The sequence below is a fragment of the Musa acuminata genome, chromosome BXJ1-2 (genome assembly GCF_036884655.1).
Source record: "Musa acuminata AAA Group cultivar baxijiao chromosome BXJ1-2, Cavendish_Baxijiao_AAA, whole genome shotgun sequence".
Taxonomy (NCBI): Eukaryota; Viridiplantae; Streptophyta; class Magnoliopsida; order Zingiberales; family Musaceae; genus Musa; species Musa acuminata.
Window position 1 is genome coordinate 18,562,258 of NC_088328.1, and position 110,054 is coordinate 18,672,311.

Below are 110,054 nucleotides of genomic sequence, written 5' to 3' on the forward strand. Positions count from 1 at the left end.
AGCACCTCTTTGTCGAGACACTAGCGTCATCCTCGGGGAGGGCGTCTCTTGGTCGGGGCGGTCACACTTCCGGGGTTGGTCGTGCTTATGCACAGAAGGCCCTCGTCGAGGGTTCCTGACTTTGGCCCCTTGACGATTACGTTAGTAATTGGTTTCCTCTTTTTCGCCTCCTCTGGCCAAATGCCAGTTAGAGGCTTTTATACTACTATGCGAGGATTAACTGTATGCGGGTTTGGCGCCGTGGTCGTTCCCCGAGTGGCGAGGTGGTACCTTCGTGTGGCCGCTGTCCTGGAATGCACGGAACGACGTCATGCGGCGCAGTCCCGAGCTTTCCAGGACGGGATGTACCGAGAGGTGCCTTGGTACAGATCCTATCTTGGCGCGTAGAAATACTTCTCGTGTTAACTTGGCGGGGGCGTGATGCGACATTGGTTGTGACATGGCTGGGGCTCAAAATATGCCTTATCACTTCTCCCCTCCCCCTCGCGCCCCCCCCGCCCATCGAGGCGTGCCATGGGTCCTTGCAAGAGGGCGAGGGGTGCGTCTAGCTCGTAGGAGTGCCGTGTGTGGATTGGTTGCTCGTGAGGGGTAGTCGGGCTGGTTTATCACGGGGCTACTTGGCGGGCCGTGCTTCGTGTCTTGGGGAGGGATTGAACCTGTTGGCTAGGCGATTGAGCTCGGGCTTAGGTTCGGGACCGACGAGTCATTGGTCGGGGGACCAAGCTACGCGACTCGGGCAAAGATTGAACCCATTGGCCAAGCGACTGATCTCGGGCTCAGGTTTTGGATTGACGAGTCACTGGTCGAGGGACTGAGCTGTGCGACTCGAGCAAAGATTGGACATGTTGGCCAAGCAACTGATCTCGGGCTCATGTTTGGGACTAACAAGTCGCTGGTCGGGGGATCGAACTGCGCGATTCGGGTGAAGATTGAACTTGTTGGTCGAGCGGCTAAACTCGGGCTCGAGTTTGAGATTGACGAGTCGTTGGTCGGGGGACCGAGCTGTGCGACTCAGGCAAAGATTGAACCTGTTGGTCGAGCGACTAAACTCAGGCTCAGATTTGGGGCTGATGACTCGGGCACGTGTGGTAGTGTACACGTGTGTCCGAGTGCTCGTGTCGAGCGGGGCAATGCAGGTCCTGGCGGGAAACTTCCCGTCATGAGCTGCTTCTAGCGAGAGATTTTCTGTCACGAGCGGCTTCTGGCGAGAGAGTTCCTGTCATGAGCGGCTTCTGGCGGGAGCTTCGAGACTAGGGAATCTAGGAGTTATGGTGGGTTTTAAGTGCTGCGATCATCTCTTTCCTCGGGGAGCCCAAATGTCAGCTTGGGGGTGGCGAGTTTCTTCTTTATAAACCCCTAACTATGGAAGGGGGTGGCATTGCTCCGTTGCTGCTTTCCCTGCTTACGACTCGGCTTGCTACTCGTTGTTTTGAGGTCGGGATGTCTTCATCTTCTTCTCCCCCCTCTTCTAGTCGATCAGTTTCCGAGATCAGCAGCTCGGGCTCCGGTAGTTGTAGGGTAGAAATGATTAGTTCTTCGTCGAGTGGCTCGTCCCCGGTGGATTCGAAGGCTTTTGCGGCCCTGCAGGTGATTAGGTCATGGCATGATGTGGACTCGACGGTGCCCGAGAACTTGTTAGGTCTGATCTAGGATAGTTACAGTATCCTAAAGGATTATGAGCTTCATGCTCCGCGTCCGAGTCAGCACCCTTATGTCCTGTTTCCCAATGGATTCGGGCTAACCACGGATGCTTTGGAGGTGGGACTACGTTTCCCATTGCACCTGGTCATCCGAGAATGCCTCCCTGGTGGGGGATTTCCTCATCCCAGATGGTGTCAAACTCTTGGTGCTATATGGTGGTTTTCCTCGGGGAATGTCGGGGGGCAGGGATCGAACTGACCTGAACTCTCTTCTTGGCCTGCTTTCGCCTATGCAAGGGGCGGGGTGGGTATTATCTAACCGCCCAAAGTGGGTTTAGGATTAGTGGGGCTCCCTCCAACAACAAGGGGTGGAAGGCCCGATACTTCTTTGTAAGTTGCAGTCGGGGGTGGGAGTTTTGCGTTGGGTGGACCCCCCGAGCGATCAACAACATTCCTCCTTTTCTTTCACATGAAGAGGCCGAGCGCGTGGAGCGACTGAGGGAGATCCTGTCCTCTTCTCGGGCCATCAAGGGGATGACCGAGGAGTGGTTGGTTGATGAGGGGCTAAGTCCAACTACGAGGGGTACGATCAAATTCGTGCCCGGGGTGCTTTCTTTCTTTTTTCTTTTCCTGACGCCTCACTAATCATGCCTTTATTTTGCAGAGATGGTGAACCTCCAAAGGGGATGCCCCGTTCTACGGCCGCGATGCAACCGACGCGAGAACGCGAAGGATCCGGTTCCAGGGTTCCTTTAAGAAAGGGGATGCTGGCACGTGGGTCGAAGTCACCCGGTGATCCGGAGGTGGGTCGGTCGAAGAAGAAAGCCAAGGTCGGCACCCAGAAGGTTCTGAAAAGTGTGGCGAACCGTGAAAAGGTGACGTTGGGGATGGGTAAGTCGGGTGGAGGCCTCCAGGGCGAGGGCTTGGCGCAGGCGCGGGAGAGGGGGCGTGCCGGCTCTCCTGGTGAAGGCCCTTCGGAGAGGTCTACAACTTGCCCGAAGTCGATGCGGGACTTGTGCCGCATCCGTGCTCGTTCCAAAGGGGAGCCTTTCTAGGCCCTTAGCATGGTTGACCTCGTGGAGGAGAAGCCCGAGGCTCCTTACAGCACCATGACCCACTCTCAAAGCTGAGAGTAGGATATAGTTTGATGGGTCGGCAGCTCAAGAGTTCTCGCGGGGGATGCTACATCCGACACTAGCGAAGCAGCTATACTGTTCACCCTCCGTGGTGCTGATGGATCGGGCGACCAAGTCCCTCTTTTGGGTGAGTTTTTTTTTTTGTTTTTTAGGTGAACAAGCACTGACGTCGATCATCTCGCAGGGACAACATTACACTATGGCGTTGATTGACCGCGATTACACATCAGTCGGGTGATCGAGCGCATGGGCAAGGTGAACTCGAGCCTTCGTCGAGAGATCGAGGAGCTGAAAGGTGGGCCTGGCCCAGCGGCAGTGGTGGCGGCCAAGCAGCGTGCCGCGGAATCAAAGGCCGAGGTCGAGTGACTGAAGGCCGAGCTGGTCGACTCCTAGCATCAACCGAAGGAGTGTCGAGGGCGGGTTCGGGCTCTGGACAACGAGCTACTCTCTCTTTCGTGAAACATCAAAGTTGCGTGTTCCGCATCCCAGGCGACGGAAGAGGCCCTGGCTGAGGAGCACCGACTGGCACTCGAAAGAGTGAAGAAGGCTATCTCCGAGTACAAGAAGTCCACGGAGTTCCAACTTGGTCTGGTAAGGTCGGGCCAAGTGACCTATGAGTTCGAGTACCAGGTCGCCCTTGCGCATGTTCGGGTAAAGTGTCTTGACCTGGAGGTGGAGCCGGATCCCTTCACTGATCTTCCTGAGGACCGGAGCTTCAGGATGCCAGACGAAGTCCCTTTCGACGATAGCCTGGAGGGTCCCCCGAACTGAGGGATGTAATTTTTTCCTTTGTCCTAGTCAGGGAAAATTTTGGGTTGTATTGTCTCGACCGCAATGTGTACACCCCTTTGGGGATGTATTGTCTCGAGCAAAACATCTCAATGAAAGCACTAGAGAGTAGCTCATCTTCGCATTGGGATAACACAAGCAAGGTGGCCATGGAAGGCCTAGGTCACACGTTGGCTAGGAAGTTTTGCTCAAACTCTCTCACGAGCTGGTCAAAGGAAGAGACCGAGGATAGGCATAATCGGCTGAACCATGCCCGTGCTAGTCCTTTGAAGGTAGTCGGGAACACCCGACACATCAAGGCATCGGAGGTGCCGTAAAGGACCTTTTGAGCCCAGAACACGACATGTTCCGTGGGGTTGGAGCCACCGTCTTATGTTTCCAATGCCGGGAGCCTAAAGTTGAGCCGCACAGGCTTATCCTGGATTTCTTGAGCAAATGGGGATCCACCAGAGCTGCCTTCGCCCGACTTGCCACGTGACTTTTGGAATTCGCGCTTGAACTCGTCTAGGCGTCGGTTGACCATGGATAGCTGGACCCTGAATGAGTCATCCACTAAGTCCGATGATAAGGTATCGAGCTCGAGGAGGGGTGGAACGACTTGGAAAGGTGCGGGCACGCTTTGCTCGGGGAGGCTTCTTGGGTTAACTGTCTGCTCTCGGGCTTCTCCTATCCCGACTTGTTCCCTATTCGGCCTCTGTTGTGTTGGGTCGGTCGAGGGAGCTGCTAGCTACACGGTCTGCGGGATGAGCGACATAATTGTTTGCATCATTCCCGCCAAGGTTTGTACCTACTTGGCCAGGCTGAGGAACTCCTCGGGCGAAATGACCGAGGGTCCTGTAGCATATTCGGGGGGAGAAAGCCCTGGATGTTCGAACAGATGCCAGTAGCAATCCAATGTCGGAGCCGGAATCCCTCCATCCCTAAGGACAGGGAGGGGCTTATCACCGAGTCTGAAATGGGGGGCGGTCAACTGGTAGCTCTCCCTCGGGGGGAACTCCTGCGAGGTGCTTCTGTGACATCGACCCCTCCTTCTAGCACCAAAATATTGATGAACGAGTGTACCGTGGCCGATGCATCAGTATGGCTTGGTCAATGGGTCAATGTCAGGAGTTCACGATCGGTTGGGGTAGGTGTCGAGGTTGATCATGCTTGCGAGTCGGGATGCCGATGCTGTCTGAGGGAAAGTGCCTCTCTCTCGGGACACTGGCGTCGTCCTTGAGAAGGGCATCTCTCGGTTGAGACAGTCGCACTTTCGGGGGTGGCTGCACTCCTGCATAGAAGACCCTCGTCGAGGGTTCCCGACTTTGGCCCCTCGACGATTTAGTGATTGGTTTCCTCTTTTTCGCCTCCCCTGGTTAGATACTAGTCAAGGGCTTTTATATTACTGTGCAAGGATCAACTATACATGGGTTTAGCGCGGCGGTCGTTCCCTGAGTGGCGAGGTGATACCTTTGTGTGGCCGCCGTCTTGGAATGCACAGAACGGCGCCATGCTGTCACGGACTTAGCTGGTTTTGCCTAAGTCGTGCGATACCCTTGCTTGTCCGTCCGCAAAGGTCAGCCTCCCCGAAGCCTCCCATTGTCCTTTAGGACCAACAAAAGAGAGAACGAGTTAGAGAGAACGCCTCAATCGGGATCCACAAGCAAACATCTCCGAAAAACACTTCATAGATAATGCAAATTACAAACAGACTATACAAGCTCTGAACAGTGGCACAACAAAGGGTAAAATGGTCCATTACAGATCGAAAATCTCTCGCACGTGTCCACATGACATAACCTTTATTTACAAGCCTAAAGAGGCCACCAACCCAACTAAAATGAGACTATTAAGCCTTCGGTCGCCCCTCTACATGCTGTACAAGGCATGAACATGTCAAAAGACACGAACATATATAAGCATTACATCAAACACCTTGTTTAAAAGTTTGTCCGTGACATTCTCCCCCACTTATTCCTTCGACGTCCTCGTTGAAGCCTTGGTCGACACTACAACTCCTCGCCTTTGCTGAGTCTTCAATCTTCTGCTCCAACTACAATGCGCCTCTTGGCTCCTAGCTGCTCTCCGTTGCTGTTTTTGAGTAGTCGAACCTTTGATCCGCCATGCTGCTTCAACTCACCAATGACTCTAACTCTGGTGTGGGGTTGGCTGAGTTGTGTTGATCATTGTTGATTCCTGCGGATCCCCCCAGATGAAGGAAAAGACCATCCTTACTGCGCCAGTCTCTCAAATTCCTCATGTTGCTTGAACTGGGTGGATGCTTGTTGGAGCTTTAACGAGCATCGTCTCGCAAACTTCTGAAGTTTTGGGTCCTTCCTCCACAAAATTTGCTCATTGACTCTTCTTTCACTTAGTTGTCGCATCCAAGTAGGTTCGCATCACTTCCACTTTCGATTGGCATTTCATTGGGAAATGAAGCGGACAATCTACTCTCAGTAGCACTGATCACCGTTGGTGAGGATTTGACAACTATTATCTTCCATTATCTTCGAAGGGTCTTTGAACTTATGCAGAGCTCCTCTGCTGGATAAGAGAATTGGGGTACTCGGTTTCACCCATTCTCTTAAGAGTTGAGAAGGCAAAGGTTACTTGACTTCGCCCGCCTCCTCGGGGTTATACTTCATGCATCGAGCTGGTTACTGGCCTTCGCCTGCTCTTTGCTCACACTTCTGAAGCACTTGAAGTGTTTGCACTCCTTGCGTTGAGTTAGTTACTGTGATTCACCTTCTCAATGCCATCGAACTTCTGGAATGCGGGAAGTTTTCACCCCAACTTGGAGTAATTCTCTCATAGGTTTGGTCACCTCTGGGATTGTACCGTCTTCTCCATCAACCCTGCCGCCTACTCCGCTGAGTAGCAAAGGTACAACATCGCGTACTGCCTGCTTCGTTCCTTGGTTATGCACTCTTGCATGACCCGAAGTCCTTCACTTTCGGCTATCTTGATGAGAAGCTCATTGACACCGGTCTTACGAAGTTCCTCGGCCTCTGCCCTTCAGCCTTGTCTCGGTACTTGGAGATTGCCTCTGCATGCTCCACCTCCTCGGCCCCTTTCACGACCAAGCCCTCTCCCTCAATGAGAGCAAGGGATCAACGACTTTCACGAAAGTCCCGCCTCTACGGTACCATGGCGCTGCCATGCCCATGGCCCTACTATCCGTCGCCTCGCATCTGCATCCCTCTTCTTCACGATCAGTAGATATATCTCCGTGGCACTCCTCTGAGTCCACCTCCATTCTAACTGATGCTTGATTTTGGGTAGCTAAGTCTCTCTGGACTTGTCGTCGCTTCCTCGCCCCTTTTGACCCCCTGCTTCAACACCTCTGTGTTCTCCAAGCAGTCTGTTTGGTTGATGGAAAGACAGACTGCAACTCCCATGCATGGCCTCTGCCATCGCGTTGTAGGGTTTGCACCAATTCTGTTCTCCTTAGCTTCCTTGGTAGCAACGTTCACTTACTCGGCCTTGTCCTTTGACTTGCCGGGCTCCCTTAAGCGAATATAAGCTCTGGAGTAGTACAACTCTCCAACTGCTTCAATTATACCTCTGCATGATCAAGTCCCTCCCATGGAACTCACTGGTACTTGCATCCGAACTTTTCCCTTGGTGGAACCCAGCCCCCATATGCTGATGACCAAGGTTTTCATCCGATGCAAAATTCGATGCACGCACGGAAGACCCGCCTCTGCGGTACCATGGCCTTCACTCCTTGAATCCATAGCCCTTCTTGCCGTCGTGTTGTTCACCGAAGTGGAGCTTCCAGTAGCTCCCGATCATACCTCCATATGATCTAGTCCCTCCCGGGACTATGTCGTGTGTATCGCATTGCCACGAACTGTTCCACCATGATCCGCTGCACCATGTCGCCTCCTGGTGACATCTCCATTGCCATTCTGATCCTTATGGAATAAACTCGAATTGTGAACCCTCCATGTGTGGCCTCTACTAATACATCGCAGGGTCTCTTCGACATTCAATTTTGTTCGCTCCTTTAGCAATCGACCTTCATCCACCCACTCTTGGGTCACACCTAGATGAAGCACTGCTCTAGGACAGTCCGTCGCCTAGTAGCTCCCGAAGTTCACCGACTTCACTATAATTTGTGCACCATTGTCTGGATCCTGGGCCTCTGCCCCTACCAACACAATCTTCGCTGCGCACCGCTTCCTTCATGGCAACTTGAATGGCAACACTGTGGCATATTCTTCAAGAGTACCCGCCTTTGCGTCCTCTTGCCCCGTGCTAAGGCCTTCTGAACCCAATTTCGCCTCCGCAAATTGAGTCGCCTTAGTTCCTCCATCAAATGCTCCTCCGAGATAAGGTGCATGTGCCCAGAAGCTCCCTTCGTCTTTGGCACCATGCAAGATGAGTCCGCTCCGTTAGAATGAAGGACCCATGGAACAACATGATCCTACTCTTGCCTCTGCAAGAGTTCATATCCTTGACCTCTGTCTACGGAAAGCATTGTGCCTCTGCTCCATGTTCCAACTTCTATGCTAGCTCCCTTCATGCGGCTTGGATACTTCGCCAAGTTACACCCAAGTTGCTCCGCTCCTCGTTTTTGCATTGAGTCGATGGTGGCCCTCGCGCCCACCATTCCACGGGTCAGCCCTCCCTTGAGTCCGATCTCCATATCGACTCTAAGTGTGCCTTTATTTGTGTTGCTTTGGGTCGCTCCCCCACTTGATCTCGCAATGCATCCACCAATGCATTCTCTCAAGCGAGATCATGCGACGACTCCTCGCCGCTTGCTCAGTCCATCGAGCTTCGTGGAGTTGTTGTTTGTTGAGGTACTCCTCCTCAACATGTGAGGTCCGTCTCACATGATTCTCCCTCTGGAGAGCTGGGACTTATCCCTCCTGGATAACTGTCCCATTGGAGCAACATCTCTCTTCGTTTCGGAGACCACCATCCCCTTGGACTACTCCGATCTGCTGAACAAATTGTGCATTGATCTGCCTCCTGCAAACGCACTTATTAGATTGCGACTCCACGTCAATACAGCCCCCGCTGCACCACTCAAGGCTTAGTAACATGCTGAACTCATTGCACACTTAAGCCTCCTACGGACGTATCCTTCACATGCCGAAGAGAAAGTTTCAATGCTCCATGGCACCGAGTTTCGGTCGCCTTGGGATGGCCGTGAACATTCCATCGTCCGCATACAAGCCCATGCATGAGTACCAAATTCTTCGAGTTAGCAATTCCCCTCACCTTTGTGAGCTTTGCATAACTCTTTTGGTCGTTGAGCAACTCATTCCACCTTGCATGGTCTCATCCTTTACCAAGCGCCTCGCTTGGTTTGAGCACCATCAAGTATAGTTGTCAACGTTGAGCCGTAGCTCAAACTCAGCCATCCCAACCTTTGTGCGCTCCACATTCTTCCAAGCTTGCCTGTTCTCGTGGTGCCTCTTGCGCGAAGGGTTGGCCATTCCTCTGAATGCCAATCTCAGATGCCCGCTCCTCCGAGCAACTCCTTTTCCCTACATCTCCATGCCCGTTTTCCCCCAAATGGTCGCGCGTGTGCTGACTGCCCTCAACGCAGCCCCGCTAGGTCCCCCACGTTTGCATGCTAAGTGTTTCTACGAGTGCTTGTCCCGCTCTGATACCATCTGTCACGGACTTAGCTGGTTTTGCCTAAGTCGTGCGGCACCCTTGCGTGTCCGTCCGCAAAGGTCAGCCTCCCCGAAGCCTCCCATTGTCCCTTAGGACCAACAAAAGAGAGAACGGTTAGAGAGAACGCCTCAATCGGGATCCACAAGTAAACATCTCCGAAAAACACTTCATAGACAATGTAAATTACAAATAGACTTTACAAGCTCTGAACAGTGGCACAACAAAGGGTAAAATGGTCCATTACAGATCGAAAATCTCTTGCACGTGTCCACACGACACAACCTTTATTTACAAGCCTAAAGAGGCCACCAACTCAACTAAAATGAGACTATTAAGCCTTCGGCTGCCCCTCTACATATTGTACAATGTATGAACATGCCAAAAGACACGGACATACATAAGCATTACATCAAACACCTTGTTTAAAAGTTTGTCCGTGACAATGCGGCGCCGTCCCGAGCTTTCCGGGACGGGATGTACCGAGAGGTGCCTTAGTACGGATTGTGTCTTAGCGCATAAAAATACTCCTTGTGCTGACTTGGCAGGGGCATGATGCGGCGTTGATTGTGACATGGTTGGAGCTCAAAATATGACTTATGATAGACTAATCGTCTTCTTTTGCTTCACTCTAAACAGCCTCTCCTTTTGGAATTTAGAAAATTGCTCGGCCTCATCTTTAACAATCTGATTTTATGACATATCACAAGAAACACTAAATCTGATCCTCTCCCAACTTTAATTGTTTCTGCCATTTTTATCCAAGTTTTGTCTTCCAGGTTGTGTTTTTATCTCCATCTGTTTCATCAATTTCATCGGGTTTAACTGAACAATTTGTTCGATGTCCGAGACGGTAAGAAGAGGTCGGAATTTGTCGACGCTAGATGTGTACTTTTGTTAGATTTATCCTCTTATATCGTGGTGTATGTTCAAGCATTTGTAGATCTCCTTTTTCTTCGGTAGATCAGTTTGTCTATAAATCAACAAGAATTGTGTGTACAAAATTCTTCCCTCTTCATGACTCCGTACGAATTTTTTTTAAAATATTCACTATGAATAAATCCTATTACTTTGAAAATTAAGTTATATGAATTGTTATTACTATTGAATCACCTCAGAAAAATGTTTACCCTCAGAAAATTATGAGCCTCCCAAAAGTATATCACACCTTAAAAACAATTGCTGGTATTTGATTGCCCACTGGTAGATACAGGTGCAGCATGTATGCTTGCAACTCACACCGCATACACCATAAGATTACTTGCCATATTTCCCAAGTATTGCGCCATGAGATTATACACAGTGGATGGAAAGAGACAAATAGGAGTTCTAGACGAGGAAGTTTTCAGAAGGAAAACTCATCGTACGACAACATCAACCATAACATCACAAACAACAGCTTGTCAATATCATACCATCTGAGGAGTAATCAACAATACCAAAGATTATATACAGCAGCCTACGGCCAAAATGAACAGATTTATATCATCATCTCTTTGCGAGAGGTTGTGCCTATGAATAGATTCGCCTGTAGTTTCCTCGGATTAGTATCCTCGTCGGGGAAGAAGCAGGACTATGCTTGAGAAAGCCTCCAATGAAATGAAGGCATGCACATCGTTAAACCTCCGCCACCGGTACCTGCTCATGTTCCTGAAGACGTGCCCTTGAATGTAGGATCCCATAGCAGAGCCTACCGTTACCACCAACGAGTCTATTGGTAAGGGAGAAGACGATGCAGTCGATGGAACAGAGACGACAAGGGTTGACGTGAGGCATTTTTTGGAGTTGTATCAGTCGTCATGGTTGGTGCATGACAGGGATAGAGCTTAGAAGACCAGCATCGTTGAGGTGGCGAGGGGAGTCTCACGAGGTTCGTGAAGCTCGACAAGGTATTGCCGATCATCCAGGCCCGTGGTTTCAACACATGGCTTAGAAAAGGCCAGCCCCGACTATCAATCTCTCGACAATAACCAGTTGAGCATCGCCAACCTTGTGTGACTCCTCTCGACCTCCACAGTGTGGCTTTACAAGCTATCTCCCCGTCATTCACCAACCATGACAAGTGCTATGATTCCAACAAGTACCTTTACCTTCACCAATAGATTCATGGGTGGCAACATATGGCACTACTATGGGATCCCAACTTTCAAGTGCTTCTCGGTCTTCAAGCCTCAACCATATGATAGGAGTGAGGTGTTTGGGGTCATAAGCAGTGGCTGCGAAAGTTGGACGGCGTGCATGGCTTCATTTCGTTGGCGGCGTTTCTGAGCATGGCCTTCCGTGAAGTCAGAATCTAAAACTGTTTCTTCCCTGATGCAAATTCCGAATATGAGGAAATTAATGGTGAATCTGCCATTGGGAACTGCTTTTTCATTTATGGTTTACTTGATTCAGAATAGAAGTTACAGTAATCAGAAAGCAAATAAGTTTACTCTTTTTCTTAGTATTATTGTATGTTTCTGGACCAAACCATAAATCATAAAATAATTTAAATCAAACTGTAAAATTCCTTCTTACAAGGCATGAAATCAGATGTATAACAAACATTAAGTTTGGATAGTAAGATTTACAATAGGAAATAACAAAGGCATTATTTTTTTAACAAAAATCAACAATTGATTTGAAAAACTGTTACATAAATTTGTAATAGTTTATAGACAATGATAGTGTTTATAACACTGTTTTAAGAAATATATCTGCAACATAAAATAGATTAAAAAATAAAACATAGAATAATGTTTTTAAATAATAATTATTTTTCAATTCTAAATTTTGGAAATTTTGAAAATCTTTTCTGAATTCAGAAAATATGAACTTAAACTGAAAAAATTTTCCAGTAAAACAAAATATATTTCTAATATTTTAATAATTAATATTTAATTGATATAATTATTTTTTTTTATTTTCATCACATAAATTAATATTATTTAATTAATTATTTTTATTTACTTTGGACCTTATGCTTATGTTAAATCAGTCAAATGAATATTAGTTCATTTGGATTGAATTTGAAAGGGAGGGGAAAAAAAAAGTGCTTGTGGGTAATTTTTTTCAATTGAGAAAATAAGGATGCTCGATGTGAAATAAACAAAACCGAGGTTCTTTGTGGGAAAACATTAACTTTGGATAGTAAGATTTACAATAGGAAACAAAAAATGCAATATTGTTTAACAAAAATAAAAAAAATTGATTTGATAAACTGTTATATAAATTGTGATAGTTACATACAATAATAATGCTTATAACATTATTTTATGAAAAAAAAGTCTGTAATATAAAATATATTAAAAAATAAAACATGGAATAGTGTTCTTTAAGGAATACTAATTTTTCAATTCTAAATTTCAGAAAATATGAACTTAAACCTCAGATAATTTTCAAGTTAAATAAAAGATATCTCTAGCATCGAACTTGCACAATAAATCAAAATATTATATTTTCGAATTTAAATTTCAAAAAATAGAAATCAAAATATTATATAATATCAAAAATTGTTATATAAATAAAAATATTATATTTTCGAATTTAAATTTAAATTTCCAGTTTTAATAGAATTTATAATCTTAGAATTATTATAATATTGATAAAGATCAACGTTTTCTGAATTTAAAAACTAGACATTTTATATTTTCTTAATGTTGTTTTGCCTTTTCAAAATGATATCAATAACCCAATTTTCTAGAAAAGATTTACCAAAGCTTGGGAATAAGTTTCCCTTTATAAAATATATTTTTTAAAAATTCATTCATTAATTTGTTTTAATATACCTTAAAAAAAACTCAAAATGTATTTCTAGACACTTGATTTGGTTCCTCCTAAAATAGAAAAGTCTGATTTTTTTGTTGAAGTAGTTTTATGGCAAATATTTTAAGGAATTAAATTGTAGAATTTTTTTTTAACAATTCTGGAATTTAAAGTTATCGAAAAATGGAATATTTCCAAGCTATTCAGAAATCTTCAAAATTTGAAATTTAAAATCTAAAATTAATTAAATAACCAATTTAGCATAGAAAAATTCGGCCAAAAAACACATTTTATTTTATTTTAGAAAAAATTCTAAACCTAAATTACCAAAAATATAAGAATTTTAATTATTACCAAAAAACATACAAACAAAATTTTAAGGCTTTTTTTATTAGCAGAAGTTCAATGGAAACAATATTAGTTTATTAGTATGAAAATTTTAATTTATTTAAAAAATGCACAAAAGATTACTAAAGTGTGGTGCATGAACATCGTAGCAAATTATAAAAGATTAACGGGTAGGAAAATATTAATAAATAAATAACTATAAAAAGCTGCATGAATTAACATAAAAAATCTATAAATTGATGCACAATTTCATCATAAGCTAATCCAATTATTTATGTTTTGTTTAATGATAATCATCATCAATCAATTAATCAATCAAACATTATGGTGTGATTAATTTTAAAAGAGGGTTGCCTCCTTGTTATATACAATATTTTGTCCAGGATTGTTGTAACGTAAACTAATATTAGATAGGATTTAATTAAGAAATCTAAGAAAATTTAATTTTCAAGAAAGAAATAGAAATGGAACACAGAATCACATTGGATGCTATCCTAAAGCAAGGCAAGAAGCAAATTTTGATTATTAAGTGACTAAATCAAAAGAGGGATCATATTCATTTATATGAAAGACCCACGTAAATAAGTTTTTTTGGGTCCATCATAACCCAAAAGATTATATATCAATAAATAATTTTATGAATGTCAAAACATTAAGAAAAATATAATAATGATTAGAGTAATGAGCATTTTAAATTTTCCCTCTCAATTAAAAAAATATTTTTTGAAACATAAACTTAAAAAAAAACTATATTTACTTCAGAAATCAAACAAAATTATATTTTTAAATCTAAGATAAAGAAATAATTGTGGAACATGGAATCATGTTGGACCCTTAGGGTAAAATCTTACCTTCTTATAAGTAAGATACAACTAGAAAATCCCTTCCTATGCATATTAGCATGGAGGGTTGATAAGATATGACATAGATAAATACTAGTGAAATATTTTTTTTTTTATAAAAGATGAATTATAAGTGAGAAAGAGAAAGATCATAATGAGAAAATATTATAAGAAAAAGAACAGGATAACTATTAGAATTGCTATAGGTTCAAGAAATGAACTCTAAAGGATAAAGGCTCCACACTTTTGGACATAGAATTATATAATCTAAAAAACAAATATAGCCTCACAACATTCACACTATTATATGAAAAGAAATTAATTTACCAACTTATTCTCTGATGATGAGTTATAATGTTTTGATCCCATTTTATAGGCCCATTCATAAGAAGAAAAGGAAATAATCAAAAAGAAAAAAATCTAAGAATATGAAGACTAATTAAATAAATAATGTTTTACATTCTTTGGAGAAGAAAAGTTACCAAATGATCTTCATATCTTCATACTTGATTTTTTTCCCTTTTTTAGGTAGATAATTCTTTCCATTTTTTTAAAATACTTTCTTTTCTTTTCTTCTTTATAGTCAATCTAGGAAACAATATGTGTTGACCTATAGAATTTGCAAAAAATCCTTAAACTAACAGAAATTTTATTCAAATAAAAACTAATAGTATTTGCTTTTGCTACAATAACAACTCATCCCAAGTTCGTAAGATTGAAATATAAATCAATTATGGTAGTAGAACATCTCAGATACACTCCAAGCTATTATATCAAATCTGAAATATGGCAACTAAAAGTTACTTTTTAATAATAATAGAATAGAAAGAGGAGAAGAGAAAGATAGTAACAATGAAATAATAAAACAAAACTATTAAATTAGGATCGTAAAAGTACTAAAAGGGAGGGGGAAGGATTGGAAAGACACTAAGAGGGAGGAGGGGTGAATTAATACTTTTAAAATAAAGTTTTGATTTGAAAATTTTTGATTGAGAAATAAGTATCGAAAATACGTTTAACTTAGAATGTAAGTAAATATAGTGAGCAACTAAATCAGTTAGTAACAGTAAGAAAAAATATAAAGAGAAATGAAAACCAAATTTATAGTAGTTCGATCATCCCGACCTACGTCCACTCCCGATTTCTCTTTCTTCGAGGCCATCGGCTTTCACTACCGATCTTCTTTTCAATGGATAAAGATCAACTACTCTTACTATAACTCTTTTTCCTTTTCACAAACTTAAGAGATAACCTTTATATATCTCTTTTACAAGAAAACTTTACACCTCTTAGAATAACCTCTAAACTTAAGGAGAAAGAGATTTAATACTTTTTAAGAGAGTTTACATGCTTCAAATTTCAAGTTTTCATATATTTTTCTTACTTTATTAAGCAAGTATGAGTGAGGTATTTATATATCATAAATATTTTTAAAAAATAGAGCCAAAAATTTAAATCATTGGGTTTTCGAGGTACTAACGGTACTATTGTCTACTCCGAGTGGTACTATCGCTTGACAGAGCTTAGGAACCTAGGCTCTATCGGTACCATCGCTTGCTTAAGCGGTACTATCATCATGATTTTAGAAAAAGTACAATCAGTACTTTTCAGCTCATAAGTGGTACCACTGCCTACCTAAGTGGTTCCATCGCTTGGCCTAACCCTTAGTCACTAAAGTGGCCTTCCATCAAGCTTAATTCAATACTAGTTCAAGCCCAATAAGCTCCTAATTAAGTTAGCATAGTTATGCCCCAAAACTAACTCAATTAGATTCTAAATGACTTCAATCAAGACTTAACAATTACAATTATAAAGCTTACATTGTCCGATATGTCATTTGTTCATCCAGCACTTCATTCGAACTTTTGGCGTATTATCCTTTCCTTCAGTGTATTGCCCGATCCATTGGTATTTTGACCTCCCACAACATCCGATTTTCTTGGCTTAATACCTGATTATTTCGACCCAATACCCAAACTCATGTTACGAAATCTATCTTTTGGCACATCGACTAATCTTCCGACCCGACATCCAATCTTTAATATAATACTTTCCGGCCTAATATCTGGTTCTCCTACTTCAACGATTTGCCTTTCGATGGTTCAAGTTCATGATCAAAGTTTCTCCTGCATCACTTATCTCAAATGTTTATTAGTCTATAAATTCATCAACTGATTTCACCATCAAAATCTGGGATTCAACAATTTACTTTTCTTTTTTTTGGTAAAAAATGACAAAAACAAGATTTAAGGTTCATGAGATAGTATCAAAATATTTACCAACTAAACTAGTTGACACCTTCTAAATTAAAGAGAAAAATACTAGAATTAAGGTCTTGCATCTTCACATACATGGAATATGAAATTATATCATTTGAAAAATAGATATGACATCATTCATACAACTCAATTTATTAACATATTTTTTAATGATTCTATTACAATCTTTTTGTCCCTTTATATAGGCCTTAGATGGAAAAGAAGAAAAAAATAATAAGAAAGAAACTGTTATCATATATAAAAGGCTATTCAAATAAATTATATTTTGCATTTATGGAAGAGAAGTTTCTATATTTTCCTTCTCAAATATAAGAAATTAACTTGTTTTTATCATATTAAACCTCCTTCAAGCAATAGCTTCAAGGAGCACTTTTGATTAGTTGACCAATAAACACCTTTGTGAACTCTTTTAAAATGTACTCATTTCTATGGGGATTAGTATTTCTATATTGAAATATTGGAATAATAGTATGTTGTATGAGATATGCCTCTATGGACATTCCTAATAGGGTCTTTATAGATAAGTTTATATAAACAATCAAAAAGGGATCAAGGAAATCTTTGAAAAAATTTATTAAAAAAGTCAAGATAATTATGCATGATTATAAATGTGAAACCACATAATAAGATAAATAATATTGTGATTTGTAATAATGAATGTTAGGGTCAAAAGAACATAGTTCAACAGGTTGGCAAGTGTTTCAGAGATTTTATAGGATTCAAATTACTTAGAGGATTAGAATTATGAATTCAAGTAAAAAGAAGAATCTTTATGAATTATTATTGCCTATACATTGATGTATCTATGTTTTAGTGGGGAGAGGGGGTGGGGGGAGGAAGACGTGAGAAAATACTTTATGCTGTCATGGGTTTCTCTGATATGTAAGATATTTTCATAAGTTTATATGAGAGTTTATACAAGTGGTTTTGTGTTTGTGTTAAGATTAACTTAGTAGTACTTGTAATTGATGTCACATAGTGATGAATTTCTCCATCAAAATAGCTAAGTAGTACTAAATCACATAAATCTTATATCATCTGTTTTGTATATTCTCTAATTGTTTATCTTTGAAAATTCTCTTTTGGCTTTAAAAGAGAATCTACTAGTGAATCTACTGCTGAGCACATAATTCATGGAGTTCATGATCATTTTGAACTCCTTAATTAAGAATAATATTTAGTATAATAAGAAAACAATCTAGTACTATTTTTATTCGGACAGAATCGAGAATTCTAAAAGATTTTGTTCAAATTGTAAGACTGTCTTGGAAACATTTAAAATGCATGTAATCAAATATATATATTAAAATAATAACAACAAGTTTGGATAGTAACGTATTAGATGTTCAATTTAGAACAATAGGAAACGACATATGCAAGATTGTTTCTTTAAAGAAAAACACAAAACATTGTTTATAGTGTTGCTTTAAGAAACAACCCTGTAATAGTAAATAGATTAAAAAATAAAACAGCAAATAACATGTTTAAAGAATTCTAATTTTTAATTCTAAAATTAAAAAATCCAAAATTTCTTTTCAAATTCAAAAAATATAAGTTGAAACTCGAAATCATCTCCAAAAAAAATGAAAATTTACTCCAAGAATAGATATTGATAAATATAACAAAATATTTTATTTTTAAATTTAAATTTTAGAAAACTTGAAACTTACATTTCTAATTTTTTAATAAAATTTAAAATTTTATAATCGTCCTCACTTCGAGTGATAGATTCAATGGGAGATCTTTCACGCTAGGCCTTGCATTTGTGAAGAAGCATTTCTAGAATCCTCCGTCATGAAATGTTATGCTCAAGAATGTGAGCATCGTGATGGAGGCATGCACGCGATCGTATGTCCACATGCAATCGGTGCCTACTCATGTTCCTAAAGGCCTCTATCCTGCCTTCGTCTATGACATTGAAGATGTAGAATCCCTTGAGTGTGGCAATCCAATAATTAATCTTCGGGATTTTTCTTTTGGCTTTGAAATCTTCTCAACCCTTAACATTCAAAACTCGACGATGACAAGAGTGACATGTTAGCAAGGTTGGAAGGTCATTTCATTGGTGGCATTCTTGAGCAAAGCTGCACAATGGAACGCAAGGTAACTACTAGTGAATCTACTATTGAGCACATCATCCATATATTTTCAGTCAATAAATACAATCGAGTATTGTATTTATTTGGATTGAGTTTATGATCTTTTTGAACTCTTTAATTAAGAATAATATTTACTATAATCAGAAAACCATATAAACAAAACCCAAAAAATGACAGATTCAGTAGTAACTCAGTTGCATTCGAATTTGTGTCGAGATGGAGCATAGTAAGTAAATTGTCCAACTTTTGTAGTTGATACCTACTCATATCCTTGAAGGTCTCTCCTATCCTCGTCGGAACCAGTGTAGTTGAAGACATAAAACCCCTTGCATGTTGGGATCCTGTAATACAAGTTTCCATCTTCACTGATGATTATGTTTGTGATAGAGAAGGCAACACAGAAGATGCCAAATGCTCAAGGGGTTTTACGTCTTCAACTATGCTAGCTCCAATGAGGACAAGAGTGAAACGTTCAAGGTTATGAGTAGGTATCGATGGTAGAAGTTAGATGATATATATGATTTAGTTTTTCTGGTAGCATTCATGAGCATTGCACTCTGTCATGCTGGAATCTAAAAGTGCTTAAGCAAATCCGAATGCAAAGGAGCTGGTAGAGAATCTAACATTTTTGGCTTTTGTCTATATTGGTTTTTCTAATCTCTTGTAAGGGCATTGGATTAATTCCATACATTTGAAAAGTTTCCAAGACAGTCTTACAATTTGATCAAAATCTTTTAGAATTCTTGATTTGGTCCAAATAAATACAAGACTAGATTGTTTTCTAATTATGCTAAATATTATTCTAAATTAAGCATGAAGGGATATATCTAGTCCTCTTGCAAGAGTTCAAAATGATCATGAACTCAAAAAATATGAATGATCAGCTTACCATGCATTCAAATCTCCATTAAGGAAGTACTTCATGATCAGTGTCATGGAATGCTTAACTCAAGAATTTCGTCAATTGAATGACCTCTAACCTTCCTAACACGTCACTCTTGTCAGGTTTTGAATCTTAGGGGTCGAAAAGATTTGAAAGCCAAAAGATAAATCTCAAAGATCAAGCATTAGAGAAACCCACTTGTATGGTTCAATAATATTTAGCTACATCCATGAAGAAAAACTTTACCATATGACATCAATTACAAGTACCATTGAGTTAATCTTGACTCAAACACAAACCCACTTGTATACACTCTCATATAAACTTAAAAAAAATTCTTACACATTTTCTCTCATCTTTTCTAGATTCACTAGAGAGAAACCCATGATCGCTCAAAGTATTTTCTTGCATCTTGCTCCCGAACTAAAAGATAGATACATCAGTGTGTATAGGCAATAATAATTTACTAAAGATTCTTCTTTCTAGTTGAATTCATAATTCTAATCCTCTTAAGTAATTTGAATCCTATAAAGAGTCTGAAACATTTGCCAAGAAACTATGTTCTTTTGATCCTAACATTCATTATTACAAATCATAATACTGTTTATCTTATTACATGTTTCATGTTTATGATCGTGCACAATTATCTTGACCTTTTTTATGAGAATTTTTAAAGATTTCCTAGATCCCTTTATGATTGTTTATATATATTTATCTACAAGGACATAGACTGAGAATATGTATAGAGTCACATCTCATATAACATAGTACTATTTCAAAATTTTAATATAAGAGTACTAATCCCCATCGAAATGAGTTTAGAGTTATACTTTATATATCATGCACTCTAAAAGATTTCACAAATGTGCTCATTCGCCAACTAATTAAATATGCTCCTTCAACCCATTGCTTTAAGGAGGTTTAATAATGTAAAAACAAGCTAATTCCTTACATTTGAGAATGAAAATTTAGAAACTTCTCTTCTTTAAAGAATTCAAAATATAATTTATTTGAATAGCCTTAATATGATGACAATTTCTTTCTTATTATTATTTTCTTCTCCATCTACCGAAGGCTTATACAAAGGGCCAAAAGAATGTAACAGAATCATTAGAAAATGAGTTAATAAATTGAGTTGTATGAGAAAAAGTCATATCTATTTTTTAAATGATATAATTTCACAATCCATGTATGTGAAGATGCAAGACCTTAATTCTAAGATTTTCTCCTTAATTATGATGGTGTCAGTTAGTTGAGTTGGTAAATACTTTCACAACATACCATAAAGTCTTGATCTCAAAACTTGCTTTTGTCACTTATTTTTTGCAAGAAAAAAGGAGCATATCTGGTTGTTTTATTTTATTATTTTATCATTGCAATCTTTCTCTTCTCCTCTTTCTATTTTATTATTATAAAAAAATTAACTTCTAATTGTCATATTTCAGGTTTGGTATCATAGTTTTTGGTGCATCTAAGATGTTGTATCACCAAAGCTGATTTATATTTCAATCTTACAAACTTTTGGGACAAGTTCTTACGTAGGAAAAGCAAATATTATTATTTTTTTAAAATAAAATTCATGATCTTGTTTCTTAGATTGACTATGAAGAAGAAAAAAAATGAAGTATTTAAGAAAAAAAGGAAAGAATCATGTAGCTATAAAAAAAGAAAACAATAAAGTATCAAGAGAAGGAAGATCATTTGGCCAGACGAACTTGGAAACTTTTCTTCTCCAAAGAATATAAAACATTGTTTATTTGATTAGTCTTGATATGCTTGGATTTTTTTTCTTATTAATTATTTCCTTTTCTTCTTATACATGGGCCTATAAAAGGGGGTCAAAACATTATAATCGGTCATTAGAGAATAAGTTGGTAAATTAATTTCTTTTCTCATAATAGTGTGAGGCTATATTTGTTTTTCAGATTGTGTAATTCTATGTTCACAAGCAAGATGTGTAGAGGTCTAGAACCTTTATCGTGAGAGTTCTTGAGCCTGTAGTTATTTCGTTCTTTTTCTTATAATATTTTTTTATTATATTCTTTCTCTTTCTCTCTTATAACTCATTTTTTATAAAAGGTATTTCATTAGTATTTGTTCTATGTCATATCTTATCAACCATCCATGCTAGTCTTCCTAGGAAGGGATTTCCTTCTTGTATCTTTGGGTATTTTTTTGAAGTTAACTTGTAAAAAAAAGAAAGACTTTGGACCTAAGGTCATCCAACACAATTTCGCATTTCATTTATATTTCTTTATCTTATATTTAAAATATAATTTTATATGATTTCTTAATTAAATATAGTCTAGTATTATTTTATGTTTCAAAAAATATAATTTAGCATTGAGAGGGAAAAATCAAAATTTTAATTACTCTTGCTTGTGATTATTACCTTTTTCTGAATGATTTGACATTTATAACATTATTCATGATATTTAATCTTTTGGGTTTGTAATTGACCAAAATAAGTTTCATATAAACTAACGGATCCCTCTTTTGATTTAGTTACTTAATAATCAAAATTTTCTTCCTCACTTTGCATTAGGACAGCATCCAACGTGATTTCTAATAGTTTCTTTTATATTTGAAAATCAAATTTTATTAGATTTTTTATTAAATGCAATCTAATATTAGTTTATATTCCAACAATCTAGGACAAAATATTGTATACCGAATTTTAGTTAAGAAACTCCAAAGGAGGTAACTCACTTTTAAAATTAATCACACCATAATATTTGATTGATTAATTGATTCATGGTGATTATAAATAATATATATAATTGGATTATCTTATGATGAAATCATGCATAATTTTATAATTTTTTATGTTAATCCATGCTATGTTTTATAGTTCTGTATTTGTTAATATTCTACTAACTCTTAATCTTTTATATTTCGCCATGATGTTCATGCACCACACTAACATAACATTTTATTAAACAAATTAAATTATTCCTAGTGATAAAATAATAATGTATCCATTGAATTTTGCTGATAAAAATAATCCTGAAAATTTGTTTGTATGATTTTTTGTCAAGAATCAAAATTCCACTATGTTTGGTTGAGTTTTGGCTGGATTTTTTCATTGAAATTTTTAGAAAATCAGATCCAATATGAGTTTGTTGGCTGGATTTTTCTTATACTAACTTTGTTAATTAATTAATTTATATTTTAAATTTCAGAATTTGAAGATTTTTAATTACCAATTTGGAAATATTTCATTTTTAGAAAACCTCAAATTCCAAAGATGTTAACAAAAACCATTTTACAGTTTAATTCCTTAACAAATTTTCCATATAACTACTTCAATAAAAAAAATCATACATTTCTATTTTAGGAACAACCAAATTAAGTGTGTGTAAGTCAAAAAGGAAAGTTTGAAATCTTTTTTGACTTTTCTATTAAGGTATAATAAAAAAACCAACTACTAAATTTGGTATAAAAATCTAATATAAAAAAGCAAACTTACTGTCAAACATAAGTAAATCTAGTATTGAAAATTTGATTATTGATTCTATTTTGGAAAAAAAAATCAATACAATGATAAGAAATTATAATATTTCTAATTTTTAAATTTAAAAATTCTAATATTTTAGATCTATTAAAATTTCAAACTTTAATTATAATATTTAGAGATGTAGTTGATTTGACTTACTAGTGAAGGATAGTGGGAGGATTTGGAAGGCTAATACCATGATGTTATGGAGTAGCTTCAAAGAGGTAGTTCTTGACTTCTCCACTTGCTGGCATGCGAACAGAGATAACCGAGATCGACTCCAAGGAGTATCCAATCCCCTTACAAGAGATTAGAAAAACCATACAAATAATTGCCACAAATGCTATGCCCAATGACAGATTCTCTAGTAGCTCCTTTGCATTCGGATTTGTGTAAGCACTTCTAGATTCTAGCATCACATAATGCAATGCTTATGATTGTCACCAACAAACCTAAGTCATGTACGCTATCCAACTTCCGCAATCGATACCTACTCATAACCCTGATTGTCTCACTCCTTTCCTCGGTGGAGCAAGCATAGTTGAAGACGTCAAACACCTTGAGCTTTTGGCATCTTTGGTGTTGTCTTCTCTATCGCTAACAAAGTCATCAGTGAAGATGGAAACTTGTATTATAGGATCCCAACATTCAAAGGGTTTTAGCGTCTTCAACTACACTGGTTCCGATGAGGATAGGGGTGAGAACTTCAAAGATATTAGTAGGCATCGACAACAAAAGTTGGACGACATCCATGGTTTACTTTCTATGCTTCATCATAACACAAATTCAAATGCAAAGGAGCTACTATTGAATCTGTTATTGAGCATAACATTTTTTTTGGCTTTTGTTTACATGGTTTTTCAAATATCATGCAAGGGGATTAGATACTCCCTAGCGTCATCCCAATTCCCGAAAAAACAACAAGTGTAATAGCCAATAACTATATTGCCTTCTAAACCCTCTTCTCATCCTTGACCAACCATTGCAAATGTTTGTAATTCTATGTGCAACATCCTACGTGGTCTTCTCCCTCACTGATAGCCTCACCGATGTTTGTAAGGGATTGACACACTCAAGAGATTTTAAATCTTCAATGTCACAGACGAAGACAAAAGAGAGGCCTTCAAAAACATGACTGGGCATCGGTTGCATGTGGACATTGGATCGCATGCATGCCTCATTCGTGATGCACACATTTTTTAGCATAGCATTTTGTGATACATGTTTCTAGAAATGCTTCTTCCCCGATGCAAGGCCTAGTGTGAAAGATCTCCTGTTGAATCTACCACTCGATGCGAGGATCCTTATAAAAATTTAAATTCTATTAGAAAGTTTTAGGGTAAGTTTTAAATTTTTTAAAATTTATAATTATCCTCACATCGAGTGATAGATTCAACAGGAGATCTGTTATGCTAGGCCTTGGATCGGGGAAGAAGCATTTCTATAACCCTACATCACGAAATGCTATGCTCAAGAATGTGAGTATCGCTATGGAGGCATGCACACGGTCCAATGTCCAAATGCAATCGGTGCCTGCTCATGTTCCTAAAGGCCTCTCTCCTATCTTTGTCTATGATATTGAAGATGTAGAATCCCTTGAGTGTGACAATCCCATAACGAAGACTCCATCACTGTCGATGAGGCTATTAGTGAGGGAGAAGATCACGTAAGAGATTGCACATAAAATTACAAACACCTCCATGGTTGGTTTAAGTACGAGAAGAGGGTTTAGAAGGCCAGTACTATGATGTTGAATTTCACATTTTGATCATAAAATTAATTGATAAATTTATAGATTAATATATTTTTAAGATAAATAATATAAAAAATATTTCGATCATGGACTCGAACCATTAAAGGACAAATTGTCAAAGTAGAAAAATTGAACGTTGATTTGGAAATGTATCATGTTGGAAATTGGATATTAAGTCGGAGGATTGGTGGATGTGTCAAAGATTGGACTTCAAACTATAAGTCCAGGCATCATGCCGGAAGGATCGGGTATTGCTTTAATAGATCAGATGTGGTAGAAAATTTGACATACCAATCGATCGAGCGATATACTAAAAGAAAGAACGATGTGCCGGAGATTTGGATGAAGTGTTGGAAGATTAGATGACATGTTGGAATGGCATACAACGTGCTAAAAGCTTCATAATTGTACCGGATTTGTGGTTGGATTGTTAAAGTTTTGATCAAGGTCTTTTTAGGTCAAATTGAGTTAGTATTGGGCTATAACCATGCCAACTTATCAAAGAACCAATTGGGCTTGAACTACGATCAAATTAGACCTGTTAGAAGGTCAAATCAGTGGCCTAAACTAGGCCCGAGTAGTGGTACCACCAGGCCCAAGTGATAGTACTACCTAGGTCAGCCGAAAAGCATTGTTTATGATTTTTCAACATTTCCGATGGTAGTACTAACCATGCCGACGGTAGTACCACCCAGGGTAGTGGTGGTACTACCAAGGGTGGTGGTAGTACCAATTAGGCTAGTAGTAGTACTACTAAAGTCATGATTCATAGCCCCATTATGGTAGTAGTATTGTCCAGTGTCAGTGGTAGTACTACTAGTACCTTTAAATTTTGGAGATTTAAATTTTTGGTTCTATTTTTGAAGCCTTTTGGGGTCTATAAATACCCCACTCAGACTTGGTTGATGGAACACTTATTCTTAAATATAAAAATATTGTAAACTCTTTCTTTTAGCATTGTTTGAGTCTCTTCCTCTTTAAGTTTAGAGGTGATTCTATGTTGTACGAGGTAAGAGATAGAGGTGATTCTATGTTGTAGGAGGTAAGAGATCTTGTAAAAGGGTAAGTGTGGATATTTTCTCCTAAGCCTATTAAAAGGAGAAAAACTATAACAAGAGTAGTTTATCTTCATTCATTAGAAATAAGATCAATAGTAAAAGTCAGTAACCTCGAGGGAAGATAAATTTGGAGTGGACGTAGGTTGACAAGATTGAACTACTATAAGTTAATTTACATTTTTTCTCTTGCTTTTAATTTATTGTTGCTTACTCATTTGCTTTTCTCGTAACCCTTACTCATATTTTTAGTTAATCACATTTTTGATACAGATTTATCGATCAAACTTTAAAATTGATTAAAGTTTACTATAGTACTAATTCACCCTCCCACCCCCCCCTCTTGCTCATAGTGTCATTACGATCCTAACAGTTAGTATCAGAGTAATTCTCTTAGTTAGATTAATACTTAAGAGAGATATAATGACTTTTTCAAATAATTAAGAGAGTCACTCCTGTTAGGACCGGAGCGGCACTAAGAGGGGGGGGGTGAATTAGTGCAACGGTAAAGTATGATAAACTTTCGACGATTTAAACACTTTCGGAAACTTCGTACGATAAAAGCAATGTTTCGTTTGAAATCGTTTCGATTGCGTTTTAACTTGAAGACAGTAAGCTATTGAAGGGGTTTGCAGTAAAGTAATAGCAGAAAGTAAATGCAAACCAGAGAAGACGATAGTTTATAGTGGTTCGGTCAATCGTGACCTACATCCACTCCTCCGATTCCTCTTCCGTCGAGGCCACCGGCATCCACTAATGATCTTCCTTTACTAGGCGAAGATCAACCTCCTTTTTACACCCCTCTTACAACCTCTTACAAGTGGTTCATCCTTTTACAAAGATTTCAATAAAAAGAAAGGAGGTGAACACTCAAGCTATTGAAAACAAGACTTTTCCTAAAGTTTTTCTCAACTTCTAGCTTCTTAAAAGGTTGTGTTCTCTGCTGAGAATTGGGGGGTATTTATAGACCCCAAGAGGATTCAAATTTGATCTCCAAAATTTGAATTCCCTTGAGTTCCCGAGGCTGGCGGTGCCACCGCCTGTCGACCGTTGCACTGGCGGTGCCACCGCCCGACTTCTCGGGTGCTGGGCGGTGCCACCGCCAGACCCTTACAGCTTACTAGTTTGGGCTCCAAACTTGGCTCAAACCAGTCCAAACTCGGGCCCAATTGGCCCCTACTTGGGTTATAGGATTAACACCTAATCCTAACCCTAAGTAACATGCTAACTACGAATTTAAAGACATTTTCTAAGATATTACAAAGTCCGTAAGTCAAGACTTCTTCCGGCGAGCTTCCGGCGAACTTCCGACAGTTTTCCGATAAACTCTCGGAAACCATTCTGCGGACTCCCGGCAAGCTCCTAGACTTCACGATTTGGTCTTGACGAGTTCCAACGAGCTTCTTCGGCAAGCTCCGATCTTTCTCGGCGAGCTCCGCGAACTTCCAACGAACCTTTCGGCGAGCTTCCGAAAAACCCTTCGGCAAGCTCCCTACTCATTCTCGGCTAGTTCCGGCAGCATTCCCGACGAACCTTCGGACTTCCGTCGGACTCTCGAACTCGCAATGAATCCTTCGTGCTTGACTCCGACACTTTGTTTTGCTTTATGTCTTCGTCGTTATCGTAGTTAATCCTGCACACACAAGCCAAAACTATACTTCGATCTAGACAATTATTACAACGCGAATTGACATTCTGTTGCCCGGCACGTCATTGGTTGGCGCTTCGTCTGATTCTTCAGTGCATCGTCCTCTCTTGCGGCTTGTTGCCCAATCGGTGGTTGACCTCCGCAACCCCGATATCCTTGGCGCAATTCCGCTCTCCTTGGCCCGATGCTCGACGTCCGAAGCATTCTACCGTCCAATATCCTGACGTGATCTCCGGCGCAACGTCAATTCCTCCTGCGTCAATTGTCTAATCCTGATCGAGTAGACCTGCATCACTCAAAATGCAGTTAAACATCTAAACATAATCAATTAGTTTCATCATCAAAATCCGAGATTCAACAACTCCATCATTCGTTCTCCTATGTTCAATGAGATAGATTGCACCTATTGAAAAACTAGAATGAGATTTTTTCTACTTTATATGAATTTTGATTTATGGAATATCATTGAGTTTAGTTTTCAAAAATATTCTAAACTAATGGATGAATAAAATGATTTTGAAAAGAAAATATTTTCTTTAAATACTAAAACTATGAATACTTTATTTTGTGCTTTAGACAAAAATGAGTTCAATCGAGTGACACCACATATGATATTTGACACATAGTTGAAATTACTCATGAAGGCATAAATAGAATAAAAAATCTAAAATTAATCTTTTGGTTCGTAGTTATAAATTATTTAAAATAAATTTAAGCGAATCCATTGGTGACATATACACCTGTTTTATGGATATTATTAATGGTTTAAAAGCTCTTGATAAAAATTATATTAATCTTGAATGGGTGAGTAAGATTTGAAGGTCTCTTCCTAAAAGTTGGGATCCAAAGGTAATGATAATTCAAGAAGCTAAAGATTTAAACAACTTTCCTCTTGAAGAACTCGAAGGATCTTTAATGACTTATGAAATAACCTGTAAATCACATAATGAAGAAGAAAAAATCTTTCGAAGAAAAAGAAGGATATTACCCTTAAATTCATAAAAGACTACTCAAGCAAAAGCTTAACTAATGATGATAATGACATGGTATTCATTACAAGAATATTCAAAATATTCACTAAGGAGAAATAAGATAAATCTTGTAAGACAAGAAGATAAGAATAAATATGAGCCTAAGAAAGATACAATCATATGATATAAGTGCAAAAAGCCAGGATACTTCAAAATGAGTGTATGGAAAAAAGAAGTCCTTAACCCTAAAAAAGAAAGCACTCAAAGTAACATGAGATAAATCAAATGAGTTAGAAGTTGAAGAGCAAATCAATGAAGAAAAAGTGATAAACTATACCTTAATGGCCTTCAACAATGAGGTGTTTAACTCTCCCAAAACATCTTTAACATATGATGAACTACTTGAAGCATTTCATAATTTGTTTGATGAACTTAAAAAAATTGGCAAAAAATATAATTTGCTGAAAAATGATCATGTCTCTTTTACTAATGAATTTGATGTATTGAAAAATAAGTATAATAACTATATGTCAATATCTTGTACAAAATGTGAAGAGTTAGAATCACCTAAAAAGGAAAATATATTACTATGATAAATATTTAAAAAAATTAAAATTAAAAATAATTCACTGAATATGATTCATACTAACCAAGGTTATGTATCAAGAAAAGAAGGAATTAGCTTCATGAGTAGTAACATTTATTAAAAGCTAACAAAATTTGTAAAATGACCCACACTACATATTCCTCCTAAAGCTAAATGTAACTTTTATGAAAAGTTTGGTCAACTTTACTTACACATGCTCTCTTAAGAAATATAGCTATGATAAATTAATTTGGATTCCTAAAGGTATCATAAATGATTTAAAGCTAAAAAATAAGAAAGATAAATCTAATCACGAAGGACCCAAAGTTAAATGTGTACCTAGATCAAAGCTCTTTTTCTTATAGGTAATCTCCAAATAAGAGCTAGGAGCAAAAGATGATATCTTGATAGTGAATGCTCAAGACACAAAACCAAATATCCTACTAACTTCTTAGAGCTCACTAGTCGAGATGGATATGTTATCTTCCAATACAACAATAAAATAAAATTTATTAGTATTGAAAATATTGGTAACAAATCGAATCTTTTAATTAAAGATGTGCTTTTAGTAGATGGCTTGAAACATGACTTAATAAGTATTAGCTAACTTTGTGATAAGTGATATAATATTAATTTAAATTTTAAATAATAATTTAAAATTAGTTTGATAGGTGAATTAATATTTTTCTTAGGATTATAAATTAAGCTACTAAATGATAAAATTTTCATTAGTCAAACCAAGTATGCTTTGGATCTATTAAAACGGTTTCATATAGATAGTACTAAGGCTACTAACACATCAATGAGTATTTCTACTAAATTAAATAGATATAGACAATGAAGGAAAATGCTTTGATTAAAAGATTTATAGAGATATGATAGGTAGTTTATTGTGTACATTACTACAACTAGACTTGATATAATATTTAGTGTTGGGCTTTGTGCAAGATTCTAGTCCAATCCTAAATAATCTCATTCTAAAATAATGAAAAAAAAATTTAGATACATAAAAGGAACTTCTAATTTAAGATTATGGTATTCTGAATCTAAAAATTTTGATTTGATTACTTAAATTGATTCTAATTTTGTAGGATATAGAATAGATAGAAAAAGTACCTTTAGAACTTATCAACTCCTAGGTCATATACTTATTTCTTGGTCTTCCAAAAAGTAAAACTCTATAATTGAAGTTGAATATATTGTAGCAAGTGGGTGCTATCCATAAGTAATTTGGATAAAGAATACTTTAGAAGAATATGGACTTTGTTTGAAAAATATTCTTATAAAATATATTAATACCGGGGCAACTTATTTGACAAAGAATCCTATTCAACACTCTCTGGCTAAGTACATTGACATTAGACATCATTTTATTAGGAATCTTGTTAACAATCATGATATATCTTTATATTTTATTAATATGAAATATCAAATAGCAAATATTATTATTAAACCTCTAAGTGAGGAATAATTAAATTTTATTATAAGAGAATTAGGTATGTTGAATCTTTCAAATGCATGAGTAAAATTTTTTTACTATTTATTCTCATATGATTCTTTCTTTTTACTAAAGCGGATATTTATCTAAACAAATCATGATCTATCACTTGACTTCTTAGTGCTCACGACTTGAGATTTCTTTTGAATTAAGACATTTTACTATTTGATCTCTTATAATAATTTTTTTTACTAATGATTAAGAAGGAGATTTATCCAAATGAATCATGATCTTTTGTTATTCATGACTTAAGATTTTTTTTTTGTGAATTAAGATATTTTACTATTTGATCTCCTATGAATTTTTTCTTTTTGCTAATGACTAAGAAAGAGATTTATCCAATGAATCATGATCTTTTGATATTCATGAGTTAAGATTTCTTTTGTATGAATCAAGTTCTTTTACAATTTGATCATCTATGATTCTTTTTTTTTTTTGTTAATGACTAAAAATAAAATTTATCCAAATGAATCATGATGTTTCGATATTCATGACTTGAAATTTTTTTTACAAGAATCAAGATGTTTTACTATTTGATCTTCTATTATTCTTTTTTTTTTTACTAACGATTAAGGAGATTTATCCAAATGAATCATAATCTTTCGGTATTCATGACTTGAGATTTTTTTTGTATGAATCAAAATCTTTTACTATTTGATCTCCTATAATTCTTTTTTTTTCCTAATAACTAAAAAGGTGATTTATCCAAATGAATCATGATCTTTCAATATTCATGACTTAGAGATTTATTTTGACTCTTTTATATTCATGATTTGTATACTTCATTTTGTTGATGATAAAAGAGAAGAAGCAACTCATATTTTTTGATGACAAAGAGGGGGAAGTAACGATTTATACCTACTTTTGTTGTATAGGGGGACTTATAATGTTTTTATAACTTTTTATTAATAGTGACTTATGCCTAACTTTTATTAAATATTTTTTAAATTTAAAACTTGATTGAATATTTGGGCTTGCAATGATAATATCAACAAGATCGAATTTATCTTAACTTAAATTCAAGACTACCATTAAAAAGGTATTATCTTGAATTCAAGTTTATCATATTTTTAAGATGGCATATAGATAAGGAGAGTCTTGTTAAGATCTCATCATCAATTGAACTCTCGGTGCCTATAATTTAAATTTATCTTTGATGATATAATATTAAGATCCTTCATATGTAATAATATAAAGTAATTTTTATTTTTACATAATTAAAACATTAATACAAAAAGGAAAAGGTAGTACTGTGATACCATGATATCACTTGTTGAATATCAGATTTTGATTATGAAACCAATTGATAGTGTTTATCTGATCTACGTTTTGAGTGACACAGGAAACTTCGATCAAAGAGAGTCAATTAAAGCAGGAAGAATCATATTGGGTCGGAGAAAAATATGTCAGAAGATTGGACGTCACACTGAAGGATTGGTCAACATATCGACAGAAGGCTTTGGGCAATGGGTTCTGGCATCGAGCCAAGAAGAGCGAAAATTACGCCAAGGAAATCGGAGTTGCAAAGGTCAACTGACCGATTGGGCAATAAGCTGCAAGAGAGGATGATGCACTGAAGAATCGGACAAAGTGTCGATGAACCAATGACATACCAGACAATATTTAATTCAAGCTTTGTAATAATTGTCTAGATCGAAATAAGTTTTAAGTGTATAGGATTAACTATGATAGCGATCAAAGCATAAAGCAAAATAAAGTCCCAAAGTCAAGAAAGAGAGTTCATCGGGAGCTCACCGAGAGTTCGTCGGAAGTTCGCCGAGAGTTTGTCAGGAGTTTGCTAAGAGTTCGTCAGGAGTTCACTGGAAGTTCATCGAGAAGTTCGCTAGAAGTTTGCTAAGAGTACACTTGACATACTGGATAGAGATTACTTATTTAAATATCTTAATTATCATAGTTAGATCATAAGTTGAGTTAGGATTGAGAGGTAATCCCACTAACTCAGTTAGGGGTCAACTGGGCCTTTAACAAGGCTGAACTAGGTTGGTTGAACAGCCCATTCAGCACTTGAAGTCATTGCCAACGATGGCACCGCTTGGGACTCGGTCTCCCAAGTGATCTAGGCAATGGTACCACCCTGTCAGGTGGTGGTACCACTCAGACTAAGTGGTGATACCGTCTAGTGTCAGTATACAAACAGTGGTACCGCCCAATAATGGTGATGGTACCGCCACCCGAAATCCGAGGATGTGATACTTTTTGCCTCCAATTCTAAATCCATTAGGGCCTATAAATACCCCACCCTTTTCTGCATGAAAGAGCATGAAAGTGTAAACAAATATTGAAGTCTTGGGGGTGTGAAAATATTGTAAAAGTGCAAAATATCCTTCTCCTCCCTTTCTAGTGTTGTGATCATTCAAGAGAGGTGTGAGGCTTGTAAGGGTTATCTCCTAAATCCATAAAAAGGAGAAGAGAGCTGTAAAAGGGTGATTTGTCTTCACCTATTGAAGGAAGATAATTAGTGGACATTGGTGACCTCGATGGAGGAGGAATAAAAAGTGGATGTAGGTCATAACGATTGAACCACTATAAATTCTGGTGTGCTCATTTCAATTCTGCTTTTTATTATTGCTATTACTTTCTAAGTTAATTACGAGTTCATTTGCTCTAAAGTCAAACTCTTTCCGAAATTGGTTTTCAACGAACGAATATTTTACAAAAATCTATGATTTTTTTCATTGTACTAATTCACCCCCCCATCTTAAGGTCGCTCTTGATCATAACATCACTCTCTTCTTTTTACTAATAATAAAAAGAAATAGTAACTCATTTTTTTATCAATAAAGGGGGAGAAGCATATTTTTTTGTTTACCAAGGGGAGAAGTGGTGACTCATGAATAGGAAAAGTTATAATATCTTATGATTTTTTATTATACAAATGATTAACTTATAGTTATATTTGGATTGCTACTACATATTGATAATTATTGAAATTTGACACTTGATTGAGCATTCATTTTGGGCTTGAATGATGATTGAATCATAATATCGACAAGATCATTTCTTTCAACTTGAATTTAGTATATGCATTTAAAAGTATATATGATCATTGGAGTTTAAGTTTATCATAATATTTTAAAATAATAAATAGATAGGAGAGTCTTGTTAAAACTCCGTCATTAATTAGTTGTCATCATCGAAAAGGGAGAGATTGTTTAATCCCAGATTTTAATGATGAAATCAATTAATGAATATATATACTAATATACTTTTGAGATAAGTGACTCAGGAAATACTTTGATCACAAACTAAGACTATCAAATGGTAAATTATCGAAGTAAGAGAATCGAACGTTGTGTCGAGAAAAGTATCATGTCAAAAATTGGATGTTGAGCTAGAGGATTGATCGATGTGCTAAAGATTGGATAAGTTTGGGCTTCATGTTGGAAGGATCGGGTATTACACCAAAAGATTAGATGTCGTAGAAAAGTCGATATGCCGATAGATCGGGCGATATGGAAGTTTGAATGAAGTGCCGAAAGATAAGATAATATGCTGAAATAGCATACAATATGCTAAAAGCCTCTTAATTATGCTAGATATATGATTGGATTGTTAAAGTCTTGATCGAGATATTTCTTAGCCAAATTAAGTTGGTATTGGGCTATAACTATAGCAACTCATCAAGGAACCCATTAAGCTTGAATTAGGGCTAAATTATGCATATTAGAAGGTCAAATCGGTGGCTTAAACTAGGCCCAAGCAATGGTACCACCTAAGTCAGCCAAAAAGCACTATTACCACCTATGCTAACGGTAGTACCACCTAGGCCAATGATAGTACCACTAGAGCCATGATTCATGACCTCATTATAGTGATAGTACTGCCTTGTGTAATGATAATACCATCAATACCTTAAAATTTTAGGGTTTAAATTTTTGGCTCTATTCTTAAAGCATTTGGGGATCTATAAATACCCCACTCAGGCTTCGTTGATGGAGCACCTATTCTTGAGCACAAACGCGTTATAAACTCTCTTTGAACATTGTTTGAGTTTTTTCCTCCTTATTGTGTTTAGAGTTGATTCTAAATTGTAGAATGTGAGAGATCTTACAAAAGAGTGAATGTGGATGTCTTCTTTAAGTTTGTTAAAAGGAGAAAAGTTATAACAAGGGTAGTTAATCTTCATTTGTTAGAAAAAAGATTGGTAGTAAAAATCGATGACCTCGAGAGAAAAGAAAGATATAAGTAGAAAGACCGAACAACTATAAATTGTTTGCATTCCTTTTCTTATTTTTGATTTATTGTTACTTACTAATTTACTTTATTCACAACCCTTACTCTCATTTTTGTTTAATCATATTTTTAATATAGATTTATCGATCAAAGTTTAAAATCGATTAAAATTTACTATAATACTAATTTATTATTCTGTTAGTGTTATTGTGATTCTAAAAAAATTATCGGCATAACATTTTTAGCTTTTTTTTATATAGTTTTTCTAATCTCTGGATTGGATACTCCTTGCAGTCAACCTCAGTCATCTCTTACTAGCAAGTCTAAGTGCAGTAGTCAAGAACTAACTTGTGAAGCTATTCCCCAACATCACGGGACTAGTCTTCCAAATCCTCTCATCGTTCTTCACTAGCAAACCAAGAACTACATCGCTAATTATTATAATTAAAATTTAAAATTCTAATAGATCTGAAATATTAGAATTATTATAATTATTAATAGAAATAAAGGTGTTTATAAATTTAAAAATTAGAAATATTATAATTTCTTATCATTGTTTTGATTTTTCAAAATAGAATCAATAATCAAAATTTAAAAATAGATTTACTAATGTTTGAGAATAAGTTTACTTTTTAAAAATAGATTTTTATATCAAATTTAGAAGGTAATTTTTAATATACCTTAAAATAAAATTCAAAAAAGATTTCAAACTATCGTTTTGACTTACCAAAATTTGACACACTTAATTTGGTTGTTCCTAAAATAGAAAAGTTTGATTTTTTATTGAAGTAGCAGTATGGAAAATTTGTTAAGGGATTAAATTTAAAATGGATCTTTTTAACAACTTTGGAATTTAAACTTTTCTAAAAATGAAATATTTCCAAATTGGTAATTAAAAAATCTTCAAATTCTGAAATTTAAAATATAAAATTAATTAAGTAACAAAGTTAGCATAGAAAAAATCCAGCAAAAAAACTCATATTGGATTTGATTTTCTAAAACTCATTTCGTAGGGTTAAAAATTAATAGATGGCGGAAGGGTAGCTCCAATGGACGAGGCGGCCGTGCGTTCTTACACGTGATGCATTACCCGTGCGCTTCGTTACCTGGCCGAAGTCGTCCACTACGTGAAGGCCGAAATGTCCTGCCAGGCAGAGCTGTCGGCGTCGCCAAGCTCACGGATTTCGATGCGACGATGAGGATTTCCGAGGGAGATGGGCGTAGCTGGGTGGGGGAACACCGCTGTGGATGACGCCGGTGGTCGCCAGGGGGAGCGGCCAAGGCCGGAGTCAGACGTCTGGTCGCTCGGGTGCACGATCATCGAGATGGCGACCGGAGTGCAGCAGCCATGGCCAGACTGGAGACCAGAAGATGCTGCGGAAGCGATGTTTCGTATTGGTTGTGGCAACGAGCTGTCGGAATTCCCGCCCCTGCTATTGGAGGTCGCCCGTGATTTTCTCGACGAGTGCTTGGGAAGGGACGCAAGCGAGCGATGGACTGCAGAGCAGTTATTGCAGCATCTTTTCCAAGACGAAGCGGAAACCCCCATGGTGGAGACCCCGATGCTCGAATGGGCAAACTTAGAATTCCACGATAGCGCCGATGACGGAGAAAGTTGTAGTGTGAGTCACAGTGACCTTTCTGATTCCACCGAGCTGGTGGCTAGTGGAAGAGAGAGGTTAGGAGAATTAGCTTCATGCATGCAGGGGAGTTTTGGCCTGGGCAAGGAGGCTTAAGGAGGTCAATTTGTAGGGGGACGAAGCAGAAGAGGAGCGAGGGACATTCTCAGAATGTACTGATTGTAATAGTTTGGGTTCGGCAAGCAAGCATGGGGGTGTCAGTGAGGGAAAAGGCGATGATTTTACCCAGTGGAATATGATGCTCTGTTTCTTCTGCTACCTCTTGTCCTTGCTGCTTTTGTAAGGGTGGGTTTGATCTGCCATGTGAATGGACTCATTAGGGTGTTGTTTTGGTTGATGTTGTTCATGTTACATCAATAGCAACAAAAATTCAACTTAGGACCTCCATTTAATTAGTTTGCATCACTTGTGTCTGTCTCCCATTCTTCACGCCACAAAAGCACCAACCAAAGAACAATACCGTAATGAGCCCGTTCACATGATGGTAAGACCAAACCACCCTTGCAAAAGCACCAGGGACAAGAGGCAGCAGGAAAAGAAACAGAGCATCTCATACCACTGGGTAAATCATCCCCTTCTTCCTCACTGACACCCCATGCTTGTCTGCCGAATCCATACTGCTGCAATCAGGACATTCCCATAACGTCCCTCGCTCCTCTTCTGCTTTGTTCCCCTGCAAATTGAGCTCCTCAACCCTCCTTACTTCCTCCCAGTCATCACTTTCCCAGGCCAAAACTATCCCGCATGAAGCTAATTGTCCTACTCTTTCTCTTCCACTAGCCACCAACTCGGTGGAATCAGAAAGAAAGGTCACTGTGACTCACACTATAACTTTCTCCGTCATCGGGGCCGTCACGGAACTCCAACTTTCTCCGTCATCGAGGTTTCCGCTTCGGCTAGAAAATGGTGCTGCAATAACTGCTCTGCAGTCACCGCTCGCTTGCATCCCTTCTCAAGCACTCGTCGAGAAAATCACGAGCGACCTCCAACAGCAGATTCCGGCAGCTCGTCGCTGTTTCGTAGGTCTGCAGCATCTTTAGGTCTCCAGTCTGGTCATGGCTGTGCTTCGGTCGCCATCTCAATGACCATGCACCCGAGCGACCAGACGTCTGACTCCGGCCTCGACCGCTCTCCCCTGGCGACCTCCGGCACCATCCGTCTCGGCGTTCCCCGCACCCAACTACGCCCATCGCCCCCGAAAATCCTCACCGCCACAACGAAATCCGTGAGATTGGCGACGACGGGAACTCCGCCTAACAGGACGTTTCGGCCCTTCACGTTGCAGTGCACGACTCCGGCCACGTCGTGGAGGTAACGAAGCGCACGAGTCACGCATCGTGTGTACGAATGCACGTCCGCCTCGTCTGTTAATTTGTAACGTTAAGAAATTATCTTTTAAATCTTATTTTAGTGTGATAAAAAGTATGATATTTTTATCAGATTTTTATCATATGCACTATAAGTTGTGTATGACATCTCCTTTTATGATCCTTTACAATGATTCTATACAAGCTCAAGCTCAAAACGGCCTTTTTATGAATCTTTTAAAGCAGAATACAAATGTGTCACATATTCAAATTTTACTATAATATATATATATATATATATATATATATATATATATATATATATATATATATATATATATATATATATATATATATATATATATATATATATATATATATATATGGTTCCAATATAATCATTTGCTCTCAGTAACTTTTTGGACCATCGTAATGGTGTGATTGTATTCTGATCCCTATCATACAACTTCTTGGCAATATCAAAGATGATAAAGAAGTCTCTTGTAAATTCCTTTGAAAATAAATTTAAAAATAAGATAACTATTTTATAAATATAAATAAAAGTAAAATATTTTTTATAAAAAAATTTTAAGAGAAGAAGAGAAAGATTATAATAGAAAGATTATAAGAAAAAAAAAATAAAATAACGCTTAGACTTTTTATATGCTCAAGAAGAGAAGGAATTAATTTGAAAAAGGAAGAATTACACATCTTCATACATCTTACATGTGGATGTAGAATTACACTATTTGAAAAATAAACATAACTTTGCACCATTTACACTACTGTTAGAAAAGAAACTAATTTATCAACCTATTCCCTAATGACTCATTACAATATTACGATCTCCTTTTATAGACACACGTACAAGAAGAAAAGGAAGGATTAATAAGAAAAAATCTAAACATGTCAAGACTAATCAAATGAATAATTATTTTACATTCTTCGGACAAGAAAAGTTTCTAGGTTCATCTTACCAAATGATCTTCCTTTTCTTGATACTTAATTGATTTCCCTTTTATTTAGCTAGATTATTTCTTTCCTCCCTTTTTAAAATTACTTTCTTTTTGTCTTCATCATAGCCAATCTATGAAACAACACCATGTGGTAATTTATAGAATTTGTAAAAGATTCCTTCAACAAATAGATTTTTTTTTAAATGAAACCTAACGTAATTTGCTACTGCTACGTAGGAAATCTTCTTAAGTGTATATGATTGATATATAGATCAGAATATCTTGGCTAAACCAAAAGCTTTAATACCAAACTTGACAAAGGGAAGTAATATTTTTTTATAATATAAAAATAGAAAGAGGAGAAGAGAAAGATAATAATGATAAGATAATAAAGAAAAAGGTAACTATGAAATCATAGGATTAAGCTTTCACATCTTTAGGTACATGGACAATTAAATTATATCATTGAAGAATTAGATATGGCTCGATGCCACATATACAAAATGTCAATTTATTGATTTTTTTAATGATTCTATCACAATATTTTGGCCTCTTTTATAAGAATCAAGAAATTACAATCATATCAAGGCTAATCAAATAAATTATATTTTAACTTTTTGGAGAAGATAAGTTTCTATATTTGTCTCGACAAATAATAAGGAATCAACTTATTGTTACCATATCGAGCCACGTTCATTGAAGGTATTGGTTTAAGCTTGGTTATGGTACAAACTTTAATTTGAGTGAAAATACTTAAATTTTTATTTTTTAGTATTAATTCTTAAATTTTCTTACTTATGTAATAAATTAGGGTTAATTACAAATTGCTCCATGTAGTTAGTTACCTTTAGCGTCTTGGTCCTTATACTTTAAAAAGTTATATTGGTATCCCTATGGTTACGAAAGTGAAACGATTAGGTTTATTTACCTTAATGACGTCAGTTTTTATTGATAGAAATATAAAAATAAAAGGTAAAAAAGAAGGTAATTTTAAGTTTGGTGGTGGAAGATGTCGATAGCGAACTGTCACGGACAAACTTCTAAACAAGGTGTTCGATATAATGCTTACACATGTCCGTGTCGTTTGGCATGTTCATGCCTTGTACAGCAGGTAGAGGGGCAGCCGAAAGCTTAATAGTCCTATGTTAGTTGGGTTGGTGGCCTCTTTAGGCTTGTAAATAAAGGTTATGTCATGTGGACACGTCTGAGAGCTTTTCGGTCTGTAATGGACCATTTTACCCTTTGTTGTGCAATTGTTCAGAGCTTGTAAAGTCTGTTTGTAATTTGCATTGTTTATGAAGTGTTTTTCGGATATGTTTGCTTGTGGATCCCGATTGAGGCGTTCTCTTTAACTCGTTCTCTCTTTTGTTGGTCCTAAGGGACACTGGGAGGCTTCGGGGAGGCTGACCTTTGCGGACGGACGCGCGAGGGTGCCGCACGACTTAGGCAAAACCAGCTAAGTCCGTGACAGATGGTATCAGAGCGGGACAAGCACTCATAGAAACACTTAGCATGCAAACGTGGGGGACCTAGTGGGGCTGCATTGAGGGCAGTCAGCACACGCGCGACCGTTTGAGGGAAAATGGGCATGGAGATGTAGGGAAAAGAGTCGCTAAGAGGAGCGGGCATCTGACTTTGGCATTCAGAGGAATGGCCAACCCTTCGCGCAAGAGGCACCACGAGAACAGGCAAGCTTGGAAGAATGCGGAGCGCACAAAGGTTGGGATGGCTGAGTTTGAGCTACGGCTCAACGTTGACAACCATACTTGATGGTGCTCAAGGCAAGCGAGGCGCTTGGCAAAGGATGAGACCATGCAAAGTTGAAGGAGTTGCTCAGCGACCGAAAGAGTTGTGCAAAGCTCATAGAGGTGAGGGGAATTGCTAACTCGAAGAATTCGGTACTCATGCATGGGCTTGTATGCGAACGATGGAATGTTCGTGGCCATCCCAAGGCGGCCGAGACTCGGCGCCATGGAGCATTAAAACTTTCTCTTCGGCATGCGAAGGATACGTCCGTAGGAGACTGAAGGGTGCAGCGAGTTCAGCATGTTGCTAGGCCTTGAGTGGTGCAGCGGAGGCTGTATTGACGTGGAGTCGCAATCTAGCAAGTGCGTTTGCAGGAGGCAGAACAGTGCACAATTTGTTCAGCAGATCGGAGTAGTCCAAGGGGATGGTGGTCTCCGAAACGAAGAGAGATGTTGCTCCAACGGGACAGTTATCCAGGAGGGATAAGTCTTGGCTCTCCAGAGGGAGAATCATGTGAGACGGACTTCACATGTTGAGGAGGAGTACCTCAACAAACAACAACTCCACGAAGCTCAATGGACCGAGCAAACAGCGAGGAGTTGTCGCATGATCTCGCTTGAGAGAATGCATTGGTGGATGCATTACGAGATCAAGTGGGGGAGCGACCTAAAGCAACTCAAACGAAGGCACACTTGGAGTCGATATGGAGATCGGACTCAAGGGAGGGCTGACCCGTGGAATGGTGGGCGCGAGGGCCACCAGCGATTCAATGCAGAAGCGAGGAGCAGAGCAACTTGGGCGTAACTTGGCGAAGTACCCAAGCCGCATGAAGGGAGCCAGCATAGAAGTTGGAACATGGAGCAGAGGCACAGTGCTTTCCTTAGACAGAGGTCAAGGACATGAACTCTTGCAGAGGCAAGAGTAAGATCATGTTGTTCCATGGGTTCTTCATTCTGACAGAGCGGACTCATCTTGCATGGTGCCAAAGACGAAGGGAGCTTCGGGGCACATGCACCTTATCTCGGGAAAGCATTTAATGGAGGAACTAAGGCGACTCAATTTGCAGAGGCGAAGTTGGGTTCAGAAGGCCTTAGCACGGGGCAAGAGGACGCAGAGGCGGGTACTCTTGAAGAATATGCCACAGTGTTGTCATTCAAGTTGCTATGAAGGGAGCGGTGCGCAGCGAAGATTGTGCTGGTAGGGGCAGAGGCCCAAGATCCAGACAATGGTGCACAAATTGCAGCGAAGTCGGGGGACTTCGGGAGCTACTAGGCGACGGACTGTCCTAGAGTGGTGCTTCATCTAAGTGTGACCCAAGAGTGGGTGGATGAAGGTCGATTGCCAAAGGAGCGAACAAAATCGAAGGTGGAAGAGACCCTGCGATGTATTGGCAGAGGCCACACATGGAGAGTTCACAGTTCGAGTTCATTCCACAAGGATCAGAATGCAATGGAGATGTCACCAGGAGGCGACATGGTGCAGCGGATCGTGGGCGAACAGTTCGTGGCAATGCGATACACACAACCAAGGAGGACCCGTGAGGGACTAGATCATATGGAGGTATGATCGGGAGCTACTGGAAGCTCCACTTCGGTGAACAACACGACGGCAAGAAGGGCTATGGATTCAAGGAGTGAAGGCCATGGTACCGTAGAGGCGGGTCTTCCGTGCGTGCATCGAATTTTGCATCGGATGAAAACCTTGGTCATCAGCATATGGGGGCTGGGTTCCACCAAGGGAAAAGTTTGAATGCAAGTACCAGTGAGTTCCATGGGAGGGACTTGATTATGCAGAGGTATGATCGAAGCAGTTGGAGAGTTGGACTGCTCTAGAGCCTATATTCGCTTAAGGGAGCCCGGCAAGTCAGAGGACAAGGCCGAGTAAGCGAACGTTGCTACCAAGGAAGCTAAGGAGAATAGAATCGATGCAAACCCTACAATGCGATGGCAGAGGCCATGCATGGGAGTGTAGTCTGTCTTTCCATCGACCAGAAGAAGTCTGCTTGGAGAACACAGAGGTGTTGAAGCAGGGGGTCGAAAGGGGCGAGGAAGCGACGATGAGTCCAGAGGGACTTAGCTACCCAAAATCAAGCATCAGTCAGAATGGAGGTGGACTCAGAGGAGTGCCACGGAGACATTTCTACTGATCGTGAAGAAAAGGGATGCAGATGCGAGGCGACGGATAGTAGGGCCATGGGCATGGCAGCGCCATGGTACCGCAGAGGCGGGACTTCCGTGCAAGTCATTGATCCCTTGCTCTCATGGAGGGAGAGTGCTTGGTCGTGAAAGGGGCCGAGGAGGTGGAGCATGCAGAGGCAATCTCCAAGTACCGAGACAAGGCTGAAGGGCAGAGGCCAAGAAACTTCGTAAGACCAGTGTCAACAAGTTTCTCATCAAGATAGTCGTAAGTGAAGGACTTCGGGTCATGCAAGAGTGCACGACCAAGGAACGAAGCAGGCAGTACGCGATGTTGTACCTTTGCTACTCAGTGGAGTAGGCGGCAGGGTTGATGGAGAAGACGGTACAATCCCAGAGGCGACCTCATCTATCAGAGAACTACTCCAAGTTGGGGTGAAAACTTCCTGCATTCCAGAAGTTCAATGGCATTGAGAAGGTGAATCACAGTAGCTAACTCAACGCAAGGACTGCAAACACTTCAAGTGCTTCAGAAGTGTGAGCAAAGAGCAGGCGAAGGCCAGTAACCAGCTCGATGCATGAAGTACAACCTCGAGGAGGTGGGCGAAGTCAAGTAACCTTTGCCTTCTCAACTCTTAAGAGAATGGGCGAAACTGAGTACCCCAGTTCTCTTATCTATCCAGCAGAGGAGCTCTGCACAAATTCAAAGACCCTTCGAAGATAATAGAAGACAATAGTTGTCAAATCCTCACCAACGGTGATCAGTACTACTGAGAGTAGATTGTCTGCTTCATTTCCCAACGAAATACCAATCGAAAGCGGAAGTGATGCGAACCTACTTGGATGTGACAACTAACTGAAAGAAGAGTCAATGAGCAGATTCGGTGGAGGAAGGACCCAAAACTTCAGAAGTTTGCGAGATGATGCTCGTTAAAGCTCCAACAAGCATCCAACCAGTTCAAGCAGCATGAGGAAATTTTGAGAGACTAGCGCAGTAAGGATGGTATTTTCCTTCATCTGGCAGATCCGCAGGAATCAATAAGGATCAACACAACTCAACCAACCCCACAACAGAGTCAGAGTCATTGGCGAGTTGAAGCAGCATGGCGAATCAAAGGTTCGACTACTCAAAAACAGTAGCGGAGAGCAGCTGGGAGCCAGGAGGCGCATTGCAGCTGGAGCAGAAGATTGAAGACTCAGCAAAGGCGAAGAGTTGCAGTGTTCACAAAGGCTTCGACGAGGACGTCGAAGGGATAAGTGGGGGAGAATGTCACGGACAAACTTCTAAACAAGGTGTTCGATGTAATGCTTACATATGTCCGTGTCGTTTGGCATGTTCATGCCTTGTACAGCAGGTAGAGGGGCAGCCGAAGGCTTAATAGTCCCATGTTAGTTGGGTTGGTGGCCTCTTTAGGCTTGTAAATAAAGGTTGTGTCATGTGGACACGTCTGAGAGCTTTTCGGTCTATAATGGACCATTTTACCCTTTGTTGTGCAACTGTTCAGAGCTTGTAAAGTCTGTTTATAATTTGCATTGTCTATGAAGTGTTTTTCGGACATGTTTGCTTGTGGATCCCGATTGAGGCGTTCTCTTTAACCCGTTCTCTCTTTTGTTGGTCCTAAGGGACACTGGGAGGCTTCGGGGAGGCTGACCTTTGCGGACGGACGCGCGAGGGTGCCGCACGACTTAGGCAAAACCAGCTAAGTCCGTGACAGAACGGTGACATCGTTGGCATCGGTGATGGTAGACCCCTCCCCCTCCCCCCTCATCCTCGATGTCAAGCAGTCATCGCCCTCCACCTACTCGACCACTTCCTCGCCACTACCCCCTTTGCCTTCCCCCTTGTCCTCCCCTTCTCCTTCTCCTTCTCCACCCTCACCCCTGGCGTTGAGCACGTCCACTATATTTCTTGCTACCATCCTATTCATAGCGTTGGCCTAAGAAGATGAAGAAGGTGTCATCTTGCAAGTAGTGCCATCGAGCAAAGGACCCTATTTCGCCCCATCGAGCAAGTAGTGCCATCATCTCCCACTCAGTGTCACACTAAGATATCCATGATTGGTGTCGAGAATGTGGGCATGGCCATTGCTAGATGATCCTAACGGATGAGCTGGCACCGATGGATGCCAAACTTGACAAACTATATAGGGGGATGCTAGACCTACAGCACGCTGCAGCTTGTCTCCTATGCACTCGGATCCTAGCATCTTCGGACCACAAGGTGACGATGAACTTAACCTTTCTCCTATGTACCTAGATCCTAGCATCTCTAAACTACACAATGACGAAGAACTTGGACATCTATATCATCACGGTCGATGCTTGGTAGATCTGGTGGAGATGTGATTGAACCTGTTGCAACGCAATCTGGTGCTATTCAAGGAGATCGTGCCACCATTGGCAAGGTACTCACTGGGGATGACACTGCTAATGGTGTCAAATCCAATGATGTTATGTATATCACTTGGAAGCTGTCGAGGTTTCTGCCTAACAAAGTGATCGAGTTGGGGACTAAGCTTGACTCCTCTCGTTTCTAATTCTTGCTCACCAAGGTCAATGGCGAGGTGGTGGGTCAAGTCAATTAAGAAGTTGGAGAGGAGGGCAAGTGAGGGAATGGGACCAGGAGATGATGGTACGGTAGAGGGAAGAGAGGGCGTGGATGAGGGTGGTGATAGAGTTGTTGTAGGAAAGGTGGCAGATGTGCTCAATGCCAGGGGCGAGGGTGGAGAAGGAGAAGGGGAGGACGAGGGGGGAGGTGGAGGGGTAGCGGTGAGGAAGTGGTTGAGGAGGCGGAGGGTGGCGGCCACTCGACGTCGAGGACAACAGGGGACAGGGAGGGGTTCGTCACCACCGACACTAGTGGCGCTACCATTTGCCATCAACATTGTCCACCATCAAATTTAAAATTATTTTTTTCTCCTTTATTTTTATGTTTCTATTGATAAAAACTGATGTTGTTAAGGTAAATTGACCTAATCGTTTCACTTTCATAACTACAGGGATGCCAATATAATTTTTTAAATATAGGAACCATAATACTAAAGACAGCTAACTATAGGGGATAATATGTAGTTAGCCCAATAAATTCATATTTAATAGCTTATTCGAAATGTTGCATATTCTTTAAAGAATATAAAGATGATTATAAGGTAATTGATATATATTTTATTTTTAATAGTATTATATATTTTTAATTTTTTATTGCTAGATACTTTATATGTTTTCTTATTTATGTAGGATTCATCATACATAGATATGTGATCATGAAAATTGAAAATATGAAATTAATGAAGAAAATTAAAAATATAAAATTAATAATTTATTGGTTTATTTGGATATATTTGTATTTGAATATTCTTATGACATGCAAACTTTATAAATATAGTTATTATTATTTATAAATTTTTGTATAGTTAATTAGTTTCGATAATATTTTTTTTTTCTAAAATAGAATGGATTAATTAGGAGAATATGAAGAACCTATCAATTTCTCGCCCATAATGTGGATTCTCTATCCCCTCTCCTATCCCATCTAAATGAGGAATGGTGTGGGGATGAGGGTATTAAATCTCGAATTTTGATGATAAACTAATTGATGAGTTTATTGAACTAATATACTTTTGAGATAAGTGATGCAGGAAATACTTCGATTATAGACTTAAACCATCAAAGGGCCAATTGTCGAGTAAGAGAGTCAATGTTATGTCAAAAATTATCATGTTGAAAATTGAACGTCGAGCCAAAGGATTGATCGTTGTGTTAGAGATTGAACTTCGTGCTATAGGATCGGACATCTTGCCGCAAGGATCGAATATTGTATTGGAAGATTAAATATCGTGGGAAAGTCGACATATTAGTGGAATGGATAATATGTTGAAGGAAAGAGTGATATGCTAGAGGTTCAAATGAAGTATCAAAAGATTCGACAATATGCCAGAAGAGTGTATAACATGTCAAAAGCTTCATAAATATGCCAAATGTTTGGTTGATTTATCAAAGTATTGATTGAGGTCGTTATAGGTTAATTTAAGTTTGTATTGGGCTAAAACAATACAAACTTATCAAGAAAGCCATTGGGTATAAAGCCAAGCCGAATTGGGCCCATGAGGAGGCCAAATCAATGGCCTAAACTAGGATTGGGTTATGGTACCTCTTTCATCATCTCTCATAGATCTATAGGTTTTTAGGGATATACGATCTCCTTTGGTAACATATCTTTTACATATATATAGTTTTTCGGTTTCTCATGACGATAAGAAACTTTTTCTACAAGAAATTTTAAGATTTTATTTTTTTATTTTTCACCGCGCATATGATGGTGCCCCAATTTTCCTAACACGATCTTCGCAAGACAATGAGAAACCCTTTTCTTTGAAAAATTTAGGATTTTATTTTTCTATTATTTCATTGCATAAATAATGCTTTGTCTAGGTTTCCCAATAGTTTTGAGTTAGAAAAAGTTCTGATAGGTGCACATTATGGCCAGCTCGATATTAGGCCTAGAGGATCATACACATATAGTGGACAATACGATGAATAGAGGATCAATATGGGATATCTACTAAGCTCCTGGTTTAATAGATTCTTGAGTGAGACCTAATAAGGCATAGAATAGTTATTGGATGGTGATCTAATATCCATTAAGCTAGGAGTTATTGGATAGATATCCAATACCCAAAAGAAGGATCCATTAAGGTTAGTTAAATAAAACTCTTTATATGTAGGAGTTGGGGCTTAAAGAGTCATAGGTTAGACCCCTACTATTGCCACCGTTTACATCTCCTCCCTATAATTTCCTTCAGTCAACTATCCCCTCTCTGGTGTGAGAGGACAGTAAGAGGGATCGATCCCTCCTTGGTAGTTGTAGTGGGGTGGTGCACAAACACGAGGAAAAAGTGTGCTTTGTGTAGAGGTGCATTGTCACCGCATCTGCTATATAGATCACTACTAGAGAGGAGTTTGCGAGAACTCCTTCATCCACAGATTGAGATCTATAGATTAGGGGATATATGATTTCTCCTATATGAAAACATCTCAACTACTATGCAGTTACATGATTTTTATCGCTTTGAAGTTTTATGCTCTCGATCTTCGCACGATGATTTGATAAATCTATTTTTTGAAAAACTAGTTTTTATTTCTATTTTATGCTACACATGTGATACTCTCTGCAGTTTCCTAATAGTTGTATTAGAGCTAAGTTGTCTATGCAAAGATCGATCATTAACTGCATCTTGTGTTGAATCACGTAGAATTGGTTTTTGCGTTAAGTAGTTGTGTTTGTTACTAATCGCATATTTGAACTACATATGTTCTAACACTTTAAAAGGCTTCATTGACCACTAGTTTGTCATCAAAATAGTTGATAGAAAATTGAAGAAAAAGAGCAGCAAATGTTGCAGCCCTATAACACTAGCAAAAGCCTTGCTACCCTTAGCCAAGCCAAGCAGAGCCCTTGCAGCCAAGGTTTCTTGGCTGCAAAGGGGACCCTAGCGACCAAGGCTTCCTAGTTGCCAAGGGTACTTGGTATACCTAGTGCCTCCACTTGACCAGGCTTCAGTAGCCCTGCATCTTTGCTTCATCCTTGGCAGTACCAAGGACAGCCCAAGATACCAAGCTTCAACAGCCCTATGCTTCTATCTCGCCCTCGACAATGCCATGGATAGCCTAGGGGACTGGGCCTCTATAGCCCTCAGGGCTCCTTACCTCTTGGGGTACCATATAGTATGGAAATTGTAAAGTTTTCAAAATTGAATTAAGGGTTAATTCAAGTATTAATTAAATAATTTAATTAATTATTATATAGTTAATCCTATATATGCATATACATGTGATGTATGATGTGGACAGATGATCATGAGCCATGTGTGATGATGTGTATATATGTATGTGATTATTATTGAGGCCTACGAGCCTCCCTCTCTCTTATTATATATAGCATGTAATAATATCTCCCTCAGTGTTATACCTCCCTTTGATAAGATCAATGTTTCTCATTTATGCAATATGAATATTTTTGGGCCTATATGCTTGTAATTAAGTTGTAGTTGCACGAGATGGCGCGACGAGAGCGTGGAGGTGCCAACGAAACCCATAACGATGAGACAGATATTCGTCAGGTATGGAGATGTGCCAAAGTGCTTACTAGTCATAGGTGCTCTGCATGCCAATCACGTGGGTGTTGACACGTTGCACGATTTTTTTACTTATTATTATTATTATTGATATTTTCTCATTTTATATTACTTATTGCATATATTGTGATGTCCTTTGATCTATGCAATGAGAATTGGATCATGATGAGATAATGGTAATGAGAGCAATTTGCTTATAAACACAAATCCTAAATTTTTTCGGTCATAGGTTGCTCGAGAGAGACATCAAGATAACCAGACAGACTGGTGTGCTGTATGTCATCCGTATGATGGATGCGGTTGATCTCATAACTACTCATGTGGAGACACTAGGGATACAATGTAGGTGCTCATTAGAGAATGAATCACTGATTGATTCGCTTACGGAATGTTAGATGGTTGATGATACTTTATTGTCAGACAACGATTCCGTAGTCCCAATGGTTTATCTAGTCCTTAGACTTAAGACACCAAGGATGTCCTATATAAGTGCTCCATTCTTTGATACCGGACTTATATGTTTGGATGTCCTAGATCTAGTATAATTGGTCATCAGAAGTGGTAGTCAACCTTACGAGGGCTATTGAGTGTCGATAGAGGATCATCCACTCTCGATGTCATGAGAGGAATATTCTATATGTTCTTGCTCAGACAAATCTCTGGCCAGGGTCATTCAGATTGAGAGAGAAAGAGTTATCTAGGAGAATCCGATTAGAGCAAGACTCAAGTAAAAATCGCATGGGTTTGACAGCATCCTACTTAGTATACAATCTCTAGGATATTAGATAGATGAGGGACTATAGGTACATGGTAACTAAGGACAGACAGGTCTAATGGATTGGATTAATTATTGGATCCTATGGATAAGATCCAATAAGAGCCCATGAGAGATTATTGGATAGAGATCCACTAATCTAAAAGGCTTGGATAGTTGGATGCAGATCCAATACCCAATAGGGGAGGATCCATTAGAGTTTGATAAGGGACCTTTATAAATATGAGGGATTCAGTAGTTCATAGGCTAGAGCTTTTGCTTGCCTCTCCTATTCTCCTCCCCCTCTCTACCTCAGAGCAGGTCTGGAGTTTTGAGGAGCGTCGTTGTAGTCCTACTATGTGGATCATCACTAGAGAGGAGGGCGCTTGACCTCCTTCACCCTCTCCTAGAGATCTATAGGGAAACAGGGATATACGATCTCCATAGGTAACACAATCTATTCTATACTGGACGGTGGTACCGCCTAGTGGTAGGGTGCCATGTTGTCACGGACAAACTTCTCAACAAGACGTTGGATGTAATGCTTATGTGTGTCCGTGTCTTTTGGCATGTTCATGCCCTGTACAGAATGTAAAGGGGCGGCCGAAGGCTTATAAGTCCCATTTTAGTTGGGTTGGTGGCCTCTTTAGGCTTGTAAATAAAGGTTGTGTCATGTGGACACGTGCGAGAGCTTTTCGGTCTGTAATGGATCATTTTACCCTTTGTTGTGCCACTGTTCAGAGCTTGTAAAGTATGTTTGTAATTTGCATTGTCTATGAAGTGTTTTTCGGACATGTTTGCTTGTGGATCCCAATTGAGGCGTTCTCTTTTGCCTGTTCTCTCTTTTGTTGGTCCTAAGGGACAATGGGAGTCTTTGGGGAGGCTGACCTTTGCGGACGGACACGCAAGGGTGCCGCACGACTTAGGCAAAACCAGCTAAGTCCGTGTCATGTGGTATCAGAGCGGGCAAGCTCTTCGATCGAACAGCGAACGAACTTCGCAACTTCGCCATGGCAAAGCATCGTGGCGAATCAAGCAAGACGGGGCAGGCCGGACCCTTGCCCCAAGCAGCCGCAAGTGGGCTGCATGTGCACACTCGCTCTCATGCTGTTGGAGCCGCTCATGAGGATCGCGGCAGCGAACAGGATGAGCGAGAAGTTGGCAACTCTCCGCGAGCGGAGGAAGCGCAATCTGGTGCGCTAACTGGGAAAAAGAGTCATAAGGAGAGACTCACGACGGCGGAAACCCGCCTGGATGTTCTGGAAGCGAGCATGGAGGAACTCTACCATGGCCAACAAAGACTTGTTGGGGTAGAGAGCTCGCAAGAGGAAGCGGAGTCCAGGATCGACAAGGTCGAGGCCCTAGTCGACCGACTGTCCGATGACACCAAGGACTCCGTGCAGCACTTACAAGATGTTGTGGCGGAACTCACGGCGAAGGTGGCTATGCTCACAAGAACGCTAAATGCGGGAGGAGGCAACACCCGCGTTGCACCGCCACAAAACTTGAGGGCACCTGAGCCCCATGGATACGGAGGGGCCAGAGATGCCAAGGAGCTCGAGAACTTTCTGTTCGACATGGAACAATACTTCCGAGCTACGAGACCCGATTCTGAAGATACCAAAGTTTCAATAGCAACAATGTATCTGAACGGAGATGCGAAACTTTGGTGGCGAACTCATTGGGAGGAAATCCAACAAGGTCGGTGTCGAGTCGACACATGGGAAGACTTGAAGCGGGAGTTGAGAACTCAGTTCCTACCGGAGAACACAGAGTTCGTCGCAAGAAGGAAGTTGAGGCAACTCCGCCAAAGTTCCACCATCTGAGACTATGTAAAGCAGTTTTCTGCACTGATGCTGGACATATAGGACATGTCCGAGAAGGACAAGTTGTTCAGTTTCCTTGATGGTTTGAAACCATGGGCTCAGCAAGAGCTGAATCGAAGGAATGTTACCGACGTGGTCGGGGCAATTGCAGCTACAGAAAGGCTCACCGACTTCGTTTCCTCTGAAGACCCAGCGAGAAGGAAACAATCTTCAAACAATCGCCCTCAAAAACATTCTCGAGGGAAGGAGCTCGGGGGTGAACAAAAGAAGAAGAGCTCCCACAAAGGGCCGAACCCGAAAGGCAAGGCCTCAAAACCTGGAGGATGCTTCTTGTGCGGAGGACCGCACATGGTAAGGGAGTGCCCACAGAAACAGGCACTCAACGCTTTGACAGCTTCCATCCACCCTCCCCGATCGGACAAGGGCAAAGCTGTTGCCCTTAGCTCAAGCAGTTCTGAATCCAGCAGCGACGATGAAGAGTCGCAAGGACCCCGAATGGGAGCAATGCGTTTGTTGAACGCTATGCGGGGTCAAGTGGGGGAGAACATGAAGACGAAGGCACAAAAAGCAGGAAGTAGTGAACTGATGTATGTGGACATCAAGCTGAATGGCCAAACGACCCGTGCAATGGTGGACACGGGCGCTACCCACAACTTCATAGCCGATCGTGAAGCACAACGACTTGGGTTGACATTGGAGAAGAGCCCAAGCCGAATGAAAGCGGTGAACTCGGAGGCCAGGCGAATCTCCGGGTTGGCGAAGGGAGTTCCCATCAGAATCGGGACTTGGAGCGGAAACACCAACATGATGGCCGTGCCACTAGACGACTTCCAAGTGATTCTTGGAATGGAGTTTATGCACGCGGCGAAGTTGGTGCCGATGCCGTTCTTGAACTCCCTATGTATGATGGGAGGCGATGACCCCTGCGTGGTTCCCGTCTCTCGGAGAGGAACCAAGGAGCCCCAACACATTTCGGCCTTACAATTGAAGAAAGGGGTGCGAAAGGGCGAACTGACATTCGTGGCTGCTATGAAGCTAGAGCCACTCAACGAAGAGGCCATTCAAGAACCTGCTGTAGTGGCGAACGTCTTGAAGGAGTTCAAAGACGTTATGCCACCCGAGTTGCCGAAGACTCTCCCACCACGCAGAGGCGTGGATCATAGTATCGAGCTGGAGCCAGGAGTGAAGCCTCCAGCGAGACCACCCTATCGCATGCCCCCGCCAGAGTTAGCAGAACTCAGAAAGCAGTTAGGTGAACTGCTAAGCGGTGGTCTCATCCGCAGCTCAAAAGCACCTTTCGGAGCTCCAGTTCTCTTCCAGAAGAAACAAGATGGGAGCCTCCGATTATGCGTCGACTACCGAGCCCTCAACAAAGTAACAGTGAAGAACAAGTATCCCATCCCGCTCATCGCGGACTTGTTCGACCAATTGGGCAAGGCGAAGTATTTCTCAAAACTCGACCTTCGGTCGGGGTATTGGCAGGTGCGCATTGCTGAAGGCGACGAAGCAAAGACTACATGTGTGACCAGATATGGAGCGTTCGAGTTCTTGGTGATGCCTTTCGGCTTAACCAACGCTCCGGCAACATTCTGTACTCTCATGAACCAGCTATTCAAGGAGTACTTGGATAAGTTCGTGGTCGTCTACTTGGACGACATCGTCGTTTACAGCCAAATGCTCGAGGAGCACGTCAAGCACCTTCGGACGATTTTCAAGGTTCTAAGGGAGAACACTTTGTTCGTAAAAAGGGAGAAATGCTACTTTGCTCAGACTGAGATCCTGTTCTTGGGGCACCGAATCGGTGATGGCTCCATCCGGATGGACAAGTCGAAGGTGCGAGCAGTTGCGGAATGGCGAACTCCAAAGAAGGTGCCAGAGTTGAGATCCTTCCTTGGTTTCGTCAACTACTATCGACGCTTCATTGCTGGATATTCGAAGCGGGCAACCCCACTGACGGAGTTGCTGAAGAAGGAGCAGCCTTGGAAGTGGTCTGACAAATGTGAGATAGCATTCCAAGATCTGAAGGCTGCTGTTCTAGAAGAACCAGTGCTCAAATTGCCAAACTATGGAGAGCCCTTTGAAGTCCATACAGATGCTTCGGACTTTGCTATTGGTGGAGTACTCATGCAAGAAGGTCATCCGGTGGCTTACGAGAGCCGCAAACTCAACGAGACCGAGAGGCGGTATCCAGTGCATGAGAAGGAGATGACAGCGGTGATCCACTGCCTACGAGTTTGGCGACACTACCTCCTTGGGTCGCGATTTGTGCTGAGGACAGACAACATCGCCCTGAGCTATTTCCAAACTCAGAAGAAACTCTCACCAAAGCAGGCACGGTGGCAGGACTTCCTGGCCGAATTCGACATGGCAATGGAATACAAGCCCGGGAAGGCGAATGTCGTGGCCGATGCATTGAGTCGGAAAGTGGAATGCGTGAATGCTGCACAACTGGAGGGCAGAGGCCAAGCAAGTCAGTTACACTCAACATTCCTTTCCCGAATCAGAGATGGACTGTATAGTGATCCCCAGGCAGTTATCCTGGTGCAGCTCCTCAAAGAAGGCAAGGCACGACGATTTTGGGACCAGGAGGCGACATGGTGCAGCGGATCGTGGTGGAACAGTTCGTGGCAATGCGATACACACGACTCGTCCCGTGAGGGATTAGATCATATGGAGGTATGATCGGGAGCTACTGGGAGCTCCGCTTTGGTGAACAACACGACGGCAAGAAGGGCTATGGATTCAAGGAGTGAAGGCCATGGTACCGCAGAGGCGGGTCTTCCGGGCGTGCACTGAATTTTGCATCGGATGAAAACCTTGGTCATCAGCATATGGGGGCTGGGTTCCACCAAGGGAAAAGTTCGAATGCAAGTACCAGTGAGTTCCATGGGAGGGACTTGATCATGCAGAGGTATGATCGAAGCAGCTGGAGAGTTGGATTGCTCCAGAGCTCATATTCGTTTAAGGGAGCCCGGCAAGTCAGAGGACAAGGCCGAGTAAGCGAACGTTGCTACCAAGGAAGCTATGGAGAACAGAATCGGTGCAAACCCTACAATGCGATGGCAGAGGCCATGCATGGGAGTGCAGTTTGTCTTTCCATCGACCAGAAGGAGCTGCTTGGAGAACACAGAGGTGTTGAAGCAGGGGGTCGAAAGGGGCGAGGAAGCGACGACGAGTCCAGAGGGACTTAGCTACCCAAAATCAAGCATCAGTTAGAATGGAGGTGGACTCAGAGGAGTGCCACAGAGACATGTCTACTGATCGTGAAGAAAAGGGATGCAGATGCGAGGCGATGGATAGTAGGGCCATGGGCATTGCAGCGCCATGGTACCGCAGAGGCGGGACTTCCGTGCAAGTCATTGATCCCTTGCTCTCACGGAGGGAGAGCGTTTGGTCGTGAAAGGGGCCGAGGAGGTGGAGCATGCAGAGGCAATCTCCAAGTACCGGGACAAGGCTGAAGGGCAGAGGCCGAGGAACTTCGTAAGACCGGTGTCAGTGTGCTTCTCATCAAGACAGCCGTAAGTGAAGGACTTCGGGTCATGCAAGAGTGCACGACCAAGGAACGAAGCTGACAGTACGCGGTGCTGTACCTTTGCTACTCAGTGGAGTAGGCGGCAGGGTTGATGGAGAAGACGGTACAATCCCAGAGGCGACCTCATCTATCAGAGAATTACTCCAAGTTGGGGTGGAAACTTCCTGCATTCCAGAAGTTCAATGGCTTTGAGAAGGTGAATCACAGTAACTAACTCAATGCAAGGAGTGCAAACACTTCAAGTGCTTCAGAAGTGTGAGCAAAGAGCAGGCGAAGATTAGTAACCAGCTCGATGCGTGAAGTACAACCTCGAGGAGGCGGGCGAAGTCAAGTAACCTTTGCCTTCTCAACTCTTAAGAGGATGGGCGAAACCGAGTACCCCAATTCTCTTATCTATCCAGCAGAGGAGCTCTGCACAAGTTCAAAGACCCTTCGAAGATAATGGAAGACAATAGTTGTCAAATCCTCACCAACGGTGATCAGTGCTACTGAGAGTAGATTGTCCGCCTCATTTCCCAACGAAATGCCAATCGAAAGCGGAAGTGATGCGAACCTACTTGGATGTGACAACTAACTGAAAGAAGAGTCAATGAGCAGATTTTGTGGAGGAAGGACCCAAAACTTCAGAAGTTTGCGAGGCGATGCTCGTTAAAGCTCCAACAAGCATCCACCCAGTTTAGGCAGCATGTGGAAATTTTGAGAGACTGGCGCAGTAAGGATGGTCTTTTCCTTCATTTGGTGGATCCGCAGGAATCAACGAGGATCAACACAACTCAGCCAACCCCACACCAGAGTCAGAGTCATTGGTGAGTTGAAGCAGCATGGCGGATCAAAGGTTCGACTACTCAAAAACAGCAGCGGAGAGCAGCTGGGAGCCAGGAGGCGCATTGCAGCTGGAGCAGAAGATTGAAGACTCAGCAAAGGCGAAGAGTTGCAGTGTTCACAAAGGCTTCGACGAGGACGTCGAAGGGATAAGTGGGGGAGAATGTCACGGACAAACTTCTCAACAAGACGTTGGATGTAATGCTTATGTGTGTCCGTGTCTTTTGGCATGTTCATGCCCTGTACAGAATGTAAAGGGGCGGCCGAAGGCTTATAAGTCCCATTTTAGTTGGGTTGGTGGCCTCTTTAGGCTTGTAAATAAAGGTTGTGTCATGTGGACACGTGCGAGAGCTTTTCAGTCTGTAATGGACCATTTTACCCTTTGTTGTGCCACTGTTCAGAGCTTGTAAAGTCTGTTTGTAATTTGCATTGTCTATGAAGTGTTTTTCGGACATGTTTGCTTGTGGATCCCAATTGAGGCGTTCTCTTTTGCCTGTTCTCTCTTTTGTTGGTCCTAAGGGACAATGGGAGTCTTTGGGGAGGCTGACCTTTGCGGACGGACACGCAAGGGTGCCGCACGACTTAGGCAAAACCAGCTAAGTCCGTGTCAATGTGGTGGTACTGCCCAATGTTAGTGTTGTAGACGGTGGTACCATCAGGACTTGGAAAACTCAGGATAAGACACTTTTAGGCTCCAAGTTTGAATCTACTTGAGGCCTATAAATACCCCTCTCATCTCTGGTGGTACCGCCTAGTGGTAGGGTGCCATTTGATATATTTATGATGATGTATGCAAAACTTATGATAATGATGCATGCAATGCAATGATATGCATATAATATATTATATATATTCATGATGAAATATTACTTTGACTTGAATTCAACTTGAATTCAAGGTTCTATCAATGTGACATATTGATAGGGGGAGTTAAGGTTAACCCCATCGTCAATTGGTTGTCATCATCAAAAAGGAAAAGATTATTGAATCTCATATTTTGATGATGAAACCAATTGATAGTATTTATGATCTGATTTGCATTTTGAGTGACGCAGAAAGTTTCGATCAGGGAGAGACAATTAAAGTAGGAAGAATCATGTTGGGCCGAAGTAGAACATGTCAGAAGATTGGACGTCGAGCTGAAGGATCGGTCGACGTATCGATAGTAGGCTTCGGGCCATGGGTTCAGGCATCAGGCTAAGAAGAGCAAAAATTACGCTAAGGAAATCGGAGTTGCAGAGGTCAACTAGCCGATTGGGCAATAGGACAAGAAAGGACGATGCACCGAAGAATCGGACGAAGCGCCAATGAACCAATAACATGCCGGACAACATTTGATTAGCTTTGTAATAATTGTCTAGATCGAAATAGGTTTTAGGCGTACTTGGGTTCAAATTAGACCAACTCAATTAGGGGCTAATTGGGCCCAAGTTAGGGATGTATTGGGCCAAGTGGAATGCCCAAACAATGATCCAACATGTGGAATCGTCGTGGTATAGTCTCCGAGACTGTGTCAGGCAGTGGTACCACCCAAACATAGTCTCCAAGAGACTGTCAGGTGATGGTACCGCCAAATTGGGTAGTGGTACCACCCATGGCAGGGTGCCAGGCGGTGGTACCGACAGACTGCACTATGGTATCACCTAGTGCCAATGCTACAAGCGATGGGACCGCTAGGACCCAGAAAACCTGAGATTAGACACTTTTAGGCTCCAAATTTAAATCCACTTGAGGTCTATAAATACCCCTCTCATCCCTAGTTAACATACACAAGAATTGAGAGCAAAAAGAAACAAAAACGTTGTTGTAATCTTGTGAGAACTTCTCTCAAGCTCTAAGTTTTAGTCTTTCTTAAGAGAGGAGTGAAGGGGGTTATAAAGGTTCTCTCTTGAACCCGTTAAAAGGAGAATCAAGTTGTAAGCATAGTTGATCATTGCCCATTGAAGGAAGATCGTTAGTGGATGCCGCCGGAAGAGGAATCAACGGAGTGGATGTAGGTCACGACGATCGAACCACTATAAAATCTGATTTGTATTTATGCTTTGCTATTTACATTTATTGCAAACTGTCATACTTCCTAATTACTTTAGCTGCACACTCTTACGAACGTGTTTCAAGTTAATATCTTTTCCGAAATCGATTTTTATCGTACGAAGATTTTCGAACCGACGTAATTTTATCCGCTGCACTAATTCACCCACCCCTCTTAGTGTCAACTCATTCCTAACATGACCAACATATGATTGGCATATGACCAACATATGATTGACACATGACTTACACCTCAACAACCACCCATCATAATCGACATCGATTATAGAAGTAACCATGGTCCATTATAAAAGGGCTCCCTAGATGTACTCCTGAGGACTTTTTTAAATATTATTCAAGCCCTTGGTTGAATCCTCTAAATACAAAACTAACTTAAGTATTGGAATAATATTTGTCATGAATGCTCCTGATGTGGTTCTACAAGATGCAACCTCTTTAGGGTCAGTAAAGTTCAACCTTTTCAGAGTCGTCATGGTTCGATCTCTATAGAGTCGGAAGGATTCAATACCCTCAAGGTCAAATAAGTGTGGTGTCAATTGAGATTGAACTGTGAGAGATGTGAAAGGAAATTTGATTGGCTCCAAGTCTACATCTAGATTTAACAACCAAATTCTACACTAATAAAAGGGTATACAAATGATTTGTGTTTGAGTCGGGATTAACTCAAGCGTATTTGTAATTGATTTTACATGATAAATAGTTTACTTTTCTTTATACATTTAGCCAATAAGTATCAAACTATATAAATATTTTACATGATAAATAGGTGAGGTGCTAAGGAACATGAGTAGGTATAAGTTTAATGACCCTTCGAAGAAACCTAATGGAAGATAATAGTTGTCAAATCCTCACCAACTGTGATTGGTGCTACTAAGAGTAGATTGTCCGCTTCATTTCTCAATAGAATACCAATTGAAAGTGGAAGTGATATGAATTTACTTGGAAGTGGCAAGTAAGTGAAAGAAGAGTCGATGTGCAGATTTTGTGGAGGAAGGACCCAAAAAAATTAAAGTCTGTTAGGCGATGCTCACCGAGTTCAAGCAGCATGAGGTATTTGAGACCATAGGCTTAACAACCCTATTTTCATTGGCTTTAGTGGCTACTTTAGGCTTATAATCGAAGGTTGTATCGTATGGGCACTTATGGGTATTTCGGTATATAGTTGACCATTTTGGATCATTTGTTGTGCGACCGTTCAAAGCTTATGAAGTTTATATTTGTAAATTATATTGGCTATAAAGTGTTGCTAAAATTGTTACTTATAGATCCCGAGTGAAATGCTTTCTCTAACTCATTTCTCTTTTATAGGTCCTAAGGGACCATAGGGGGTTTCGAGGAGGCTAACCTTTGTGGATGGACATGCAAGGGTGCCACATGACTTAGGCAAAATCAGCTAAGTTTGTGACATAAGGTTGACCTTTGTGGATGGACATGCAAGGGTGACACATAACTTAGATAAAATCAACTAAGTTCGTGACAGAACGACCTATAGCATATAAATCAATGATGTGTGAGGCATTGTCAATCCATTGTGCACCACTACCCCTAGCCTAATTGACCCATTGTGCATCATCGCTCCCTGCCTAGTTGGTCATCGTGCACCACCATGTCAAGTTTAGTCGACCAATGGTGTGCCACCACACTTGGCCTAGTCAACCCATTGCATATAATCATGCTTAGCCTAGTAGGCTCATCGTGCGCTACCTCGCCTAATCCACTAGACACCATCGCATGTGGCCTAATCGAGCACATGACACTATCGACTCATCGAGCATTGTCATCAGCCATAAGGACCCATCCAAACTTTAGTGCTAACAACTAATCAAGCAAGTACTTCCTAACCTGATTTTGCTTTACTCCCCAACTCGAAAAGTGGGGGGTATGGGAAAATTATATCGATGATGGGGCTAACACCTCACCACCACATCAGTGCCATGTGGATGCCATCCATATAATGTGGATGTCACATTAATGTTAGTGACTACCACATTAGTACCAAATGGCAACGTCAATGTCATGTTGCTGCCACCTTAGTGTCATGTGATTGTTGACAGGTGACCAACATATGGTCGGCATATGACCAACATATGATTGACACATGACTTATACCTCAACAACCGCCCCTCATAATCGACATTAATTATAGAAGTAATCATGGTCCATTATAAAAGAGCTCCCTATATATACTCCTAAGGACTTTTTTAAATGCTATTGAAGCCCTTCGTTGAATCCTCTAAATACAAAACTAACTTAAGTATTGGAACGACATTTGTCAAGAATGCTCGTGATGTAGTTCTACAAGATTCAACCGCTTCGGATTTGACAGGGTTCGATCTCCATAGAGTCGGAAGGGTTCGATACCCTCAGGGTCAAATAAGTGTGGTGTCAATTGAGATTGAACTATGACAGATGTGAAAGGAACTTTGATTAGCTCGGAGTCTGCATATAGATTAAACAACTAAATTTTACACTAATAAAAGGGTATACAAGTGGTTTGTGTTTGAGTCGGGATTAACTCTAGTGTATTTGTAATTGATTTCACATGATAAATAATTTAATTTTCTTTATACATTTAAGTATTGACTTTGAAGGTTGGAAAGTCTACATGCCTTAATTCGTTGGTGGCATTGTTGAGCAAAGCCTTCCATGACAACGTTCATAGCTGAGTTCATGATCTTGCTGGACTCTTGCAAGGGGATCCTGGATATTCCCCTTCCTCCTTAACTTAGAACAATAGTTACTGCATACAGAAAACAATCTAGTATTGTATTTAACTGGACCAAAACAAAAATTCTAAGGATCAAAATGTAAGACAAGTCTTTGAAACTTTTAAAATGCATAGAATCAGATGTATATAGTTTAAAACAATAAACAACAAGTTTGGACAGTAACGTATCGAATATTCGATTTAGAACAATAGCAGCAAATGCAAGATTGTTTGTCTTAAGAAAAAAAAGAATTAATTTTAAAATGATTGTAAAAAATTTGTAGCAGTTTTAGATATGGTAACATTGTTTATAATGTTGTTTTAAGAAAGATGTCTTTAACAAGTAAATATATTCAAAAACAAAACAACAAATAACATATTTAAAGAATTCTTTTTTTTTACTTCTAAAATTCAGAAAAATCCAAAACTTCACTTCAAATTCAAACAATAGGAATTGAAACCCGAAATAATTTTCCCCAAAAAAAATTTGCCTGATTTATTTTAAATATAAATATCTGAAAATTGGAAACTTAAAATTTATTATTATTTTGATTATTAAATAAATCAACTTTTTAATTTAAAATTCAGAAATTTTGTAAATTTTATATAGGGATTTCCTTTTCAAAGATAGAATAAATTATCCAACTGTTTCAAGAAAAGATTTATCAAAGTTTAAAATTAAGATATTTTTCAAAAATTTCTTGATAATAGATCTGGTAAGTAACTTGTTTTAATTTTCTAGAAAAGAATAGTAAAAAAAAGTCTCAAAGATTATTTTTTTGACTCACTAAATCTAGATACACTTAAGTTGGCTATTCAATACAAAGTTTGATATTTTTCTTTTGGAAACAGTAATATGACAATATTTTGTTAAGTAATTAAATTGTAGTAAGTCTATCCTCGTGTCCCTCAACACCTTGCTTCTGTCATCATCTATGCCAACCTAGTTCAATACCAGAAGGCCTTCAAAGTGGCGAACATGCAGTAGAGACTTCCATCGCCGCCAACAAGACTATCGACGAGGGAGAAGGTGATGCAGGAGGTCACGCATAGAATGGTAAGGGCCGAGGCCAATCACTTGTTTGAATCATAGCAACTAACATGGTCAGTGAAGAAAGACTGGGACAGAACTTGAGATGGGGAAGAGCTTCGCGATGTAGAGAGAACGTTGCTGATCGAGGATCCGAAGACGTCGGAGAAAAGCATGTTCGCTGACATCAATGATGTGTGTGCTTAGGGATGTTAGTCCGTTCTTTAGTACATACTGGTGACACAATTTTGCAGTTGCTGGTGTTCAATGCAAATGTCTCCATGCTCTTCCACTGCTTTCCAATCGGGACACCATGGCTCAATCTCTAATAACACTTCCCCTTGATAAACACCCAAACAAATGTTTGGAGGGCTTGAGAAGTTGAATCACATCAAGTGTAAAATATATTGTACATTTTGCTCTTTTTGCAAACAAGGTCAAACCATGCAGTCAGGTAGTTGTAGTTGGGTGGATGATCAAAGAACTGGCAATCGTCAGAATGAGCAACGAGAAAGGTGTGATAAGTGAGAGGATATTAGGACTCGTTATTGGTTTCACTGAAGCTACATTTGGTCATCATCAGTGGTTTAAGTTAGACACCTCTCCTGCATTCCTATCCCAGATACAACCCCCCCAAGCACCCGTCAACATATCTGAAATCTCCTTGGCATTAGGGAGGAGGAACTGCCCGTTCATTATTTGGAGATTTTATCTCTCATGATCACCTCCTTCAATTTCATTGGTGCCAAGCGTATCCTTCCCATCCTCAATGTTAGTAGTGCTGGAATTGATCACACTTTATGGGTCAAGATTATATCCGCTAAGTATGGCACTCCTCACCACTGGAATATCTCGCTGCAGAGGTTTATGGTTTAATCTCTTATTATTGAAAGCTACGATTTTGATTTATTCTTTGATCTGATTTGTATTTTGGTTCCTTTAGGTCCTGGAGTTGGCTGGAAATGTGGCGAGGGATAACAAGAAGAATAGGATCATTCCGAGGCACATCCAACTTACCGTCGGAAACAATAAGGAAATGAGCAAGCTCTTGAGAACTGTCACGATTGCCAGCTACAGTGTTCTGCCTATTATCCATCAAACCCTCTTGCCCACTAAGGCTGGGAAGGAGAAAGGAGACAATGGATCTGCGTCACAAGAGTTTTAAGATCCTTGCTGGCTTATATTGACTCATCACGAAGGCAAAATCTTACGAGAGTTTGCTGTGGTTTCTGGTGGGAATATGGTATATGGAATATGCTTACTGCATGATAGGATGAGCCAATGTATATGGAATATACCATATTCCCACCGGAAATATAGCAAACTCTTACAAGATCTTATTATGAGTCAATGTAAACTAACAAGAATCTTAAAACTCTTGTGACGCAGATCCATTGTCCCCGTTCCCCTTCCCAGCCTTATTGGACAAGAGGGTCTAATGGATACTAGGCAAAACACCATCGCTGGCAATCATGATAGTTCCCAAGAGCTTGCTCAATTCCTCATCATTTCTGATAGCAAGTTGGATGTGCCTCGGAATGATCCTATTCTTCTTGTTATCCCTCGCTGCATTTCCAGCCAACTCCAGGACCTAAAAGAATCGAAATATATATCAGATCAAAGAAAAAAATCGAAATCACAGCTTTGAAGAGTAAGGGATCAAACCACAGCAACGAGGTACTCAAGGATGGCTGCAAGGTAGATGAGGGCATTGGCGTCAACACGGTCGTCATACTTACCGACCTAAAGATCATAGCACATTCATTAACCTTTATACCACATATCATAACATATATATGTACTAAAAATTTATAACATTATCTCTCGTGATCATCTTCTTCAACCTTTTCAAGATAGATTAATTAACAAAATCATCTCTAAATTCAGGGTTGGTAGACGAATATGATTTCACAGGTAGGTAAAACAATACTCATCAATTTTATTCTCAACTCTCTTCCTCTTTACTTAAAACAATAACATTTCTATGAGTTTCTTTTAGAGAGACTCTAATGCATCCAAAAAGTTAAGACTTTCAGTTAGAACAATATCACCTTCGCCAAATCTTGTGTAGGCCTTGACTTTCAAGACCTTTCTCCAATTAGAAATTCTATTGATGCCAAACTTATCCTTCTCATTCTCAATGTTAGTAGTGCTGCCATTGTTCACACTTTTATGGGTCAAGATCATATCCGCCAGGCACTCCTCACTCCTAAAATATCTCTCTCAAAAACTTATCCTACACTTTGGAAAAGTATTTGTTCTAACTATAGAAAATGCTAAATATAGTCTTAAGAAACTTATCAGTTCTAATACCTTCACTGACATCTAGGACGATTCCCAAATTACAACATTTCTCTCTCCAAATGGTCTTTCTTAACATCAATGCTCTGACATCAGGAACGACTCTCGAATTACCAACATCCCTCTTTCCAAATGATCTATTTTTATTAACATCAATACTCTTGGATGCCACTATCTCAAAAGGCCCTTCCAACTTTTTGCGAGATAGGCATTGTGACTCAGATGAGAACTGAGATGGCTGAATGACTGTGGAGTCTGAGTGTTCGTGACGCATCAAACTATTCCTTTGGGGTCTTCTTTCCACTTCCATTGGCTTGCAAACATCATTCACCAATTTCCGTTGGATCTACCATATGGATTCTGACTCCATCGAATACATTTTTTTCAAATGTCATTTTGCTTTGCATTACTTGGATCTAGTTCCAACATTTACCTCTAGTCCTTGGCTAAAAGAGGGAGAAGGTTTTGAGAAAGATTCCTTCAGCAAATTAAGATGTTTTATTACCACGTCTCTTGGATGCTTTGAAATAATAGACATGAAACGTTGTACAACAACTGCTATTCCTTCCTCATTTCCATATTGGCAAAAAGCTCTCACCTTATTTGATGAGATAAAGAGAACCACCTGAGATGGATTTCATGCTGTAATTATTGCTAGCTACTAATCAAATCTAATTTCCTTGGAATGGGGATTTTGTCCGGCATAGCTCAGATGTTTCACTTTGCAAATAGTTTCTTTGCCTTGGCAAAAGAAGAAAAACAAAAACTCATACGCAGTCTGGATGATCCACTGACTTTGCAACTGTTCAACCTTTTGGCAAGACTAGAGACCATACTGTCAAAGCCACTATATATTTACTTGTTTTACGGAATTGATATGAGCATATGTGAAACATGTGCATGTTGTGTGACCAATGTATCACATAATACAATGAGCACAACTATGATGAAATAAGCTATCTATCATGAGTGTTCAAGCTTCTATACACCACAAAATAAAACATGTACTACTGAGCCGTAAATATTTATGAATTCACCAATAATGACCAAAGAAATAGTTCTCCAAACGAACAATATAATATCTGGGCTGCACAAACACCTGATAACATCACAAAGCTGAAGCTTTCTCTAGAATCCAATATTACATCAGCTGGTGACCAACAGAAATAAGTATCAGTTCTATTAAGATTAAGTTCATTCAAACTATATTCTTTGTGGAATCTACGTCGTAAATTTCATACAGTAAACAAATAGAGTATCTGAAGAAAGACAAAATCACAAAAATGAGTATAAATAATATAGCATCAGTCAGGTATGTTATACTAAGATTCTTATTTATCTAGCCTTCTGCAACCTCATGCATCCTATTTATGGTTGGAAAGAGAAGTAACAACTCCAGTATATTGGCCAAGTTCATGGATATATATACTCAGGAATTGGCATCTGAAGAACTACAGCGTGAACACGAATGTGTTACGTGCCACTCTGAAGAGATGTAGGTTGTCTTCCTTCCCCTGTGCCCACCAAGTTGTTTACACAAAATGCAACAAGCTTCAAGAGAAGAAGGGTATGAATAATTGTCCTTCTTGAAGGACCTGTATTTTTGGTCATCAGAAGTTTATTTCAATAATCCATTTTTCATAAATAGATTTATTTCAATAATCCATTTCTTGCATTAAAATATTTCAATAATCCATTTTTCATAAATAGATTTACCAAAGTTTTAGAATAAGTTTGCTTCTTTAAAATAGATTTCTTATAACAAATTTAGTAATTAATTTTTAATATACTTTAAAAGAAAAGTCAAAAAGGATTTCAAACTTTCCTTTTTGACTTACATGCACTGGATTTGGTTGTTCCTAAAACAGAAAAGACTGATTTTTTTTTTGTTTGAAGCAGTTATATGGAAATTTTGATAAGGAATGAAATTGTAGAAAGGTCTTTTGTTAAATTTCGGAATTTGAAGTTTTTTTAAATAATGGAATATTTCAAAATTGGTAATTCTGAAACCTTCAAATTCTGAAATTTAAAATATAAAATTAATTAAATAACCAAGTTGGTATTAAAAAATTCAGCAAAAGGTTACATCTTGGATTTGATTTTTCTAATAATTTCTAAACAGAAAAATACTTTAGTAGAATTTTAATTATTACAAAAAATTATACAAACAAATTTTTAGGGTTTTTCTTTTTACCAGCAGAAGTTCAATGGAAACAATATTTTTATCAGTAGTATTAATTTATTTTTTTGATAAAATGTGCAAAATATTATGTTAGTGAGGTGCATGAACATCATAGCAAATTGCAAAGGATTAACCATTAGCAGAATATTATTAACAAATACATAACTATAAAATGCAGCATCGATTAGCATCAAAAATTATAAAATGATGCAAGAACTCATCAGAAGCTAATCCAGTTATATATGTTTAATTTAATGATAATCAACAAAATTAAATTTTCAAATATAAGAGAAAGGAATAAAAATCACGTTGGATGTTGGCCCCATGCAAAACGAGAAAGAAAATTTGGATGATTAGGTATTATAAGGAAGTCCCTGGTAAATAATTTTTTTGTCCTTAACAACCCAAAAGATTGAATATCAATAAATAACATTGTAAATACCAAAACATTAAGAAAAAGGTACTAATGAGAAGAGTAATGAAAATTTTTATTTTTCCCCTCATTTCTAAAAATATATTTTTGAAACATAAACTAATACTAGACTATAATTAATTAAGAAATCAAATTTAAATATAAGATAAAGAAATAGAAGATGAGTGCAGAATCGTGTAGGACATTGTCTTAGGGCAAAATCTTCCCCTATTGCAAGTTGACTCCAAGAAAATGTCCCATCGTGGGGTTTTGATAAGATATGAGGTTGAATTGATAATAGTGAAATACTTTTTATAAAAGAGAAATTGTAAGAAAGGAAGAGAATAATTTATCAAAAAAATTTTATAAAACATTACTACTGTCAGAAAAATAAATAATTTATCAACTCATTACAATGTTATGGCCCGTTTTTATAGACCCATGTACAAGAAGAAAAGAAAATAATTAATAAGAAAAAAGTGCAAGCATATCAAGACTAATCAACTGAATAATTTTTTTTACATTCTTTGGAGAAGAAATGTTTCCAGGTTCATCCTGCCAAATGATCTTCCTTTTCATGATACTTTATTGTTTTCCCACTAGATTATTCTTTGTCTTTTTTTAATTATTATTATTTTTTCTTCATCATAGTCAATCTAGAAAACAACATCATGTGGCAATTTAAAGAATTTGTAAAAGACTCCTTAAACAAATAGAAATTTTAGTTAAATGAAAACGAATAGAATTTACTTCTACCACTTAGGAAATCTTCCTAAGTGTATAATTGATATATAGATCAACCTTGATGGAATATCTTGGCTAAACCAAAAGCTCTTATATAAAACCTGTTGTATGACAACTAAAAGTGAGATTTTTTTTATAGTAGCGAAATAGAAAGAGGAGAAGAAAAAGATAGTAATGAGAAGATAATAGAAAAAAGATAATTACTAGACACACTCTTTCTTAAAAAGAGAAATCTTTGCATACATGAACAATTAAATTATATCATTGAAAAATTAGATGTGGCTTCACACCACAAACATGAAATGCCAAAAAAGGATTCAATTAATTAACCCATTATTTTAATGATTCTATCATAATTTTTTGGCCCCTTTTATAAGAATAAATAAATTACAATAATATCAAAGATAATTAAATAAATTATATTTTGACTTCTTTGAAGAAAATAAGTTTCTATATTTGCTTGAAGGTAGAGATGTTAATTATATCGTATCGTAGGGACTCACACCAAATGGGGTGGGGATATGGAATATTTTCTATTACTCACATGGTTATCGAATAAGGTTTGATAGTGTATTCGTCATCCCGTTCATATTATTCTATTATATATAATATAATATTATTAATAATATAAATAAATATTTGAGAATTGAACCAAATACCTATAACTACAACATTCCAACATTAACCACTAAACTAATCTTGTATATAATTTTTAGTATATTTATAAATTTTATAAATAAATAATAAATAAATAAATAAAATATTTCATCAAAAGTTCAAGACTAGTTATGGTATGAACTTTAGTTTGAATGAAAATACTTTAATTTCTATTTTTAGTATTAATTCTTAAATGTTCTTTCTTATGTAATAAATTAATATTTAATAGCTTATTTGAAATGTTGCATATCATTTGAAGAGGATAAAGATGATTGTGAGGTAATTGATATATATTTTATTTTTTAATAAAATTAATGAAGAAAATTATTAAAGTATAGATTTATTTGGACATATTTGTATTTATTTGGTTGTGATTATATTTGGATATATTTATATTTGAATATTCTTGTAATATGTAAACTTTATAAATATTATTTTTATTATTTATAAATTTTAGTATAATTAATTAGTTTTTATAATAGTTTTATTTTTAAAAAATAAAATTAATTAATTAGAAGAATATGAAAATTCCACATGTTTCTCGTCCCTAGTAGAGATTCTCCATCCCCTCCCCTATCCCGTCTAAATGGGAAATGAGGAATGGGGTGGGAATGAGGGAAACATTCTAACCTATTGATATCCCTATTTTGATAGAGTATATTTAATTGGTTCATCTATAAGCACATTTGTGAACTCTTTTTAAATATATGATATATGAGACAACTCTGAGCTCGTTTCTATAATGAATAGTACTCATATATAAAAAGATAAAATGAGCATTACCTGAATAGTAATCCAAAGTGGTATCTTATATGAGATATAACTCTATACATACTCCTAGTAGAGTCCATTGTAGGCGAGAGAATATATAAATGGTTGCAACTAGGATTTGGATAATTCTTAGAAATTCTCATTAAAAAATTAAGATTATGCATAATCATAAACATGTAACCCTATGATAAGAGTCAATTATGATTTGTAATAATGAATATTATGATATAAGAAATATAGTTCAATATTGGGGTTGGCAAGTGTTTCAAAGTATTCAAATTACATGGAGTATTAGGATTATAAATTCAAGCAGCAAGATAAGTCTTTAATGAATTAGGATTTATTATTATAAATACCAATATATCTCTATATTTTAATGAATGAGCATCATATGATAAAATAATAATTTCGGATGGAGGGATGCATGTCATTTGACCTCACAAATAATATATGCTCATGCCTCTCAACAACTCAATCATGTCCTCATTTGTGCCAATGAAATTGAAGACCTATAAAGCCTTTAGAGGTGATCACTTAGTATAGACTTCTATCATTGCCAAAAAGTTTATCTATGAGGGAGAAGATGATACAAGAGATCAAACATAAAATAATGAGGGCCAAGATTAGTCGGTCAATGGAGAAGACTTGGAAGGTCAACATCATAACATTGGGTCTAACATAATTTAAAAATGTAGAATCCCTTGATCATGTAGATACTATAGGACCCTCTATTGCAATCAACAAAACTGTTTGTGAGAGAAAAGATGAGTTTGTGATTGTGGTGGTTGGACGACATGTATGCCTTCATTTCATTGATGGCATTCCTAAGCAAGATCTTCATGATGTCGAAACCCATAATTTCTAATTCAAACATAAAGGAACTACTAGCCAATCTGTTGTTGAGCATATAATGAAACTCTCGTAAGGAGATTTAATATTGCTCTTTATCCTTAATTTATAATAAAATTAGATAAATTCTCAAAAAATACCTCTATTTTGGGCTTTCCAAGAAAGTGACCCCCATTTTTAGAATTTTCGAGTAATACCCCTTCTTTGCCTAATACATGGAATACCCTTGACTTGACAATAAACCACCTACCTCCTTTTTCCTCTCTTTCCCTCCCTTATAAATTGATTCTTAGGGTTTCTATAGACCAGTTCTCATTGTTTCTATAGGCTAGTTCTCACTTATAGTATTTCTGTACTTTATTATAGTATTTTCATAGTATTGATGAAACACTGTAACACAGTATAAAAATATTATAAATAAGTGTTTAAAGTTGAAACCTACCTCATTTCCCACCCTTTCCCTCTCTTTTCATATGGACTGATTCTTAGGATTCCAATAGACCAATTTTCATTGTTCCTATAGAGCGATTCACACTTATAATGTTTTTGTACTTTATTGTGATATTTTCCTAGTATTACTAAAAATATTGCAACATGATATAAAAATATTATAAATGAGATTTTTGAAGTTGAATCCTATACCTGATATTTTCACAAACATATAATTCATAGTTGTTGTAGAATAATACTAGAAATTGACACAAAATTCTCCAATTATATTATTGTTGTACTACACTATAATATTTTACTAATATGATTGAAAATACTACAAAATAATATAAAAATAATGTAAAAAATAGGATTCATCTTAAAAATTTTAATTATAATATTTTTACATTATGTTATAGTCTTTCGTGATGTCAAAACACAAGGGAACCACTAGTGAACCTATTATTAGGCATATAATAGAACCCTTGCAAGGGGATTCAATATTTCTCTTCTTCCTTAATGATCTGAGTGAGATTCAAGTTTAACGATTCATCAACTCGATATTACTTTTCAGATAAAATTTTGGTGGAGGAGAGAACCATCGCAGAAAGGCAATTGTAAAACCGAAAGAAATAACAAACTCTATTATTTGTAAAGTCAAAGTACTAACTACAAGACTTTAAAAAAACAATGTAATAAAAGCATGATAAAAAGCTTATGGGTGCGTAAGAATAGAGGTTGCCTTTAGACAGTATGTAGGTGCTCTTAACAAATTATGCATTATTTTTAGTTTTAGTCTCCGCTCTTGCTATTAGAACCTTCTCATAAAGTTTGTACAGCAACGTTAGACATTAGGGACTTCTCACAATTGTTGGATAAAGCTTTGACGTGGAGTTAGGACTACTACAACTTGAGGAAGAAGGGGATGTGACTGAAGGGCAGAACCCTTTTTTGAATACCTCTTCTTTCGGCTCTCAGCACAAGCAAGAACTAGGACCATCTATGAGACTTCTTGGCTTCCTCTTCTTCTTTTTGATATTACCAAATACCTCTTTCGATGCTATTAAGGCTGGCAACAAGTTGAAAATGATCTCTGTAGTAAGGTGGTTGCAAATAGGAAGGGCTATAGAACTTGCAAACCACTTCCTCTCTATCTCCCCTCTCATCTTAGCCTAGGGCCGATTGATTTCTCAAGGGGCATGACTTAGATAGCTTCAGGATGCCTTGGATGGGTCTGTTCTCCTCCAATTATAGTTGAGCAATGAATAGAGTCCTAACTCGGTTAGGACTTGGAGAGTCATAATGTATTTAAGATTTGGGAAGTCCTAATATTATTAGGACTTACTTAGGGTTGGCGCATGGAAGTCCTACTCCTATTAAGACTTAGCACTACTCATTTCTTATGACTGCTCCTATTTGAGTGAGAGTTACCCTAATCTAAGACTAACTAGGACTAGGATTGAGGTTAGTGGATTATTATATTTTGGGCTTTACTTAGCCAAACAATGTTTCAAGTCTTCAAGTCAATGGAGGTTGGCCAATTTGGTTGAGTATTATTAAGATCGTCTATGATCACTTAATTTAAAATAAAATTTACTATAATCAAAAAATAATTTAATATTATATATATTTGACGAAACTAAAATTTTTAAAGATTTAAATCAAACTATAAGATTGTGTAGGAATGTTAAAAGGCATGAAATCAAATGTTTAACAAGAACTCAGTAGAAAGGTGGCTTCCCATGAGTTCTCGCCTTCCCATCACCTCTCTGCATATGGTTTTGGACCCTCACCCTCTTTCACCATATTCACCCCGACCTCTTGCACGACAATGCCCACCACCCCTACCTCCATGCTAGCCTCTACTTCCTTACTTAAGGTTATCTCGAACCCTTCCAAGTCGACCCTCAAACCATAGTCTTAGTCTACTTCCAAAATCTTTACTTCCCAACCAAGGGTCATCTCGATCGCTTTCTAAATAACCTTCACATAGCAGCCTCAATTCGTTTCCAAAACTCTAACCTCTCTTTCCTAGGCTATTCTCCTCCGACAAGCTTATGGTGTTTCCTTATGGAGTCAAAACCGTATATTGGAAGCCAAATTTCATATTACAAAATAGTTCAAAACTCTTTATCGCTCTGGATGTTAAAGAACTCAACAACGCTAGATCCCCTTAAAAGCATAGCCTTTATAGAAAGTTCTTTTGATAGAACCTCCCCTTAAGGCAGTCAAATATGCTCTCCCAAAGTTTTTAAAAACCTCTATGGGTTTCCAATCAATCAATCTTACAGGGAGCCTTTCTTACTTTTGTTTATAAGATGTGGATATTCTTATATGTTCAGAGAAGATTTTGTCGTCGCCTCCATTGATGGTACAAGCTCCAACCACTAGCCTTCCAACCTCAATGTCATCCACACAAACCCATAAGGAAGATGATACCTTCTATAGACCATAGATCAAGGTCCAATGGCACAGTTGGACTAAACCCAAAAGCAATATGATTGAACTAATTAGGTTGGGCTCTAGACGAAGCCATAATATACATGTTGTCCCTAATGTCCAAGATGGTTCTAGTCTGATCCCTACTTTACCCCTTTTGGAGTTGATACTACTCGACCATTAGATCAAGTTCATAGATCTTTTAGATATCTAGGAGGACATCTTATGTCTAATCCAATCAATCTCTATAGGTTTTATATCCTAAAAAATCCTCTCAAATCAATTTAAATCCCTTGAATGGCCTATTCTTAGTCAATATAGAAATGACTTGCTCCATTTATGTAACTGCCTCCTGCTTCTAATTCTCAATAGTGATAATTGGGCATCTTTCTATATTCTCAAAATTATCTCACAATCTATCTTTATTACACCCCTTGACATAGCCTACTCACCCATTAGTGAGGCCTACTCACCCATTAATTTATAGTCTTTACCACCTCTATGTCTCCCTTTCCTTATCCTATCATTGTCACTCACTCACACACACACACACTCTCTCTCTCTCATTATTATAATTGATACAAGGTCGGATGCCTTAGTAGAATTGAGGCATTTCTCTCTTCTTCCCTTTAATCGTCGTAACTTACATCCACTCCCGATTCCTCTTCCGTCGAGACCACCAACATCCATTAACAATTTTCCTTCAATGGGCGAAGATCAACTATCCTTACAACTTGATTCTCCTTTTGACAGGTTCAGAAGAGAACCTTTACAACCCTATTCACTCCTCTCTTAAACAAGACTAATACTTAGAGCTTAAGAGGAGTTCTCATAAGATTACAACTGTGTTTTTATTTCAATTCTTGTGTATGTTAACCAGGAATGAGATGAGAATTTATAGGCCTTAAGTGGATTCAAACTTAGAGCCTAAAAGAGTCTTATCCCCAGTTTTCAGGGTACTAGCGATACCACTGCCTAGAAGACTGTGTTTGGACGGTACCACTACCCAAACTGGCAGTACCATTGCCTGACACTAGATGGTATCACCGCCCAGTCTAGCGGTACCATCGCCTGAATAGTCTTAGAGATTATGCCTCATAGACTGAGCCATTGACGATGCCACCTATTGGATCATTGTTTGGACCTTTCACTTAGCCCAACACAGCCCAAACTTAGGCCCAATTATTCCTTAATTGAGTTTGCCCGATTCCAACCTAATTATGTGCTAACTACGAATTTTAAGGCATACACTAAGTAAGTCAAGTCCGATTAGTCTAGGTTTCTTCCGGCGAGCTTCCAGCGATCTTCCGGTGAACTTCCGACGATCTCTCGGTAATGTTTCAATGGACTCCCGGCAAGCTCTTGGACTTCACGACAATGTTCTTAGCGAGTTTCAACCAGCTTCTTTGGCAAGCTCCTGGACTTCTCGGTCAATTCCGGTAGAACTTCTAACGAACTCTCGAACTCCCAACGAAATCTCGTTCTTGACTGAGGGACTTCATTTTGCTTTAATTCTTGATCGCTATCGTAGTTAATCATGCACACTTAAAACCTACTTCGATCTAGACAATTATTACTAAGCTAATCAAATATTGTCCGACATGTCATTGGTTAATCGACGTCTCGTTTGATTCTTCGGTGCATCATCCTCTCTTGCGGCCTATTGCCTAATCAACCAGTTGACCTCCGCAACTCCGATTTTCTTAGCCCAATTTTTGCTCTTCTTGGCTCGAGGCCTTCTATCGATATATCGATCGATCCTCCGGCTCGACGTCCAATCTTTTGACATGTTCTACTCCGACCCAACATGATTCTTCCTACTTTAATTATCTCTCCCTGATCGAAGCTTCCTGCATCATTCAAAATGTAGATCAGATAGTCATTATCAATTGGTTTCATCATCAAAATTCGAGATTCAACATTTTGAGTGGTGGTAGATGTTACGTTCTTATAGCATAGATACTTCTTTCCTAAAGATAGGTAAGCCCTGATCCCTTACTTTTTATCTAAAATACAAAAGAAAAAAAGAAATGGCTTGAATTGAGAACAAACTCTCATAATTCAGGTTCTAGCTACGACATGGAAATCACCTCATTTTATTAGCTTTTCTTTCACTCTGCTCATTATTTTAGCTATGAACATCATTTTCTAGAATTATTATGGGCTAATAAAAAGTCTTACACTAACCATTTAGATCAAATTATTTATTCACAAAATTTTCATATTATTTCCATTTTGGAAACTCATATACAAGATAAAAAGTTTCAAACAATAATGGAAAGGTGATTTTTATCCAGCCCAATATAGATCGAAAGGCTTTTTGATGGCATGGAGGGCAGACCTCTTCAAGATGACTACCATGAGTAAGAATTCTCAATTGCTTCAAATTATTGCATAACAACTAAGTCCCCATGACTTCTATCTGTGGTTTATATAAGCATCATGGATTTCATTTGGAATGATTTATGAATACATTTTGCAATTCTCGGTCTTCTTGGATTCTTTGTGTGATCTAGATTGTATTGTTTGTCCAAAAGACAAGCTTGATATGCATGCTTTTCAACTAATTTTTTTTATTTTTTGGTACCAAAATTTCTTTCACATTCTAGTCTCATGGGGACAAAGTTTTTTGGATCTTGTTTTATATGATGTAACAACAGTTTAGGCAATTCTTGTATCTCGACTCATCTTAACAAGGCTCTTGTGAATAATCCTCCGCTCACTCTTTTTAAACATGTTACTATCAGCATCTCCCTCGTATTGCTTATGATTATCCTACATTCTTATTTCTTTTGATTATAGCCTTAAACCCCATCAAAAGACTTGATCTTTTAAATTTAAACTATTATGGATTTAATACCCAAATGTCTATCTTCAGTCTCATTAGTAGATCCTAGAACAACTCATTGGAGCTGATCACTCATTAGTAGTCTTGAACAAAACCTTCAATCCACTATTGATGAGATTTCCTCCCTTGCTAAAAGAAAATTATGATCCCCTCAACTATGTTGATTTCTTGAAGCTTTATGCCCTTTATAATTATTTTGTTGGTCTCGATCCAAATCCAAATAGATCGAACAAGGCAATAAGAACACAAAATTCTTTCATAACTGCTCATATAAGAAATCATATTAACTCCATCAACATCATCCAACTTGAGAATGGTTAAATCTTATAAAATGTTAATCATATTTGAACATTTTGCCTCCTAGTATACACCAAGCTTTAGGATGCTTGTATCTTCCTTAGGTCTTCTAATCAATCTTGCTACCCTCATCTCTCTCATATCTCTTAATAAATGGGACTCCATTATGAAGGATTTTACTTGCATCCAGATCTTCTCTATCCTCAAATCCATGGGATTAGACAAAAAGATCGAGCCTTGACAAATTTATGATCAAATTTTATATTACTCTTAAAGCTTATTTTCTTCTAGCTTTCCAATAATTTCATCAACATGCTTTCACCCCCAAACACTATTAGACTCGGATACCATCGGTGGGGGATGGAGAGATGATTCTAAAAACCAAAAAAAAAAAATTACAGTTATCAACTATTAAAGAATATACTAGCTAGTTAGCATAAGATTAATGTGATTTAGCAAATTCTGCCTACATACGTTGAGACAAATAAATTCTTCAATATATGAGATTAATTATAAAGCTATTGAGTTATCCCTACATAAGTATGACTCCTCTAATAAACCTCTCATATAAACCTAAAGAATTTTTCTTTCAATGCCTTTTAGAAACCCTAAAGATCATCCTTAGGAGCACTCAAAATGCCTTGCCTCTCCCTCTTATCAAAACATTGAGATTCAATATGATAACCTTCTTGGCATTAGGGAGGGGAATTGGCTATTTGAGGATTTTATCTCTTATGATCATCTCCTTCAACCTTTCGAAGATAGATTAATTGACAAAATCACATCCAAAATTCAAGGTTGGTAGATGAATATGATTTCCAAGATGGGTAAAACAATACTCATCAATTTTGTTCTCAACTCCTTCCTCTTCACTTATGATTAACACTTAGCTCCCCAACAACACTATCCATAAGATCTCTAACATTTCTAAGAGTTTCTTTTGGAGAGACTCTAGTGCATCCAAAAAGTTAAGGCTTATCAGCTAAAATAATGTCACATTTATTTCCTTAGAGACTATTTTCTAATCAAAAATTCTATTGGTGTCTATCCTTCTCACCCTCAATGTTAGTAGTGCTAGCATTGATCACACTTTATGGGTTAAGATCATGTCGACCACGTATGGCACTCCTCACCCCTAGAACATCTCTCTCAAAACTCATCCTATACTTGGAAAAATATATGTTCAATTATTAAAAATGTCAAATATAATCTTAAAAAATTTATCAGCTTCACTAACATCCACTGAATTACCAATATCCCTCTCTCCAAATGGTTTATCTTCCTTAATATCAATGCTCTAAAAAGACTCATGAATTACCGATATCCCTCTTTCCAAATGATCTATCTTTCTTAACATTCTTGAATGACTTACTCGTGTTTTTGACCTTATCCTCACCCCCCCTAGCCAAAAGATGGAATTGCTACCTCGAAAAGCCTTTACAACTTTTTTACAGCATTGTAGCTTAGATGAGATCTGAGATAGCTGGATAACTATGTGAACCTCAATGTTCTTCAAGCATCAAAATGTTTCTTTGAAAACTCTTTTGGAGCTATCTTTCCACTTTTCATTAGCTTTCAAATATCATTCACTAATTCCTGCATCGATCTAATTTTGACTCCGTTGAACACATTTTCTTTCAAATGTCATTTTGCTTTGCATTACTTGGATCTTGCCTCTGAAACATCAGTTCCAACACTTAAATAGTTGGCCCTCGAGTCCTTGGCTAAAAGATGTTTTATTACCACCTCTCTTTGGATGCTTAGAAAGAATAGAAATGAAATGTTGCATAGCAACTGCTGTTCCTTCCTCATTTCCATATTGCCAAAAAGTTCTCACCTTATTTGATGAGATAAAGAGGACTACTTGTGATGGATTTCCTGCTGTAATTATTGCTAGCTGCTAATCAAATCTGATTTCCATGGAATGGGGATTTTGTCCCGCATCGTTCGGATGTTTCACTTTGCAAATAGTTTCTTTGCCTTTGCAAAACAAAAACAAAAACTCACATACGCAGTCTGGATGACCCACTGACTTTGCAACTGTTAAACCTTTTGGTAAGATTAAATGAGACCATATTGTCAAAGCCACCGTATATTTACTTGTTTTAAAGAATTGACATGAGCATATATGAAACATGTGCATGTTGTGTGACTAATGTATCACATAATACATAGCTATAGTGAAATAAATTATCTATCATGAGTGTTCAATCTTCTAATGACCTTGAAAAAAAAAATATGTACGACGGAGCTATAAATATTTGTCAATTCATCAATAATGACCAAAGAACTAGTTCTCCAAATGAATAATATAATATTTGGGCTGCACAAACACCTCAAAACATCACAAAGCTCAAGATTTCTCTAGAGTTGCTCAGACTGTCAAGCGATAGTATTGCCCAAGCAAACGGTAGTATCGCCAGAGCCTTAGTTCCCATGCTTTGTCAAACGATAGTACCACCCAACGCAAGCGATAGTACTGTCAATACCTTGAAAATCTGAAGATTTAAATTTTTAGTTCTATTTATGAACTCATTTGGGGTCTATAAATACCCCACTCATGCTTGATTGGTGAAAGCACGAAAACCTTATAATTTAAGTGTATAAACTCTCTTGAAAAGTATTGAGTCTCTTCCTCCTTAAGTTTAGAAGTTATTCTAAGGGATGTGTGAGGTCTTCTTGTAAAAGAGAGGTATGAAGGTTCTCTCCTAAATCCATGAAAAGGAGAAAGAGTTGTAACAAAGTTAGTTGATCTTCGCTCATTCAAAAGAAAATCATTAGTAAAAGCCAATGATCTCGAGGGAAGAAAAATCGAGAGTTGCAGAGACTGATTTTATGACTATAGATGACTCATTCATATATAGATGACAATGTTTGAACGTCAAATAATATTAGCCAAAGGAAGAGGAGGTGGTGGTAGTGGTGGAGGAAGCGGAAGCAAAAGGAAAGAAAAAGGAGGAGGTAACAAAAATAGAGGGGGAGGAGAAAAAAAATGGGATGTCTATTTTTTTAATTTATAAAAAAATATCTTCGAGTAAGAACTATGCATAATTCGATAAAAAAAAATTAATAATATGGGTTTTTTCCCATAAAAGATCTATTTTATTTAATTTACTTGGGGTTATGTCACGATATAATTTAATACATAGTTAAGAAATTGAACTTAGTCGTCGTCGTCAACCGGCGCTAGCCGGTTAACTCATTAGTTTTATGCTATTTGGTGGAAGGTTAAGTGTGTTTAAGCAAAGTAGATATATGCTTCATTTTATGGGGTATAGTAGACGTATGCTTCGCGGATGGACACGTTTCGGTTGGTAAGCAGCCGATGACCGGACCGGTGATGGGTCATTCTCGCCGGCTGCGGTCATGATTCATATCCTTCTCTTTGTCTTGCTTGAGGCGATGGATTGCTCACGAAGACCATTTGCCTGCCTTTTGACCCCCTGTGTGTGTGTGTGTGTGTGTGAGAGAGAGAGAGAGAGAGAGAGAGAGAGAGAGAGGAAAGCATGATTTCTAGAATGCGTCAAGTCCGTAGAAAAGCCTAATAATTTTGTGATGCGTTCCCATTCGTGATGAGGAAGAAGCTGGAACGACACCAGCAAAATAAGTATTGTCATTCTATTCGAAAAACATGTGGAAATATCTAAAAGTCAATATCTTTCTTTGGCTTTGACCGTTTCCACTGGTCTTCCCAGCGCCGCCAATCTATTGGTCTAAGAAGACGCTATTTCCTGTCTCAAAGGAGACATCCGATCTCGAATCCTCTCCTCCACCTCCCCCGTTCCCTCCTTCTACCGAATTGGAAGCTTCCTCCTCCTCCCTGGTCTTCCAAAACCAGGTCAATTCCGTGCGCTCAGAGGAGGATACTTGTTCTCCCCGGCCACTCCTGGCTCTCTATCGGAGAATCGCCTGAGGCGCTTCCCTGTCATCGATTTGCCTCTCGCAAGATGAACAATCTTCTCACGGTATTCTTCCTTCCTTCCCTTCGATTTAAATCAGTTCGACTCGTTTGATTCCCCTTCCGGTTTACATTTGGAGCTACCGGGCAAGCATATCGATCAAGATCCAGTAGTCTTTACAGTGCATGAACTAACTATTTTGTTTCTTCTTGGCTACTTCATTCTCATCTCCATGTTCTCTTTCTTTTTTCTCATCAAAAAGATCGTTTTAGCTTCATCTGTGACCAAATTCGTTTGCCAAATCAGATTATCAAAGAACAATCAAGTGTTTCCCAGAAGATTTGATGAGTCTGTTCCTTTTGCTTTCTCGATCAGACGTGAATATAAATAGTTGCAAACACAGTTTCTATGGTAATTGGAAATTTGCAGCAATATTGAGTATATAAATTTTGTTTCTTCGGTAAGTAACTAAACAACTGAAACTTCAATCATATGTAATTTCTTTGGGGATTTATTCACTAATTAAAAAGGTTGCTTTGGTTTCAACTAGGAGCAAATTTGCCTTGTGAAATCAAATAATCCAAAGTTCTGATGGATTCCTTCTTTCCTTCCCTCTCTTTAGATATAATAGATAGTTCCAGTCACAGTTGCTCAGGCAAATAAAGAACTAACTTCAAAAACTATTGTATGATATCTAATGTTTGTGACCCAATTTGTATAAGCTATTTGATAAGATTGAAACAAAAAATAAAAGCTAAAAATAAGATAGATATAGTTGAGCTCAGATGCAATACCTGTCTGTCTATCTTCAAAAGCTGGCCTTTCCATTCATGTTTAAATTCCAATAGTTCCAACTGACTCAAATGCTCAGAAGATTGCTGGTTATTTAGGGAACCAACCGTCTTAGGACTTGCCAGACTATCTGATGAATGAATTCAGTGTTTCTTCATCTGTAGGAAAAAAATTGCACAACATGATTTCTTGAGTACGCCACCGAAACTTTCTTCAGAGTTGGGTTGAAAAGAAACTGAAAGTTACCTTGGCTAAGTAGTTTAAACTTGAAATTGGAAAGTTATCAAGGAACATGCTTTCTTCATTATGCCAAGAGGAATCTCCAAAACAGAACATAGTTTCTTCGGCATTAGTCCGAATCTCCAACTTTGAAATAGCAATCATCGGTCGATATGTATCGAGGTGTATCGATATACCATATATCGGTATGTTAAAGTATATCGATGCTCAAAATCATCAAAAATAATTTTTAAAAAAATCTAAAATATATATATATATATATATATATATATTAGGATTTTTAAGTTAGAAATAAATATAAATTTAATATAATTTTGGTAAAAATAATCTAAATTAGAAAAAAATAATGATACTTTTTTTGGGCTTTGAGAAACAACTTTGTGGTACATTTTGAACCATCATTCTATTAATATTAAATTATTTAAAAAATAATCTAAATTATTATATTTTTAAATAAACTTAAACTTTAAGATTTAAATAAGTAATCGATCGATGAATATATCTGTTTCTACTAGAAAAAGAACGATAGGACTCCACAAGCAATAGATCATGGACTTCGATCTTATGTATATGTATATCAATTTGATATGTTTATCGGACGCAATTGTGAAATTGATCCTATAACAGAATATATTGATACACCGTATACTATTAGTATATCGATGTAGTGATGGTCGTACTCTGATCGTCGTGAATCACACGTTTCCGAGACGACTATGGAGGCAAATACAATTGTGACATATATCGGTGTAGAGCATGAAGAATAATGTCGGAACTTCTATTTTAGTCATTAATTTATTGTTCTGTATCATAAGATCAATCACCATACTACTGCTCAGAGAAGTACTAACAACTATTGTCATACTGTTGTTGGCCATAAGATTTTTCATGATACAACGATTGTGAATATGATGAGCTTCGCTTTTTGTCTATATCTTGCAATTTCTATTGCATTTGTTTAAAGTCATCCATTTCCTTCTCGTTCTCCTTTTATGTATAAGCTTGACCGATATCTAGTCGAGTTCTATGCTTTGAATCTTAGATGATATGTGTAAAATATTGCTTCTCGATCTATGCATCACCCTCAAATTATGTAGATGGTACCATCAACTCCCCAACGTCATCGCCATCATTAGTCGAGGCATTGTTATCTACGTCGCTGCCATGTCTTTGGACTGAGCGAGATGTTGAATACGATTGAGAATGTTGAAGAGAATGAGAGAGTGAAATAAGCGAAAGAGGGGGTAGGGTAGAGTTTAAAAACTCTTTCCTATAGTTCAAATGATTATTTTGACCGTTTGAAATAGGACAATCTCAACGCTAGATCGATAATGATCAAAATCCAATCGTTACCGATGGGTATAAATCGGTATTAGTCATATTTCGACCGTTATTACTCGATACATACCCGTATCACTTGATATGGGATCATGTAATAGTATTGCCTATAAAGGATAGTCCATGTCTCAAGGGATCGATATGTGCCACCCAGTATAAGATACTTTCTTCGTCTCAAAAAAAAAAAAAAAACCGAAAGTCACCTGTTTCAGTAGTTTAAACTTGAAATAGAAAAGCTATTAAGCCATACAGCTGGGAATTGACTTCTCAGAAATGCCAAATTTGTAAGAAATCTCTCACATCGCATATCTACTTGCCAGTATTGTTTTACCGGTTCTTTTTCCCTTATAACGCGATATGTCAGTCTTTATTTTAAGAAATTGATATATGTCAGTGGGGTGGGGTGGGGTGTGCGTGAGGCTTTCAGAGCTTCAATCCTACATTCTGCAAAGTACTAATTAGCTGCTACTCATGAAAATTAGAGATTAGGTGGTCTCATACATCACATAATTCACTCGCTCAATTTGCGTCAAATGCAAAAGCAATGTTTAACTGCATGATCAAAAAGCTTCGAGGAGTAAATTCAGTGTCAGATTAATTTTTGTTTTTGACTTATACCAAGGGTTTCTTTTTGTCATTTGTCTGATATGTTAGCCAATATAACTAAACACTATGCCAGTTCTTAATGTGATGGTAAGTAAGATTATAAGTTTCTTCAGTATTAGTTGGTCCAGATTTGGGTTATTCTCATAGTTGATATTAAAGACCTTTTTGCTATCTTCTCATATTTATTCTGTTCCTTTACCTTTATTTGTAGCCTTTGAATCATTTGTTCCTTATCTTTTATAGGATTCCTTTGAGCTCCCTCGTGGTGAGGCTTCAGGGTATGGAGACATTGAAATGGGAAGGCAAATTTCAACAAACTCAGCTGAAATGGGCTTTGAAGGTTTCTTCACACAGGTAATTTCTTCACAGGATTCCTTGGGTATCTTATAAATGTCCAAGACACAGTAATATTTACATTCTTCACCCCAATTGAGAGCTAGACTCTTAATGTTCTGTACACTGTGTAGGTCCAAGATATTGAGAAGCAAATTGAGAAGCTCTCAAAGCTATTGCAGAACCTTCAGGTAAGGATATTGCAGAACCATCTTTGCTGAAACTGAATTCGAATCTAATGAAAGCTCTCCAAATCTAATTTACTATCAGATTAGGCACATTAGCCTTATCACTTTTTGCCCATGTATCCTGTAATCAATTTCATGTTGCATGAGCAGGATGCTAATGAAGAGTCAAAAACTGTCATAAAAGCAGCTGCTATGAAAGGTACTACAGATGCTTCATCAGATTTTCGTCTTATCACGAATCTATGCACTGAAACCTAATGTTCTACTTGTTTAGCTTCTATTATCTGTCACTTGGAGCATAATTAAGTACATCATGGGTGCAGAAATCAAGCACAGGATGGAGAATGACATTGATGAAGTTTTGCGAGTTGCGCGCACCACAAAAACAAAACTTGAAGAACTAGACAGAGATGTATGCTGCTTTCATTTTCCATCACTCTGGTCTCTCACAGTTCGGAAGTCGAGCCAGTCGAGTGTCTTGCCTTCATGATCAAAATACTTAACTTTGTTTTAAGAGCAAGCAAAAGAAGAAGTCCACTATTGCCAAACTTGTAGGAGCTTAAGAACTTGTAGTCAACTAAGTTTAGGTTCTTTTGTCATCCCTTACTTCCACAAATATATTCAAGACTTTCATTGTCCTATTTCAACCAACAAACTTATCCTTTATTTACACAAAAATATTCTTGCTTCAACCAACCAACTCATTTTTTTGTTTTTTAGAAGAAAAAATTTCATATTAATTTCTGTTATCAGCTACCTTCATCTTCCCTAATTCTCCAATTATTGATTTCCCCTCAATTTGAATCAAACGCTGAAACAAACTTTGAGATTTTTTTTAACCTTTAGATTATTATTTTTATAATAATTCATCTACTTTCCACCAAAATTTTCTAGACAACCTTGCTATCTCTTCTGTTAACACCAACAAGACATATTTCCATTCAAATTTCCAGCTCCTAAATAAAACTCTTCTGTTTGTACTTGCATTATTTGAATGTACCCATAAATTGCATTTTATATTATTCTCTAGATTAGCTAGGCACACTCAACCCATAGTAGAGGCCTTTAATCTAATATTGTCTATCGAGGAAGGGAAAACTTTTCTGAACTTTATTGTCTCAAGATCTTATAGCTAAATCTCATGTGAATTCTCTTGTTGGATCCTCTTTAATCCTTGTGCTTGTTCCTAATAATATATCAGGGTAGGAAAACAAAAATTCCACATTTACATTCTTTATTAGCTGATCATGACCTTTAATTACCTATTTTCTTAGAACTTGGCCAATAGGCAGAAGCCTGGATGCGGAAAGGGATCAAGCACCGATCGATCTAGAACTGCAACTACTGTGTAATATTTTGGTCTAAGCTGATTCTAGTTTTGTCTTTTAATTGATAAGTATTTTTATCTGAAAGCATGTCTTACATTCTGAATATGCACAGAGCATTGAAAAAGAAGCTGAAAGAAAAGATGAGCCAGTTCCAGGTACAGAAACATGCTTGATGATTTTGTAATTTCCCAATATATGCATATTTTCATTTGATTTGTCATGTTTGGTAAATTAACTTCAGAATCACTGGCATAAAAGATCTGTCTCATTTCATCATATGCAAAAGTCATAACAAGATTTCATCATAAGAATATGCCTAATGAGGTGTAAGATGAATAACAAAAAAAAAGAATGCAAGAAGTTATTTTCCCTCTTTTAAAGCCGAAATTATGGTTTTTTTCCATGCATTTAACCTCATCAATCATTGAGCCTATGAATTCTAAAGGAAAATATGCATACTCACAAATGATATTCCCATTCTCACTTCAGTTAAAGCACGTGATGATCATCTTTTTCCTGCAAAATATATAATATCTTCACTTTAATTGGTAAATGATAATCTCATTTTCTTATTTTCAAATGTGTAATGCAGACTCTAAGAGAAACGATACAGAAAGAATACCGTGAGGTCATCGAGAGAAGAGTCTTCACAGGTTCCCTTCTAACTCCATGAAACCATTCATTACTCTCACAGCTTATCTCCAATGCTTTATTGGATGTTATTCTCAGTTGTTATGGTCATTTGTCTGATTTATTTTCTCTTATTTTGTTCCTAAATTCCATATGAACAGTAACAGGCACTCATGCTAATGAAGAGGTAAGAAGATCATATTTCAAAGTTGATTTGGCCCTAGCAGCTGTGTTCATATGTGGTCCTTCTTGATTCCTGCAGACAATTGATCGACTGATAGAAACTGGAAACGGGGATCAAATATTTGCAAAAGCTATTCAGGAGCAGGGACGTGGACAGGTTCTACTCCTTGGCTTTATTTTGCCGTGCTCCCATTTATCATGAACATTGCAAATATTAGAAGAGGCTTGGAATGAACTCTACTTTGTCTTTCATTTGCAGGTTCTGGACACACTTGCGGAAATCCAAGAGCGCCATGATGCAGTGAGAGACATAGAAAAGAAGCTTCTTGAGTTGCAGCAGGTACTTTCACTTGCAGAAATCTAAAAATAGTTTATAATTTAAAACCATAATGATGCTGAGTAAGCTAACTCTTTACTCCCGCAATTGTGTCAGATTAATTCTTCAATCCATCTCTAGCTTTTCTCTCATGAATCTTTTTCAACAGCAACACACTTAATAAAAGTTAAAATGCGTCTCTTAAACGTCAGAAAATAACTTTCTATTTGTTCCTTTATAAACTGTACTCAAATGAAACTAGTCAATGGCATTATAGTACATGGATACCTGTGTGCAGCATCACTTTCACAAGTCTGATAATTCCCGCTGTATGCTTCCACAATGATAATCCCGCTATATGCTCCATGGACATACTGTGTCCAGCATCACTTGCTTTACATCAAGTCAAAAAGAATGCAATATATTTTGAAGATATAAAGAATGCAATTTGCACAACAAACAGCAGTGATGTGTGTGTGAGAGTTCAACAAACTGCATCATTGTAGCATCAGAGTAAAGCTTGTTACTTAATATCCAAAGAATTGGCATTCTTGGTCAATGTGGCTGTCCAGTTCATACAACAGAGATGATTTTCATTCTCTTTTGCACATAATACAACTTCCATGAAAGAAATTTCTGGATGAAATTTAGCAACTTTGTGCGGACTAAAAGATAAACTTTCACATAAACTAAGGGGCATATGTTGCATCTTTCAAGAAGGCCATGATCTTCCGACTTCCTTTGCTTTGCTCATCCTTGCAACTGATGGAGTGTATCAGAATTCATTATTTTATTTCTAATTTCATCATCAGATATTCCTGGACATGGCAGTGTTGATTGAGGCACAAGGTGAAATGCTTGATAACATTGAGGACCAGGTAAGAGTCCGACGTCTTCTCTACAAGTGATTATGAAATTATAACACTACAATTACAATGTCTTTTGTGCAGGTTAACCGTGCTGGTGTCTTTGTTAGCTCTGGAGTTAATGCTCTAAGCAAGGCAAAGATATTACAGAAGAACTCCCGCAAATGTATGTGTATAGCAACAATCATCCTTCTCATAATCATCGCGGTTATAGTCCTTGCTGTGATCAGACCATAGGCATAAAACTTTGTAAGGCTTCAAAAGTTACCTGCATAGAAAGACAAATAACAGATGTCTTACGTTTGTTGTTTTCTGAGTGTTCTCCTTTCTTTGTCTTTTAAAAAGATCTTATATTGGTTCTTTTTATCATTTATCAATTGATAGATTTGTTTCTGTTTGCAAGTTTATTATTATCATTTCTTGCAATATCAATGGTTGTCATAGCCAATTCAGTTGTGACGGTGTGAGATATGGCCTGTGATATTATAATAGTTTATACTGTTTAAAAGTAATATTTGTGATTTTCATCTCAGGACTTTCAAGGCATACCTCCTAATATAAATTGTTTTATTGGATAAAGTTAAAAGAAACAAATCCATGGATAAACTCTTTGGGATAGCAAGATTTAGACTTTTAGCAGAAAGGAAGAAAAAAACTTTATCACAATAGAGTGCAGAGAAATTGAAATTAGTAAGAGGAGTTTTTTATATCCTATTGAAAGAGTGAGAAGTTACCAACCTCAATGAAGTTTTAACATGACAAAATTGCCAGCCGCCGTAGATTAGGTGCTGAGACAGCACTAACATGATAAGCATCCCCATGATCCGAACCTCCAACACTAGGGCATGGCACAACATCCGTCAAGGTTTCACCCTGAAATGTCGCTAATTGAGTATCGAGTTCTGCAAACTCTGAAGAAAAACAGAAGAGTTCCTGCTACCCATACATAGGGAAGAACTTGATGTCTTATAATCCTGAAACAAAGTCGAGAAAATTTTGGAGTAAAAAGTACTGGATATTGCCAGCTTAGCATCCTGCTCTCTTTTGCGAACTTCAGCAACATCTATCCACTCAAACCTTACCTCATTAGCTGCCCCAACTGCGCAGTCTACCGATGGCCTAGAGATCAGCAACATCTACCCAGTCAAACTTGACCTCATTAGCTGCCCCGACTTAGCAGCCTACCGATGGCCTAGGGATGGAGACTGAAAGGGAGAGGCGGGAGGAGGTGGAGGGTTCGAGAAAACCCTCACCGGGGACTGGCGCGGGTTCTTGCCTATGTCCGATGGGTGGACTTCGCCGATGGATGGGGGCGCAGTCGCCCGCAGCCGAAACCCTAAAGTGGGAGGCGAGAGCGAAAAGGAAGACGCGATCTCCAAGATCGGAAAACAGGGCTCGATAGTGCGTGCCCTGGGATGTGCAGCGACGCGAGGAGAAGCCTGATCGTACCTCATTGTACTGCTGTGGGCATTTGCCACCGTCGGATGGGAGATCCAATGCACAGAATTGCTTTAGGATTTTGAACACGGGCGGTACTTTAACGCCCGGTGGAGGGCGTGTCATTATATGAAGGAGGGGGATTATTCATATCCATCCTTGTGAAGCTTCGAATTAGCAAGTGGAACGCACCAGTCTTCCCAGACACTCAAAGACTCCTCTCAAGAAACTATTATAAAGGTTGGAAGCTTACTAGTCAAATTAAAAATAAAATTTATCATATATTAAAATTTTCATTCATCAAAGAGATTTGAAATTGTGTTAATAGTCTTCGTAACATGTTAAACTCAATATGAAACGAATATAACTGATTTTGGAGGCTTTAAGGAAGGATGTATACAACTTTGACATGGTGCGTATATTAGCATTTGCACGTAACCTAAATCCAGCAATATACTTCAGATATTTTTGCTAGATATTAAAGACGTTCACTTGACAACAGAAACAAATAATACCTCCTATTTGAAATAACACAGAGACTTCGACGATAGCAGCAAATAGTCCAAAAAGAAAAATATAGCAGCAAATCAATCGCAAAACAAAAAATGATGATCAAGCAGCGGCGGTAGTCGTGTATGTGAACATGTGGATGATGAAATAGCAAAACTGGTGTACCATGTTGTGGAAAACTAACCGCTTCAGACTGAGAATCACCAAATCCACAAGAGGTTCTCAATAATTTTCTTTAAAAATTCTCTCATGTCAATTTACATACCCTGAACTTTAAGATTTCACAAATTGATTTAGAATTGTCTCCCGAAAGAAAAAAAACCAAGAGGGTGGCTACTGAAAATATACTTCCAATTTTTTATTCCCATGACCAAACTGACAGGGAACAGGTGTTCAAAACATTGTGTTGAGAGACAAGAACAAAGTGTCTGGCATTGATGAATGAGAATATACCTAGGAAGAAATAAATTGTGCAACAAGGAAAATCTTCAGTCATAACTGAAGAAGAAATAATAATTATCGATCAAATATAACTTATATTTGATCAAGTCCAAAGCTATGGCAGAACATTCAGAGAGAAAGATCTTACTAAACAAACTCAAGTATCTGAAGGAGCTTCACTTCTGTGATGACAGGCTTCCCACAATTGCAATTCAATTCCCAACTTCTTCAGCTCAAAAAGCCCACGCTCAACTGCAACAGTGATGTCAATGAAGCTATGGAACTCAATAAACATGTAGATTTATATGGTATTTCCAGTTTGTTCAGAGAAATCAATCGAAGGTCATGCTATTTATCTCTACTTAGTGTATTATCGGTGGCCTCGTCTAGTCTTTTTGAGCCCATTGCAATCATACTAAATGAGTTCTATTCTACAGAGTAGATTTCACATGAAATCAAAGGACCTCTGAGCTTTCACATGAAAGAAAAGTTGCAGCACAGAAACAATTAACAATACTACAGTGGTAAGAACAAAGACACATTATTTATGCCCAAAAGAATGAAGAACCAATCACAAATTTATTCAACCAGTTTATTTCTATGTTTTCATGTCAACAAAAGCAGGTTAGAGTGCTTATGTTGCCTGAACGTGAATAAATCTTAATGCATGCCTTAGCTCAGAATAGCATGAAATGAAAGATGTTCCTTACCTTTGGTGTAATAACAAATTTGCCTTATGTTACATTAAGTCAACTATGACACAGCAAGTGAATCTAATTCTGGTCTCTATTGTATGTAGTAAACCTTAATCCACTCGTACACATCAATGAGAGAGTGGATAGAAATGGCAAGTAGAAAACTGCATGTTAATGCAGATGCTTGAATCCAACTTATGTAAAATGATTGATCATCATGGTGGCTATCAAATAGAACTAAGGAAATGATGCATCAAAACACTGGTAAAGTATTTTCTTTAGAACACAAGAATTGATCACACAAAAACACAATATCTTTGCTCATTAATTATAAATCATAAATTACCTTCTACTGCATCGTGTGATGTAGGAGAGTGATTGCTTTGCTCAATCCAAAATTGTAGCCTTTCATCTGCAATATCTTCTTCCAGATCATGATCTTTTACCCTTCTCCAAAAATATGCCAACCAAGCCTGCCATTTTCACCACGTAATTTTGTCAAGAATAAATGAACTAATTGATGTCATTAAATAACAGTGATTTAAAAAGCGCTAGGTGTCAAAAGACGCTAAGGTCAAAAAACACCCGAGGTGCTAGGCGTTCGCCTAGGTGCTAGCGAAGCGAGACGCTAAAATATAAAAAATATATAATATAATTAATAAATATAATTATTTAAAATTTTAAATAAAAATATGCTATTAAATTAAGAAAATTAACAGTATTAGAATCAAAATAATATATTATTAATCTAATAAATACAAATACTATTATTAGTATACTGTTAACAGTATACAGTATACTGTTAACAGTATACAGAAGGAGAAGAATGAAGAGGAGTGTAAGGGGGTGCTGACTGAAAAAAGAGGAAGCAGTAGTGGTAGTGGGAGTGGGAGTGTAAGGAGGCAGCAACAGCGGGAGCGGCGATAGTGACGGCGGTGAGCGACAACAGCGGCAGCGAGCAGCGGGAGCGGGAGCGACAACGGCAACGAGCAGGGTTAGGGTTGGGCAGCGATAGCTGATATCGATTTTAGTTGGTTCGATTGAACCAACTAAAGCACCGGAGACCGAACCAAACCTAAAATCCTGGTTCGGTCGCCTGGTTTAACCCAAGCGCTCGCCCGAAGCGCCCAGCGCCTGGGCTCGGGCGAGCGCCCAGGTGGCGCCTCTTTGAAACGCGCAGCCTGGAAGTGAAGCGAGGCGCTTGGGCCTCGCCTCGCCTCGCCTGAGCGCCTTTTTAAATCACTGTTAAATAATATGAAGCATTAACCTATATCGTCAAGCAAACAAGTTGTAGAGTTGGCAGCAACACAAGGTAGGTTTTCCTACTTATGGCAGTAACATCTATGATATATTAGAAAAAGAAAAGAAAAACTATCTGCTAAAAGGATTACTCCAAAAATCAATTTATAACCTAGTTCAAGAACTAAAATAATATCATGTCATATGACTATTATTCTGCTCACAACATGACAAACAGAGCAGCACATGATCAAAGTACTCCACTTCCATGTCCAAATTTTGGATGGAAAGAAACTTACACTCGAATCAACGCCAATGATTCTGAACATATATGATGAAAAAAGGATGCCTACAAAAATATTTATGCACATATATCTTTCAAAAAGCTTTACTTATATCAAAACCATGGTCTACCATACCGAATCGTACCGCCCGGTACGGGCGGTACGTACTAGTCCGAGAGGCGACCGGTACGCGGACCGCCCGCTACTAGGCGGTACACCCAAAAAAAACCCGTATTCGATAATGGTCGATTTCGATCGTAATCGCCCGGTACCACTCGGTAACGGTCGAAATTGACCGGTACCACTCGGTAACGGTCGAAATCGACCGTTACCACACTGTAGCAGTGCTACAATGCTCCAACGGTCAAATTGACCGTTAGAGCCCTTTCTCCTCCTATTTAAACCAATCTTCTCTCCCCTATTTCATTATACTCTCTTAAACTCTCTCTCAAACATTTTTTTTCTCTCATAAACTCTATAAAACAACGATTTGTGAATTCAATCGAGGCTAATTTGGAAAGATTAAGAGGAAGAACTTTCTAATCAAGAGGTATGTATTCGTTTTCTTTAATTAGAGAGTAATTAAGATATTTAAGATTATGATTAGTGTTTTTCATACATAGTAAGTATTGAATAATATTTATCATAGTAAAATAAGTTTAATTAAATTTTATTAAAGTTATTTAATACTGCGATTAGTTATTTTAATGATGATTTAATTAAAATTTGTTTGATTTTATATCAATTTAATGTCTTTAATACCTATTAGGATATTTGTCATGTTTATAGTGGTGAAAGAGAAGTAATTAGTGAAAAATTAACTATATTAATAATATAATTAGCGTAGATAAATGATAATTTTATCAAAATTTGAATTTTGAATCATATTGGATTAAAATTACATATTTAATGTTTCTTTTATGAGTTTAACATATATATGATGGTAAAATAAGTTTAATTATATTTTATTAAAGTTATTTAATACTGTAATTAGTTATTTTAACGATGATTTAATCAAAATTTGTTCGATTTTATGTGAATCCAATATCTTTAATATCTATTAGGGTGTTTGCCATGTTTATAATATTGAAAGAGAAGTAATTAGTGAAAAATTAACTATGTTAATCACGTAATTAGTGTATTTAATGATTTTAATACTTCTTTATGATAATAAAATATGATTAGTTATGTTTTAATAAAATTACTTAATATTGTGATTAGTGATTTATGATCGATATTTGGTCAATTAAATATGTTTATACTTTATAGTTTATTTGATTTAAATTTGATAGGATCATGACACCAAAGGAACAGCCACATGATGATGCATCGGTTAATGCCCAAAAGCTAGATGGAAACCGTCATCATTGGCAATGTATTTATTGTAACTACATTGGTAAAGGTGGAGGAATAACTCGAGTGAAAATGCATTTGGCTGGTGGGTATCCTGATGTTGCAAAATACAAGAATGTTCCAACAGAGATCCGTAAATTATTTCAAAGTAAGCTTAAACAAGCAAAGGAAGATATATTAAAAAAGAAAGCAAGAGTTGAGGAAGAATATCATAGGGCTACACGGCAACCAATTTATGATCAGTATGAGGGTTGCGACGATGAAGTCGACCCGGATCTCACAGTTGGGATTTGTGCATCATTGGAGCATCAGTGTACGGTCGATGAAGCAATGAGGCATCGACGACCTGACTCACAATTAGAGCATGGCAATGGTAGTGGAATCCAGAGGTCAACCAGCATAAGGCAACCAATTGCTCCTTCTCAGTTAGGCCGAACTAGTAGCATGAGGTATGGTGGACTCCGTGGTTTTATGAGAGGTCTTGGCAGGAGGTCCACACCAGATATTGTTGATATTGATCCGCAAGCCTATCCCCCATAAACAGCGAAACAGACACGGATTGACGATGCATACACAAAAGAAAAAAAAAGGGGATATTGGGAAGGCAATCTCAAAATGGTTCAACTTTCATAGGATTCCAGCCAACACAGCCCAAGGTCCATATTATCAGAGCATGATCTCCTCTATTCAAAAGTCTGGCACGGGGATCCAACCTCCAACACCGAAGGAGATTTACGGCGTGTACTTAGATGAGGAGGTGGCAGAACTAAAGGATTGGATCAAATCCTTCAAGAGGCAATGGGACGAATATGGGGTGACATTGATGTGTGACAGTTGGACAGGACCAATAAGAATGAGTATCATCAACTTTCTTGTTCATTACAATAGAAGAGTGGTGTTTCATAAGTCCGTTAATGCTTCTGAAAAGATCCAAAATGCAAACTACATTGAGAGCTTGATGGACACTATGGTAGAGGAGATTGGACCACAGTATGTTGTCCAAATAATAACCGATAATGAAGTGAATTTCAAAAAGGTCAGTTTGCAATTGATGGAAAAAAGAAAAACTTTGTTTTTGCCTCCATGTGCAGCTCATTGCATAGATCTAATGCTGAAGGATATTGGTGAGTTGGATGCAGTCAAGAAATGTGTAGCTTGAGCACAATCAATTACAAAGTTTATATATAATCATCATTGGGTCCATGCATTAATGCAAAAATATGTAAACGGTGAGATACTTCGACCTGGAATTACTCGGTTTGCTGCCAATTTTATTGCATTAAAATCATTACAGCAAAAAAGGCATGGCTTGAAGGCAATGGCTAGCTCACAAGAGTGGTCTGAATCCAGATATTCGAAATTGAGTGATGGAAAGAAGATAGAAAAGGTCATTCTTTCCTCTAGATTTTGGGAGACTATAGCAGAAATCATAAAAGGTGTGGAACCACTTTATATTGTCCTCCGTAAGGTCGATATGGACAAGCGTCCACAAATGCCGTATCTTAAATATATGCTGATTTCAGCAAGAGAGGAGGTCAGGAAAACATTCAAAGATGATTTTAAGGCCGACCAATACGTACGAATCATTGATCGTCGGACCAAATTTCATATGGATCAAGATATTCATAATGCAGGTAAATTCATATTCAGAATAATTTAATTTATTATTATTTAGATATAAAAAATCATACTAATAAAATTATGTTTTGCAGCGTATTATCCAAACCCGACAATTCAATATCGATATGCTCTCGGAACGCAAAATAATTTCCTAACGACACTACGAAATGTTATATATCGGCTCTTGCCAAACACTACCGAGGCAGCCGATGCTCTTATGGAGGGTCGATTATTTCGAGAAACAGTTGGTTCATTCTCCGACATTATAGCTGTATCATGCCGTTACACTATGGATCCTGGTGAGGAAAAGTTATGCATATTGATTATCAATTATATTTAATGTTAATTATTTGTTATGCTAATAAAATCTTATTTATATCTTTTTGCAGTCGAGTGGTGGCTATAATTTGGAGGCGATGCACCACATTTAAGGAAGGTTGTCGTTCGTGTACTTTTACAGACAACAACATTTAGTGGTTGCGAACGTAATTGGTCAACGTTTACATTAATTCATACGAAGGTCCGCAACAGACTCTCCTATAGACGGTTAGAGAAACTAGTATATGTCCATTATAACATGTGGCTAAAATTGCGATGTGCTGAGTTGGATAAGGAGCCAGAGGAATCAGATATTGATCCCCTCCAATTCTACAACGAAGATTCAGAGCCAATGTTAGATTGGGTTGAAGCAGTAGAGAACCAAGAGGATCCTCTACTTGATGAGGCGGGAGATCCTCAGCGTCCTTCATGTTTTATCACCGAGGCAATAGAAGAAGAAGAAGCACAACCCCAACAGGTAGAAAATCCCCCTCGATTACAACATGGTAGGAGTCAAACTGCTCGAGGAACTACCGATACCCAATAGTCACACTCGTACGCCCAACGTGCAAAGGCAAAGGGGAAGGCAATAGCATTAGTTGCATCGTTGGAAAGAATTGAGTCGGGCGACGAGACACCTTCACAATCACATTCTCTTTCTCGCTCGGTCTAGAGACATGACAGCAACACGGACAGTAGTGCCTCGACAGATGATGGCGGTGATGCCGGGCAGTCGTTGGTCTCGTCTACACAACTTAAGGGTGGTGAATGGACTGAGGAGCAATATTTTACACATGTCACTCAAGATTCAGATCATGGAACTCGACAAGGTACTGATCAAGTTTATACGCGGAAGGGGAAGGGGAAGGGGAAGGGGAAGGTAGTGGATGAATATGAACAAATGCGACAGAGCATACATGATATAGACACAGAAAGAGACTCATCGTATTCACAGTCATCGTATTATGGAGAATCATATGGGCAACAACAGTATGGTGATAGTTGGTCATCCTTCTCTGAGCAACAGCATGATACAGAACAACACCAATATATACCTCAAGAGCTGCCTCGGACAAATATGATTCATAACGATCAATCTACGATCAGCACCACATTGATGCATCAATGGCATACGGTGTATCAATACACTATGTCATGGGATCAATTTCATGATTGGGTTCAACAAACATATCATATTGATATGTATCGGATCGAGGACCCCGATCCACCACCCGTGGAGGCCTATCGTTCGTTTTGGTGGTAGAATTAACAATCAAGTATATCTAGATATATAATTATTTAATTCATTTGAATTTTAGAGTTTATATTGTAACAAAATAGTCTAACAAATCAACTGATTTTTCTGTAGATATTTCAATCTATAACGAGCTGAAATACGAACCTCGAACAAGACTACCTCAAAGCCCGAAAAAGATATGTGATGCTATTCTTACCTAATTTACATTGATTTTGCTAAACTTATACTATTACTATATTTATTTGTAACTTGAAAACCCTATCCTAACCTTTTTTTTTAATTTTCAGGTATTTTCGGAGGGTTAAATCGGTGAAATCAGGTGTACCGCTCGGTACACCTCGGTATACCGCTCGGTACACCGTACCGTACCATACCGAGCCTGGGTCGAAATGCCGGTACGGTACAGTACGACGAACTGTGATCAAAATAAAATCTAAGAGAAACAGGTGCTCAAGGCTTTAAAACTATTTCTTCATAGTATGTTTTAAAAAAAGCTTGACTTGGATCAGAGCAAAAGAAGGTACCCAAGGCTTTAAACTATTTCTTTGTAGGGAAGGGTTGGACTTAAAACAGAGTAAAAGAAGAATACTCAAGGCTTTAAAACTATTTCTGTGTAATATATTGTAAAAAGAACATAAAGACAAGCCAAAATCATTCCAACAGAAAGCTCCTTGAGATTCCTCATATTACATAACCAATTATATGCTTAGCACACTCTTATGCTAGCCCCTGGTCAACTCAAATCACTAGATTAAGATTGATATCCTGTTGTCCATTGAGGATAGAGACCACATGACCAAATGCAATGGTCTCATTCTCCAAATCAGGCTTCTAAGTTGGCTTAAACATGTTGGAATAAACTTGCATAGTCAGTACTGGTTACCAATTGCCATTAAGAAGAATGCATATGATAGGGAACTAGATTTGCATATATGTATAGTAAAATAAGGATCATATGAGCCCCAAAACAAGGACTGTTTTTTAAATCAGCCTTGTTTTTCTAGAAAAAAAGAACATTGAATTGTTTAAGATAGTAAAAAGCTGATCTGATACTGCTGCAACAATATTAAGTATTTCTGCAAGCCACAGACCAATTATACTGGGAAATGATTGATCAATTAAGCTTAGATATCTAAAATAATATGGAAACAAGTGAAAATGAAACTCATTGATGCATAATCTTACAAGAAGAACTCCATTTACCTGCTTAAAGAGCACATCTTCAGATTCCTCCTGACTCAGTTCTGAAAGGAAGAGAATAAAGAGCGCACAATCAATGACAATAGCATGGTGAAATAACACAAAGTTGTTTGAGTAATAATTGGGAAGCATTACACAGAAGAGAAACACAATTATAATGAGGACCATGTTTAACTTTTACTATGAACTTTCATTAATGTTCTTTGCTTTTGAGCAGCCAAAAGTATACCTAAAAAAAGCAAAAAACTAACCAAATGCCTCTGCCGGATTTTGACCTTCCCCTGAAAGTGATGGAGCTGTAAAAAAAGTTACTTATCAACCAAAAGTAATATCTCCTAGAAAACAGAATCACTTACAAAATGATTTAAACATTGATGCTTCTCTGGAATACAATGAAAACTAATATGCTCTAATTCAATTAATATAATGGTCTTGGAACTAGTTTGCATGGACCAATAACACTACTAAGAATTTCAGCATGTGAGACAACATCTTGCTGGCCTAGACATATTAATACAGAAACCTAACAGTACAAGTAGATGTTTCTGAAAGGGAAGAAAGTGAAAGATGAATCTTCTTCATACATAAGCAACATGAGTAAATCTTCTAGAGAAACATTTAGTTTCATAAATCATGAATAGGAATGCATAATCAGATGAGAAAAGGCTATTACATCCAAATAAAACTTTGATTAGAACTATGTGTTATTCATATAGAAAAAAATTCCCAGATGCGGATACTTTATTTTTAAAGCAGGAGAAACTAAGAATGCGTAAAGCCATGATTATAATTGCATAAAGCAGTTATAAAATAAAGGAATTTTCTATTTTTCATGCACTCAAGATATGTTGTTAAGTGAAAGTAATTATAACATAATTATGATTTCCAATATCATGCTGCAACAGTTAAGTTTCTTTTGGGATCATTCATATGTGTTCATCAATTAACACAAACAATGTCAAATCTGAAAAAAGAGAAGTTTCAGAATATAAGTGTATAACCAGATTTGGTGCTTGCACGTCGATGCTGAGCCATTGAAAGAAGGATAGCTTCCTCTACCTTCAAAGCAACAAAAAATCTGAGAAGCCCAAAATATAGATTGCAGCTTAACTGTCTTCAGCAGTTTCTCTATTTTCCTAGTTCATATTAGCAGACAGATGCACACATATACATCTAAACAGAAAACATATGAAAAACAGTTTTGATTTAAGTCTCTGCTTTTTATTTTTTTTTCCCTGAGAAGAATAGCCTTACATCTGGAAAGCCCTGACTTCGTCTCAGGTCAACAATCAAGAGGTGACTATTTTGGTTGATGCATGTAGAATGTCTACGATAGACTGACTAATCAAAACTTACAAAAAGAAGTAAATGTAAGAAAAAGGGTTTGAAACAAACCTAATCAACAGGATCTTATGATAGTGAATTAAAGGAGCTGTATTTAAAATAGTTAACTGGCTTCATTAACAAGAACATAGTGAACCAAACCAATTTGCCTCAAAATCTCAATGCGTGACAGCCTCCAGAGTCAATACACACTTCCCATGGGGTTTTTAAATGTATGGTTTCTTCACAATACAATATTTGATATTTTCATCTTTTTACTATTGAATAAACTAATTTCGTACTTGGGCCTGGAAGAAAAAAGATATACTGTTCAATCTTCTTTATTGAGAAAGTTACGTCCAACACAATGATTCAATTGGCACAGCACGATCACAGAAAATTCCAATGGCACTGAGATCCTAGATTGAAAAGTATTCAGCTGTCTGAGTTGATTTAAACTGCATGATCAAGCAAATTTTGACCATAAAATATCCACGCAATGTTTTATTTTCTGTAGTATCTTATTATCAGACACCAGTTATGAGTGCAGCATTAGTTAACAGAGCTTATATTAGCTTAAAAGAGTCAAAGAATAGGCTATGAACCAAATTCCCAATGAACAATTCAATGATAATCCAAAATTTATCTGGAAAACAAATTTATGAAAATAAACTAACTATCAAGTGTTAAAATTCCTGTACATACTTGTAAACCTTTGCACAGATGTAAACAAATATATGTTAAATGTACTAATATTGCAACTATTCTTTTTCTCAGACTATAAAGTGGAATATCTAAAGCCAGACTAAATTAGCTCATAAAAGTGACCTAAAGGGGAAGCATACACTATTCCTGCCCAAGCATGATGCTCTGTTCTGCTTTAGGCAAAGGTGCCAATTCCAATTAATTGAAACAATTGATGGGATGGCTTACGATGGTGTAGCAGACAAAATATACACACAAAGGACCAAATTTCACAAAATGAGCAAAATGTCAGTACCAAGCTCCACAATTTCTTCCTTGTCATAAACATGATATTTAGATGATCAAGTTATTTAATTATAAAAGAAACTATATTTATATATTAGATAATGTAAATGAAACCATTTAGAATTGTTAGTTGAGAATGGCCAGATAAAAATGAAGAAATGAGATTTGGAATAAACCTTCAGTGAACTTAGTTCACGCAGGCCTTTTTCAACCACGAGCATGCTGTCAATATTTCCTTCTCCGGCTAGATCGCTTGCATTCCATGACACCTTCTCTTTCTCTTCTAGATCGGATTTATCTATTGAATTTAAAATATGAAGTAAAAGAATTGTGGAAGGAGAACTTGATGCAAGATTCCTAAGAGGCAATGAGTTAAGAATAGTAGCATAGCACCAAAGAAATCTAACCTGAGGAGTTCCCATCCCTAGCCTTCTGTCCAGCAGATAAGACAACTTCAAGTGGAAGTGGAGAGAAGGATGACCAAAATTCATACTTCGGTTCAGCAATATCAGCATATATGCCTAGAAGATATTGTCAACCATTAAGCCAATAGATAATAGGCCAGCTTGGAATTACTACAGCTCTTGAAGTCCAACAACCAAATTAGCACACTCAAGCCCAGTAGAAAACAAAGAATTTTCACATCATACATTTGCTGCATATGCTGATTCAATATATTTTAAATATATGTTCTATACAATAGGTTCTCTTTCTCAACCACATCACAAGGAACCACACATCAGGTTTTGCTTCCATGGCTTTAAAGTCAAAAGTTTTGGGTATTGAATCACATGTAAAAAATTGATCTTAATAGCTGGAACTAGCTCATGTGAAATGGCTTAATAGAGTCTCCACATTGTCTCAGCTTCTCAAAGAACCCTACCTTACTATTAAATTATTTTTTCTTATTTACATAACATGCCTTTTCTCTGATGTGAGACTAGATGTTCCTCCTGATTTCATGTACAGACCATCGTGTTCTTATTGGCAGAAACTATATGTTTCGAGCTTTCAATATGTATTGAACATTTCAGGACAGCAAAACCTTAATAGTTTCATTTGGAGCCCTAATAGTGTGTTTGCCTCTATTCTTTTCTGAATAGTCATTACTCAAATACTTGATTCAACTAGTAACAAATTCGCACTAATCCATACCGGGCTTGTACCAATTTGTACTGGTAGGTTATCATGGTCCACTTTGGTCTAGGTAAACCACCTAGAATAGCAATCTGTTTTGATATTTAATCAGGCCAATACTTCCACTACATACCAAGAAATGGGGGTTGGAGCAGCAATTCATGGTGTAGATTAATATCAACAAAGTCATACATACATTAGGATGAAAATATCTTTAACATGATTTTTGTTGGAGACTTTATGGTCTCAATCTCATGGTTTATAGCTATTTAACGTTGTCTAGTTTCAAAATATAATAGAGACTTTAGGTCATTAACATTTGACATCCTTAAAAGAATGCTTCAAAGAATAGTAACCATTAAACAATATTTTTATGAAAATATTGAACTGTTAGATCTTTCCGTAAGGAAAAATGTCATATAGAAATTCTATTACCATAATAAATGCATAGTTTCCAGTATCGAGCAAGCCAACACCGCTTAAGGACAACTTCCTCCTATGAAAAAAGTATTCCGAGAAACAAAAATGTTATTAACGAACAAAATCCAGAAAATTTTGGAAATATAACAAATATTACAAACAAACCATTTGTTCTTGCGACAATATCATTTTCTGTGCCATTGTTCTAAGAGATCTAATTTCAGTTTCTGCTTCCTGAAGTTGTTCAGATACTGAGGCTGCCTCATCCCTAGCAATCTAAGATGAATATAGTAAATCTAGCATGAAAAAAATGCAGCAAAAGAAAGCTCTGTTGAATCAAACTTATAAAAGATCAGGTAATACTCATGAAACAGTAAGTTATACCTTTGCTTCCTCTCTTAAAGATGAAATCTCTCTTTTAGCATAGCTAGTTTGTGCAGCAGCTTTCAGAGCAGCCTGCAAAGTTATCTAGATCTCAATACTCAATGATCCAGTACATTTTATGACAGAGTATATCATGTACTTCTGAAAAATAGTATCATTACATATATGGCTCTACTCTAATCAATATTTTTTAAAGAAAAACCATTTCATTTCATTAGTTACCCATTACAGAGGGCTCAAAATTAGCAAGAGACACAAAATTGGGAGCTTCAGCTCCCCATAAGGAGATATCTTGAGATCTCCTACCAAAGTTAGCAAGTCTGTCTGCTAAGAAATTAACTTTAATGAATTAGATCGAGGTAAAGTCACAATTATTTTATTTCTAAATCAATCACAACTAGCTCTCTCCTATAAATTTTATTTTTCTCTATCATGCCATTTTATTCTGAAAATTTTCAGAAATAACTTTTCCTAATGCTGCAAAAATCCAAAACATGGATTTGAGTTTTGATCTTGTCAATGCTCCATACAGCACAAGATCCATATTCTGTATAATGCTAAGTACACGAACATTCGCTGATGGCAGAAAACTTGTGCCAGACCCATGCCAAACCAGGGTTCAGCATATATCATATAATTTGCTGACAAACATCAGAAAGCTTCCTTCAGATAAAATGTTGATTTTGTTAGCTTTTGTATTGCAATAATCTAATAATAATTGACAGCAGTAGTAAAGATTAAACAACATTGACAAAGTTAATGTTTAATCATGATCATGGATACACCAACTAGAAATACAACAGTGAACCTGTTGAGACCCAAGAGACACTTGGATCAAATTTTCCTTCACCTAGGTATTTGGAGAGATAAGATGTAAGATAACAGAAAACTTTTCAAGCTATGTAAAGAAACCTTTATTTTTCTAAAAGTATCATCAAATGGTCATGCATTCATTTAGGCATGTATTGGAGTGGAAAGATGTATGTATATCTAATAGAAAATTACATTATATATGTATATGTGTATGTGTATATAAATATATATTGCTGTCGAAGGCAATAAAACACTCAGATATACTAGTTAGAAAAAATGGAGTAGCCTGTTAACTGTTAACATACCTCTCTTTGTTGCAAGGCTGCCTCTTTCCTGAAAAGTAAGATACATCAAAAACCAGTAATAAAATCCAGAAGAGTTTTGAAAGATATGCATCTATCTATTGCTTGCCTGCTCAAGAGATGAGCTTCTGTTGACACACCATCACCAAGAGAAGCTACCTAAAAATGTGCTTAAAACTTAAATGTACTTGTGCTTCCAAAATTTTTCTAAAAAGTACACCTATCTATTATAAGAAAATAAAATTCTCTTGCATCAAAGAACTGGGAAGAATAAGAATATCTTAGATGCATATTAAAGAGTTAAAGTTTCCTTGGTAACCATGCACACTAACCCCAAATTTTTATTGCAAGCATGTGACTGACACATAAATGACATAAAAATGGTTTAAACACTGAATGGTAAGGCGTAGATGAAAAATATTAATAAGCCCAACAAATAAAGATATGTTGCATAACTATTCCTCCACACTCATGCCTCCACAAGTATGTCAAACTAGTAATGATTAAAAAAAAAAGAAAAAGAAAGAAAGAAAGTCAAGCTAATTGCAATTTGGAAAAAGATGTGGCATCTATAATATTAAAAGTTATTATAAGAGTCATGTTCGTCTGAAATAAGATTTGTGAATTTTACTCATACCTTTGAATCAAGATTGCCAATTTTGTTATACAGTGGACATACTATATTTACCATTCATGGTCAGAAAAGGTCTAACAGAAGTGGCCATATACTGGAAATTCTTCATTAATTAAAAAGATAATTTGATAAGCTGATTCATGGTTGTTTCAAACAAAGATTGAAATTTTATACCGTATCAGAGTTTCGAGATTCGCTCAGTATGGTACGGTACTGTATATCGAGTGATACATTTCGATATACCACTCGGTATATATATATATATATATATATATATTTATTTATAAGTAAAAAAATGGGTGGGGAGAAGAAATCATTTCCTTCTCCCCATGCAAAAAAGGGCGATGAGGCGATGTCGCCGCCTCGTCGCCTCGTTTCTTGTACCTTCGTGGGGAGAAGAAATGTTGCCTCGACGATGCTCAGTTTCTTCTCCCCTCGCAAATGAGGAAAAGTCTCCAACGATGCCGAGGCCTCGTCGCCTCAAACAATGAGGGAGAGCGGACCGGATCTCTAGGTTCTCCTCTTCTTCTCCCTCTTCTTTCTTCTCCCTCGGCTAATACCACCTGATAACAAGCGGTGACAACCGATTTAAAGTGATAATGGGGCGGAAACAACCCCAATCGACGGTATCGCTCGGTAGTGGGTGGTCCGCAAATCGATCTACTGGCGGACCAATATGTACTACCCAGTACGGGCGGTATTATTCAAATTAAAATCCTTGGTTTCAAATAAAAACTCCATCATATTCATAACCGTTAGTTTGATTTGTCTAATATTCAGCTAATTCCATTTCAATTCTCCTTTTGTTTATCATAAACAAAGTGGCCCAGGCGGGTGTCTTCACTTGGGTGTTACCTAGGCACTCATTTGGTTCGACTCAGGCCAGGTCGAACTTGAGTCGAACCAAACAATCTTATTTGGTTTGATTGAACTAGTTATCTATCGAGCTTGAGTCAAACCAACTAGTCCTATCCGGTTTGATTGAACCAGTTTTCTATCGCAGAAAGCTATAAACCACGCGTGAGCTGTGCCCTAATGCAGAATCCCTCTTTCCCATTGTGTTTCTGAATGTCATATGGTACTTCGGAAAATTTAAAAATTTTCTTTAGTTTCCTACAAATGTTGAAATGTTGAGACTACCTTAAGGTAGTATTAGGTTTTGAGCATTTTCAATGTAACATTCATGCTAAATATGATTTGAAAAAAATTACCAATCATCAATTCATATTTGAAATGTGTATTAGGCCCTCAATGCATAGTTCAAACTGACTGACCTTTTTACTAAAGGCTCCCAAAGGATCCCTTCTTTGGTTTTGAGGTTCAAACAATTCAAACTTAAATTAGTCAATTGATCTCAATTTCTAAAGGCCTTGATAGAAGCGTTAGGGTTTTGGTTTAAGCTAACTCTTATTACTGCATAGTCTCATTCCTCCACCTCCTAGATTTAATGAGTATAAAAACGAAGATAGAGAAAAAGAAAGAACAAGAAATTAGAAGGAGAATAAAAGAAACACATACCTGTTCAAAGCAAGGTCTGCCATACCGAATTGTACCGCCCGGTACGGGCGGTACATACCGGTCTGACAGGCTAACGGTACGCGGACCGCCCGCTACCAGTCCGACTGTTGTAGTGCACTGTTATAGTAGCAATACAGTGCACCAGTACACTGTAGCAATATACTATAGCAGTGCTACAGTGCTCGGTGCACCTGGGTGTATCGCTCAGTACACCGTACCGTACCGATATCGAGCCCAGGTCGAAACACCGGTACGGTACGATACTGTGAACCTTGGATCAAAGAACACAATATTGGCTTTTCTACTGGGAGTCTTCTCTAACATGGGTTCCATTTTTTATACACTTATGTTAGAGAAGAGTCCCAATAGAAGAGCTAACACAGGGGAGAACCAATAAGGTGTATATTTCCCCTTTTCTTTCTCTAGTCTTCTAATTTCTCATTCTTTCTTTTCCTCTCTCCCTCTTTTTAGTTATCAAAACTAAGTTGATATGATTTCCCACATACCCTACCAGTAAAATGTATTGTGTAAACACAAGGTGTGCTACATCTAAAGCAATAATTTTTATTAAATTAGTAATTATCATAGTAAAGAAAACCATAGGATATTGACTTCAACCATGAATTTCTAATATCATTCCAATCAGCTGAGTAAGAACTGGAATTTGTAAAGTTTGATTTAAAAATCTCAAAAATTGAGGGATCGCAAAATTCTGACTGGTCTTGGGACAAGCAAATTGATATTAAGCCGATTCCAACAAAATCCTGCTAATTCTAGCAATTTGGCCAATACCAGCAAGTCAAGTGAATTTTAGGAAATGCTGTCAATACTGCTGTTTTCAACCAATAGAAACCAATTTGCTAGCAATTCTAGTAAATTTACAATCATTAAGGAAAAGATCTGAATGCATGATTTACTTGTGTCCAAATAATCAATCCCGATGGCAAATCATATGACCTTCTGAACTCAATCCCAATCCTGTGAACCTTGCTTTAGAAGGAAATAAACCTTAGACAAAGATCAAATAAATTTGAGAAATTGAACTTGTACTCCCATAGAACCATTAAAATGTGTCACATTGTTATTAAAAAATTTACTTTCCACATCTGCTACAGTTTAAGTGCTTCTTACAATAACAAGGGTTATAATCCTACCCAGTACCCAATGCTTATGATTTTCTGACATCATTAGGCCACAAATGCACATTTACTTATAAACTTGTTGAATTTCTTACCCCTTATGGGCTAAGGAAACAGGGGAGCTTTCTTGCTAATGTTCATAAGCAGGATGTGCCATGAAGGCCTCACATTGGAGATCTGAATAACTTCAAGGCACAAGGATCTTTATTGATTGATAAAAGCATGTGCACAAAAGCATTAGTGTGAGAAACCAATAAAAAGTAATTTCTCAACAAGTACAAACATATTCAATTTCATGAACCTTTCAGTAAGATAGCATGGAAGCTCTGTTGACACTCTTAGTCATGCAAAATTCCAGTTTATGATGTTGAACAGTATGAATTAATTAAACTTGTTATCTACTGATCCATTCAACTAGAAGCAGTTATATTTGTGTTTTCTGCATAAGAATGAATCTATTTACTCTGAATCCAACAGAAACAACATAAAGCATGTCTAATCTAACAAATAATACTACCAAGACACATACATTGCTAAAATATCGGTTGTAACATGTGCTAATTAAAAAAGAACCTGTTTCTCAAGTTGTCTAGCTCTTGCTTCTGCTTCTTCATATTTTTCTTCTGCAAGCCGAAGCTGAGAAGAGATAAATCAGCATGAAGAAAATGAAGATGAAAAACAAAAGAAGGCTACTGAATGGCAATACAAGCTAAACCAACAGATAAGTGCATCTTTATAAAGTGCCTTTGATTGTCTTGTTCTCTCACCTTTTCCCGAATATTTTCATTCTCTTCTTGTAGTACATCAATCTGAAAATGAACAACAGAGGACAGTCATTATACAACTTCTGAATATGAATCTATTTCATACGTATAGATACAATGGATGACCTGAATAAGAATGATACATTATTTTCTTGGACTCCAAATTTTGCATATGCATCTGCAATCTGAGGACTAATTACCTCATCTTGAAGAGCAGAAGATAATCGTGCATTGCTGGGTTCTCTCACAGTCAAATTACCCAAGTCAACAGACATCCTATATGCAAACATAGGTCATGAATCTAGCTGAGCTGGAAAGTTATAGAAAAGAAAGGAACATCATTTCACTAGAGCATTTGAACACACTAGTATAAATGGACATGAGCATGTAGTGTATAACTTACCAAACAATTGCCAGTACAATACAAAGGCATCACACATGTACCATGTGTATCATGTTTGTCAACACTAACTGCTGGGTGTTGCACAATGTCAGTGAACAGCAGTTAAAGCACACAACAAATTTTGCTTAATATATGCCTTGCCATATACTTGGAAATGTAAAGGCTACTTATAGTAAGATAAATTGCTCGAACTTAAGCAGCATGGCGAATCATGCAAGAGATTTTATCTTTGATGACGACAAGTTGCATTTTAACAAAACTCTAGAAGTGAAATTAAGATATTTACCATGAAAAGGAGAAGTTGATGTTAAGAGAAATATGTATTAGTTTATGCCAAGCTTATGTCATCTCATATATGAAGCCAAGGTCCTGTGGAAAAACTTTTCTTTTATAGCAATCTTGTCAACCTTCAAAATAACCAAAGGAGATCCTAGGACTCTGAATAAAAATCCTTACAGCTAAACAACTTGTCCAACCTATTCTATAACTATGCTAGAACTCTGATGTCCTGAATAAACTCAACACATGATTCTATAGACAACATAAATTAGCTGGTAAAAAATGGGGAAACACATCTGAAAAAGCTAGGAAAATAAGAAAAATCAAAATCGTTACCACTCTGACTTTGTCTCAGGGCTTGATTAGCCCTCGATTTTTCCTAACCAAAAAAGGAGTGGGTTGAGAAGTCTCCAATTACTATATAACATATTTTAATTGTATTTCAACAAATTACTTGCAATCAAGAAATAATCATAGAGAAAAGCAGGGTTAGATTGCAGTTAGCATTTGAGCTCTTAGTGGCCCTGTAAATACACTAGAAGAACCATGATCCAAACCTTGGGTTCTTTAGTATTGCAATCATAATTTTAATAGGAAACTGTGAATATCTCTATTTTTCTTTCCTCCTTAAACAGTCTCCTCCTATACATATCCCATCAGTCCACTAGATTCTCATTATTTAATGTTTGATTTCATATAAGTACACATACATGGGTTTTCTAAATTCAACATAGCTCTTTATATTATTATTTTTCCCTTACAACAATAACAACTGAAAGAGCCAAATCCAGATTAAAAAAAAATTTCCATTTGATGTTAATCTAAACAGATGATAGCCAAACATCATCTGGAAACAAGTCTACCAAAAGAATATGTAAATCAAAAACTGTGTTGACGTTATATAAATGTGAAGAAGACATGGTTGTTGCATCTAAGACATACATCAAATGATATGTAGAACAGTTTAGCAAATTGAAATGAAATGTTTGAACATGTAGATAACAAGTAATTGTGCAAACTTCTCCAAATTCCAGTGTTTAGTTAGAAAATGGGTATCGACAATACTGATGTTAAACTTTGTATTGTCTCGATCCATTATCAACTATGATGAACAAAGTCCATGGGTATGGCAAACGGTATCATAAAATCACAAATTTAAAGTGTAATGATCAAGAATTATGAGTATAGAGTTCAAAAATTACATTTTCTCTCTTCGGCTGGAAACGGGAGTCTCTGATCTTTGACTGCTAATGAGAGGGTCTGATGGTGCTGTAGTAACGAGTTGTTTGGGAGTCTCTGTTCTTTGACTGCTGATAAGAGGGTCTGATGGCGCTGTGGTGCCAAGTGGTTTTGACGATGATTTAATTGGTGGTATCATTGTAGCTGGCTTTGCAGCCACAGATGATCGACCGGTAGATGTTGGACGAACAGGTGTTTGCTCAGCAAGGTAGCGATTTATCTAATAAGGAAAAAGAGGAAAAGTACTCAATATGCTAAACCCTAAAAAAAATTCTGCATTATACTTAAATTATAACTAGTAAATTTATTATTAGAGGCACTGGAAAGATGCCATAAAATCACTAAAATGTTTGACATGTTAAACAGTAAATCTTGAGCATACATATCCCGTCTTTGAACCCAGAAAGAATTTCCTGGCAGCTATTTTACAAAACAAAACAAGTTTATTTTTAATTGAATATTTGAAAGAGAGATTTTACAGGTAATGCAGCAAAACAGATAAAGAAATCAAGGAAGAAAGAGTGGAGAGATCATGAACGATATACCGCGGGCGATGGAGAGCGAGCAGAGCGGCGCGGCGTGGAGAGCAGGTCGATTGGGGGACCGGAGGAAAGTTCGTCGTCGTCTTCGTTGTCATCATCGTCGTCGGCGTGCTGGTGGGCCATGACGCGGGCGAGGCGCTGGGCGGCTGCGCGGGCGGCGGTGTTCTGGGCGCGGCGGAATGTGCCGACGCCGGCCGACCCGGAGCGGAGGTGGCGGTTCTGGTGGTGGTGGAGGGGGTGGGCTGGGGACATGGTCGTCGGCGACGACGGCACCCCCGTGGAGCTCGATATGCTCTTCTGACGCGTATACACCGGGCTCCCCGCCCTCAGCCGCTCCATCTATCCTCCCTCCGCCAACTCCCTCTCCGCCGACCGAAACCTCTAGGTTTTCCTTATCAGGTTTTCGCGCCGATCCACCTCTCTCTCTCTCTCTCTCTCTCTCTCTCTCGACGATTGAACTCTTCTTCCGAAGAAGTAGAGGAATGTAGCGGAGTTCGTGATGGCCAACGCAACGGTTAGGGGGGTTCGTTTCTTGAGACCAATAAAAGGAGCAAAGCGAAAGGGACTCGACTCCGTCAGAACACGAGACGTCGTGCTCGTCTCTCTATAATATTTTCCTTCGATTGGAGGGCCCCACTCGGGGTTTGAACAGTTGGAGAGGGCTGGGGGTCGGGTACATCTATGGGTACCGCATTCCAGGTTTGTGTAGCCTCAGGGCAGTTTGAGATTTTGAATGGCAACAGGTTGAGCCAGAGCGGGTCGGGTGTCGCGCGAACTGTTCCTACCTCAACTGTGACTCCGATTAAGAAATATAATATCATTTTTAATCCGACAAATTAAACTATAAGCATTTATACCGTATATTATTTGTTTAAAATGATATTATCGATGCCACTTTTTAAATTATGTCATGAGTCAAAGCTGGTCAAACATATTAAAGGATTAATTTTTAACATAATTCGATGGTAATTCAAAGAATTGAATCCCCTGAAAAATATTGAACAATATATTCAATAATAATTAATTCAAAATTATAAACACTCCTTGTTGTTGGGGTGTCATTAGACCATTAACCAGGCCTACCATGCTGATATATCCTCACAAGATGACATGTTTTATGCAAATATTGCAAGAAATTTAACCCATAAAAGTAGAGCTTGCAGCAAGTTTATATCAAAATAAATATATGATTTAGCTTCCAAATAAAAGAGAATTTTTCTTCATATCTTTGACAGCTTTATCCTCAAAAACGCATTCTCTTTCATGACATCTCTGCCTGCTCACAGAGACTAGAAGGAGATAAGAGTCTAGTGAAAAAGATGAAATGCAGCAAATAAACTTGAAATATATAAAATTCGGTTCGATTGAGAGTACAAATATTAGTACTACAGTGCATCTGATATAAAACTAATACAGATATGTAACAAAAGATATTAAGGAATCTGCTACTGCTGTGGCTCACAAGGAATCTGCCAATACTAATCTCACAAATAGTATGCATCGTTCATGATGCAAATCGGCAATATAATGAATCCTGGAATTCACCAAGGCCGAATATACTTTTCTTGTTTCTCCCCTGTTCTTCAGGCTTATTGCCATCCATGGACATTGCACTCAATCGGGTCCATCGCGTTCGGTCGGTGAACCAGGAACAAGTGGAACAAATCCCCGCCCGCCAAACACCGGGCGCATGAAGGCATCATCGAACATGCGCCAATAATGATGAACAGAGCGCGACGGTGTCGTAAGAAGCATTCGGAGACTCGTTGGGCGAGGCACACTGTTCTCTGCTTCAACTTCTATTGCTTGTCCATTGCTGAGTAGTAGAGAAAGAAAAGACTCTTGACTCGAAGGATCTAACGACAAGCTCATGGTGAGATGTCTCGTGCTTGGAGGCAGAAAGAAGTGAAGAAGAGGCTTGGTCATCAAACCTAATGCCTAAGCAAATGAAT

General features: G+C 38.0%; 4 protein-coding genes and 1 long non-coding RNA gene across 5 annotated transcripts; 2 read left to right on the forward strand and 3 right to left on the reverse strand.

Moving 5' to 3' along the window:
- The first annotated feature begins 44,911 nt into the window (after window positions 1–44,911).
- On the forward strand, window positions 44,912–62,377 carry LOC135594945 (probable histone H2AXb). The gene is made up of 2 exons (XM_065085454.1): window positions 44,912–45,124; window positions 62,156–62,377. The coding sequence occupies exons 1-2, from the start codon at window positions 44,912–44,914 to the stop codon at window positions 62,375–62,377; spliced, it is 435 nt and encodes a 144-aa protein (XP_064941526.1).
- A 270-nt stretch (window positions 62,378–62,647) lies between these two features.
- LOC135594951 (histone H2AX-like) lies at window positions 62,648–63,399 on the reverse strand. The gene is made up of 3 exons (XM_065085461.1): window positions 63,256–63,399; window positions 62,878–62,955; window positions 62,648–62,803 (listed from the first exon to the last, which is right to left on the reverse strand). Exons 1-3 carry the CDS (start codon window positions 63,397–63,399, stop codon window positions 62,648–62,650), a joined length of 378 nt encoding a protein of 125 aa, XP_064941533.1.
- Window positions 63,400–78,908: 15,509 nt separating this feature from the next.
- Window positions 78,909–86,253, forward strand: LOC135596555 (syntaxin-132-like). Its single transcript, XM_065088608.1, has 13 exons — window positions 78,909–79,106; window positions 82,260–82,370; window positions 82,484–82,540; window positions 82,688–82,736; window positions 82,861–82,949; window positions 83,812–83,885; window positions 83,978–84,020; window positions 84,458–84,518; window positions 84,657–84,682; window positions 84,758–84,835; window positions 84,938–85,018; window positions 85,807–85,872; window positions 85,945–86,253. The coding sequence occupies exons 1-13, from the start codon at window positions 79,089–79,091 to the stop codon at window positions 86,095–86,097; spliced, it is 906 nt and encodes a 301-aa protein (XP_064944680.1). The 5' UTR covers window positions 78,909–79,088; the 3' UTR covers window positions 86,098–86,253.
- LOC103969218 (uncharacterized) lies at window positions 85,509–87,426 on the reverse strand. Its single transcript, XR_670569.3, has 3 exons — window positions 86,943–87,426; window positions 86,599–86,834; window positions 85,509–86,128 (listed from the first exon to the last, which is right to left on the reverse strand). It is a non-coding gene; the product is annotated as an uncharacterized LOC103969218 (long non-coding RNA).
- A 715-nt stretch (window positions 87,427–88,141) lies between these two features.
- On the reverse strand, window positions 88,142–108,575 carry LOC103969678 (coiled-coil domain-containing protein SCD2-like). Its single transcript, XM_009383304.3, has 17 exons — window positions 108,106–108,575; window positions 107,524–107,780; window positions 105,840–105,915; window positions 105,643–105,684; window positions 105,449–105,511; window positions 101,694–101,743; window positions 101,588–101,615; window positions 100,470–100,541; window positions 100,251–100,361; window positions 100,101–100,161; window positions 98,936–99,049; window positions 98,705–98,826; window positions 97,217–97,274; window positions 96,467–96,511; window positions 96,219–96,259; window positions 89,290–89,416; window positions 88,142–88,500 (listed from the first exon to the last, which is right to left on the reverse strand). Exons 1-17 carry the CDS (start codon window positions 108,439–108,441, stop codon window positions 88,406–88,408), a joined length of 1,698 nt encoding a protein of 565 aa, XP_009381579.2. The 5' UTR covers window positions 108,442–108,575; the 3' UTR covers window positions 88,142–88,405.
- Window positions 108,576–110,054: the final 1,479 nt, after the last annotated feature.

Coding starts and splice junctions, on each gene's coding strand:
- LOC135594945 (XM_065085454.1), top strand. CDS start 44,912: ATGGCGAGGTGGTGGGTCAAGTCAATTAAGAAGTTGGAGAGGAGGGCA. Junction 45,125..62,155: donor GGGGAGGTGGAGGGGTAGCG/GTGAGGAAGTGG, acceptor TGGTTCCTTTAG/GTCCTGGAGTTGGCTGGAAA.
- LOC135594951 (XM_065085461.1), bottom strand. CDS start 63,399: ATGATCTTGACCCATAAAAGTGTGAACAATGGCAGCACTACTAACATT. Junction 62,956..63,255: donor GATTTGGCGAAGGTGATATT/GTTCTAACTGAA, acceptor TATGATCTTTAG/GTCGGTAAGTATGACGACCG. Junction 62,804..62,877: donor TTGAGTACCTCGTTGCTGTG/GTTTGATCCCTT, acceptor CGATTCTTTTAG/GTCCTGGAGTTGGCTGGAAA.
- LOC135596555 (XM_065088608.1), top strand. Junction 82,541..82,687: donor AGCTATTGCAGAACCTTCAG/GTAAGGATATTG, acceptor TTGCATGAGCAG/GATGCTAATGAAGAGTCAAA. Junction 84,836..84,937: donor AGGAGCAGGGACGTGGACAG/GTTCTACTCCTT, acceptor TTTCATTTGCAG/GTTCTGGACACACTTGCGGA.
- LOC103969678 (XM_009383304.3), bottom strand. CDS start 108,441: ATGGAGCGGCTGAGGGCGGGGAGCCCGGTGTATACGCGTCAGAAGAGC. Junction 105,685..105,839: donor CTTCTGCTCTTCAAGATGAG/GTAATTAGTCCT, acceptor GTTCATTTTCAG/ATTGATGTACTACAAGAAGA. Junction 99,050..100,100: donor GAAACTATGCATTTATTATG/GTAATAGAATTT, acceptor AATATCTTCTAG/GCATATATGCTGATATTGCT.